General features: G+C 43.4%; 2 protein-coding genes across 5 annotated transcripts; one reads left to right on the top strand and one right to left on the bottom strand.

Annotated features, from left to right (window-relative positions):
* The first annotated feature begins 21161 nt into the window (after nucleotides 1-21161).
* NEK6 (NIMA related kinase 6) lies at nucleotides 21162-105409 on the top strand. 3 transcript variants are annotated; one of them, XM_055721362.1, is made up of 10 exons: nucleotides 21162-21317; nucleotides 61555-61679; nucleotides 70657-70797; nucleotides 72135-72197; nucleotides 77652-77762; nucleotides 81250-81358; nucleotides 82612-82719; nucleotides 92890-92984; nucleotides 99202-99315; nucleotides 103294-105409. In XM_055721362.1, exons 2-10 carry the CDS (start codon nucleotides 61587-61589, stop codon nucleotides 103402-103404), a joined length of 945 nt encoding a protein of 314 aa, XP_055577337.1. In that variant the 5' UTR covers nucleotides 21162-21317; nucleotides 61555-61586; the 3' UTR covers nucleotides 103405-105409. The 3 variants fall into 3 exon arrangements, with proteins under 3 accessions (XP_055577337.1, XP_055577336.1, XP_055577335.1); XM_055721361.1 differs by lacking the exon at nucleotides 21162-21317 and adding an exon at nucleotides 36397-36639; XM_055721360.1 differs by lacking the exon at nucleotides 21162-21317 and adding an exon at nucleotides 36398-36639 and having other exon boundaries at nucleotides 61558-61679.
* Nucleotides 105410-106295: 886 nt separating this feature from the next.
* Nucleotides 106296-133387, bottom strand: PSMB7 (proteasome 20S subunit beta 7). 2 transcript variants are annotated; one of them, XM_055721363.1, is made up of 8 exons: nucleotides 133265-133387; nucleotides 133059-133152; nucleotides 132644-132741; nucleotides 132193-132333; nucleotides 130814-130929; nucleotides 123020-123078; nucleotides 108505-108656; nucleotides 106296-106529 (listed from the first exon to the last, which is right to left on the bottom strand). In XM_055721363.1, the coding sequence occupies exons 1-8, from the start codon at nucleotides 133324-133326 to the stop codon at nucleotides 106418-106420; spliced, it is 834 nt and encodes a 277-aa protein (XP_055577338.1). In that variant the 5' UTR covers nucleotides 133327-133387; the 3' UTR covers nucleotides 106296-106417. The 2 variants fall into 2 exon arrangements, with proteins under 2 accessions (XP_055577338.1, XP_055577339.1); XM_055721364.1 differs by having other exon boundaries at nucleotides 133255-133348.
* Nucleotides 133388-140944: the final 7557 nt, after the last annotated feature.

Genomic DNA, 140944 nt, shown 5'->3' with positions numbered 1-140944 from the left:
AGAGCGGTTTCACTGCACTATCCTTCTTTCAACTGCTACTGTCATGGCTGGGGAGTGAAAGTGGCAATGTTTTTAGAAATGTTTCATGAAATATTTTATAAGTGCAGTTTAAATTACTTTTTAAGTTGGGTAATCTGCCAAAGCTTTACATTGTTAACAGAGAAGAAGAAATCGCTTCAGAGCTGACTGGTGTGCTCAGGAGATGGGAAAGCAATTCCTGCCGTGAATTCACTGTGCTTCACACAGAGTGTATTCCAGCATCTCTTAGCTATGTCAAGAAGCATCCCTACCTGGAAAAGATAAGCATGTTTTCTGAGCTGCATGGGAAATGCGAGTACATCTGAATGGAAATGAACCCAGACAACATGCTGTCCCAAATGGGCTCCACATTCCTTTGATAGAAATTACTATTGAGAGATGGGTGTCTTGTGCTGTTCATTTCAGATTAAATACAATTGGAAAAATTCAACATTCCTGAACCTGCTTTTTCTGATACTCTGTGCTTAAAACCTCTTTCTGCCAGGTAGGTCAATTGTTCTGACGGTTTGTATGAAGTCCTCTATGCGTCTTTCATTCAATTCTGATTTACTGAGTCCTGCTGCAATCCCAGTTGGGTGCCCTGGCAGCTGCCCCACGTAATCCCTGTGCTGTGCACTCACAGCTCCACCTTGTCCTAGTTGCCAGGCTGCAGGATTCATTTATTGCATGCTAGCCTTTTTGCTCCTTTTTGGTTAGGATAGAGCTACAGAGAGCTAAGACACTGCCGCCTACTTTACATTGTCTGTCATTGTTCGGTGTTGTCAAACCAGTACCTTCACCACAGGGCTCACAGCAGCCGGCACTTCAGGCATTCGTAGTAACATTGCTGGTCCCCTGGACTGCAGAGCATGGCTAATGTCACGGGGGTTTTATTCTGTAGACCTCAGCTGATCAATAGGATTTGTCTGAGTAGTCTCAGGCCCTTGCAGGAGAAATCCTTCCTTGCTTCAACACAGCTCTGTGTGCGTAGACATACGCAGGACTCTGTATACCAGGTATGGTGTGTTGTGCAGACCTGAGCTGTTCCAGGCTGCGCTGTAATTGACTTTGAACACTGAGCGAGACCTAATTCGTCTGTCTCACAATTCCTCTCATAACACAAAGGAATCATCTCTCTCCACTCTCTGCCCAGGCACAAGGAGCAGATAATTAATTCTCCAGGGTAGGGATGGGGCTCTGGGGAGGTTCCAGAGGCAGAGTCCTGCCCTTGGAGAAGCAGGAACAGCTGCACTGGCCCTCCTGGTTGGGGATTTTTTTTTCAGCTTACCCAGATAATAAGATCCTTTCTCCTCTTAACCTCTTACCTAGAGTGCAATTAGGGGTAAACAGAGCCGGCTGCTCTGTAAAGAAAGATGTGCCCTTAATCTGGCAAGAACAACTTCTTAATTATTAAGACAACAGTGGGGAGAGTGGTCTGAGTCTCTCTGAGCCAGGTGAGCAGGAGAGTCTGCAAGACTCACCTGGCTCAGTGTAAACTCCACACAGTGCTTTGGTGAGATTTCATCTGCTGAACAGACTCTGTGAAGCAACAGGCTCACCAAGATTAGTCTTGGCCGGAGTACAGTGCCCATCCCTCCCTCCAGACCTGCTCACAGAGACTGTTGGTGATGTCCATGCTGGTCCCAGCAGCCTGCTGGCAGGGTCACACGTTCTGCCGTGCCGTGCTCTGCCCGAGGGTTGCTGTGTGTGAACGTGTTCCACCATGTGTGTGTGCACGGTCATGCTGGTTTACCAAATCCAGTAGTCTCTGCGGTGGTCTCATGGGAGCAGACAGTTAAATGGATCACAAGACACTTTCCACCTCTATTATCTGATTTCCCCGGAATGCATTTGTTCAGTCTCTGCTATGCTGTTGTTTGGTGACAGCTGTGCTCAGTGAACCATTGTCTGAAAGCAGAGTGCATCCAGTTAACTGCTTAACCTGGTATAGCAACAGTAAGAGTTTAGCTGGGAAGCTCCCCCTGCGCTGCTTCTGCCTCTGTGGGAATTACTATGGGAGCAAGAAGTAAGACCAGTGCTGAGGGATCAGATGGACTTTTCAGCAACATCTTTCCAGTGCTGTGGTCCCGGGCTTTTCTGCGCAGACCTTTTGTGAGTTTTCTCTTCTCCCAAATAGCAGAAAGATAAGCTTCTACTGCAGCAGATGACTTACATAAATGTTAATGAGCATCTAATGTGTACAACATCTTCCTGCAAAAAGGGATCAAAGGTAGGAGAATTTTGACAGGTCTTATTCGGGGGAGCAAAGGAAGCCAGTCAGCCCAGGGGCCAGAGCTCAGCACTGGAAATGGCAACTCTATAATGCAGTTTGCATCCTGGCTCTGTTTACCTCTTCCAGGCACCCTTTTTACTCTCTGCTTCAGTGGCCTTACAGGTGAGCAGGACTTTTTTTCCCCATGAAAACAATATTACTCTCTCCGGCTCATTTTTACAGCACATTGCTGCTATAGCAGCATCAGCCAGTTCCCATCTCACACTACAGCACCCACCTGCCTGGATGCTGTAAGGACAAGCAGCACGTGGGCAGACCTGGAGACACACATGCCCCTGCTCATGTAATCCTTTCCCTCCTGAGGCATGTTGGGTGACCGAAACAAAGCCCTTTGCAGTCAGAGGGAGCACAGGGAGGATGTGGGACACATCCCTGATTTTTGTGAGGGAGCAGGATCTTCAGCACAGCATCCAGCTATTCCCACTGACAGTCACTGGTTTGTTGTGGGTATTGTCAGCAAGGCCAAGGACTAGCGAGGCTTTAGATGCTGAGCTCCTCTGGCTCTCCTGGCACCTTGCAGGGCAAGGTTAATGCCTGACTTGGTTTCTCTAAACCCTGCCCATGCCCTGTCTGTTCTGCCTGACTCCTCCCCACCCTGCTAGGCTGCAAGCCTGCTTGAGACATGCTGTCTGGTTACTGATTTTACACCCGTCTTATCTGGGTGTCTTCTTTACTCATCAGTTGGCTGAAACTTCCCCACACTCACCCAGTGATAAACCCCAGAGCTTGTGGGCTTAGTTTGATGGCATCTCAGGTTAGGGCTACAGCCAACTCCAGTGTTGATAAAGGCTATTTGAACTGATGTCTGTAAAAGCTTTACAGCTCCTTCCATTAACTGAAAGCAGGGCTTTTTCTCCTGATTTGCAGAGTCCTGGTCCCTGGAAGGAAAGGGGACTAAGGTAGCCTGCTGGACCCCAGGTGGGAGCGCCTAAGCATGGCCTGTCCTCCCTGGACCAGCCAGACTCTGAGCAGGAGGCCCTCCGTCACCCTGGCTGGTGCACATGATGTGCACATGATTAAAGGGACGCAAATGATTTAAACATCCCATTTCCCATTTCAAGATGTCCGTGACCCTGTAAGGCAAGATCTGGGAGATTAATTATTGCAAATAGTGTTGTCAGCAAATTATGCCTCTTTCTCTGTTGTTCCTGATCAGATCATGATAATTGCATTTATGCTTTGAAATGACTGAGGTAGTAATGAGGAGTTCTTGGTCTGCAGTTTGTTTGTGACAGGAAACTGCCAGCATGTACAATTGAAGTTTGCATTGCTCTGGTTTGACATGCTGTGCATGTGATACCATTTCACTTCCCAGACCAGGTAAATATAACTCATGGCATCAGGTGCAAAAGCTGGTTTATAAGCCTGTAATTCCCTTTATGGAACATTCTTTCAGGGTGGTTTAGGATTTGCTGGTCTGTGATCATTCCTACCAGTAAACTGGTGTTCCTGGGATGTTCACTGCAGGCTAATGTCAGAGGAACATTTTATCGCACAAAATACAGCCTGTGCATGGTTTAAAAACCTTTCTCTATAATGAGAAAATAAAAGTGAAAAATGTGAAGCATTAGGGCTTTTTCTTAAAAAAAAATACTTGGAACATTTCCACTAAAAACATTCCCTAAGAAAATGAACATTTTCATTCCAGCCTTCTGATAAGCACATTTTGCATGGACAGTACTTCTCATTTCCTGCTCGTTTTATGAGCAGTCCTGTGTCTGACTCGTTCCTGTCCATACCACCTGGCCAGTAGTTTCTGGTAAGAAAACAGGCCAATAGGTGTGGGAGTGACTGATCTTCCTCTCAGAGGACCATGGGTCTCTTGTTTTTTTCTGTGGTTGTATTTCCACTACTTTTTATTGAAATGTAAATAACCATGAACAGCACTGCTCTCCCAGGCTGACAGTTGGCTGCGGAGGGGCAATTTTATCGTTTCTCCTCAGGTAGCTGAGCAGATACCTTCCAGCTGGAGCAAGAAAGAGGATACAAGGGGTATGTGCAAGCATCGGCGTTTCAGTCATCTCTGCTGCTAGGTCTGAGATTGCATTCTGACAGGAGAACAGGGATGTATGACTAAAGAGAAGGAAGTTGTATCTGATAAAAAGCCAGGCCTGGGAGGAGATGGCAATATTTCATTATTCTGCTCTGGCTTAGCTCTTTCCATGCTCCCTGGGTACATATCACCTACTAGTGCTGTGACACAGCTTCCAACAGTGCTGCTGTAGCTTAGCAGCTTCTCTGGTGTGCTGTGCACTTGCTCAGCTCTGCTTCAGAGGAAGCTGCCATGGGGGGTGGGTGCAGACTGGGATCCAGCACTGCTCTGTAGCTGCTCGGATGGTGCTTTCTCCAAGGGGAGCTGCTTGGCTAGGCTGGCAGCGTGGCAGGGAGCAGCGCAGCGGCAGTCCCTCCCGGCATCAGGGGCAGGGGACTCCTCCACAGGCTTTGCAGCCTCGCCTGGAGCAGCAGCATGGGGCCCTGGTACAACCCAGTTCCCTGACTCCACCGTGCACCAGACCCCAAGGTTAAGACCCGGGGAAAACTCTTCAGCCCTCCTGTTTCACCAGGTCTGCAGGGACCCGTCCTGACTCTCTTCCCTCTTCACTTGGCTGGTTGCTGACTCTTGAGAATGCTGACATCCCTTGTCAATGCCATGGGGTGAAATATGTCCATGGCTGGACCCAAAGGGGGCTACATTACCTGCCCGGTCACTTCAACAGTAGATCCTCTCTGGCCAGAGTAGCTGTGAGGGCTGCTCACACCGGCAGGCAGCGAGGTGTGGGCCCTGCCCGGCAAGGGGGCAGCCAGCAGACGGCAGAGTTGGAGAGGCAGTTGCTGGGGGCGAACCCCCCCCCTGCAAGGCCTGACAAGCCTCTGCCCACAGCAGATGTGCCAGGCCCCAGCAGCCTCCAGGAGATGCTGGCACAAACTTCAGTTGCCCTGGGATTTTATATCTAAGCCTAGGGATGTCAGAGCTCTTCCCTGAAGCAAAGCAGAGGGTGTTTGGTGAGGAGACAGTCTTTGCATTCTCCTGCCTCCCACAGCAATCCCCTCTGCTTCCCATCTAAGCAGGGGTAGAGACGTACCCTCCTACCCATCTTGTTTTCAGAGGCAGCAGATTGGTTTGCCTCCTGGTGCTTCCTAAAGGAGTTCTGATGTGGCAGGCTGCCTCTTGCAAATGAGCTGAGCTGCAGCTGGGCAACTAAAATAGGTCCCAGTTTTCTCCGACAGACCAGATCTGGCTTGCAGGTGGCCTGCACTGAGTGCCAGCATGCTGGAAACTGTTACCACGAGCAGGGTGGCAGCCGGAGCTCACTGGACTAGTAGTAGTGGCTCCATTATCTGGCACATTGGAGCCAACTCTTAGCCTCTCAGTTCCCAGGCACTGTGACATATGCTGTCTTAATGCCTCCGGCAAATTGGAATCAGCTTGGCTTTTTCAAAAGCCCTTTCATACAAAGGGCTGACATTTTCTGTGCTTTATTCTGGAGCCGGTTTGGATTGTTAAAAATCATACCCAGTGGGTACGAGCTGCCATACCTCCAATTGCCTGTGGGGCTGCCCTGTTTTTATCTGTCTTTTTTTTAAAAAAAAATTTGGTTTAAGGAGAGGGCACCACTGTTTTGAAACTGTAAGAAGACTTTCCAATAGATCTGGAAATGTGCTAGTGGTAAATACCTACCTGAAGAACAAACCACCCCCTGGCACCTCAAGGACAAGGCCTCCAGCTGTTCAGTTATTCAGCCTGGATCATGGGCTCCAGCTGTAATTTCTGTTCTGCTAGCTTAATTCTACACCATTTTTACACTCGCTTTTGAAAAATGCATGTTTATTTTCTCTCTGCCTTTCCCCATTAGCTGTAAATGCCTTTCAGAGGGTCACACTCTGAAGTGCACTTGTCTTTATAAAGCTGTTCACAGTGCTGCATCAGGACACCTGTCTGCAGAGAGGATGGTAGGAGCCATGCATTCAGGATGGATCTGTCTGAGTCCGCTCACGGTGCTGAGCCAAAATGGAGCAAAAAATGGGAAGAGCAAACCTCTCTTATCCTGTCTGAATGTCAGCGTGCATACGTACAACAGCAACAAACGTATCGCAGGCCTTTGTACTCATCTTCCAAGAGACTGGGAATGCTGGATGTGCTGTCCGCCTTCTCCTTGGATCTTCATCTGATAATGTGTTTTCTCATTTACTTAGTGGAGCAACTCCTCTTCATTTACGTTGCAGCAAGGCCAGTGTGATCATTTTCACAGCAGGGGCATAGAAATCAAGCAAGGCTGTGGAAAGAGATGTGGGAGAAAAGCATGAACTGAACCCTCTGGCAGGTCGGGACAAGTGTCTTCACAGGATTTCAAAGGGGTATGCTATTTGAATAATGATAAAAATAGAGTGGAATTAGCAGAGACCAAATTGGGCTGGGAAGTGCAGTGTACATTAAACTTCTGAATCATTTTTTTTGACGGGAAGTGGCATTGTTTCAGCCCTCTGACTCCATGCTGGCCAAAGCATGAGGTCAGAGCAGTGACTAATCTCTGCAGCTCATTTTGCTTCTGTGTGTGTTCCAGGAACAAGGTGGTGTGTCGAAGCACGACTTTCACTTCTGTTCTACACTAACTGTTTCAGACTCTCTGATTCTGTATATTGATCACAGATATTCCAGACAGCTCTTTTGGGGTGAGTGGTGAGATCGGAACAGACTTGTTTCCAGTGCCTAGACTGGACAAGCCTGTAGACAGTTCTGGTCTAAGTGCCTGTGTGGGTGAAGTACAGGTTAGGCTTGTGAATGATGCTGACTCAGGTGACACTGAAAATTTCTTTTCCTGATCGCTTACGCCAGGGAATGCTCCTAGAAGTCAGCCCAGCTCTCAGCTGCCCCACAGGGATGAGTCAAATGGAATCTGGACTGCTCTAACTAGTGAATGTATCGTGGAGGACAGCACAGAGCAACCTGTGGCTGGGCTATGGGGGCCATCTCTCAACCCAGGCATCCTCTGGCACGCAGCCTGGACACCCACAGTCTCAGCTGAAAATGCAGCCCTGTCGGTTCCCAGCACCTGGGCCAGGGACACAATTATCATAGGCTCCTTGAACTCCTTCCCTATACGATGCAATGTGGAAAATCCCCTTCCCCTGCTACCTTGACCACAAAGCCCCTCTAACTGGATCCCTGCCACCATGTCTCCTCCTCATGTCCCTCTGCCTTGCTTGCAGGGAAGCATTCTGTCCCTGAGGGAAGGCAGCTCCTGTCATTAAGGGACTGAATGCTTGGTTTTCTCTTTGGCTCATTCTTGCATTAGGTCAATCCCATGGGCTATGTAGAGGACCTGAAGCTAAAAAGGGCTGATTTGTCTTCCTGCATCATCTAATGGCTGTTGCCCATTTATACCATGCTCTAGAGCTTTAGGGAGTCCATTAGATCACCCAATTGAAGTGGAGAAAAACATGTCCTTTCTCTGCCAGTGACTCCGTAAACAGTAAGAAGAGAATTAAACCCTCCCCAGTAGAGAGGTTGCTCCAACAATTATTTACCTTGAGCAGGCATATCTATATTAATTTGCTTTGGTTGGCTTGATTTTCTTGATGAAGATTACAGCAGATGAGTTTTAGAGGAAAATGAATTGCTTAACTGCCATTCAATACCAGCGGTGTGTTTCTGTGTTTGTAGAGATTTTTAATGGAGATGCTTAGTTTGGGATGAATGAAATATGAATGGAAATGTATGTGTATCTATGGGTATGTGACTAAGCAGTAGTTTATATTTAAGCACATTGTTAAGTGAGTTAGCGGGGAGTAGGTTGTTGCTCAGCTGGCCAAATATTCACAGACATGTATGACTATGTGTTTTCTAGGCTCTTGTTTCAATTTCCTAAAAAACAGCAGGAAAGACACAGCACTGCAAAAATGGCACATATTCTACCTGAAAAAATTTGTAGGATTACATTTAAAGACAATGGATTGTTATATTCCCTGTTTTGACTTGTCATTTGGAAAACCTTAAGCGAAATATTTTCCAGTGATTTGTGTGATTCTGGCATTACCCTCCCAGATTTCTGTGGTCTTAGTTCTTCCTTTTCATTGCTCAACTGCTGAGCGTACAAATCAATAACTTGTTATTAGTTCCTTTGGGAAAATTAACAGCTATTAGAGGGATTCAACTAGAGGTGTAGGTGGTTTCATTTTAACATTAAAATAAGACTTTAAAAGTAACTTCACATTAAGCTTCAGCTTCAGACTGTGCTTCAAACTCTGATTTTCACTGGTGGAAAATGGAAACAGGGAGGTAAAATAGGAGCCTCTGCTGGTCTCACAGCCCTGCATGGACACGGACATACTGAAGAGCATCCTGGGTTTCCAGTGTTTGATACTTCGATACTGAGCAAAGTAAACAGCATGTGCGGAAAGGCAGCTGCATGTTGGTCCTGGCTTCTGGAGCTCTCAGCTCTATGTCTCTGCAATTGGAGATGAGACAGAGTTAACTTTTTCCACTCCTTGGTCAGAGCCCAGCTGCCCTTCTGGTTAAGGCGGATGTCAGTCAGCCATGACTGGCGCTACCTCTGGAGTACCTCTGACTTGACTGAAAAGAGGCAGTCTTGGTAATCTCCTGAGGGACCTGGCTTTCCTTCAGTCTCTCATCTTGCTCTGCAGATCAGGAAGCTCAGAGACATGTTTGTTAAAAATCTTCAGATGGAAAGAACAGTCTTGAACCTGTGGGATTTTTCCTGTCAGTGTCCAGAAAAACATCTCCTGTCCCCTGTCATCCCTGGCTTGCTCGGTAGGATGGGGATCTTGCAGAGCTGCCTTCTCTGGCACCACATGGCAGTTCTTGCAGCTTAAATTGTTAACACTGAGCACATCAGAACAGCATTGGATCAGAGATCCCACTATCCCATGGCCCTGGGGCTCACTGGGGCTGTTGTCGGCATGTGCCTCGCTCTGCACAAGGCTCTGTGACTGAGCAAGACCTTTGGTCCTGCTCCCACTGTAATAGGGCAGCTTTGAAAAATCCCTGAATAGATGTTTCAGAGCTTGATAACAAGGTGATAGGTGTCTTAGAAATACCAGATTGAACCCTTCTAAGTTCATTTTGCCCTGTAAGCTGGGATGGGCCAAGATAATTTCAGCATTTCATTGTGTCATCTTCAGTTTAATACACAAATTACTTTATGTGGAGTTGTGACTGCAGGAACACATTACTGTTTCCTGTCCTGGTCTTAGCAATATTGAATTTCCCCAGCTCTACCAGGACTCAGCTCCTCATGCCAATCACAGAGACTGGTCATTAAAAATGGGAAAGAAAAAAGGGAGCTGTTCCTGTAAGCTGTGTGCTCCAGCTGACGGGGAAAGCAGGAAGGAGGATGTGGGCTTTGCTCCTAATCAGCCAGAGACATCGCACACTGAGAGACAAATGCCGTGGGTTGCCTGAGACAGGCCTGAACCACACCCCAGCCCCAGGAGACCTTGTTTAAACTGTACCTGGACCTGTCTCACTGGTCCAGGCTGTCTCTGCTGTAAACAGGTCTTTGCTCAGGAGCTCTCCTGACATATCGTTGGCATATTCTCCTTCTCTCCCCACAGTTCTCCCACTCCCCAGGGTGGCTGGGCAAGATATGCTTTCATCTCGTATCAAAGAAAGGGACTGTGCTGTAAAAAGCCATTGCTGCCGGTGAAGAGAAGAAACAAGCTAGCATAGTGTTATGGGTGAGATTCGGAGGGAGAAAACAAGCTATCACCCAGAAAGTGGATCTCAGCCCTGGCCCGAACTTATCAGCTTTTAATGCCAGGGGACATGAGCCTGTGTACAGATGTACTTTTTTGTCTTTTTTTTCTTCTTGTTTGCTGAAGGGGAAGAAAATGAACGAAAGAATGAGAATGTAATGGAAGAGAGAGGGGTTTGAAGTCCAGGGCAGGAGAGCACTTGTATTGTGTGAGCAGGACCCAGCCAGCGGCTCTCCTGTCCCAAGCACGAGCACCTCAACTCACTGGGTGCTAGGCTGGAGACTCAGAAAAAGCTAGGCATGTATATGTGTGTCAGAGTATGGGACTGACCCTGGAGATGATGGAAGATGTTTTATTTGGAATTTAAGGAAAGCTTTTTGTTCCGTAGCAAACAAGCCAACCATGTGCCATGCAGTCTGCCAAGGCAATGCTCCCATGCTGATGTGGGGGCTCTTAGGGTGTGTGCGTTGGCACACCGAGGGGGCTGCGTTCTGCAGTGCCATAAAGCAGCTATACAGTAGCAGTAGAAATGCTGAGCCTGGGGCCCCTATAGCAGGTTGTGGGAGCACAGCAGGCACTGCTCCAATTTGACAAGCACGGTGAGTGATTAATGAGCCAGGGAAAACAGGGTGACACATGCAAATACTAGAGATCTACAGAGGAAATTCTGAGGATCAAGTCCACCTTTGTAAACAGAAATATCTCTATTATTGGGGAAGACAAGAAGGGAGCAGAGAAGCTCTGTGACTTCCCCAGACAGTCTCTAATGATACTTTCTGCAGTTTGCATCAATCCAGATTAAGCTTTGGGCTGACACAGACAGATCTTAACTAGGCTCTTGTCCAATGGAGTTGCATGTTCCCCTGTCCCCTGCTTTCTCTGTTGCTGAGCTAGGCTCCACGCCTGACAGAGTAGCTGCACATCCCTTTGAGTGGCTAACCCTGCTACCCTGATTGCTCTGCCAAATGAGGCTCTCGTTTCACTGAGATGAGGAGTGCTGCATTGATGAGGACAGTCAGTGTGCAGGAGGAAATGGGTTTGGTCTGTAACTTTAGTTGTTCCAGGCAGAAATTGGAGCAGCTCAGAGAACTGCTGAAGGAGGCATGCTCAGTCTCCCAGGGTGCCTCTGCCAGTGTAAGGCCACTTACACCGCCGGCCCCTAAGAACGACCGTTTCAGTGATGGGCTAGGCCTCAAAAAAAAGCTCCAGGTTTGGGAAACAATGTCATATAGAGTTGTGGTCAGTGGGAAATGCCATTGTGGTGGCCTGGGACGGTGATGTGCTGATCTGGGGCAGAATGAATGGTGCAGAGCAGTGCTCTTTCCACCTCTGTGCTGGGAGCAGGGAATGTGGCTCCTAGTTTCTTAGCCCTGAAAAATGCATGTCAGGTTCTGCAGGAGCTGCACACACCACAGACCAGCCCAGTTACTGCAAACCTGTGCAAGTGGAGCTCTGCATCAGTGCTCCGAAGGCACCACTAACAACAGCTGCTTTTTGACAAATCGCATAGGACTGTATTCTCTTTCGGAAGGAGATTTCATTGTGGCCTCTAAAGAGGAGATCAGTAATTATTTCTCTGCTCTCCATCTGGGGAGGAAAGTCCCGACCTTCTGGCACATGGTTAGATACTGAAAATGGTTTGCTGCCAAAACAAACTTCTGAAAATTTCCCATGTCGCACAAGGGGGGAGAAGTTTTAGTATGAGATTTTCAGAGCTGTCTTGGAGTCCATTTTCTTTAGACAGCAAATGCAGATTTGAAAATCTGTGCTTTGGCGTAAGTAAGGTTGAATAATGTGGAAGCTCCTTGAGCCGTACTGCAGTTGTCCTGGGACTCATCCACAGACAGTTGTGGATTCATTTGCATCAACTTGAGTCTTCATCCTGTGCCTCCTGCTCATTCAAGTGACCTCAGGGGTCTGTGGTGCCCTTTCCACCGTGGTACAGTACAAAAGCAGGACCTCAGCACAGCTTGGTAAACATGGAGTAATTATTCTGGGGCAAGTGGGGACATGAGAAGCATGACTAACATGTCATATGTCAGTCAGGGATGCCCATATCTTTAGCAGATAAGGAAGCAAGGCAATTCACTTTTCCAGGCTTGTGTTATCTGGAAACTTTCTCCCAGCTGGTGTGAGTCTATGGTAACACAAAAGTGGCTGGTAATTGCAATCTGCACAATGCACATGCTGCTAAGGTGAAGCCTTCTACTTCTTGAGAAGGCGTGAGCTTGGAAGGGTTCTGGGCTTGATTGTCATTCTAGACAAGTGTATCCTGACATCCTTTCCTTTTTACTATAAATCAGAAGCAAAATGAATAAATTAGTTATTGAAGTTCCTTGTGGGCTTCATTGATGCAATTGCAGGTGGAAAAGACAGGTAACATAACCAGAGGGAATTGGTGTCAAGGCAGCTCCTTACAGACCCAGATTATGTCACCAATCAGCTGGTGAAATAAAGAGATTTCCCGCGTATATTTAGTAAATCAACATGACAATGTCATATACAATCGGAGTTAATTAGGCAAACCTTCTTGCTGTGTATAGCATATCTCATGCCTTAAAGGTAGAGAGGCTTCCGTCATTACTGCAGCTTTGCAAGTGTCAGGGGGAGCTGGCTGGTTGCAACTCTGCAGTGAAGGGCACCTACAGCAGCATCCTCCGCAGGCTGCTGCTCAGAGCAGACCTGGGGAGCTCTGGGCTGGGCAGTTTCATGCCACCAACCCCAAGAAAGCTGAGGCCTGGCCAATAGTACTGGCCGCTGTTGTGAGGGGCACTGCTGTGGTTTGACGTAAAGGGGAGACAGGAATCATTTGTGGGAAGCCTGGCATTTCTCATTTAATCCCTGTGTTCCCTGTGTTTCCTTAGCCCCCTGTGAACCTGACCTGCTGTATTGCCAAAAGTCACATGCTTGTCCCCCAACAGCACCCACTGCGGGATGCTGTTCCTGACATACATGTGAGACTGGCTTCTCAGGTCAAGGAGGGACAGAAGTGACAATAACCCCTGCCCCTACCCGAGCTGCACACAGCTTCCTGGCATGTCTAGGGCAAGAGGCATTTGATCTCTGAAGACCTCTTCCTCGCCTGTGCCCCAGGGAGGAGAGGCCAAGTGTAGGGCAATGGAGTGCCTTGTCCAAGGTCAACCCATGTCAGAGCTAGGAGCCCTCCACCATTTCCTCGCTCTGACCGTGGGACTCCCATCTGGTTTGATTCAGCTGTCAACCCTGGAGCAGAGAGTGGCAGTAACAAAAGGCTTTTTCAGACATAATCCCACTAAACGGAGACAATCCTGTTACGTTTCCAGGCGACAGGAATTGAGACTTTAGTGCCAGAGTGTGAGGACTCTGCCCTGAGGGCTTTGTTTCAGGACTTAATGTCAGGTGATCTCAGGGCCAGCCTGGTCTTTGTGCCCTAAAGCAGCACAGATGAAGCCCCAAACATGTATTTTTAAACTGAGTAAAGCCCAAGAGGTGTGATACACAATCTGGGGTGGGGAGGAAAAAACAGACCAGCATCCCAGTAAGAGGGATTAGTCTGGCCAAGACAATAGCAGCCGTGAATCTCCAAGGGGCATGGCCTGACATGCCAGCTGAGGGCTGGGCTGCCCTCCCCATGCCAGCTACACCAGCCTGCCAAAGTTCAAATGTCTGACAAGCATCACACTGCAGGTCCTGTATTCCCAGCCCATGTGTCCCTGATCCCCAGCAGAGGCCAGTTAATACCCAATTAACAGGACTCTTTCTAATGAACTGAGCCTTAACCGCCAGCCACTCCATCCTTTAATCTCTCCCAGCCGGAGTGGAAGTGCTTGGCAGGTGTCACTTCAGGCTGAGGTGACAGGGCAGATCTAGCTTGCCAAAGTGCAGCCACACGTCTGACAGCTCCGCTACCGAGCCCTCCTCCCCCAGAAACACGATTTACCCCAGGGCAAACAGCACACGCAGCCCTGTTGCCATGTTCGGCCCTGAAGGCCTGAGGAGTTCATCTCCCCCTGTCCCTGCCACCTGGCTGGGCTGGAGCCAGGACACATTACCTGCCCAGCCAGGGCAGCTTTCCTCAAATGACTGTCTTGGCCAGTCACACTCTGTCCAAGCTGTTCTTTGGTACCTGCCTGCCAGAGCCCTCTTTTATAGCCATGCTCAGCGTGAAGGACTCAGTGCCACCACGTGCCCCAGCATCCTCTTTATGGCACTTAGTCCCCAAATGCAGGAGTCTTCAGTCCCTTGTGTAAGGCCCAGGGATGCAAGGAAAGATGAACCTCCCTTCAGGAGGTATGGCTGGCCCAGAGACCTCGTCAAACAAACCAGGACTGGGTGTTTTCAGCTGTTATTTCTCAGAACACAGGGAAGCCACACAACTCTGTCTCATGGGTCCCCTCAGCACCTCAGAGGGCTGGATCTTGCTGTAGGGAGCTTTAGAGGTCGGTGGTTCAGGACTTAACTTGGCTTGGGGAGCATCAGAGTGAAGCTGTTTCTGCTGTATGGGAGTGGCTGTCTTGCTTCACAGGGACTATTGTGCAAACCAGACTTTCCCCTCCATGTTGATCTCAAAAGTAGAAATCTGAGAGATTGTTACAAGCTAGGAAATCCCCTTACATGTCATATATCAGTTCCACTTGCCTAATCTCGCCTCGCAGGAGGCAGTGTGCATGCAACACATCCCAGCAGCCTCAGGCAGAGCAAATTGTGAAGATGCGTACAGTGTAGGTGCTGTGGAATTTGGATTTTGGGCCAAATGAGGCCATAAGGAATGAAAGATCACATGAATAGTAATTCTGGTGGCTAGAGGCATCCCACACTTTTCTAGTGTCTCTCTATCGGCAGGTAGCAGCAGCAGAAGCCAGTGGTGGGTTGTGCTGGAGGCGGTCCTAACCTGAGTGCCTGGCCTGCTGTGAAGATGTCTGACTTGGCGCTTGAAAGCCAGGGAGGTTACTGCTTTGTGAGTGGGGGTTAGTCTGTGGGTCTGGGAACAAATGTCATTCCCAGCCTGACCCCTCCGGCAAGGTGCCCGGAGCCCCACAAACCACGTTTTTAGACCGTGAGTTTGTGAGAGGTGGTACTTAACATGCCAAAGTGACATTGTAGCACCCCAAATCATCCTTAAAGATGACTCAGTCTTCTGCATGCTGGGTTAGCACAGGGCTTATTTCAGCTCAGCTGTGCCAGTGAGTTGAATTTATTCTCCTGGTTGCAGTTCTTGAGTTTCTGAATTTAGAAAGCAATAGGTGGGATAAGGCCTCACAGGATGTAGCTTCATCGTGATGAAAAAATAAGCATTATCTAAGAAAGTACTTAGACTGCATCCAGGCTACCAGGCAGAGCAGAGGACCCATCTTAAACCTTCTGTGTGTCATGCTGAGGAGGATTGGAGCATGGCTTTGAACTACCCCGAGTAAGTCCTACTTTGAGTTGTTTATCAGAAGAGCTGAGGGGCCAGATTAGGTTCCACAGGAAATAAACTTCCCATCGCTCCACAGCATGGCAGAACACTGCAGGCAGGAGGGGAACTCCCCTGGGTCTTCAGGGGTGACAGTGATTACTGTATGATGGCCATTTTCCTCTCCTCAAACTGTGCTGAAGAATTAGTGAGTGAATTCAGGTGCCTTTGTCCCACGTAGAAGGAATTAGGATTTGATAGTCCTGTAGAAATGGACTGCTCACCTCTCCACAGCTATGGTACGGATATTTCTGGCTTTCCCCTCAGCGCTCCAGCTGCTTAACTGGTGTTTCTGGGAGTCCCAGGAGCTGCCAAGTCTGGATACAGGGTGAGGGCTGAGTCTCCAAGTCCAACAGATAATCACACAGTATCACTGTATTATTGTATTTCTTTCATCTGTAGATCTCGGCATGCTTCAAATATACTAACACCATCCCGGGAAGGGTGAGATGTGTTAACCAAGCTTACCAATGGGGAAAGTAAAACTCCGAGAGAAGGAATGCATTTAGACACTGGCTCCCGTCTCTGTCAGGTGCCTGCAAGAAGCTGGGCCAAAAAGGATTTGCTTAAAGCCCCACAGCAAATCGCTGGAGCAGATCTAGGACTCTGTGCCCCAGCCTTTGGCTGCCTTAGCCACAAAATAGCTCCATCCCTCAGACTGGGAGAATATTGTCTCTTAATTAATTCACAGGGCTTCTCCAGATTTTTGGGGAGTTTGTAAGAGCAAACCTTTGAAGTACTTTCTTAAAGTATTGGCACAGCCCCAGAAGCTGTGACACAAGCTGCTCACACTCCCAGCACTGTGACAGTCTCTAGCCTGGTCTGAATTTATGTTGGTGCCCATTGCCTTGATGCTACGCAGAGCCAGGCAGCTCCTGCTGTGCAGCTCCGCTCTTCCCCCAGCCTGGCAGAGAAAGGTTTGAGCTGTTCAGTCATTGTTTTCTAGGAGCCACTAGCCTAAACCTGAGGAAGCAGACTGGATCCTAAGGGATCGCTGAAGAGCAGTAGATGGGATCCTGTGGGATCTGTGCAGACATATTGCCTGAGCAGCTTGCGCAGCTCCCCCCACTTTGCAGCTAACAGTGTATAACAGAACAATTGAGTGTGAAACAGCTTCCCCGCAGACCCCATTAGCCTGCGCTGGCAATTGCCAACAGAAGGCCAGGCCACGCAGCCCTGGAGAGATGCTTGAGCTAGCATGGCGCATCTTGTCAGAGCTTCCCAAAGCAGGAGGGAACAGAGAGACAATGAGCGGACAACTGTACCTTTTTTGCTCCTGGGCACAGGGCCGCTGCTTGCCCTTTGCTTCCAAGCAAAGCCCTGCTCTCTGGCCCCTGCTAGCAGAAGATTCTCTGAAGGAGCAGGCTGCACCAAGGATCCTTCTGCCTCTGGTAGGGTGGGGCTTCTCTCTGCCCTAATTTTCTCCCAGATGAATTTCTCCTGTGCCTCTAATTAAGCTTCCTCTTTGGCTTAGGAGTGTGGACAGTCTGAGCATTTGTAAATTACCCCACCCACCAGACAGGCTTTGTCCACCTCTCAGACCTCTAATTATTCTGTTCAGCCCCTAGAGATGAGAGATCTGCTGGAGACAGACTGAGCAAAGAATATCAGGTGCGACAGACCCTGCTTGGACAGCAGCCCTGGAAAACATGGCTGCTGCTGCCCAGCACAAAGGGCTGTTCAAGTATAACCTGAACCTGTACCAAGCAGAGCTCTGCGTTTGCACATAAAGAAGAAAAAAACTCTTCCCTGCTTGCATGGCTGGGCTGGGCTGTGGTCAGTGCCCCCGCACGGTGTGTCTCGCAGGCTGATGCCCTCCCACAGCAAGCGCTGGGCACAATTTCCTGCCCAAGTGCAGAGCTCGTGGCAGGTCTCCCTGGGCTGTGCACAGCCAGCTCTGAGCTGAGTCTCTTCCTACTTGCCATGTGCATCACTGTGATGCTCTGATCCCAGGGAAAAAGGAATGACTGTCCCTGCCCGAGAAGATGACCAGCAGTTGGAAGCACCAGAATAAGTTAACTCCTGTTTGCTGTGTCCATAGCTCCTCAGCAGCAGCCCTTCAAGGAGCTCTTTGGGTGGGCAGGACAGCACTTTGAAAGCAGTGCAGGAGGCTGCTTTGGGTGAGTTTAGACATAATTATTTAATATGGCATATGAGATTCAGTTCACCATTTGAAAGAGTCACGTTGCAAGTTACTTGCAATCCCTTCTCTGCTGCTCCTTCCCCAACGTAGCTCAAGCAGCCTTTGTGTGTGCATGAGTATTTGGATTTGTTTACAGGAAGTATTTGGAGAACGTGGCCATTCTGGGTTTTCTGTTTTCTTATAAACAAACATGCAGGCAAAAGAGTTGGTCCCACACACTGGGCTGTGCAGGACAAGGAGTAAAGAAACTTGCCCAGCTGGGCTTGACTGGGGAGGCACAGGGAACACTGAGTCCAGCGACTCCTGCTCTAGGAAAAAGAGGTCCAGCAGCCCTACCCACCACCTGACAGCCACTGCCTCGGGCATGGCACAGGAAGGGTGCATCTTTGGGGGAAGAAGATGGAAGCAGTGTGTTTGCCCTCTCCCCTCCAGGGCAGGGCAGCTGCTGCAAGATCACTCTTTATGCAAAGATTAAAAGAAAAAAATGCACCTCTCTGAGCTAGCTGCTTTGTCTAAGTCTTGAATGATTTTCTGTCACTAGGTATCAAACTGTAGTTGAAAGGATTTCCCGTTGACATTTAGCAGTATTAAATTACAAAATAACCACAAGTCAGCCACTCAGTATGATATAAACAGTGGGATTTGACAGAGCTTTTTCTGGCCTTGGGGACCAATTTACTCATTTTTACAGTCCCAACTCCAGTCATCCGCTGGTAATGCACAGTGCCTTTTGGACACCATCTATTTGGAATTAGAGACACATATGGCAGAGTGTAATTACCTATTTATTCTGCTGCTGAATCAGCAAACTGAGGCTAGTTAACATTACAGCTCATAAGCCCCTTTCATAAACATGGGTCAGTGCTGGAACTGGGCAAAATTAATGCAAAAGAAAGAAAGAATTCCTATCGAAAGGGGAGCCAAAAAAATCAGATGATTTAACAGGGAAAAAATGGACTCTCAATGCTTTCTGCGAGGAAGAAATCTGAGGAACCACAGCCAGGCTTCTGGGAGGAGGGGCCTGGACCATCGCTTATTCCCACTGGTGTAAATCGGGAGTAGCTGTGGAAATGTCTTGCTGAAAGTCTAAAATAAATGAGAGGGAAATCAGGCACATTGGCCAGAGCTGCGGCTCAGCTCCCTGAGGAAACAGGCAGCTGGTCTCAGCTTGGAGCTCTGCGTACTGCCACCCCACAGCGTCCAGCCCAGGCCTGGCTTCATGCTGGCTTTTGGGGTCGGACTGCAAGTCACACTTGTTTGCACCGAGAATGGATTTAGCCCCTCGTCACCAGCTGTGACGCGGTGGCTGGATGCACACAGGACCGCCTGAACCGGGGCTAAGCACACCCCCGGCTTCCTGTCCTATTTTCTGCCACCCCTTGAAGCCCTGCATGCAGGTTAATAACCAGAGGCAGAAAGCGCTTTGCAACTCTCAGCGAAGCTGAAACATTTCCTGGTGAGTAAATGGCAAAGCAGCCAAGGTGGGGAAGGCTGCTCTGGCAGGATGGCTGTGGAGAAGCACTGCTTGGCTGACGCGCCACAGGGGCTTCCCCAGCCTGCCAGCCACGCGGAGAGCCCCAGCCTGCAGGATTCCACCTCCCCAGACAGCTGCAGAGTGTGACGCTAACGTCTCTGGGGAAACAGACGGGAGTCGGGGCCACTCCTCGTGCTTTCACCCCGTGCTCTGCCACAGCAGAGCCCAATCCCCAGTTCCAGCACATTTCCTTCTACTTCCCCCATGCAGCCTACTGCAGGACCATGTGCTTTAGATGAATCAGGGCTTTGTGAAAGCAAAAGTCCGCCACAGAAAAAGGAAAGTCTCCACCAGCTAATATGGGATGGGAGGAGGGTCTGAGTCTCTTCCTCCCAGCACCCCAAGCTGGGTGCATCCATCGGCCGGGCACTCCGGGCTTCTCCGGCAGCCTGGCAGCACAGCCATGCCCTGTCCTGCCCTTCGTGCCAGAGCTCCACACACCGGCAGGAGCTGCCACCAGGGACATGGAAACCCAGGCGTGATCCCAATTGACTGCAGAGCAGCCCAGACCTCCAGCCCAGCAGGGAGGCTTTCCACCAGCCTTGGGGCTGCACGGCGGAGTGTGCTGGCACTGTCCTGCAGAGCCGTGTGGCAGAGAGAACAAGGGCACTGGGGCTGCGCTTTTCCTGTGCCGCGTCGTGTGTGCAGGGCTCTGGGGAATCTCGGTGCCTGTCCACCCCTGACTGCAGGATCTAATGGCTTCTGTCTTAATCCAGGCACTGGCATGTGGGTGTGGGCACTGCATCCTTGTTCCTGGGGTCTGCACATTTAGAGTCCCTGGGTATGAAGCATTGTGGCAGCAGCGCTCTGTGGGACTGCCCATGAGCGGCCAGGCGCGTGGCCATGACAGTCATGTAGTGAAAGGCCCTGTGCCCGTCAGCCTGGAGTACAGGAGAGGTGTTCTAGGATTAAGTAAAGTTTGTGGTGTCACAGTGTGACATGCACAGGGGTGGTGGCTGGAGAGTGGGGAGGAGGGTGAGACGAGGCTTGTCAAACAGGGCACAGTCAGGGTCTGCTGCGGGCTCCAGGACTGGCACACAGCGCAGGGAAGGGCTGGCTGCTCACAGCACTGCCCAGAGGAGCAGGGGCGATGCTGGGCAGAGGCAGCAGGAAAGGCAGACCCTTGGGAGGGCCGGGAGAACGGCTGAACACCACAGCCGTGGAGCTAGCTCTCTGCAAGGGCAGGGCTGAAGCCTCTCTTGTTTTTCTGGTTAGTGCAGTGATGTGCTGGGCAGCGCAAGCAGCATAATGCTGCAGGCCTGGCGGGAGCTTTCTGTGCAGCAAGGGCTTGGCAGCAGCTCGGCCAGTTGAGGGCAGGGGAAGGAGGCAGTTTCCCTTTCTCTCCATATGTAGCAAAGAGGCAAAATAATAGCAGGAACCTAAGTTGCCAGCATAAAAGCAAGAGACTATTCTGGAAAGCACCGGCTAAAGCTGTAGGAACACGTTTCTCCTCCCACTGACTCTGAAAGCTCTGCAGTGATTAAGACACACATCAGTGCCAGGACTCCTCAGTAAAGCTGCTATTAGGTGGTTTACCTGTGGGACGGGGCAAGGTACAGGGCTTCACAATAATCTGAAGCAAGACAGAAGAGGTGGCATTGGTCCCTGTCTCCATCCAGCTGGTCCTCATTCAAGCTTCTCTCTTGCAGGGAGTTGTGTGGGTCCTGGTTTGGAAAGCACCTGGGAGCTGTGCTGTACACAGGTGGCATATTGCAGCACTTCGCCTCATCTGGAGTCTCACCTGGCTCCTGCTATTCCAAAATGGAATGGAGCAGTTTTCATTTCCTCTCTCTATGTTAAATTTGCCGCAGTGGCCAGTCACTGCCACAAACAGAAGGAGGGAACTGAGTTCCTTGGCTGAACTTTGAAACCTCAAGGACCACAGCTGATGGGGAAGGGGCTGGCACACCAGGGTGGGCGCCGCCACTCTGTGTCTTTGCCCTGAAAAACCTCATGATCTGGACAAAGTTCCCTGTTCTACCCAGCATCTCAGTTTCTGCATTTATAAAATGGGGATAATAATGACCAGCTTCACTGCAGTGCTACAAAGGCTGATACTTAAGTGGTACTTTTAAGCTCTTCAGGAAAAGGCATTACTATGAAGTGAGCGTGGGATCCTGGAGCTGGCTCCTGTCCACCTGCACCACTGGCCAGAGGAGGGAGCAACCCGCATCTCCTACAGGTGCAGGCACTCTTGTGCTTGTTCTCTTTCCATTTTTACTCTTCAAAGGGCTGGGCATCTTGTATGAGGGTGTGCAGGGAGCTGGGATTTGAACTCATTAGCTTTGTGCAGCCTGCACCTGCATGTCACTTATGTCTGCAGCCTGTGGGGAAACAGTTGTGTTTTTTTGGGTGGGTTGTGTTTTGGGTTGTTTTTTTTTTACTTAAGAGGGGAGGAGAGAGAAGAGAGAAAATGACAACTGCTCAGGAGGACCAGCTTGGTTCTGGGCCAGGTGCTGCACAGTAGGAGCAACAAAAAATGCCTTAGAGGTACTGGTGAAACTGTTCAGAAAACGTGACTGAAATACCTGTGCCTCTCGCTGTGCGGGGGCCTCATTTGCCTTGGGACCACATACAAGAAGGGATCGTGCTGGGGGAGCTTCTCTGTGGCTGCTGGCTGGATGTCTCCTGCCTGATGTGTCCTCAAGACCAACCCAATTTTAAATCTTCACTTGTGGATGCACCTTGTTTGGTACAACCAGAAAATAACGCAAAATTTCTGCCCTTCCCCTCATCCTCCCTGCAGAGGGAGTGGGTGAAGGCAGAGGGTTAGACCATAAAGCTGGATGGCAGGACCTGTATGTCCTTGCTCTTCTCTCTGCTATTATTCACTCTGCTAGCATGGATTTTTTCACTTGAAGCATTCGCTTCCCCATCTGTAAAACAGAGATAGAAACCAGGAGCCTCACAGGAATATTCTACACCCTTCAGATGGAGTTTGTCTCATCTGAATTCACATCTACCTGCCTCTTCCCTCCAGCCCTCTATCATTTTCTTTCTCTGTGATTTCAGATAGACTCCCATAAATCTTGTTCCAGGTCTAAATTAAATGACTGCTTAGAAGTCAGATCCCATCTGTGGCATGCCCTGTGACCTGGCAGTCTTCCTTTCCATCGCTTAAAGCTGGCAATGTCCCAGAGTTGCAGGGAAGTTTTGCAGAAGGATTGTCAGGCACTTGGGATTTAGTTTAGATCAGTATTTCCATCCCCAAAACCCGTTTTTGGGGGAAGGGAGAGAAGAAAGCAGTTTGATGCAGAGTTTTAAATTGGCCATGTAACGTCCATACACTTAAAATATGAAGCAATCTGGTTTGTATCTGAATTTGTTGGATCCTCTTAAAGGCTATGGAAACTTAAATACAAGATGTCCTGGTTTTCCCACACTTGCTGTTCCTTGGTTATGTGCTCTTTCTGCTAAACAACCCGCTCCCTGGGCGTGCAGCAGTTGTTGGTACCTGCTCCGCTGGCAGAGGCTGGTAAAGGGGCTGCAGTTTGAAAATCCGTTGTGAAAAGACTGATTTTTATCTCAAGTGGACGTTTTTGCTTAATACCAGCACTTTGCAGTGTCTGAGTACTGCACAAAATGTACCTAATGAATGCAGAGGAACAAAAATTAACAACAGGAAGTTGTTACAAAAGCAGCAGCAGCAGAAGTGATCTGCGCCACCGCGGGATCGGGCTCTGGCCCTGCTGCGCACGCAGGAAACGAGCCGCAGACAGGGTGCCAGCAGCATCCCCGGGGAGGGAGACAGAGCTGGGACCCAGTCCAGAACTTTTCCATGGGAATTCAGCAAGACCTATTTTCTGATGAAGCCGAAGTTGGCAGGACATGTAGCTGAGCCAAGGAGTTCACTCCAGAACATGGTGATTTTTAATAAAGTCACAATTGCTGCTCTGTGCTAAATGAGTCATTTTAAAGTCAGCCCCTCATAAAACAATCCCTTCTCAGATATTGCTTCCTTCTATACATGTTTCACCAGCCCAGCATACTTTTACGGCGTAAACACTACCTTAACTTATATTGCTGCTGAACAGTTACTACTTGTTCTCGCAGATTTCTCAACAGCGAAATCCAGGGCCGTGCACAATGCCAGTGAACACCATGCTTGTAGAAAGGCGTGGCGGAATTTTACATCCAAACCCCAGCGGTGTGAGCTGCAGTTGCGGTGACAAGTGTGTTGATGCGTGCATGTGACACAGCTCCCGCTGGGGCACAGCAGGACCCCCATGTCCCCTGGCTGGATGGAGCAAGGGACCGTGCCTTCCCAGCTGTGTGTGCGGCTGGCCAGTGGGGTGGGCAGCCGTAGCTGTCGGGGTGGTTTCCTCAGCAAGGACACTCATTTGATCACTTTCTAGTCCACTGATTTTTCACAGACTTTGTCAAACTGAAATCTGTGTTGGAGCCTCCTTCAACTGCCTGCCAAATTACATAAAATTATTCAGAATTGGCCAGTGAGTTAAAAAGATAGGGGGTGGAGGAGGTGGGGGGATATGACAGATGGACGGTGTGAATGCAGAAGTCTTGCATCCTCAGGAAACCAGGCTTAAAACATTCAGAAAACTGAAGAGGTCTCTGATCCATAAACCCCTTTGTTCCTAGGCACTAATCTACCCGAACCAACCAAGCTGTTGAAGTGTAGTTTTCTTGGGTTTGTTTATTTGCTTTTTGTGGACGTGTGGGCCAAAATCATGTCTGAGAATATGGCATGTCTCGCATTATTTGACTGCGGATCACAACCTTGTAAAACAGCTTTTTTCTAAAAGACACAGTGTGAGTATTTGTAACCTGAATGCAAACTGCCAAACACACGTTCACAGAACTCTGGTATTTTTGTTTAATATGTATATATTTTCTTTTACAATTTGGACCTAATGAAAAACATGTGGTTTGTGCTGAGTAAAAGGAATAATAGAACTTTGTGACGGCTATGTCAGTTCCTGCTGGGCATTACCGACCGCGTGTACTCTCTTGCTGGCTTGTGACTCCAGGTACTGCAGAGTAACTTGAACACGTTCCTCATCCCCACCCAAACCCGAACACTGCGGTTTTCAAAACACTGTTGTATTGGCAACCTTCCAGATCCTTTCTGGGCTTTTAGAACTGGGTTGAAATTAGTGGAGCAAAAGCACATTTCAAGTGTTTTCCCAGGCCTCCAGCACCACACCTGACTGTGACCCTGCTTTCTTCCCGAGACTTGGTCACTTCACATGTCTTTGCTCTTACTTCTGACAAAGGTACCAGTGGTACCTCCCTGTTTCCTTCCTCTTTAAAAGAAAGCCTCGTATCTTCCCAGAATTTGAAGCAGGGGCACCAAACCATTTTTGTTCTGTGGTTATTCACAACTGAGAACTGCAGACAGTGAGGACAGAGATGCTTCATGGGCTCTCCGGAGAGCTGAGTCAGCACTTTCAACTTCCTGAGCAATACAGACTCAAGAGGGCATGAAACAGGGCTGCTGCGTTAGAAATGGCACCAAAACCCTGCAAATGCAGAAAACTGCTCAAAGAAATGTAAATTTGAAAGAGTGCCATTGAAACACATATAGGAAAATCCTTCATTGTGAATGTAAATTTAAACAAAATCATCTACCTCCTGCCTTCCCACACAAAGGAAACCTGCTGCCTCTTCCCTAGGAGAGTGTTTTACCAAGCTCATATGAAACTCTTTTTTACAACATCCCTTTGTCTCTCTTGGAATCTGACCAAGAATTATAAGCCTTTAAAGAGAGCTTTTTGCTTGTTCAGGCCCAAAGGGAGTAGCTGGCTATAAATAATAGATTGGCCTCTACTGTTCCCAGTGTTTCTGTTTTGCTGCTCCTCACAGACACAACCTGGGAAAAGGTGTGGCGGTGCCTGTAGCAACAAGAGAGCGGTTATGTGGTCTCCCTCAAAGGAACATGATGATAAAGTGAGGAACAGCTGACAGGACCAGAGCTGGTATGTGCAGCCCAGCGGACGTGACGTTCCAATTTTAGAAAACTACAACTGGGGAGACTTGTTCGCTTGCTGGACCTTGCTGCTGTTTTCCATACAGGGAGCCCTGAGAGAGCAATGTCTTATCTGTCCAGCCTACTCAGCAATAACAGCCCCTCATCCAGGCAGCTGATGGATAACAATTGATACCCTTGGAGTATACACCTAGCTAAGGAAAAATGTTAGGTATTTGCAATATACAGCCAGGCAACATGAACTCCTTGTTTTTCCAAGGTCAGCAGCTCTGCCACGTCAGCCTGGAAAACCAGAGTTATCCTTTGTTTTCAGTGTTGCCAGTATTGCATCTTCCATCTCTTGTTTGCATTTGAGTATCAGTGTTGCAACCCCGGTGGTCCAAGCAGTCCCGCTTCCCACCCACCCCACTCCCACCCATCCCGGCCTTTCTCCTTTCATCTCGTGTCTTCTAAGCTATTACAAAACACCTCCCCACCTTTCCTAAAAGATACCCTTAGCTGTTATTTCTTCTCCCCCAGTGTCAAATTCTACCTTGAACTGTCAATTTTGACACTGGCAATTTGGAGGATCCCAGTTCCCACCCACCTCTTTCTCCATTGCCGTGGTTTGTAAGGGAGTTAGGCTGCGTAGTCCCAAAAGGAAAGTCTTGTATTTATGTCTTGGCAAGCAGAATCAGGAACCTGAGCAAGAGTATACAGGCTTCTGCTCTTTTCTACTCCTCAGTTACCTTCTGGGTCTCTCTGGGCAGATTAAGGCCTTTTGTTGTTTTTACCAAGGTCAGCAATCTATTCTTTTGTATTCACTGTACTCCACTCAATTAGTTGAGGGCATTTAACATGGATTTTTCATATTTGCATCACAAATTCTAAATGATCCATGAAAAGCAGCTGTTCAGAAACTTCTGAATTCATTATTCCCAGTGTCTTGGAGTAAAGAAACTTTGCCAGCCATGTTGATTGGGGCCCTGTGTAGTCAGTATGATGGGAAACTGTCAGTCATTTTTAGTCTACATTGAAGAAATAATGTTATGCTGTGGCATCTGGTTTCCATTTTATATTCTCTGCAACCTCTTCTTTACCTGACTTGCTAGTTACTAATAGCTGTGTCAACAGCTCAGTAGCTGAAAGCCTGCGTAGCAGCACCCCCAGTGACTTGATCGTAGGCATGGTCATATGCAGTGGTGTTACATGTCACAAAACCATTTTGATATCATCCCTTCTCTCTTCTCTTCCCATAAGGAGAAAACTAAAGATTTGAGCTGAAATTTTTTGCTTTGCAACACAGCACTCCCTGGTCTTGTTTGCTGGCTCTTTTAAAAAGAGCTAGGACCTTGAATAAACAACCTGGTGATGTGAATAAAGGAGTAGAACAATAAACCCCCTGTGTTTCACAACAGACTGTGATGCCAAGGGCTGGAATAATAGAGGTGAGTTTAAACTTGGGAAAGTTTCAGCACAAGGTTTTAAGTATTGCTTTCCAAGTGGAAAAGCAACTGCAAGAACAGCAGGGGAAGTGAAGAACATGGAGCACAAAGGTTCCTCTTCCCTAAATAAGCAACAGTGGGTTCCAGTGAGTGCTGCGGGCTTTAGTTCATGTGGGAGTCAGCTTCCTTCTGGCTTTGAGGTCTTGTAGCTGGCAAAAGGAAAATTCATAATCTTCCATCTGAGTTGTATTTGTAATCTTAGTTCCCCTGGCGTCGCTTAATCATTGACAAGCTCAAATAGAGGCTATGGAGAAGGACTCCACATTGCAATGAGCCATGGCCATCCTTTTTCCATTGTCACTTTATTTTTTACATCCTTTACTTTGTGTCAATGATTTTTTTTCTACGAGCCTTAGCACAACAGGAACCTGAGATTATTTCTTAGCGACAGCCTCAATGTTCTCCTGCCCAGGCATTGCCCAGTACATGTTTTCGAGCTCATGCTTTTCCCCTGAACTGTACCTCCTGTTTATGCTGCTCTTCTACATTTTATTGCTGCACATCCACTTGTCCAGCTTGGAGCATGACACGCCTCAGCACCCATGGGCAGCCCAGACGTGCCCCCCATCAGCTGGCCAGCACCCCCAGACACAGGGGTTTGGGCCATGAGGATGCAGCTAGAGACAACTTTTTATGTACCGAATGGTTCCTCTGTCTTACACATGCATGCAAACACCACACCACAAATCACAGGCACAGAGCTCTCATCAGCCCTTCTGTGCTTTCCACCCAGCCAGTTTCGCAGCGGCCGTTGCATTCATTCATACAGGCACGCTGGCTGACAGCCAGAGCCTGGTCTTGCTTTCTCCTCTCTTTCCTTCCTTCCTTTCTTCGGCTCGCTGGGTGTGACAGACTGAACGCAGTTGTTTATTGCTTTTGTTTCCACATATAATCAGATCTCTTCCCTGACATTATGCAGCTCAGCACAAGCACTCCAGGTGGGATGAATCCAGTTCAGTGCCCTCCTCCCACCCTAGGCTGCTCCTATCGCTAATGAACTCCAAACAACCATGTTCCCCATGTTCAACCTTCACCCTGCCCGATGCATCCATAATCTAAATATAGGCCATAATTATTCCACTGGCGTTTGTAGACCCATTGACAGAACTGACAGTGGCAGAGGTCGGGAGACCCTTTGCACCTTCAATATATTCTCTTAACCATTTCCTTGCTACTGGTGGTTACAGTCTCGCTAACATCCAATAAATGTCCTGGATTTGTTCTTTGACTGTTCCAAATTTGTTTGTTCCTTAGTCCACTCAGTTCCTGTACCACCAAACCACAGGCTGATTTTCTTCCCTCTAATTGGGACACTCCATTTGTTTATCTGGTTGTGCAATCAAAACATGAACTCAGAATGCTCTTTTCAAGCCAATGACCTGCATCTCCCCCAGATGCAAATCCCAGTGCCTGAGAAAATGAGTGCAAGAATCGATCTCCTGGCCAATGCGCTATTTCCATGTTGGAATAGCCTGGAAGCAGAAGCACTGACTTTCCATATTATTATTTTTATGGCCCTATGGAACAAACAGTTGAATATGGTGCTGTGAGAGTGAGTAGCGGGGGGAGAAGCTAATCTGTGCTGTACGTAATTTGATCGCAGATCATTTAGAGAATGTAAATTGTAGGGGAGAGATGTCACTCCTGGCAGGAGGTCGTCTGTGTCACCTGTCAGACAGTCCCCAGTGGCGATCATGAAAATTTCTTTGCAGGATTATTAATAAATAAACATAATGCTCTGCATTTCTGCAGCACCTTTCACTGGAGGGACAGAAAGCACTTTATCATTAACAACTGTGCTATGCAATTATTTTAACTTCCTTTCAAAATATTGTTTTAAAGGTTAAATTTGTCATTTGTTTCCTGGGATCATAAAATGGCATTAAATTTAAACTTTGGGATTTCTGCCTCCACCTCTGCTCATTCTGGGCTAAGGTATACACTCCATTTGACATCTTGGTAAATTAAATGAAGTGACAAGTCATTAGTTCTGAGACATATGTTAAGTATTTGTAGTGTGGCAGCTCTTAGAGAGTGTAACAGTGGTCAGGAATCCCATCTGCTACTACAATGGACAAAGTTTTTCTCCCACAGAATTTATAGTTTAGTTCAAAACTAAGAAAAGCAGAAGAGAAGGGAGGAGGTTGAGTAAGACCAATTGTGACTGTTTAGACCTCCTGTAAGTGTACACCATGTGGGACATGAAGTCATAATCACAAAATTGTAGTGCTGTCATTCAGTGTGTAGTGATGTATTGCTGCACCTCTAAAGAACTGGATCCTGGCTGGGCATCTTGGTATATGCATCACTGTAACTGTTAGTAAGCTAGAGGAATATATGGAAAAGACAAAGAAAATATGCAAGAAGAGCTGTTGATATTGTGTGATCCCTGTGTGTTATGCTAACCAATATTGCCTCTTTTTCATTTGCGTTCTCTTGTCTCTGTGTATCCGTATGGTTAGTCTGAAATGTAAAACTTACCTGCAAGCTTTTTCTGGGTGGGAGTCGTCTTTTCTCCTGTGTTTTTTGCACAACAAGCAAAGTCTGAGTCCTGACTCTTGCATAGGACCCAAAAAACCTACAATGTTACCACTCTGTCCTGCTCCCACTGAAATTTATGGCAAAATTAGTCCCACTTTCTTTAGCTGTGAAATTCTATAGCACTGGTGCTATGAACAGATCTTAGAAGTGAATAAGAGAACAAATCACAAAAGAACAGTATTACCCAGAACAGATTCTTCAGAAATATCCCCGTGAAAGGGGGCTGAGAATGGGAAGGTGCATGCATGCAGCTTCTGGCAGGGTCACACTTGTAACATCTGGCTGTGAAACCTGGAAAGCTCTGCCAACTCCTTTTGAATAACAGGCTGTGCTCACGGAGACTGAGTGTAACTGCATTCCTGCGAAACTTGCCCAGAACACTTGGAAGGGGTCATGAGGAGGAATGTCAGGGAAAATAGGGGAAGGGCCTAGGAGTGTTAAAGCCAGAGCTGCTCAATCTGGCTTCAATTGCTTTTTCCCTTCCCTTCCCTTCCCTTCCCTTCCCTTCCCTTCCCTTCCCTTCCCTTCCCTTCCCTTCCCTTCCCTTCCCTTCCCTTCCCTTCCCTTCCCTTCCTTTCCCTTCCCTTCCCTTCCCTTCCCTTCCCTTCCCTTTCCCTTTCCCTTTCCCTTTCCCTTTCCCTTTCCCTTTCCCTTTCCCTCCGTTCTCTCTTTTCCCTTCCCTCTTCCTTTTCCTTTTCCCTTTCCTTTCCATTTCCCTTTCTTTTCTTCCTTTTTCTTCTAAAAGAAATTAACTCATGGAACTGTAAGGAAGCAAATCTTGGGGTGGGGGGGGTGGGGGGTGGCGGGGGGGAAGAGAACTCCAGCATGGCTGAGTAAGGGAAGGCATTTGAGACTCGCTGATGACCAGAGACACTACATAAACAGGGGCCCACTTAAGACAGTTCATTAAGAAAATAGGGGACAGAGCCATAAAGCCTGTGCCTTTGCTATATTGCTACATAATGAAGCAGTTAGAATGGTATATCTTTACTATCAGCTTAACATACGGTTTGAGTTCACACCTGAGCCCAACTCCCTAGTTATCCCCATTGCCCGCGGTCGGTGCGTGCTAGGGCTCCAGCCCAGTGAGCCGTGTTACACCTCACCCAGAGGAGCAAGAGGGAGGCCACTGTCTGAATCAAGGTGCTTCAAACTCCAGCACAAACAGCAGTGTAGGCTGTTAACACAGGCAGTGTGGCATGCAGCTTAGAGCTCAAACAGCAACAGAATAGCGCTGCTTCTGATTTTTATTGCTCCATATGTGGTGTGGCCAGTCTTGCTTCTCAAAGCAGCCTTAGATACCTGTTGACTTAATACACATGCTTCTGCCAGTAAGACAGTTAAGAGCAGAAAACTGGTGCAACAGATTGCACACCATGGGATGTATCAGAGAAAGTACTGAAGCGACATGCCTCTGTCTCCCTGGGCTCTGTGCCACACAGCCTGTTTCATATTTGTGACCCTCTGACCACAGGAGGTTGGATAATTTTCCAGTTCCACAAGGTCTCGGCCCAGCCCTCTGAGTTACTCCACACTAGACATTTCCTTACTGAGAGGGGCTCCTTCTCCCTGTCACATGGATCTGCTCTGGGTCTAAGCCACGGCCTGCGGCAATAGCGCAGGACCCGGTTCAGGTCTCCACTTTGGGTTCCTTCCCACCACTGCCCTTCCTTCTCTCTGCCCTGTTGGAGTCTAGCAGGGTGGTGGCAGCAGCAGCAACCAGCTGGCCTGTGTGGTGGTGTGAAGTTTAAATACTTGCTTCTCCTTTGACCCACTCTGGTGTTGTCCTCACACTGATACACAGGCTGCTTCTCATCGCGCAGCGTGACTCCTGGTCGGTCAGCTGGCTGCGGAGGTCCTGCTGTACTGGCCAAGGCAGCTGCCACACCTGTAGCTTAGCCAGTAGCTACAACCTTCTATTGGTGATGAAGGACTTCTAAGAAGCAGGCGCTGCTGCTGGGGATTTACCTTTTTGTGTGACTTTCTCTTTAAAATCTAACTCAAGGAAACCTTTTACTGCTTGGCATTATTTGTTCTATCTGCTTTCTCCTTCCATTTTATGAAGTTCCCAAAAGAGGACCATGGGAGATGCTGGCAGCAAGGGAGATCACAGTGACCACATGCTGTCAAGAGCTGAGCTGTCAGAAAAGCCAGGGAGTTGTGAGGGGGCAGAGGGTGGTACAGAGTCTGCAGAGACACCAAAAGGGAGGATGTGCTGGCTTTGGAGAGGAGGGAGAGTTACATGAATAGAGCTGCAGAAAGGACAATGCATGAGTCAATATTCATCCATATATTCATGATCTGTAGGCTTGAGTACTGTGATGCTCATTATCTAGGCATGACCTTAAAAACTGCAGTTGATTGAGAACACGGCAGCCCATCTGCTTGGCAACACAGGCTGCTGGGGGCCTCACCCCAGCACTCTGCTCCCTGCACTACTTCTCTGTTCTTTGTTTGAATACAAATTCAAGGGCGCAGACTTTATCTCCAAATCCTTTGCTAGGGGCTGAGAAAAGGCATCCACAACTCTTTCTCTCTCAAGAGCACAGTGAGTGAAATGTGTGTGTGTAGGACACACAGCTAACCCTCTGTCCCTGCTCCAGCTCTATACAGCAAACTTTCTCCTCCTCCCTCTCTCCCCAAAATAAGCTGTGACCACAAGCCTGTATGACTGAAAAACTCCATCTTCCACTTGCCCTTCCACAAAAGCAACAGAAAGAGCCATCCCACTGCCCCTGCTGGGCAACGCCGAGCTCATGCCATGAGCCCTCTTCACCATTCGGGGTGGTGGTAGGTACCACCCCGACAGTTAGACAGGGACAGCCCTACAGCCAGCCAGGATGTGACAGAGTGTGCTATGGCTGACACTGAGGCCTTCCTTCTGCCCTTCAGCTATATACAGAGGCGCTCTGCTGGGGTGAAACATCTCTCCCCCACTGTCCTCTCTGCACAGGAGAATGAGAAAATTAATGAATGAAACCCCACAATTTCCTACCCTGCTAGTACGGGACAACAGGCCTCTTTTATTTTCTGTGTACTGCCCTGCCCTGTTTTCAATTGACCAAAGAAATGAATGAGAACTGTCTGCTGCCACTTAATCATTTAAAATACAGTCACAAGAAAAGAGGAAGCAATGTTAAATTTTCTGTCCATGTGAAAAATCCTTCTGCTCCTTCCTCCAGACACCTTCCTGAGCCTGCTTCTAGCATCCCTTATTCTTTAAAAGAAAACGTGTCTTTCTTCTAAGCAATTAAACTCTATAAAAAAAGGACATTTTCTCCATCATACTTTCCCATCTCCCCTTTCCTGGATGGCAATCACATACTCCAGATCTCACGCTGAGAAGGATATTCTGCCACTGGTCACATCTGGTTCCCTGATGAGATCCGCAGGCGGCTGAGCTGGAGTGTTCGCTGGGTCACGTGGTGGCTCTAGGTTGCCTTATCTTCCTGAAGACCAGTGCTTTTTAATCTCCTTTGATTCTATTTCTCTCTTTTTGCATCACTCTTATCAGTTTGAGACTAAACTGCTGCACAAATGCTCATAAGATCAATCTACAGATCTTAAATATGGTAAAAAAGAAGTGTTTCTCTGAGCAATCTGTTGGAGAGATTTTGTACTGACTTTTAGACTAGTTCCACACTGGTATGCATTCCTTTAGCATTAATGCTTCCTCTGGGACTCAGACCTTACAGAAATATGAGAACCGAGTGTGCAGGCTGCAGACACACTGTGAAAGTCAGGCTCATGCAGTGTGTGTGTGGAGAAGACATGCTGCAGCTACGGCAGTGGAAAGAGAAATCCGCAGCCCATCTTCTCTAGCTACTGCTGGAAAGTTGACTCTCTTTAAAACCTGTAATTTTCATTTGAGGAAGAAGGTTGGTTTTGGGGTTTTGTTTCTTTGGTTTTTTTGTTTTTGGTTTGGTTTTTTTTCCCCTGAAAATAACTTGTAGCAGAGTCTCCTCAGTGTATGCTATTAAGAACAGAAAATAATAAGCCAATAGGCATATATTAAGCCAGTAAAGCTAGGATTTTATCGATAATGGACTGAGAATGAAGCATACAGACACAGTTGCATTTAGCACTCAGAATAAAGTAAATCAATCAAATTGACTGAATGTTGATTTAAAATCCTCAAAGATTTGGGTCAAGATATTCAAGTTTTCCCAAAACAGACTTGTTACCGGAAATCTTCATACCCACAAGTAATATAGAAATTTTCCCGTTTAATTTTCTCAGCCTCCACTGATATTATGTGCTTACTTTCTGTTCTTGGTTCTGTTTGTACAATTAAAATAAAGTGGCCTCACTCACCATGGGTCAGTACTAAATCATTTGGGCTGTAAGCAGTGAGGAGGTGGTGGTCGCTCTGCAACCATGTGAGTATTAACCATAAAAACTTCAGAGGCATAAAAGACTATTTCCTCATGTTTTAGGTTAAAAATTAAGTTACTTAAAATACTTTTATTTATGTAATTCTCCATTCCTTACGGGCTGATCTTCAGGCTTCCACTAGCTAAGAGTTCCTTTTGACAGTTCTATCAGTGGGATTTTAAATATTGTAGATTAAAATATATGTCAACCCATCCTTGAACTGTATAAAATAATTAAACTGACCAGATGAAAACAGCTGACATCTGCAAATGGTGCAACCTTCATTTAGATGGATGTGTGGAAAATACACTTCTTGCACTTCAGGAGACTTATCTGGAGACATAAAGCCTAATGCTGCTGTCCCTGGGCACAGACGGCTGTGCTCAAAGGCAGGAATCGCTGTGCAGGGGATGTGATCAGTGCTGGGCATTAAACACACCAGGGCGAGCCGGGCCGAAGGGTCAATGCGTGGCTCTTCTTACAAGGATTGAAACAAAGAAGAAGTCAACATTTTCTGAAAGTTCTCACTTTGGGGGTTGTTTAAAAGAGAATTTCACACAGAACCATAGCACAGACCATGAAAGAAAGTTTTATTTCTGTCAAGACTTAATTGAGGAAATTTAATTTGCTTTCCTAACTGAATTGCTGTTGATAATCTAAAGTAATTTTGTCTGGTCTGTCTAATTTAGCAATGAAAAACCTGGATCTTGAAGCTGTGCACAAGAATGTAGCAGATTTTTTAAAACAGCTTTTCTGAATAGAAAGACGGTAACTTATGGCAGCGTAACAAAAGATAAATTTTTTTGTCATTGTTTTGATGTAAAACACTTAAGTTCTTATACCTCAATCCACTGACACTTCTCTTTTTAAGAGAAAGAAATGAATTTTTGCAAATGGTACATCAACAGAACTTGGGAAAATTGAGTTTGGAGAAAAAAATTGAATTCATTTTGTTTCTCTAAGCACTTTCCCATGTTTCAGATTTTGTACTGATAGATTGATGATATGATTTGCTTTAAAACCAGGTGGCCTCTCAGTTTCCATCTGTTGTGTCTATTGCTCTGTCTCTAGTGAGAAGCATTGCATAGCTGTGCAGGCATCTGTACCCTTGAGAGAAAATCTTTACGCTATCAGAAATGCTCAGGGAGAGAGAATCTAGTTTTACAGTATCTTAAATGTGAGACGTATCAGAAACTTGAGCCCCTGGAAGGATCACGTTTATATTCACCCAAACTGAATGCACTGAATTTCTACTAGCTTTGTGTAAACAACAAAAACCAAAACCTAGTGACATTTCCAGAAGCACCAGTTCAAATCTTAGAAAACCAACTGAATATGCTACAAAGTTTTACTGCAGTTTCTTGTTTCTCTGGATGCCAGAGGCAGCACTGCTTTAGCAAGAACATTTTCCTAAAATAGGCATCCCAATGGATAAACAATGCCATTTGAGCAAAGACCTGCCATGATTCATGCTCTGCAAAACAGAGACTTACTATGGACCTTAAACCCCGTGAGTGGAATCTGCTGGAAAAAGTGACTTATTTGAACCAAAATGTCTTTGGTAGCAGGTTCCCCGCAGCTTTGGTGTAGGTGTAGGTATAGGTGTAGGTGATGCAATCAGTTGAGAGAGCGGAGCGCAGCAGCTGAGCATTATGCTCCATATGGGCAGCAAGCATTTCCCTGGAAGTTGTGTCCATGGATGTAAAGCACAACGCAGAACAGGGCCTTTCCCTGCTGTTCCCAGGGAATGTAAATAACCAGTGCTCAGTGCTGTTGGGGAGGGCGTCATGGTGTCCCACCGTCTTCTCCAAACAGCCAAGTGCAGCAGCAGGACACCTGAAGGAACTTCAAACACATAAAAGCCAAGGCACAGGACACAGGGATGCAACTGGGAGTCATGCCCCAAAGAAGAGGGCGCATGCGTGCATGCAGTTCCATTCTGGGCGCCTGGTTTTCGTCCTGATGGAGCAGGCTGACCTGGGCGCCCTCCCTCCTACCTGCCCTTCCCAGCCCAGCTGAGATGGCACCTGCAAGCCGCTCAGCACTGACGGTGTACAGCTAGTACAGTGTGGGCTTACAGGACTGATTTAAAAAAAAAAAAAAATTATTTGTAACTGGCAAAGGGCTGAGTAGAACTGAAGCTGTGCCCCAGCCTCGCTGGCGTTAGTGCTTTCTGCTGTGGCAGCACCAGGAGTCCCCCAGTCGCACCAGCAACCACCCTGGGCCGGAGCCAGGCCTTGGAGCAGCGGTTGGCACAACGGAGCCGTCGCGCTTCTCCCCGGCCTGCTGCGGCCGGCCTCGCGCCTCTCGCCCGCTGTGGGCAATTCGACGGGACGCGCCGGTTTGCTGTGACGCGTGGCGCAGCGCTGCCGGGCCTGCGCTCACTTCGAACAAACGCAGCTCAATTTCAAGCTCCAGTGAAACGCACCAACGCTCGTCCCCGGCACGCAACAGCGCGACCGGGACTGCCGGCCCGCCGCGCCGCAGGCGGCGGGGTAGGGGGCGGCGGGGCCGGGGGCAGGCCCGCACTCGCACCGCCGGCAGCACGGCGGGGATAGCGCCCCCGGGGCCGCCGGCCCGTGGCGGGGAGCGGTAAACCCCGGGGGCTGCGGCCGCGCCGCTCTGCAGAGCGGGGGGCGCCGCCGGCGCTTCTCCGCCGCCCGGGGCTCGGGGCAGCCGCCGCTTTCCGGGGCAGGCTGGGCCGCCGCGGCGGTGGGAGGCGCCGCTCGCGCTGTTCCGCGCAGGCCGCCGGGCCCGGGCGCTGACGCACCGCGGGACCCGCAGCCCCCGCCGGCAGAGCGGGCCCGGGCCGGCGCGGCGCGGCCCAGGTGCGGGGCGCGGGCCGGGCGCGGGGCCGGCGGGGCGGGGCGCGGTCGCGCGGCAGGTGGGCAGAGCCCCGCGCGGCACCGCCTCCCGCGCGCTCCCGCCCGCCCGGCCTGCGTGGCAGACGCCGAGGCGCGCGCCCGAGCGGCGGCGGGCAGCGCGTGCGTGGGGCGGCGAGCGCGCGCGCGGGGCGAAGTTGTCTGCGGGACGCGGCGCCGCTTCGCTCGTTCTGCTGCGGGGCCGCGGGGGCCGCGGCCGCCTGGACACCCCCCCCTCCCCCCGGCACTGCCCCCGCGCCCGCTCCGGGACGGGCCCCGCCGCCTCGCCGGCCGCAGGTGAGCAGGACAGGGCCCCGCCGCGGCCGGGCCGCGCTCCGCCGTGCCGGGGGTGTGCCGGGCCCTGCGCCGCGCGGCCCCTCAGGCGGGAGCGGCCGGCACCGGCCCTGGGCAGCGCGGCCGGGCCGCGGGGCGGGCGGGACTGCGGGCGGGCCGGGGGGGCGGCCGCGCTGCCGGGGCCGGCGAGGGGCTGCCGGGCAGCCGTCCCGCCGTCGGGAGCGGGCCTGGGCGCCCCGCGGCCTCCGTCCCGCCGGGGCTGCCGCGCCTCCGGCCGCGGGGCCGACACGTGCCGGGCGGGAGCGGGAAGGGGCCGGCACCGGGGCCGCGAGGGCCGCGGGCGGGCGGCGCTGGGATCCGGGAAAAGTTGAAGCTGCCGCGGACACGGGGACACCGTTGCGGCCCTGGGGGTGCCGCCCCCCGCACACGCCCGGCGCCGCCGTGCCGTACGCGCCCCTCCGGGGCAGTGGAGCCCGGCGTGGGCCCGGGCCGCCCGCCCCCGGCCGCTCGGCGGGGCTGCGGCGGGGCCCCGGGCTGGCGGGGGGCTGGGGCCCCGCGCCCCTCCCCGCCCGCGCCCCCGGGGGTCCCCGGAGCGGCGCGCCCGGGCGGTGGGGCTGCGGTAAAGCCGGCGCCGCTGGGAGAGCGCACGTGTTACCGCTGAGCTACCGAACACCAGGCTTTTCCTCCCAACATGTTACTCTCTCCGAAGTGTGATTTATGCTTGTGTGGGTAATGGTGGATTTCTGAGCTCCATCTGTTTGTCTGTCTGTTCGCACACACGGAATATTTCTGCCAGTGCTGGTTGCCTATGGCATTATTGCAGTATAAGTAATTTGATAGGAAATATTGTAGCAATTAGAAGTCCAGTGATGCAAGTTCCTGACACATTATGACTGTCTTGCTGTCATTTCTGTGTCTCCTGTAAAAGTTCAATTTTGTGAATCACTGTAAGCAACCGTTTAACTTCTGCAGCATTTCTGCAGTTTTTACATTTTGAGACATCCGTTGACATTGAGTCAAACTCTTTCCAGTGTTATTTTTTTCCTGTCGACATTCTTTGTGACAGTCATACTCTTTTAAGCAACAACAGAAAAAAAAGGAACTACTTTTAGATAAGAGTGTTGCTGCCCCTGTTTCCTATGGCCCTGTGCCTTGGAGACCTAAAAAAAATGGGAACTGGGAGGAACTTTTATTATGATGGAAAAAGAGCATCTTCTGTGGGAAGTGAGATTTCTAGATGGAGTGTGAGTGACTGCTGTCGCCCCAAAGGAATTGTCAGAACAGAATCGACCTTTTGCTTTCTTAACACCTGCAACATAAAACGCTTCTGCATGTTTTGTTTTCCTTTCTTCCTCTGGAGTTCTGTTTCTTGATAAATACATGTTTTATGAGAGGGGACGGACATGTAATTTGAATAGGAGTTCTAATATACCTTTTCAAATTCTTCAATATTAATTTTATTGGGAGAAAAGTGGATGAAGATTAGTAACTTGGACTCGAAGCCCAGACTGGGAAACGGATACTTATTTTTTTGTAATACATGCCTTCTGTGATCCTACCCAAAAAGTTTTCTGTCAATACATAATACTTAAGTGTACATTGAAAATATTGAGCCTACACTGGCTTTTCTCATTTTTCCTAATAATCACTGTACTGGAGAAGATCGTGGGAGATTTTGAGATTTATCTTACAGCATGCTTTTTGGCTTTATTCAGACCTACCTGTTGGTCTGAAGGCCTCTTTCAATGGCTCTTAAGAGGTTTTTTGTGTACTGAATGATCTATTAATGATTGTTTGCTAGGATAAAATGAGTTGGCCTTTTTTTTTTTTTTTTTTTTTTGTAAGGGGATAGGAGCTAGAAATGTCTTTGTGGGTTTTTCTCCTGCTCTACCTCTGCTTTCTTTGCTGTAAAATGGAGGTAGCAACAAGTCCACCTCCTGCGCACCTCCAGAAGGCATTTTCTAGATGTGTAGAAGATGAATTAATGGATGTACTTCAGCATCTTTTCCTACTTTGTGGTGCCAAATGTATTTAACCTCAAGGCTATGAAAAATGTATGCATGACAAACAACATGGCAGCTCAGACTAGACCATGTGAACTGGAGCAGTCAACAAGTGGGGCAGGCTGTTGAAAGTGGGCATCAGTATGACCTCTGGGGTTTGACTTCTGCTCTGTCCTTAAGTGAAAGCCTAGTTGGGATACAGGCCTTCCAGAAGATTAGTTTAATAGCCCAACTTGTGTTTTAGTTTTGGTCATTCTAATTTGCTTTTCTTAGTTTTTCTTGTTATGGCAGGGGTTGTTCATGGTGATCTCCAGCAAATGAGAAAAATGAATGCAAGGAACCTCATTTTAGACGTTGGGTCCCTCTTTTCCATTGACTGAACACTGACAGTTTTTAATTGCAATTTTCTCGGTATTACTCCAGTTCAACACTCATGTAGATGGCTAGTGGCCATGGTGCTCTCTATGATTTGAGCACAGAAGGGTGATAAAGGTAGTCACAAATGGTCATTCTACCTGTGACACACTCTACTGCATTTGTCCTGTGAACTCACTTAACCAGCTTGGTTTACCTTTTGTGGGAATAATGGTGACTAATGCAGTGTATACCTATCCAGGTGCTTGTCCAGGTTATTTGTAGGAAATAATGTGATACGTGTCTCTGTATCCAGTATAAATGCAAGAAGAACATTTTTGCAATATTAAAAGCAAAAGTGAACTATTCATGCGGTTGAAATATAGTTCAGAATTGCTGTGATGCCACTCATCACTGAAGACCCTGATAATGTGGCTGTTGACAAGAAGATGGTGACCTGCTCTGCTGCTGGTTACAGGACGGGCATGGCAGCAGAGGAAGCTTGCATGTGTCCACGCCACGCTCTGTGGACTGGACAAAATGGCCTTTCCTGGTATAAAAACCTGTGGAAGTTAAAGGTTGTCCAAATGGACACTTCGTCCTGTTAAAAGACAGAGGCCTTGGAAATAGTTTTTCTGTTACCAAGTCCTATTAATGCTGCATTTATTGTGCTCACTGTTCCCTTTGTGAAGTGTCTGGTACAAGCACGTGCAAGTACTCGGCAAGTTCTATGTGCTTTTTCATCAGTAGATCTCTAAGTGCCCTAGAAGATAAGTACGGTTTATCTGGAATCTGTGAAGAACAGAATCGGGCAGTTTTGGTCTGTCTCCGTGCCACGCAGTCCCTAGCTGGCTGAGCTAACATCAGACAGCTTGGTGCTACTCAGCTGGATGGGTTCCCTTGTGTTCTCTGTCCCCTGTGCCGGGGCTGCTGTTCTGGCTATTGGCAAGTTGGTTCAGCTGAGTAAATTGGTGTAAACTAAGGAACCAAAACAGGAGGGGAGAAAAAAACCAAAAAAAGTTTAAGTAAAAGCCACTTTACTTGCTGTGGCTGCTGAAAGGACGATTTGTGTTTTCCCTAGCTGTGCCCTTGCCTTTTCCCACTGTGGGGTCAAAGGACTGCTGCAACCAAGGGTGCAGGATTTGCCCCGAAGAAAGCAGGCTGGACCCGTCTGGCCTGATGCTTTTAAGGGCGCAGTAGTCTGTCAGCTGCAGAGTGGGTTGGGCATGATGTGATGTAGTAGGTCTCTTCCACTTCTGAATTCCATGTTTCACTGCAGAGCTGTGTCTCAAAAGGAGGAAAACCCCAAAGTGTTTAGGAGATAGAAGAAGACGTGTACAAACTGAGAGGTGATGTTGGCCCAGACAATAGTTTTATTTTTCAAGGCGGGGGGGGGGGGGGGAAGGCCAGAAAATTTGCATGCAAAGTCTATTTTTAAAACTGACTTCAAAATCATGGTGAATTTTTCCAGCAGGTTGAAATTGCTGCATGTGTCTTAATTACATAGAAAATGAAGCTGTCTAAGATAGTAGTTTAAAAATTTCTTACAGGTTTGGGGGTGTGTGTGTGTGGAGGTGTGTGCATTTGTTTTTAAAGCCAGGCTGGAAGCTGCTGTCTTCGTTAGCTGAAATGTAGGACGGGGAGAACCAAGGTTCTATATAAGTATGTGATGAAGTGGGCAGTTCTAGAGCTTGTAAGCTAAACTTTGTTTAGAAAAAGAATACCACAGGGAGTTATTTTTAATAGTGGTTTGAATGCAGAAGTCTGTAAAGCTGTCAAATATTTTTATGGGTAGATAGGTCTTTTTCTATGTTGGCTTACTTTTTATATGCATATTGGTTTGGATCGAGATTAATTCAAGTTCTAACCTGTGCTAAGTATTTAAACATCTGGACTTGCTCTAAGTGCCGTTGCGGTACATGTGTGAGAAGTCTCTGGGATTGTCTTCTAACGTTTTAAAATATTTCAGGAAAAAAATTATTAAATTAAAACAGTATATTTAGCTTCCAGTGTTTAGTTGATACGGCTTATCATGTGGCACGATGCAGTAAATTGCAAATAATTTTACGGTGTCAGTACAATTAAAGACATTACATTTCTAAAGTGTTTACTTCAGCTTGGTGCTACTTTAAGTGTCTGCTATCATAGATTCCAGGCAATGAACAGCTGTCTGTCGCAGATGGGAGAGGGGGAAAAAAACTTCCCCTTAGCTTCTTCTAAAAAGGTTTCCATATAAAACCAGTAGTAATGTAATACAACCTTTTAGTCAAATTTGTTTCCTGTTACATGTTTAAGCGAACCGACAGCAGACTCTTATCTATTTGAAACCAAATGGTGTAAGTGAATGAGACTCTAGGAATTTCATACTCCAAAGCGTTCTTGAAACCTCACAAATGCTTGTTTAGCAGTCAGAATGCATTATTTATTACATTTCAAAAAAAAAAAAAAAGATTTGCAGGTAGTTTATGAATTGCTTCTTTAGAGTCTGCTGTGTTTCAGTAAGGTAAGGTGGTATTGTCTGTCCTGTTCTTGTACTGTGTTTTACACAACAAATTCAAGTAGATTAGAAACTGTCAAGGAAGCATGTAGCATATCTGTATTTTTAATAACTAAATGCAGTGAAGTCTGAGAAAGAGCAGGTATGAAAGCCACGATGATTTTTGGTAGAGTGGAGTGTTTTCTGCTGTGATCTCAAGATGGCAGAAATGGAGTTTGTGCACAGAACTACATGAATTTAGTTTTATATTGTGAATTGGATATGCTGTTTTATGAGCTAGTACACCATGGCAATTATAAGACTTATTAAAATAGTTAAGACAGGTTTGATCACAAAATGCAGAAGATGGTAAGATTGTTATTTTTTTAAATTAAAAAGTTGCTCCTGCTGGCATAAAGCTTTTCCCTTGATGGTGGTTTCCTTGCTATCTTTCTCCCCCTGCTCCCCAGCTATTAACAGGTATATTATAATCCCTAGGCACTTAAAGTTTTTGTGTTTATTTGCTTTGAGTAACTTAGGTCTCCAGTTCTAGACTCCAACCTTTGTATGTGCTTCACATGATGAATCAAAGTAGGTGCCAAGCTATCCCCTGCCTTTGGACAGACCTTGAGCACCAACCCTCGGATCAGTGCATTTGCTTTTTAGGAAGGCAGTTTATTTTGTTGTTTTATCAAAGCACTGACTGGTTTTGGTTGTAATTTCAAGCAGTTCTCATTCTGAAGCTATTCTCATTTCTCTGTTGGGAGCTGGCAGGTGCAGTGGTCCATGAATGTTTCAGTTCACCATTTCTTGAAAATGTGGCTGTACCTTTGAACTGAGTTATCTCAATATAACGTGTAATATGCTTTTTTAAATGTACTTATTTTTTAGTTCAGTGGATGGATTGTTTGTGTAACATCAGTTGGAAATTGTGTCGAAGCTTTTTTCCAAGTGTGGGGATGCTGCTGAGGCTGATCCAGAAACCCCCTTTGGAAATGAGCCTGCTGGTTAGGGGGAAGAGATGACTCCCGATCTCGTGTTGCCGGTGGTGGAATGCCGTGTGGGAGTGCTCCTTGGCACATTTCAGGCAATGCTAGTTTGGTGAGCCGAAATCCCTACAAACCAACCCAAATGAGGAATCAAGGGTAATAAACCCGAGTGTGGCAACGCTAGGCAAAAGGGCAGAGATTCCCTGTTGAGGAGGGGGGTGGTAATGCCTTGCGCTGCCACAGCTATTTACGAAATGAGTGGCTCTCAGCAGCCTGGCTGGTGCATCCCCCAGTGTGCATCTCAGCATTGCCAGGAGACAGCTGAGGGACCTTCCTGAGGAGGTCTCGGTGTCTCATTTCAGTGCAGCATCCCACCTTTTGGGCCTAAAACATCCTCTGGTATTTGACCAGGGTGGGATTCCCCAGGACTGGTTATGCTGTCCATTTGGAGGATACTTTCTCCATCCTGCTCCTCCACACACCGTATCCAAGTGAATCATAGTCACCTCACCTAGTGCCCTAGTATTTAGGGGTCAAAAACCGAACTGATAAGAGCTGTGACCCCGTGCCCGGCCTGCTGACGGAGCAGGTGTTGCTCCACACCCTGGGGAGGATTTGCAAGTCTTTCATTTTGCAGGGCTCAGTGACAGATCCTGTTCTCCAGTTACTTTTGTTGTTCAGTCCTTGAGAAGCCCACTTGCTATGAGGCGGGAAATATCCACCAGCCTCTTGAAAACTCATGGTGTGCATGAAGCGGAGCTTTAAGTCCATGCTGACAGGAAAAATGGGTGCTGGATAGTTGGGATTGCTCCCTCAGAGAGCTGGTGTGCTGGGAGGTAGCACAGCCCAAGCTGTTTTGTCCATACTTGCTGCTCAGTGGTGCTCGCTTCTGAGGCAGCCGCTGTCTCCTGGCTCAAGTGGCACAAGATAATCTAAATTCCAATTTTCTTTCCTTAGAGCCAACTGTCCTCTTTTGCTTGGGAGAATAACTTCTCTCTTAACCTAGTGATTTTTAAACTGTGGAGTTGGACACCAAAATCGCTGCAGATGGTGCAGTAACTGGGGAATGTTGACCTACAGGATGGATTGCAACTTCACAGTACATTCAATACGATTCCTTTCAGGAATTTCAGTTTAAGTATTGGTACTGTTCTTAACCTTGCAGATGCTTGTCTCTGCCATCCTGAAAAGGAGAGGGTTTTCTCCTTGTTGGAACATTTTGTTTCTTGCATAGGAACACTGAATGCCAAGCCTGTCTTGAAGAATTTGTGGTGGATTCTCGTTCTCTGGGCATACACATATGTCATTACAATGAGAAGATGGGGAGAAAAGCTGCAGATATTTTAAGGTTCCTTTCCTCCAAGAGTAGGGACTCAGGGTAGAAGAGATACCAGCACACATGGACACAAAAATTCCCTCTTTCATTCATGGAAATTCTGCTTTTATTCTTTTGTGCTGTCAATATTTCATTAGCGTTTTTGTCAGAGTTGTGCAAAGCAAAGCAGAAGTTTCAAAAATGTTAAACTGGAACAAAAAATCCAAAACAACCTTGAAAAGGTTTTTAAAAATATATGAATGTATTCTGAAGAAGCGAGTCAGCCGCAACCGTGTGTGTGTCTATGCTACCCTTTAATCACTGGTGACTTTGAGCTGTCACTATATTAAGAACCAGTGCTGCCTTTTGTGGCAGTCTGTATATACTGAACTCAGTATATATAGTAAATATTCTTGCTGTGTTTTCATAATCATTCTACTTAGAGTAAGCGCTTCTTGGGTGGGTATTACAAATCTGTTAATCTTTATGGTATTTATAGGGTAATTTTTAACTCTCTTGAGCTTCTTACTTCCTTGCGGGTCAGTTACTCAATTTATAATGTTATGTCAGTTCTAAGAACTTTACCATCCAAGGGTAAACACTGTTGGGTATGGTTCTTTACCTGTGTTTGCTCTTATTGCATACCTTAACATACAAAGAACTAACTTACTCTGTGACTTATTTATTGGGATCTCTTTTAGTCTCCCTGGTTTGTACTTTGAAGTGTCTAAGTTGACCTGTTATTTTAGTTTTTTGCTTCATCAGTAATGCAGGGAGAGGGAGAATTTGCAGCAGTTCTTTCTGAAGAAAAGACTTAAGTTGCAGCTACTTAAGTCAAAATGATTGCAAATAGTGTTTAAATATTTTTGATTTGTCTGTTGATGAAACTGTTTGACTTATACTAACCATTTTGCTGCGTTGTGAGCAGACAGCTCTCTAGGGAAGGGTTTGGCTCTAGTCGGGGCTGACTTGATTTTAAGTTCTCTCTGTAGTTGTCCATGTTAAAGTGAAAATCTGCTCCGACTCTATGGGGTTTCAGTTGGCCCATGGAAAGAGACAATCAATTCACCTCCTGGCACTGGAGTTTTTCTTGAAATTGCCTTTCCCCTTGCTCCTTTTGCTTCCATCAGTGTTACCACAGCACTGTGACCTGATGGTGCTGATCCTTGTGTAGCAAAGGGACATGCCCTCTTTCCATAGAGTTAAGTTTGGAGCTGTAGGGTGGGAGGGAGGTGTGCGTAGCCAAGTAAATTGCTGGTGAATTGGAAACCCTGGAGTTGGGAAGCATCCATCGTTGCTTGTGCGGCCACTAGCTCTTAGAAACAATACAATGGTAGGAAATTTTCTGGAAAGCCTAAAGTAGATAAGGCCAAAGATGCTGAATAGTCTAATGCCAAAGTTTCTTCCTTTTGTTACCTGTGAATCCTGAAGTGTAATCTACTGCCTTTGTTTCTCTTATGCTATTCTGATATGTATTTTCAAGATGAAGCTTCTGCTGCAAAAGCAGGTTTCAGCATCTGTGATGGCTTTTTGAGGATCTAATAAGTCCCCAAAGGAGCCTGTGTTCTAGTTGCAATTTTCTTTTTTCCCAGGGGTAAACTGTGATTTATTCTCATGGACAATCCCACTTTGTACCATTTTTGGAATAACATAGATGGTTGTTCTCAGTGAAGTGCCTGTTGTTTTCAAAGATTCAGCCAGGTGGTTTGTTGGTTTGTTCTGGGTTTGGGTTTTTTTTTGAGTTGGTTATTTCGTAAGCTCATCCCACTGTGGTGTTGCTGGATTTTGGTTTTGTGGGTTTTTTTCCCATAAAACCCCTCAATATTCTCTTTACTTATGGGTTAGGAAAATGTCAAAGGGATAACAAAGGAAACAGGAGCTTTCTTTGTGGAATAGGAAGGTCAGATGTTTACTGCCTCAGCATTGTTTGTTCCAATAACAAGGCAATTAAAAGCAGTATTTTAGCACAGCTTGGACTGTCCTTTCCTCGTCACCTTATTCACATCTATGCACACCTTTTGGAGTATTTGATTTTAGGTTTTCCTAAAGGCAGCTGTGTATGAGAGCTTTGTGCTGGTGTCTTCTCTTCCGCGCAGCGTGGCCGTGGCATGGATCTCTGCGGTGCCTTCTGCCTTTTGTCACCTTTATTTCTGGGTTTGTGGGACTGGCAGGAGAAGCTGGCAGTGTCTTTCCTCTGGCTGATGTGTGCGAAGTTGGTCAGCTGGAAAAGCTGAAGTGAAAGTGAAGCCTGCGTTGGCAGATGAGTGTTATGTGTGTCTTTAAACAACCTGTTTGCATGTGGTGCTCCAAAGGAAGTAAAGTTTGAAATGAATCATCCATCACGAGTATTACCAGACTTTGCTGAAGACGCGTATTATCTTTCCTATTGTTCATCTGAAACTGGGGACTGCTGAGTGCCAGCTTGCTCATTTTTTTGGTGACATAGATGGCACTAACGAGTTTGATAAAAGCAGCTAGATGATGTGGGGAATATAGTTTCCCTGTGGAGACCCTCTTTAATTTGTTATACAGGACCATATTTAAATTTCTGTCGGCAGCAGTAGTAACCAGGGTAGCTTTTGTTCATGCATCCAATATGTTGCATTAATTCCCCTCCAGACTCAGTTGCTGTTGGCCGAAGATTTTCCTTCACGCTGTTACCATAGCATGAAATACTGGTTCTTTCAAGTATGTAGCTGTATGTTTTGCTGAGAGCATGCGGCAGTTATGCTCTTCCATAGACTAACTATCATTTTACAAGTAGGCTTTTGGCTTGATTCAGACTGTAAACTCTTCAGGGAGTGAGTCATCATGCAGTGGAGCTGGGGTCATTAGCTGCTGTGTTGAAGCAGCTCTCCTTGCCATATCCCATGTTTTAAAGGTTGGGTTGACCTCTAAAACTGGCTGGTGTAGTCCTGCCTCTGCCTCCCTGCACCGAGGGTTTGTGGGTTTGGGACTTGGATTTACCTCTTTCACACCTGGGTTTGATCTGAAATAGTTCAGGTCTGTCAACTAACTGGTAGATGTTGCAAATTCATTAATAAATCTTTTCTATTTGAATACTTTCTTTTCCTTCCACATGCTCCCCTTTTCCACACATGTACTCCTCTAAAACAAGTTGTTTTGCAGCTCTTGGTCGTAGCGTGGGAAGTCTGTCCACTGACAGGAATGTGTGTTACTGAAACAGCTTTGTTGTTTTTATAGAAACCTTGCCCACACACTCCTTTTGCTTTCCAGATATCTAGAAATCCCTGCAGGATCCTGCTGCCATCACTGTGGTGACCCACGTTTATTTTGTGATGCTATCTAGAGGTTAGAGCAAAGCAGAGTATGGAGCAAGAACAGGCATATTTTGTCCCCATCTTTGACTCCAGTCAAATTGCTAGTCACTACTAATTATATTTTTCTACTAGCTCTTGAAGCTGGTTTGTTTTCCATTTGGTCAATTTGAACCTTTGCTGTCACTTACTTATTTTTTTCCTGCTTTTGCACTTGCATTGCCCTGTTGCTTGCTAGTTCACTGGTTGAGGATAGCTGTGCATGGATTTTGCTGTATTTAAAAAATTATTTCTGATGCTGAGTAGCATGTTATTCACAGGTATTAATAAGGTGTCAACATATTTTGCGTTGATATTACTAAACAACATTGTAGCTTATTTTGAAATGCTACAAATATTTGTGTTTCTTTTCTGAAACAAAGCTTTGTGTTTGTGCAAGTATCTGATGGTAAGCAGTTGTCTTTGAATGCTGATGAACTGGTCCATGGCAGATATTTTCAGTTGTGTTCTGCATAATTACTCTTAAAAACTGGTAATTTGAGGTGGTTGGAAAACTACTTTTTACTTAGTTCATGGCTTGCTGAAAGCTAAATTGCATTCTGTGCCTCAGCTGGACTTATTTTTATTCTCTCTTTTAACTGCATTAGCACTTTAACCGTAAGTACTGCTTATGGCTGCAGCTGGTCGGTGCGTGTCTGGGTGCAGATAGAACAGATGCTGCATTTTGACAACGTAATGTAAAGGCCTTTGCAAATGTCTGTTAATGCGTTGGTTTCATGCTCTCTGACCCAAGTGCTTTTTTTGTTGTCTGAAGGACTGTGTGGTACCTGTACAACAAGTGTGAGGTGGACCCCAGTTTTAGGGGGCAGGGCAAGTCGTCAGCCCTCTGCCCATCAGTGGTACCTGTGCAGTGAGAACTGGTCAGTGAATGGCTGTAGAGCTGGGAATGCCTGAGAGGCACCTTCTCATATGTTGCAGAGATTTTTCAGATAAGAAACAGGAAATGAAACTGTGGAGCTGCTGTCTTGGTAAGTAAAGCGTAATTTTTCTAGCTGCCTTACAAAGGTGAATTACTGTTCCAGCAGCACAGTATTAGTCAGAGATCAGCGTGGTGACTTGGCACTCAGTGGGGGCTGGGAAGGAAATGCAGGGTGGTGGGCAGGGTAGAAGATTCTTGTTTGCATGAGTAAGCTTATGGTTTTTAATAATCTGATACTACAGAGTTTATGCTCCAACACTGAGGTTTATTAGAATAATAGAAAATTGTTACATAGAGGGCAGAATATAGTGTGAAATGTGATTTGTCTCTTATACAGAGCTTGCACATGTAGTTATAATTTTCTTGAAAGGTTAGTTCCCAGTTTCTCTTCAGAACATTCTGTGCAGGCCTTTGCTGTAGAGGAAGAAAAAAATTGGACCCAATTTAAATAGACAAGTCTTGTGAATCCTGAAAGAATTTGGGCATTTAGCCCAGGAAAGGGAGAGTTCTCTGGAAGAACTTCATTAACCCTGTCTGTCATCAGAATAAGTAATAAAAGTAGCTACGCAGACTTTATAAAGAACAGATCTTTTTTGTTCCACCCTGAAGCCTTGATCTGCAAGGTGCTGGTGAATGAATCTTGTTCTTTAAGGAAGCCTGTGCCTATGTGGGAAAGGAGATGGAGAACTGTTACGTACAGCAATGTAGAAGTGTGGGTGTGAACTGAAGAGCTGCATTAATTTTTGGAAAACTGGTACTATTAGTTCCAGATACTCAGGAACACTTATGGAAGCAGACTATTTTATTTAGTATCAATAATATACCTTATATAGCAGTATTGATAATACAGTCTTATTTAGCAAATTTTGAGGCAGAAAAAATACAAACATATTTATATTGTAGCTATTTTTGTAAGTAGAAAAATGTTAAATCTTTTTACACAGGGAAGAGTTTCTGCTTCCGTTTGGCTGTTACTTGCAAGATCCAGATGCTGTGGAAGCTCTTCCTGCCATGCTAGCATCTGGCTGCCTGGAAGTTTTGCATAAGGCTTTATGAAGTGGCTTTGAAGTTGCCTTTGGATTTGAATCTTATGAATCTTTAGGTTGGCTGGGCTGCATAATTCTCGGCATCATTTCCTCTTCTGATTATGAGAAGTGTAAATACTTCAAGCTGTTGTTCTGATGTTTTGAAGTTGGGTGGACATACATCTATATATAATCTTCCACTGTTCCTTTTCCCTGTATTTGAGACAGATGCGTTGTCTATTAAAGATGCAAATTAATGGCTCTAGGGATAAACTCCATGAACAGAGTGGTTACAGCAGGTTTCATGGATTTAAAACCTTGGGCTTGCTCCTTTACCTTAAACATCTGAGAAATTACAGCAATATTTCAGAAGTATCTTTTGTGAGGTTTGCTTAATATTTGTCAGATGCTTGGAAGTGTGCTAATTAAAAGGTTTTTATCAGTGCTCATTGGTGGTGTTTCTAATCACATATGTATGTATGTATGTATTGAAAACTTCGTTAGGATTTAAGGTCATATGTTTGTTAAGCTTTCTGAGAACAGTCCAGACTGAACAGTTCCCAAGTTTTGGGGCTGTAGCAGCAGAGCTTATTTAATTTTTTTTTTTTTTTCTTCGGATGTTACTTCTGTTGTTGTCTTACTGACTTAAGATGGTCTGTTTGCCTGTGCTCTTGTTTGAGGTGGCTAGTTGCTAAAGGTGCCTTGTTAGGAACAAGCTGTGGAGGTATTTGGGATTCATAGTTGTGTGTGGTAGAAACTTATTTTAGGGATGGGTTTAAATTGGAAGTTTTCGGCATAGGATGGGAACAGTCTTCCCTGCTACTTGATTTTTGGCTCTTCTTTTTTACAAAGGCTCTTCAGATGTTCATCAAGAGTGGAAAACTGTATTTCACATGTAGCTTGTCAACTCGCTGGTCATACAGTAAGTTTGCTTACGTACATGTGAAGGCTGATTGTTCCCTTGGTGCGGAAGGGAGACTGTACAGCCAGTGTGATAATGAAGCTGGCACTGCTGGTACAGGCGGTGCGTGGTTCATAGCTGTATGTGATGTTACTTATTTCAGTTACGATTTAATGATGTGATAATGTCTGGCAGTTTCTGTGAACGTATACGTTATGAATATATTTCCATCTTATATTTAATCTTTCCTTCATCAGAAATGAATCAATTCTGAGAAGGATAACAGAAATGTTCTTAAATAATTTGGCTTCAGGCTTGAAAGCCTTATTGCATTATAAATTAAAAGGTGAGCATGTTGTTGCATGCTTAGTAAGCAATACAGTAAAATTCCAGGTAGATTTAGTATGTGTTTATTTTTAACATGTGTTTCGTTAGCACTGATAGTGGCCTGAGAGGTGTCTCTCTAATGTTCCAAAGGTTGTAAAAACTAATATAGTGAGTACTTTTGGAATGCTCAAAATTGCAACTAGAAGAAAATAAATTGAGGTATGTTGGCTTCTTAACGCAAGTTAAAACTTACGTAAGTGAAAACTTACAGTACAGCAACAGCAGGATTAGCTCTCTTTACAGGAACTATTGTCACTTTATATGCTGCTGACTGCTATCCATCCTCAATTTTGGATATGAATATGTATTTGATATTCATCTATATCTTAGACAAACATTATACATTAGTATTTATGTGTGATGTTGCACTAGGAAATTTCGTGCAGTCAAGTAAAAGGTAGGAATAGTCCAGTTAGGCTGCTGAAAAGGAACATTTACCTTATCACACTGATTACTTAGTCATAACTATAAATCACCAAGTATCTTGGCACCGATCCTAGGACTGTTTAATAGCAGCCGTGTGAAACCATCCCTTGTAATGGATGGGCTGAGCTGCATAGCAGCTAATGTGTAGTTAGAAGACCTGTACAAACGATTATGTCCTTTGATTTGGGACCAAGTTCTAGGGAGCAGATAGAAAAAAAAAAAAACCCAACAACAAAAACCCCCAAACCTCAGCCCTTAACTCAGATTAAACCTTCTTGAACCAAAATTAGAAGTAAGCTAACTACCTTCCAGGTTGGTGGTGGCAACTGATGAATTTAATGGCCATATGAAACATTCTATCAAAAGCATTGTATAAACTCAACTAATACAGCTAGGGAGGAGAGAATACTGATCCAGACCTTGCTATTTTCAAGTAATTTTGCTAGATTTGTCCCCAAACTAGAATACAGAGTATTTGAAATTATAATCTTGCTTGCTTAAAATGAGAATAATGGACGAGAGCTGGTTGCCGAGTGCTTTGAAAGAGGGGAGGTTTGACAGAGATACTTAATTATTGGCAGGAAGCATTTGTTTTATTGACATCTACAGTAAAATGGTTCCAAATAGCTTTAAATAGTTGACTTAATGTCATTTTGCTTCTAGGTATGGAACAGTGAATTACAGTGTCTGTCACAGCATTTGTTTAATGAATATCAGTTGTTGACATAGTATGAAAAAGCTCTAGGGCTTTTCAGCCATTTTATTAAAACATTCTCAGTTAGTGGATTTTGTGTCTTTGAGAAGCCAGCACGCCCTAACTGCCTGTTGAAAATCTAGTCTGCACAGGCTTAACAAAAGGTCTGCACAAAGTCTTGAGGCAAACGCATCTGCACCTGTATTCAGGGCAATTCCAGTGCTTGTATAAGGGAAGGTGTGATTAAAACACCGTTCTTCTGCTCAGTGGTCAATTTGTTACAAACATCATCATCCTTTTTAAGGGTTTATAAATTGCAGGTACAGTTTTCACTGAGGGCTGTGGCTTGGTTTCTGCATTTTGATTGGGTGACAGCTACTTTTAAAATTTTGCCTGTATAAATAAATAAAAATTCGTATTTTCTTATTGTGAGGTCTGTTCCGTAGTTTTAATATTTGTAACTTCTGTTAATACAAATTATTTAAGGTTGGATGAGAATATGCTTCTGAAAGTTTTCAGATGGATCCACCTGTTAAATGAATTTCAAGTAAAGGCTGAGTTAAAAAACACAGCTGGGGGCTTTTGCACTTAAAAATATTGATAAAGAAGATCCTACTTTGAAACACCACTACTGTCTTTAACTGTCTTTGGTCACTGATCCTTTTACTATTTTTAGTACTAGATCTATGGCCTACTCTTTAAAGCTTCCCCGATATTAGAGACTGGGAAAGTTGATTTCTGCCCGTTTTCATTTGTCATTCAGTTTTTGTTAATGAGGATGAGTAAAGTTACATTAGATAATATAATAGTATTTTGGTCATGGGCGACATCACTAAATGTAATAAAGTTGTGTAACTGAGCAATCTTAATACATTGCTTTTAAGAGTTTGTTCACACTCGGTATATTTTACGTACACCTGCAAAGCCCGAGAAAGCATAACTCACACTGTGTTAGCGTTAGCATGTGTGTATCTGTAGGTACAGTTTCGTCTTAATGGCAAGCCTAAAATTTTGACACTATTTGCTGGTGATATATCTGCACTCTGAACAGTTTGTGCTTTGGTTCCCTCGCTGCAGCCCAGAGCGGCTGGGTAAGGCAGCAGTATGGCCCTGGCTCTGCGGGCATCGTACCTCTGCAGCTCCAGCCAGCTGTGCTGAACAGTTCTGTACTGAACACGTTAAACTGTGCTCTTGCAATGTTCTCTCCTGTCTCATGCATTTCAGTGGCATTCCTCATGTTGTTTCCTTTAACATTCATATTCATATTTTTTTTTCAGTGTTGGCAGGTGTGTATTTCACATTAACATGAGGGGTTTTTTGGATGTTAGGCTGCTATTTGCTTATGGTAATTTCCAGTCATCATAAGGTGACTGTTGGGAGAGATGAGCAGAGAGGAAAAAATTGTCAAGCATTTACAGTAAATACTCTCTGCTTTTGGAAATGCTGTCAGAAGTTTAATTGTTAGGTTCAAGTAAGTTTGTCATGTGCCAGACAGTATCAGTCTGCTGTAATGAATGGGTTACGCACTTCACCAGCAAAAAGGGAGAGTGAGAAACCAAGGGATGCTCAGGATTTCCTGTCACCTTGCACTGCAGAAGGAATGGGGTAGGCTTTTTAACCTAGCCTGTAATTAGGTTTTGCATGGAAGCATATATTACTGCGCTTGCTTTGCCAAAGCTCTTCAGTATGATGGATGAGATTTAAAGGTTGATCTGACTAAATTGCAATGAGAATACTAACGACAAAGATATTTCTGTTGTGAACTATTCCTACCAGACATCATAGCTGTGACAGAAATGGTGTAAGATAATGGACAATAAAAGTCACTCGAAAATAATACTCTCCTAGGATTGGGCTGCCTTCCCCACAGCACGTACCCTGAACCACAGCGATAATGTAATCATAAGCCAAGATCATCATTTAAATATATAGGTAATCTCATATAGTATCCTGACAGATTTATTTTATGAGCAAGCAAGAGGAAGAATATTATTGGGCAGTAGAGAGGAAGAAAGTGTTACTGATGTGGTTGTGTTTATTTTGTAAAATAGTTTGCATTGCTCCTGTCTTTGGGGACTCTGCAGTGAGCGGCATGCTGATGGCTCAGGGGAGTGGGGGAGACTGGGCTCCCACCGGCAGCGCCTCTGCTGTGGATATCGGCAGCTCACCTAGGAGCCTGGTTTATGTGCACCGGTGGATTTTATTCACCATTAATCTCAATTCTCTGTATATGTTAAAAGATAGAAATTTGCGCATTAGTTTAAGTAATGTGCTTGACTGCATTTAAACAACTCGTGAATTTCTGGACCTATGTATGACTTGCCTTTTTTGTACCCAAACAGAGCTGCATGCCTCCCCCTCCCAAGTCCCCATGTAGCAAGAAGATATGAGAGGGATGTAGTAACTGGGTGGAAAAGCGTGTATCTCTCTCTCACATGATACTTGAGGGCATTGGGGCAGGTCAGAGGCACAAAAAGCCTCGCAACCTTTCCAGGAAGGGCACAGCTGCCCCATGTCACAGCCAGGAACACTGAGACTCCTCAAGATGGAGTCATGTCGCTTTTACAGTAGGAAGTGGTGTGAAAGTGGAAAACCTTGTCGTTTATTGTGCAGAATTTCTTGTGGCAGTACCGGGGTAAGCTGGAATTGCTGTGTCTTGTTCTGCATTTACAAAGCTGTTCGCTGTGAAGCCTCCAGTATGTTAGGGAAGGAGCTGCTCAGCACAGTGCCACTGCTGTGTCCCCAGCCGCTGAGGATGGATTTGGCAGTGGTTTGGGTTTGGTGGTGCCTCCCATGCTGCGGGCAGCAGCAGAGCTGAAAGCTGAGCACATGGAAGCAGCTGGTGTGTCTTGCAGCAAGGCGAAGACGGTTGTAACGCTGAGCACTCAAAGCACTGCTGCTTTGCTGTCTACTTTAGAGGTGCATGGCCCTGTCGTGTTGATTATACATCTGGGAGCAGATAATTTGGCCTGTAGTTGAGTTTGAGGCATCCAGAGGCACATGGTGATACCAGATGAGGCTGGTCACAGCTGTTTCACCAAGCCAGTGCAGAGAGGAGCTGCACCCGGGGCAGTAGGATGTGTGAGACTGAATGGCAACATGCTCATGAGGTTCTGCTCCTTAATGAGCGTCTTGTAACTAATGATTTTGGCCTTTGCTACCGAGTGCCCTGGGCTATTCTGCTCTGAGAATGCCACCTGTCAGGTACCTGCAAGGTCCCACAGGATTCCATGGGGTTTTATGTTTTGTTTTCTTTCTACTGATTCAAGGTCTCAGATGGATGGGATGGGGTGTAAGGGCAGTTGGGCACCCAAAGAGGAACTGCAGCCTGGGACATGTTAGGGGACCTGGCTGCACAAGAGGGTTTTTATTTTCCCTTGCTTTGTAAAAGCTCCCACCACTGTTGGCAGTAATAACTGTGCTGCAGGAGGGTGACAGTAAGTGGCAGGATGCTTAAAGATTTTGATACCAGTTGTGTTGCTGTGTGGGTGGAGTCTTCTTTTTTAGGTGTTTTGGCATACTAGGACATATGTTTTGTATTTCTCCTTTTTGTTATTACTGCCCTATGGAGTGGAGGGCACATGGTGACAGACAAACCTACATCAAGTTGTAGTTTGAAAGAATAAGCTGCTCATCCAATGTGGGCTTTGATCATACTCCCCACTGTGGTGTTAAATTTATTTTGAACTCTCAAGAGAGTCACTGAGTTGCCTGCAAAACTACTGAGATACGAACCTGAAGAAAATGAGGTGGAAGGTTTTGGTACCTTGGGTGTTTTCAGTGCATTGTTTTCAAAATCTCTCGGCTTATACCTTAAGATCTGTTGGGAGAAGTGAAGCACTGCTTTGCTGAATTCAGTTGTATTTTCTCAAATCATTATTTATTTTAAGTTGGCCTCTGATTTAATTGGAAATCTTTCATTTCCATTGTTTTCAGAAACTGTTTCCCCCAGTGGATCAGGTACAGTTAAAGCAGTCCTGCACCATTCAGTTATATGGGAGCTGCCATTTTTTGTGTGTGGCTCTGGCCTGTCATGATGTCTTTATTCTATTAGAAGGTTAAAGGCTGCTTTACCAGAACAACATATGTCTCACTTTATTTATACTGCACAGCAAAGTACCAATATCTTAATAATTGGAAATAGCAGCATATATCTATTCATGAGACTTCTGTCTGGTTTTGGTATGATAAAGGTACTTTTGTGGTTGGTGCAGAGGGAGGTGAGCCTGTTGCGTCTGTTGCTGTGAAGCAGAGATGGCACATATACAAGGGGATTGATTTTGCCTAATGTTCAATGATCATGAGCTCCAGTATTTGAAAGTAACCTGAACTGGTGACACTTTTTCTGTTGTAAAGTTATTACATTGGTTGTCAGTCAAACAAAGTAATTTGGAATTTCTCTGGCTGATGAAAATTGACCCCAAATACTAAAACAATTGTGATAACATCCTTAACATGACTTGGCTGCAATATCCTGGAAGTAATGCTGCATCAGGAGAACTCTGGTGAGATCTTCCTTCCTGTGCTGCTTTTACGAGTAGACACAAACATGGTTATCTGCTCTGCCTACTCCTTCCTTTCTCTGGGGCTGGAACCCAGTTGCTGCCATTTGGTTTTTAGTGTGTAGTTCCCAAAGCAGGCAATAGCTTTTCTGGAGGTAGAGGTATATGCTTCAGTTTTGATTAAAATAGGGTGGAAATGTGTCTTCAAAAGCTGGAAAGTTCTGCGAGACATTTTATGAACTGTATGCAGTCCGTCCTTTTTTGTACGTGGATTTTTGAGGCATATGTTATTGGGGGCTTACACGTATGAGACACTTGAGTATTCACAGTAATTCCAGAAAGCTGTTAGGTTGCTCTTGTAATGCCTTTCACAGATGATGATCCTGTTCTTTTATCCACTTTCTGGGAAGATATGTGATGCTTCATGCAATTTAAAAATGTTTTAATGTACTGTCATGGCCAAGACCCAGTCTGAGTCTGTTTGACACTGCAAAGTTTCATAGGAAATTTGGAAGCAGCAATAAAAAAGCCTGTCACTTAAGAAGTAAAAGTGCAGAGCTATAACAATGTAAGGTAAAAATGTGACAATGTTTAAGAGAACTTATTCCAAAACCTCTTGTCTTATTTCCTACTGTTTTCTTTGGCAGTTTAAACAGATTAAAAAACCCTGAAATTATTTGTCTGCAACTGCTTCCCTGTGTTGTTGTTCCCCTGCCCCGCCCCCTTGATAATAAGGAAATGAGACTGAATCTGGAGCGTTATTGTCACTGCCAGGTTTTGTGTTAGTAGCTTTTTTTCTTCCCTATTTGATTTCTTTGAATCCGTATTGTGTTAATGATACTGTTGCTGCTAACAAGTGACATATAAAGTAAATCTGTTGATCTTGATCCAGCTGTTAGTAAAGTTACATCCTAACATACACCGGGATAGTAGATGTGTTTTCTCCCACCTGTCATGCAGGTCAGGGACTGAATTAGATGGAGACACATAACTTTGGTTTAGATACTGTGGTCACTGGTTCTAGATGTTGGTGAATTAAGCATTGCAGTTAAGATTGCTACTTCAAAAATACGATAAAAAAAATAATTCATTGCCTGTTAATATCAATGTTGGTTAATGAGGCATTACATGCTTTAACTAAGTGAAATGTTACGTAGTTTAGGCTTTTGATTGCGGTGTGGTTAACATTCACATGTTGCTGTATGTAGAAACAGCTTCTCTTAGCAGGAGATGGTTCCATCCCAACCTGTATAGCCTGAGTGAGGTGGGAGGTTGTAACTCATTCAGGTAACTTTGAGAAGATCATTCCTTTCCAAACAGATGAAGATACGGCTTTTGGTATGCTACATCTTGTGAAATGCTAATGTTAATTACAAGGAAGGGTTTCACGGTAACTGTTGGATTCCATGAGATAACTTAATGCACAGATTGTGTAGCCTGGATGGAGTGGTGGGGTAAGGGGTAGCTGAACACATTTAAACGTTTCTTACGTGTTTATGGTTTTCTTCAGTAGTCCAAAATAACTCTGATGTAACATGCTGCAGCTAATATCCAAACTTACTTCAGGACTAGTAAAATGTAGCTCAAAATGTGGTTACTTCCTCAGGAGAACACAAGTATCTGGCACGGGGGTGGAAGTCACTGGCTTTAAGCTGTTGTATCGGACACTGTCATGTTCTCTGCTCAACACTTTCATGTTTAAAAATATAATTGCAATATTGGTTCTGCAGTTAGACTTTTTAGAGAGAGTCTCAAAAACCCTGTAGAATTTTTAGAATTACAGTTCAGTGCAAATGTATACCTGTTTTGACATAGCAAAGTGCCCTTATGTTGTTGGCTGCTATTTGAAGACCCTCCATGAAGCCTGTTCCTGGGGATCCCCCTTGCAGTCTACCTATAACATGTGCTTGCCAATAGCCCAGAATAGCCCAGCTGACAGCTTCGAGCAGGACACGCTGTCCTGTAGGTGTCAGCGGGCTTGGAGCTGGTGTCATGTGAGCTCTGCCGTATCTCTTTTCAAAGCTGGTATTTTGTTCTTCTTCCTTTGCTTCCAGCTGTAGCGCTTTAAACAGCAACCAAACCCAAATACTCTGCCTAATACATTCCCATACAGCTCATGGCAGCTAAGCTGCTGAGCTGTTGATTGCCCTCCCATTGCCTAATCCTCACGGTAAGTAATTGTACCTTGAGTTTCCTTGCGGCGGCTGGAAAGTTATGGTTCTCTTAGGAATGTTCCAGACTTATGTGTGATCAGATGACTGGGGTTGTCGTCTTCAGAGAACCCTTTTCTCTTTTCGAGCTTCAGTCCTTTTCGAAGGCAGGATGCAGTAGATACGATGTTTGATCAGTGATAGACTGCAGATATTTCGCATGACGCTGCCTGGACATGCCTTTTATCTCAAGGCTGTAAATGTGAAATTTCTGAATTCCTTTTGGAGATAAGTGGTGGAAGCAAGGCTGTCAGTCGCCTGCAGTCTGTAGCAGTGTTTTCTCTGTGCTTGTGGACTTAGAAGAGAAAGAACATGTGTTACATTCTCCCTTCAAGTAAGCAGCCTTTCTTCAAATCATGAATAATAAAATACTTAAGATAGTTCTGCCAGAGTAACATAAATTAGCAATTTCATAGGGCAGCTTAATTAAGAGACATTTTTATTTTTCAAGTGTTCACCTGGTTACTAATAAACCGACAGATGCCTGATGCTGAAGGAATCTTAAAATCAAACTTCTTCATATTAATAGTGATTATCCTTTTCCCACTGGAGTTTTGTAGTACTGACTTAGGAAAACGTTTTATTGAGAGCAACCCATGTGTTGGCCTGTCTATATGCGTCAGGTACTCCAGCCCTCACAACTCTTCTGTAGTGAGTGTCTGTTACAGAGTGGAAGTTCATTTGCTTAAGGAGTGAAAAGAGCCTTTTCCCTGCTCACCCCCTGATACTGTGTGTGCACGTGTTGCAGTGGCTGGTGGTGGGACGGATCTGCCGGAGCTAAAGGCTTGTTTTACTGACAACTGCTAAAAGAACTGAGCATGACTTGCTGCAGAAATTCTTCTGCATCATATTTTCTCCCCCACTCCCTCAAATATTTAAAATATCTCTGTATTTTAAATTAAGTTAGTCATTGCCCAAGTGCCAGGCATGCACTATTAATACAGTAATGAGGTCAGGTTGTGTTATTTCACTGAGTGAGTACTTGCCAAAACGCTTCAAGCAAGTTTCTGCAAATGCTTGTGTTGGCCACTAAATCTTCCCTTGTCACCCTTGGGCTTCTTGTCGCTGCTAAGGACAGCAACAATGCGACTCTGAATTACGCACTGCCTAGCGTGTGTGGATAATGAATAACTAGCTATGAATAACATTCTTAAATAAGCCCAAAAAACCTGCATACAGCCCTTTGTGGAGAAGGGATGTTAGTGCATTTATTGTGCGTGTTCTGTGTATGCTGTGAATGTTTTTTGAGGACTGGCCTTGCTCGGGGCTAGAGCCTGACCCCTGACGTGACATGGGGCAAGGAGCACTGTGATCTCCTCTGAGATGTCCCCTAAATAGCTTATAAAACTAGCAGGATTCATTCCAGAGTCAGGATGGCGACGGTAATAGTTCAAATATGGTTTTTGTTTCCTAGAAGGGCTAGAAAATATGTATACGTTTAGTCTCTTACACTTCTGCAAACAGATGTGTCTGGAAGGCTTTCAGCCAAAAGCCCAAAACTGCCCTGTTAATGTTTACTACTGCAGTCCTGAAATCCACGCAGGGCTCTGTGTCGGGGGAGGGTTAGTTAATCTGGGATCACAGTGGTGTTCCAGCACTGGGAATGTCTTGGCTGCCTGATGGGCAGCTCTTTATACCACCTGCCCTTCACGGCACCATTTTTGAAGGTGAGCAGGCTATCTTTTCAGATTACTGTGTTGTGTTGGCCTGGAAACGGCAGCATCTGAGCCCACCCTCTACAGGAAGGGACTTTGCGAGGTGGAAAGTGTGGAAACTGCCCGGGGTGGTCTCAGCATCATGGCTGGTGTCCTTGGGCAGGGGTCAGCCTGATGCTGGGCACGGCGGTTACACACACACTCGGAGGAACGTGGTGTTTCTGCACCGTGGCGATGAGCAGTTGTACTGCTGTGTGTTGGACCTGGATGGCGTTTTCAAATGTCCAGCAGCCTATTTAAATGATGACGAGTCTGGTACATCCAGTTTGGGAAATAAGTTCCTTTGCATCTTTCAAACATTGTAGGAATTTGACTTTTCAATTTTTTCCTTTCTTTTTCTCTTTGTTTTAAATTCTGAAAAATGGAGACTGACTACTACACTTCCCATTCCTTCTACTTGGTTTGTGTTATGGTTAATTATAACCCCTTTTTTGAGCCCTCTCAACCAAGTACCTTGTGTCCCTTCCTTCCTTCCTGTTACCTGCAAACTTTTGTTTGGTTTTATAATACTGCTCAAAATAAAACTAATCTCATGATACTGTGAAATAATTTGATTCAAGGTAGATGCAAGATGTGATGTGTAGAAGTTTTATGTTGCAGCATAAATGAGAGTTAAATTTTGTTTGGTGCTGTGTCTCAGACCTTCACCTTGCACTTAAAAAGGAGGGGAGGCTGAATTGGTCTCTGTAGGGTGAAGGGTAATTTTAGAATGAAAATGAAGAATCATTGCAGACGGTGATGGTGAATTTCTTTTTAGGTCCTTACAGTTAAGTTCTTTATCTGATAACTCTTGCTGGATTCTCTTCTCCAACACCGCATCTGCTTAATTTCTGTAATTTTTGTAGGAAATTCTGCTGGACAGCTGTGCCCAGTAATTGCTGCAGGTGAAACTGGAACAAATTAATTCACGGAATTTTCCCTTGCTTGTTTGTTCCTACAATAATACTTTGATCTTGTTGAATCTAATATGGTTTCTAGCTGCTGATTCGTGTGTCTTGCCAACCTGCATGAGAACTTTTAATTTGGGGTTAGGGAAGAAGGAATGTGGGTAAAGTTACACTTTTAGGTTGTCTCTGGCCAAATAAGGCTACAACTGTCTGGTGGGACTTGTTGCCATTTTTTGTTTTACAAAGGGAAACGTGCTAACTTTTCTTGAATTGTCTGCTACGTGTCTGATGCCATAGGGGATCGTCTAGGTTCAGTAGTCCTAGGGGAGGTAACGCTAGCTGCTGTTACAGTTGACAAAAGCACTGTCTGTTGTGGGTAACGTACTACTGACCAAATAAACCCATTTTCTGCTGTTTTGCTTAATAGGAAATGATACCGGTAATATTTGTGATACTGTTTTTTTTGTTCTGTAATTTGGGGAGCGTGAGGGTAGCTGTGACCTGTTGCTGCCCCTTTCAGCGCGCAGGTGGCAGCAGGGTCTCTGTGCTGGTCTGTCAGGGGCTGGCTGAGCTCTGGAGCTGGTGGCAGATAAGGGGTTTCTCCCCTCGAGAATTGTATGGAGGAGTCAATCTGAGGGAAGGAAGGGGAGGAATCGGTTCCTGCTGTCTTCATGTGTGACGACCACGTGTAGGCACATACCTGGAAACAGTTTCTTGCTTTCAGTGCTGGATGGACAGTGATGAGACTTCTCTCTCCCCTCTTTCTTTTAACTCCAGCAGAACTGTGAGGCAGAGTTTGGTATGATACCATGGAAGGGCAGCATAACCATCCGCATCATCTAGGGGACCAGAACAACCCTCTTTGCAAGCTGCCAGGGCAGGAATACCAGCATGATCCTCAGGTAAGTGCATGTGTCTCTTTAATCTCTCTCCTTCTGGGTTCTCTTCCCTTCCTTTTATAAAGGTCTATAGATTTCTTAGCGTTTAGCCTTTTTTCTTCTTTTCTTTTTTTCTCCTCTGTTTATAGTGCAGTTACAGCAGTTTTAGGGTATATCCAGTTTGGGATTCTGCCAGCCAGCCAGTTTCCTGAATCCAGTTTTTTTGATAATAATAAGAGAAAAAGGAAATAGTTTGAATTTTGCTTAAAGCAAGTATTTTTCAGTCATCTTATAAAAACATGTACTGTGTTGGCTTTCTCTTCTCTTTGATCCTTTGAAGAAAAGGCCAAAGAAAAGCAGTTGACTGTGTAAGTGAATAAATGTATTTTATCTCCTTTTATGGTTTAATAATAAAAGCTGATGAGGTAATTACCAAATAAAAGAAAAAGTTCATCCTACATGGAACTGTAGGCTATCTGACTTCATTTCCTGTGGGTCTCTGGAATCTCTCCTGCAATCTGTTTTGTCTGTACTACTATCAAGTTTCACTATAGTGGCTCATGTATCGCTCTGTTCCCTGCCTTTCTGCAGAAGTGGGCCAAAGCTGGGGTTAGACCTGCACTCTGTGTGGTGTCAGTCCCTTCGCTGTAATCATGAGATCTGTATTTTGTGAATTCTGGCTGCTTGCCTTTTTTAGGCTGTCTGTTATCAGAGCTATCAAGTTTTACCTATATGTATTTTAAGGAGTAAACAAAAAGCATCATGGAAGAGCTGTCAGAAAGAAAGACTTTTGCAACTGTGGTGTAACGTTACCTTGGGGAGGGGTCTGTGGGTCTTAATTTGTCATTCTGAACGAGCAGTGCAGTGGTGATCCAGGTTCCTCAAACAAGGAGCAGTGGTTAGGAAAGCTGTATCAAACACAAGATGATAGGATTTGCAAAAGTGGGAGGTTGCTTCCACGGAGTACAGCAATGAATGTATCTTATGCTGCACTGCTGGGAAAGTAACGTTGTATGGAGCAAAGCCCCCCTCTCCTAATGCAGCAATTTGTCATATTAAGTCACTTAATAATAATTGAATCCCCTTGATTAATCTCCTAGAATTAGCCAGTTGCATTTTGAGCAATTAGGGTTAATTACTGCCTCATTTGGCAGGATAGAGCCCCTGTAATTATTTCATGAACAAGATTAGGAAGTGTTCCTGTGCAGCAGATACATTCATGGCATCTTGGAGCACATGTTAGAATTTGTAATGACATAGTTAAGAGTAATTAGTAGCTAATAATCTATGTTACGCTGTTAATGCTGATGCTGAGTGGGCTCATTTTGCTGTATGGTCATTGTTCAATGAAACCTCCCCTCAAGTCTGTTAATATCCAGGTGGTGTTAGTGGAGGTCTCTGAGTATATTAACCATTCTGAGAGTGATCTAGTTTGGAATTAGGATTGCAGAAAGACTTCCTTTGTTTTTGCTGTTAAAATAATATTTTTTTTAAAAGCTGGATGATGAAAATATAGTCTACCAGAGAACTGAAAACAACGTGTCTCCTCAGCAAGCTCAATTTAGAAATTAACAAAAATTGTACTATTTAGAGGGCAGGCTACCTTACACTGATGGCTTGATATGATTCCTTATTACATATTTCTGATTTTCCATTTTGCAGGAACATAACTGTATTTAATTTTTATTATTCTGGTACCTATTACCTGGAAGAATCCAAAATTACATTATTTCTTTCTTCTGAAGATACAAGTAATGCAGACATGCTATATAGTAGCTTTTGGAAGATAGAGAAGTTTGAGAAGGAAAAATTGACCAAACTTAAAAGAAATGTTGTGAATGGCAGGGTTAAAAGCTTAAGCAGAAAAACCAGAACTTGAGCTTTTAGAGCCTTGGATGAGGAGGGGGTTTTGTATGGAATGGCACTCTCTCCCTTCCAGCCCTTTCATTCAAAACTAGTGTCACCTCCAAAAAGACCAGAGCGACAGTGTGCTCCTCTAGCAGAAACTTCTCATGTAATTATATTGTTGTGTTAAAGCTTCTTCCCCCACCCCTTCATTCTGATAGAGGTGTTATTTCTGCTTTATAACTAGTTAGTATAGACCTGTGGGTAAGGTATCAGACTAAGTGAATAAATAAATATAAAAAAGGCTCAATAAAATCAGTTTTAGCTTCTGACTGCCTTACCTGCCTAGAATTACCCTGAAGGAGTTCATCAGCAGGAGGGAAAACATTGCCTAGTAATGTTCTGAAGTGAAAGTGTCAATTATTTAAGTCTCCAGATTACTTAGTGTTTATAGCAGTAAGCAGTAAAAGTTATTTAAGAGTAGATCAGTGGTATAAAAATATGGAGCTATAATTTTTGACTTAGTTTTCATACTAAATAAACACAATAACTCACTTTTAAACAACTCTTTTATATACTCGCAGAGCTGTTCATGGTAGTTTCATTTTGGTCTGCAAATTGAAGATGGATTTGAACTGGTTGTCTAGCAACAAAGACTCTTCAATTTATTGTTTCTGAAATGCTTAGAGTATTTCTATGTTAATACTAATTTGTGAATATCACCTTGGTCTACTATTTTCAAGCTGGTATTTCTCTCCTTGTTGTAAGCTAGTACAAATATCTGCTGATAGGGATGTTAATACTTAGAGATTCAAGCCAAGTTCTTTAGCAAACTTGAAATTCTAGGTGACAGGTCAGGTTAAGTATATTTTATGATGACTGTAAAGTCTAGTTTTGAAGCTGCAAATTGAAAAACTGGATGTATTCTTCAATAATTACTTGACTACCTGTTTGAAGGATAATCCATATTTTAAAAGTGTCCTCATCTCTGTAAGCTTAGAAGTTCTTCTTTTTAATCAATCTGTTCTAATGTGTTCTCATAAATTCACCTGGAATTTCAAACTCAAAGTATGCAAAATTCTTTTTAGGTAGGCATTATTGAATGGAGATGGGGTATAATTTTGTATGTCATAAAGATGTTTGAAACACTGATGTTGATAGTAAATCATTACTCATAATGTATATGTGTTCAACTGGAGGGGCTGAAGCTTCCCCATCTACTATCACAGATGTCTTTTAACGGTGAAATTAGTTTACGGTAAATGTCATTCAGATGAAGTATGCACTTTAGAAGCAAGGAAACCATTCCTTTAAAATTAATGATGCATTGCAAATATCAGAAAAAGCCTTATATGCAGCATAAAGATAATTAAAATTCAGGTCAGAAGTGTATGACTTAGTCGGGCTAAATTTTTTAATGAGATTTCAGAAAATTAATTGGGCGAGTATGTTTTTACTCTTCTAAAGAATATTTCATTTCATGGCTCTACAGGAAAGATGCTTTTATTGGCATCTAAAGATTGTAGTGTCTGACTTTTTAACTGTTGGTTAACCAATCTTTAACAATTTTTAGGTTGATTACAAGTAATCTAAATACCTTGTGACCTTGTAGCTGTTTGTGCAGACTGATGACTAGTGCCAGTTTTCCACATGCTAATCAGACAGCAGTAAAACAACTGACTTTATTATCAATTAACATTAGCACTCTGGGTTTATATATTGTGCAATTAGCAGTGAACATTCCCCTTTTTTCAGCTCATTCAGGCTTATTCTTTTCTGTGCCTCTGGGAGAAGCAGCCGCACAGGCATTCCTCTGCAGCATGTTAGTATTTTACCAGTATTTTTGTCGCCAGTCTGCCAGTACTTCCCTCTGCTTGAAACATCAGGTTAGAGGCTGCAGGAAAGGCTGCTTGGACAGTTTTCTCAGGACAGTTCAGGGTTTCCCCAGCTCTTAAATAATTTATTGGCCAAACATTAATTAGTCTGGAGATTGAAAGTCTTTCTACAGAACAGGTTTTTTTCCTTATTCTTCTTTATCCCAAAATACAAATTCTGAGCTGTACAACTACTCATTTAAAAAAGAAGTACAAAAAGCATGTTCAGTTACGTAGCTGTCCTGTCTACACATGCTTATAGCAGTGTGTGAAGGATTTTGTATCAAATCTCCAGTTGTAAGTTTTGACATGTTTGTGTTCTTGCATGTTCAGTGGCCTGTGGTCAGGCGACGGTGGTAGCACTATAACAGACAACCCCAAAATCTGGAAGCATAAGTAGAAACTAGGTCCTGTCACCAAGGAGCAAGTATATAGCAAGAAACTTTCCTAACAGTCATCTTCTGTCTTTGCCTGCGTTGCTTTATAATCTGGTTTATAGTGACACCTATTAATCTTTAATTGCAGTTTCTTACTCTTTCAGCATATCTGTTCAGTGTGTACAAGGTAATATGAAGTTTTTATTTCATTGGGATTTTTCAGTATCGCAAAACCCTACAAATTCTATTTTGCAGTAAATCTCATAATGCCTCAAAATTTAAGGCTGAAAGTTCTGGCAAACTTCTCCCTTCAGTATTGTGACGAGGGCTGTCATTGCATGCTTCTGCCAGCTTTGCAATTTCTGCTCTCGCATCAGTGACTACATCTGAAAGAGGACATGTATGCCAGAGATGTTGTCCAGAATGGCTTGTTCTTGGAATAATCTCTGTATTTCATCTTTAAAATGAATAGCCTCTTTATTCAAATAAGAAATTAATTGATTTTTGTCTTTGGCGCTTTTTTTTTAATGGAGTAGTAGAAGAATGAGACTTCATTGTGTGGATAAAGAGAACAGCTTTTGTCTCAAAACTAGTTCTTCCCAGCCTCCCCTTCCTACAGCTGTCCTGGGAACAGAAATGTGCGGACAGCCCAATTGTCGTAGTATCTTCAGACATCCAGTGGTTGGAGGGGTTTTTATTTGCTTGGGTTGCCCCCTCCCCCCCTTTTTAAAAAAATTTTCTTTTTTTCATTCTAGCTCAAATCACTGACTTGCAACCTGTTTTTCAGGGTTACTGGCTTGGTTTTACTGTGTTCATGTAGACCTGAACCCTTCACTGCACCTGAATCTGTCCTGAAAATGGGAAAATCTGTTTTTGATGAACAGGTTTGAAGATGATGGCAGGATGTAATTTTACACACGTTTCATACCTGTATATGAAGACTGTTGAGGTTTGCAGAAATAAAGATCATGGTTTATTTGAATGGAGAAGTATTGGTTCTTTGACAGCTTTGTGAAAAATTGTAGTGGTTAAACATGGAAGGACTTGAAAAAAATTGAGTTTCCCGTGTCAGAAGTCATGAAATAAGTTAAATGTATGCAAGGCCAGGCTATAGGGATGGTATTCTGAGAAGGTAGGTATTTCTTAGGTATTCTAAATGTGTCCTTGTAACAGTATTTAGAAGAGTGACCTGCTTACATTTCAGTACAGTAAAGCATAAGAGGGTTAATTTTAAACAGAGAAGTATGGGAAGATGGACTGCCGTAATCAACAGGGAGCTTGCTATGTTTGGTCTAGCCTGAGCATGCTCTCTGGTTTATACCATAATCAAACATCTTCTAGCCTGTATGAAAGCTCCATTACTTTAATTAGGTCTGATAGGTTGTGATAGCAAATGCAAATCTAGGTCATTGCATATGTAAATGTGCAGCTGTAGTCCTGGAGGATGCCAGAACATATCAGCTAAGGTGTCCAGTCATCACCCAGCATTACCTCCAGCATGGCAAGCAGACTTTATGTGCTAACCATGTGAAAGTGGTTAGGACACACACATACACCCTGTCACTTGCCTAACATTTATTTATATTTTCAAGTTAAGTTGCTAGATACTTCTTGGCACATGCTTAAAATATTAATTTACACTTAAACACTTTTGGTTTAAACGCAGAGTTTAATGATTTATGAAGGGCAAACGGATACCATCCCTGATTTCAGCAAGGATTTCTTCTTTAAAAAGAAAGTTTTGTGGTAGTGGCTTCATAAAATCTCACTGAAACTGCTAGCTCTATTGTGAATGTTAATGCCCAGGTAGAAAAGCTTTTTGCTCAAACTTTCTTGCTAGAGAAGAGCATGGCTCAGGAGGCACACGTTCACAATGAAGGAAATGCTTTCATTCCTTTCTATTTTTTAATTAGGAAAAAGTGTTCTGTAATTTTATATACTAACACCTTTGTCTTGGCTGGGTAAAGCGATTTGACCGGACAGCCCGATTTGTTTAGTAACTCATATGTAAAACAGTCAGGAAATGGAGATGTTCCTGGTTAGTTACCAATCAAGTTGAACAAATACTTGTGTTCAGTCTTCTGGTGGTTTTGTCACACAAAAAATGCATGTAAACTAATGTTTCGTTAGCAGTTCCTGGAATGAGATGAATACTCCTGTATTACTTTAATGTATGTTGATTATTGCTGCCTATCAAATCTCTGCAGAGAGAGATTGCAACCAGTTTAAACTGAGGAGGCTGCAGGGGCTGATTACTTTGAGTATTTGCTTGTCTGGTTTCATCCCAGGTTGCCTTACTTTGCTGATAATTTAGTAACTTCCAGTGAAATTGATGTAACTAATAAAGCAGTGTTCTTTTCACATTCTGCTCTTTAGCTGATGACCCGTAGGCTACCTTCTTTCTCATCAGTGGGAGGGTACTCTCATTTTATTGTACGGCAGACACTGCAAAACTTGGAGAAACACATACTGAATCTTCATTTTAAGTTTTACTTTGCTGTGTTACAGCTTGTAAATGCGGTACAGCTTCAAGCATGGCACAGGTACTGCGAGTACCCTCCCGCTGCTTGCCCCGGCAGGCTTTGGTTGCAGGGAGCGGTGGCTGCGCAGTGAGGTGGGTGATGGGGCTCCTTCAGAGCGCAGGGGAAACTAAAGTGCCCTTAACAGGGAAACACTTCCTGAACTGTTCAAAGGAAATACTTGATGAAATTAACTTCCTATTTGCGTGTGACTTGCCTTTATGTATAACTGCAAATTTCAATGCAGCTGCTGTATTTGTGTAGGTTATTGTTCATGAATTAAATTTTTTATTGTCATCTTTAGCGTTGAGAAGTGAAAACCACTTCTCGTAGTATGAGAGTATTCAAATGCTCATGGTGATAGATGGAAAAACTTAGCTGTGGCCTTGGCATTTCAGAAATAATTACTTGAAGTGTCGTTTCATTTGAAAAGGAGTGGGTTTGCTCTTTCAGGGAATTTAAGCTAAGAAAGCTGATGATGTTGATGGCCTGGAGTTAAATTTCCAGTTAGGTGCCTACTTGAATTAGCAGGCATGGGCTGGATGTTAGTGTTGTGGTTTTGTCTCCTCGGGAGTTCATAAGCTCTAAGCTTTTCAGTTCAGCAGCAGTCCTCCCCTCCCAGAACTGTGGAGCACTGTCCTCGGGAAGTGCTTGGCGACTGACACGGGGCAGCGGCGGGGAAGTGCTGGATGAGCCCCAGCAGCAAACAGCATCTCAGTGCCACAGGGACGAGGGGGAAGGTGACAGTGAGGAGAGCTGATAGTCTTTTCACTGTCTGGTTTGTGACTTACAGCTGTGTCTCTGTATCATCAGCATTTATAAAACATAATCATTTTTCTTGAGTATGCCTGCAGTAGAGTAGCTTTCGTCATGGGGATTTCTCCTGCGTTTGTTGTGGTAAAGAGGCTTTAAAGGTGTCAGTCTTCAAAATAGCTTGTCCTTGTTGATTGATGCAGTTTGTGGGTCAGAAATTACTATTTAGGGGACTTTATTGGTGAGTTTTCTTAAAAACATTGAATTTTACAACTTTGTTTACGAAACCTCTGCCAAGTAACTGTGATGGTAGTTCAGAGTTGCGTGCGCGCCTTGAAATCTGGAAGCTTTCTCAAATGCCTTGATTGATATTTTTTTTTTGTTTGTTGGATAGTAGTCATTTTTAATTCTGTTGCAAAGAAGTCCAGAGTTACTAACTTGTCAAAATAAATAGACACTGTAAGAGATCCTCATGCTGTCTTGTATGTAGTGCTGGTAAAAGGTGCTGACCTGAAAGCTTTACCTGTGTTTGAAATCTTACTTCCAGCCCCAGCCCTCTGTGTTAGGAAATGACGCCTTCTTCAAACATCCAGCCCTCCTGGTCCGTTCTCCCGGGAGCTGCTGCTGGGATTGCCTGCCGAGGATTCAGCTGTGAATGATGGCTGCATCCCTGGGAAGGCCTCCCCCAGCTTCTGCTGTGTGCTTGCCTTTCTGTGGTTTTTGATGGGAACTCTGAAATGGCTCAAGATGCTGAAGCTTAAAAATATTCTACTTGGCGTGCATGGCAACTTTAAGTCATTAATTTCCATAATTCGTTTTTTAAACATTGGTTAGCATCATGTTAATTACAGAAGAGACCAGAATGGCTCTAGGGAGCAGTTCCTAGTCTGTGGAGTATGTAATCCTCGTTACGCTGTGTCTACCTCCCTGGCTGAGTATTTACCTGGGACCTCAGAAGTAAGCATCAGCACCTCCCAAGTGACACAGGCGGGCAAAGTTGATGAGAGGGTCTGTAACTAGGGAGATCGTAGTTTGGAACCAATTAGCTACTTACACAGAAGGCAAGACTTTATTTCCCGTTTAAAAAACTCATTTAACTTAATTCAGCCTATGTTACTAATATAGTTACTAGGAATTAATGCATTTATGGTCAGAGTTATCTATAGGCTGATCAGCCTAGATTAAGTTTTGGACCATCAGCAATGAGAGCCAGAGGGTGCGTACATCTGGCGATCTTAACTCTGTTCTGTACATTTTTAGTAGCTGTTTATGCTTCAGTTTGGTTAATACTTTTACCCAGTCCTGCCATTACATGTGTGTGCACTTGTGGCTGTATGCTGTGCTTTTATGGTGCGACTGCTCTGGTACAGAATTGTCTGAAGTGGACGAAGAAAAATGAAGGTGGGAAAAGGAAAGCCAGACCGCTCTGTTGTCCATCGTACACCAAATCAACAACAAATTTCTTGTCTATCTTGCTGGGCCATCCTTACTGGGAGGAATTGATTGTCCTGCATGTGATTAGTAATAGAAACCACTAGTTTGTGGTTGTAAACAAGACAGATTGGGAATGCAAATTCATGTTTTTGCATCACTTTTTCTAGTTCATTGATACAATTTCTTTTTACTTGAACAGAGACATTTAACATCGTACCCATATCGCTGCACATTGGCAGATTTTCAGATAGAGAAAAAGATTGGACGAGGACAATTCAGCGAAGTTTACAAAGCAACCTGTCTTCTGGACAGAAAACCTGTGGCATTAAAGAAAGTTCAGGTGAGCGCTGAAGTTCAAAGTCTTACTATTTAGCAAGTAAAATGGGAATGTTTTAAGTTCTACACAGATTACTTTGAGTCGGATACTACCTTCAGTATTCTTTTGTCAGCAATAATAATGCAATAAAATGCTTTATAAATATATTTTGAGAGCACTGGATGGTCTGGTTTGATATTTTTACACTAAAAAACCCCAACACTCTGCTTTCTTATTTAGCTCAGTTTGGGAGTTTTTTTCTTTTTTTTTTTTCTTTATTATTTCAAGATACAGAATAAAAAATAATGCTTCTGAAGGTCTCAAAGCAGTTTTACAAATAACTGATTAGGTCAGGATAGTTTCATGGTGCTCAGTTTACGTCTGGATGCGAGAGGCCAGGTGGCCCCACTGCGCTCCTGCCTGCCCCTGGGCTGTATTCTCTGGGGCTGCTTTGCCTATAGCCTGTGTACCCTATGTGGGACCCCATTGCAGTTTTGAGCAGTCTGTTTGCACTGCGTGGCCTTTACCCCTCGTCATCCTGGAGTGGGTTTATGTTTCTAAATCAGAATTATGTAGTAATGGTGCAACTTCGTATTTATTTTTAAATTTTTGTTTTACTTTTTATAAAGGATTCACTAAATCGTAATTAAATGTGTGTGAAAGAATGAGCTCCTAATGGTCATAGGTATTTAGCTAGGAGACTGCTGTTGTGACAGAGGTGAATCAGGAGAACATGAACACAAAGGGGAAAATGCCTGCGCTTGCTGAGGGAGTTTTAGATGAATTTCTGAAAAACTTTACTGCAAGCAGTATAGTTTTGTAACAATGCTTGAAGTATTGTGCAGCATTCAGAACAGCATTTTGTTTGAGGAAATTTGCCTTTCATCCTTCATCACATCCTTTAAACTCATGTTTCTAGTGCCTTACTCCCTGATTATTACAAAATGAATATTAATGCTCAATATTATTGTTAATTATTACAGAGAAGTCAGTGGGAGCTATTATCTCTGTTTAAAAGAAAAAAGTAAACATTTTATCTTTTATTTACCATGTGAAATTAATAGTAACTAAGATAACTATGTTTTGAAAATCATAACAGCAAATTCATAAAGTAGTATCTTTATTTTTTTTGCTGCTTAGAATATTGCCTACGGGTTCTAAAATTAATTTTACTCTATTCCTGGCCCTTTAGCGGGTTCAAAATAAAGAAAACATTGATCTTTCTTTGATCTGGGGATTGTGTGAATACTCATTATGGCAGAGGATATACAAATTAGGAGAGAAAAGACCAATTTCTTGTTAAAATATAAAAATCTTCTTTTTGTTGTTCATTTTAATCTTCTATGTTTTTGTCTTTGAAGATTTTTGAAATGATGGATGCCAAGGCTAGGCAAGATTGCATTAAAGAAATTGACCTGTTGAAGGTAAGAATTTTTACAATGACTTTTTCCATTTTTTGTTTTGAGAAAAAAATTGTTTTCAGGTTGGCAACAGTCACTTGCCTTTTATAGCAAATAAAGCTTATGTATCAGACAGAATTATCTTAATAGACTGTGCTTTCTTTTGCAAACTGGAATGCCTACATGATGCAAGAATTTTGGCTTAAAACTTAATTTTACTGAGGTTTTTGCCTATAGTCTAAGGAATCTGTTAATCTTTCTGTTGTAAAAAAGCAAGTACTCCTCTTTGAGAGGCATGTAAATTCTGCCCTTTACGTGTTTTGTTTGTCACTTTAAAATAAGCTAATTAATGAACTAGCTAAATGAGAAAAGGGGTGTGTGTGTGTGTGTGTGTGTGTGTATATATATATACACACACACACACATAACACGCATGAAAAATCGTAGTGTAGGTAAAGGCGATGAAACCAAGGAGTACTTTTTAAGTGATGAAACAAACTAGTGCTTTTTTCCATCTCGGTAATTTATTTCAAAATGTTGGTAGGAAATATATATGCATTGCACTTCAAATACGTATTTTGAGTAAATGCAACAGATTGTAGAAGGCTAAAATTTTAGTTCAGCTAGTCAAATTTAATTCTAAAAGTATTAAATAATTCATTTTCTAAATGTGTTTTTAGGTATTTCTATTTAAATTGTCAATTTATATCCATGCAGTTGTAGACAAAGCTTGAGTCTGCTAGACTGCAGCAAAGGCATACAGGATGTTGTGTGAACATGATCCAGTTGCTTAACAGTCATGGAGAAAAATAATGCCAACATTAACATTCAAAGCCAGAATTTGTGATATTTTTGGGTTCTAGGTAGTCTAAACAGTTTTGTCTTGAAGTCTGGTTATGGAAGATATTGTAAACTTGCACTAGATTTATTCAGAGCAGAATGTGCACATTTACTAGAATCAGAGGAAACTGAAAATAAAATACCCATGCTGACAGGAGCCTCCAGAAGCTCAGCGCCTAGCCACCCATGTGGGGTGGCCAGAGGCAACCTCATCTGCTAGAGACAAGTTCTCCAAGAAGCCAGATACCAAACTACGGTTGCTGTGAACACTAATATGATACACTGAGCGGTGTAGGGCTTCCCTATCCACTGCTGAAGTCATTTAAATTACTTACTCTCCCCAGTCTTTATACCATCACCAAAGCTGTCTAGCTGCAGCAGTATTGGAAGCCTGAATTAGCTCCTTTTGAAGACAAAAGCTGTTGTTACCTGTCTCTGAGCCAACGTGTTTAAGTTAAAAGCCTCTGTTTGTCTGGAATTAAGCAGTATCTGTACATGTTCTGAAGTCTTCAGTGGTTGTCTTCTGAGCAGGGTAGCATGTTTGCCATGCTTCCAGCTTCTTGTTGGAGATTGTTTTTTAAATAGTAGCTGGAGCTCTCTGGTGGGATGGAGTTTCCGTTAGACCAGCAAAGTGCAATTCTGCGTTGAAAAATACTGGTTAGTAAAACTGGATTGGTTTGCATGGTATTTTGTAGAAGAATAGAAAACATACCAGTAAATTCATTTAGCTGCGGTGAGGGGAAGAGCAGGCATAGTTGCTGGCAGTCTACAGGAAGGTACTAATATGCTGTTTATTTTGCAAAACATTATTGTGCTGGTAGTTTAATTAATCTTTATTGTTGAATTTCAACAATTCTTGGACAGTTGTGTAGCTCCATCTGAAGATTCTGAAGTTTGAGTACGTTAAAAAGTCAGCTTGAATCCTGTTGTGTTAGACATGCAAAGGGAATATATTAATATTGTGTGTAGTTCACTTCCTTCAAATGACTACTAGCTTTCCACTCAGAGCTAACAAAATACATTGAATGTTATCCAAGATGTGTGTAGCTCAGCTTCTGAGAAGATCAGCAGATAGTAAGTAAAAAGTAATCAAAGTTGAAGTTACCGATTTTGGAGCTGTGTTACGATGCTGTTGTGGTCAGCGTGTTCGCTGACCCCGTGCAGGCGCAGGCTGTTCCTGCAGGCAGCATCACTCAGAGCCTGTCTGTGGGCAGGGAAGGGCTGGTGTGTCTGTCAGCAGCTGGACCACACATCACTCTGTGCCGTAAGACGAGTAACGGATCAGATCAATATATCTGCAACTCATCCTTTGCTAATTAATCACTCTTCACTCTGTGAGAACTGGCTGTTGTCACAGCTTCACAGAAATAACCGAAGATGTGGTTGTGTTGGGACTGTTGTGAAAAGTCACGTTTAAAAGCTTTAGTCACGTTTAAAAGCTTCAGAGCTGCTTCATCAGAGGAGGACACAGCTCCCTTCTTGGGGCTGGGCAGCAGGCATTACTGCTTATGCAGCATGGGGCAGAACAGTCTGTGCCTGGAAGCAGGAGAAAGTTTTTAAAAGTGACAGTTAAGTTCTTGCTGCGGAGTATGCTTGGCCTCTGGTCTGGCTTTTTATGGAATTTCATGGGGTTTCTGGGTCTGTTGTGAGCTTTTCACATTTTGGTTCCTTTAGGAATAGCATGTGTGCAGCTTCAGGAAAGCAGGACAAGTGTGTTTTTCCTAAATGAATGACTATTCTCAATTTTAATTCCAGCATTTTTAGCATCATTGTATTAGAAGATAAAATAAATTTCACTTCCTGAGTTTATCAATTAAGATAGTTGTTCCTATGTCTAGAAAGTATAAAGTGTGCCAAGGACCTGATTCAGCCCAGTATTTTAGAGTCTGGTTAAATCCTGCTCAATCCAGGTAATTTTTTCATCACTCTGTAGATGTGATGTACATGTCTGCCTTGCAGATGTCTAGTGTCTGGCCATGTAATATGGGATATTGATATTTTTAAAAACTTCTTGCTACTTCTAAATTCTGGTGTCTAGTATGAAGTATTTTTAGACTATTACTAAAACAATTTGCTATAAGAGCTTTTCTTTATTTGTTGTTTTTATTTTTAATGTAGACCATTGAGGAGTTTGTGAAGGAGTTGCATAGATTTACTGTAGTCCATCCCTGTCAAAGTACTTTTTCTGTTTTGATCAAAGACTTCTATATCAGGAACAAAGGGGCTATAATTATTCAAAATTTAACAGAAGCGAGATGAAATTTTATGTTCCTTTCAGTGTATTTCTGGCGAAAAGGTTTAGGCAAAGCAGCTCAGTAATACAGCTGTAATCAGCATTTGGGCTGCCAGCACCCACAGCCACTCATTTAGAGGTGGCTTACCCTTCTGCATGCCTCGTGCTGACAGTGCTGCTGTGCATACACATCAGGCATTAACTGCCGTTGGACTTCTAGGATGCATTAAAGAAATAGGAAATGTCATTAACCCAAGATAAAGTGTTTGTAATGTTTTGTGCATTTGAGGATTGGTGAGAATGAATATACAGAAGAAAATTCAGGTGGCTTTTTCCACGCTGCATGAATATACAGTAGTTATTAAAAAAAACCCAACCCAGAGTCAATATATGTACTTAAAATTTTGACGACAGAAAGAGTGGAGAATGGAAGTTTGGCTTATCCATAGTGGTTTACCTAGCTGGCTGGGAAAACAGTGTTCAAGGGTCCGTGAATTAGAGGAAAAAAAATGTGTACTTCTGCATTCACACCTCTGAAAGGTCATGGGCAGTCTGCTGGGTTTTCCAGCAGAGAAGAGAGTCTAGTAAGGCTCTTTCTGGGGCACTCGTCCCTCTGCTTGGTTTCTGCAGAGGGTGGCGTCAGCTTTTGCTGCTGCGAGAGGAGTCCTCGGAGACCGCTTCATCAAAAGAGCTACCACAGAAGCGAGCATGATGGCATGGGTGGTTTGTTTATTTGCTTTTAATTTTATACTTCACTGTAATAGAAGAAACATTCCTCTTTTAGATCTAATGGGTTTCTTCAAATCAATAAAAACCATCAGAAAATGTGTGTACAGTCTCACAAAAAAGGTACTTAATTTTTTTGTATTGGTTAAGCAGTGCTTGGATCTGACTAAGTTGGGCTTTGTTATACAAAATAAACTAAGTAAAGGCTGGGGTCAGGACAGGGAAGATGTTGGTGTAGTAGCTGCCTCAGCAGTGTGTGGTTTTCGTTCCCTGTTGCAGTTGTAGTGTTTTGCTCTTGTATTTTATTGGCACGCGGTGCTGAGGGTTAGGAAAAGGCTTGTTTGACTGCTTGAACTCCTTGATGCCTTTGGGAACTCTGGGGAGAGTTCCCAGCAGAGCATCCTAAGGAGGACAGAAAACATCCCCTAAATCCTAGGCTCTCCTGTATCCACAAGAGCAGTACCCAGGCATTGTCTCTGTCACGATGGTGCACGTGGTGATGGGGGGGAACGGCACCCCAGTGTGCATTAAGGGCCAAGGGCTGTTCTCAGCGGTTTGGTGCTTTTTTTTCACTCAAAGTTCATCTTCAGTCAGGGTACCTGAGAGCAGACATTTAAAAGAAATTTCTATAGAAATGGTGGGCTGTGACTTTTATTTATTTATTTAAGGCTTGGGCTTGTGGGAATGTTCTTCTCCTGATGCCTGCACATGGATCCCATTAACGCTAATGTGTGCTAGTGTCGAGGCATTGCAAAGAAGAATCTATCCCCTAATGTGCATGCAGAGAGGAGTGATTAGCGTGATGGATCATAACAGTGTTTCTTTTGGCTTTGTAACCCCTGGAATAGACAAGTTGAGTCACAGCTGTTTAGTAGATGAAATGCTCACTTTAGTAGTTTCTAAATTTACTGCATTTGTAAGAGCACAAGAGAAAGATAATCTAAAGCAAAATGAGCAAAGAGATCTCTAGATAGTACATTATCTTCTAAGCAATTACAGTTTTCCACGTTAAGAAATTCAGACATAAAATATTAAAACAAATTTTAATTTCTTGAGCCTGTTTCTTAATTTAGTCCCATGAGTAAAATGTAACAATCTGAGAAGATGCCATTTTTTAAGAAATGTAGGAGAAAAAAGAAAATTACAATAGCAGTTGTGAATATAGGAAGCTATACCTGAAATGAAAAGAAGTAATCACTGAAGAGGCAAGCATAAATAATTAGAAGAATAAACTGACATATGTAATTTGTGCATTGTTTTCTTCCATCAGAGTTTTAATTTAATTCTGTTCTAAGGAGCAAAGAGACGTCAAGGTGTACCGTAATCAACAGTTGGGGGGGGTCTGTTTATATTTAAGGGGTGGGTGGGGATCAGTTACTGCTTAACAAAGCTTCTTTCGGGACATTGATTTTAAATATTTTGTGAGCTTACATTGGAAAAGGTTGTTTCACGCTATTTTAGGCTATATTGCTCTTTACTCAAGACACTTTATTATGCTGTACTTGCAATACATTGTATTTCTTACAGGATATTTGTCTACAGTAACTCAGAGCACAGTTTCTAGTTGCACCTATTGTGAACTGTTTTGCATAATGATTACAAAAGCAGTACATGTATTGTATCTTGGAGTTGTTACTACAGCGTTCTAAGTTTCTTTCTTGCGTTCCCTCTATCTGCAGCAACTGAACCACCCCAATATAATTAAGTATTTGGATTCTTTTATTGAAGACAATGAACTTAACATTGTCCTGGAACTTGCTGACGCTGGTGATCTCTCTCAGATGATTAAGGTAAGGACATGTTGATTCTGGAGGTGCTACAAACTTCCACGGTTAAGCAGACACGTGGCAGTGGGGGTAAGCACATCTGTGCTGGAAGCACTTTTATTTTCTGTTTGCAATTTTGCACACCCACAGGGTGCTTCCAGAGCCTAAACTGAAGTGCCTGGTGGCGTTTGACATGCACCAAGCTATGCTGCTTGCTTCTGGTCACTGCTTCTGGAGGGAGCAAGCCTCTATATTATTTGGTGGGATGTATGTGTTATTTGCAAGGTTGATTTATCCAGTCTGTGATTGATGGGGACATTTAATTATTGTTAGATTTGCTATTCACATAGCCTGTCTGCCACTCTGAAGACATTCAAGAAAGTGTATTGACTTTCTTTGCAGTGGGGATTTGGGTTTGAGAAAATGTTTCAAGTACTTGTTCTTCTTTTATGTTGCTCTTAGGAATACTTGTATTGCTGCAAACCAGCTTTAGTTAAGCTGTTACCACCTGCTTTTATATTTTCTTTGACATGTTAATCTTTAGACATACATCCCTTGTGAGAACAGATGTGTTATATCATGTTTGTTAGCACTCTCAACCTTCTCTCCGTGTTTTACCTGTTTTTTTGCCATCATTATTCTGTAATTATCATAAATGAATGTTTGGAAAGTTCTCCTCCTCCTTGTTGTCACAGTTAAAATATCTTATTAACAGATTTGTTTTCTTTGCCAGCAGAGCTGTGAGGCACTAGGCCAAAGGCTGTCAAACAAGTTATCCATTTAGTCCATAGTCAACAGCTAAATTTACAGTATCCATGAGAATCTGCTCCATCTCGCAGGAGAGTCCCCCTGGGCGAGCGAGCTGGGAACAGGCAGTTGGCAGAGCCATTCCTGGGGAGAGCCCCAAAATTCCAGATACAGCTGCTCAGTAGCAGGAGCCACCGCCTGCTGCCGCGGCCATTGGGGTCCTGGGCGGCCATCGGAGTCCTGGGCGGGCTCACTTGGCCTTGTGGAGACAGAGCTTGTCCTGCCTGGGGAGAGCTCTTGTGTATTTTTGTCTTTTGGTGTTTTCTTGTGGCTTCTTGTATGTTTTACCCTTTTCCCAACAGATCCTGGGAAACTTGCAGTTTATCTCAGGCTTTTTGTAGTTGTGGTTAAAGATGGAAAGAAAGCGAGAGCTGTGAGAGCAGGAGTTAGAGCTGTGATCGTCCTGGGGTGTGCAAGTGTTTTGCTTGATTTTTAAATCTTAACTTATAAAAAGCTTTACCTACATAATTGTGAGATACCATCACATAAAATATTTGCATTTATTTCACTTACAGTTTTTAGTTTAAAACATTCTCTACTGATAAATATGTTCATTTATCTACCAAGATTGGTTATTTAATTTTTTAAAATTACTTTTTGTGTCATTTTATAAATAGGAGTTACTTTTTTCCAAAACATTATTTATAGATTCTTAGTTTGATAACTTGAACAGCACTGCAACTTGTGTTCTTTCTGCCAGCGCTCCCCAGCCTGGTCTGTTTTCCCACATGTTTATTGCAGGCATAAAGAAGATGCACTAGGTTTTTTCAAGGTCATATAAATGATGATTTCCTATTGGTACAAATCTTGGAATTCCTTATTTATTTACCGGGGGGGGGGGGGGGGGGGGGGGCGGGGACAGGACGGACAGACGCCTAAAACCAAGAGGTAACAAAAGTCTCGTCCTAAATATAGCTTTAATTGTGGAAGGGGAATTTGCCTGCCTGCCCCCACCCCCACCCCTTGGGAATTTAAGCTTACGTGAGGATTTTCAGTTTCCAGGAGGTGGTAGGAACAGCAGTAACAACACTCTGAAGGTGCGAGAGTGATAAAAACAGGGACTGTCTTTGTCACGCCCCTGGTGCCTGCATTATTTATGAGGTATTGTAAAGCTGATGTAAGGGAGTGCTGCAGGATAACCCACTGGAGAGTTGGGACTTTCTTGTAAATGTCAGGCGAATCTGATTGGACATGACATTTAGAAATTTATCACTTGTGGCCTTGCATGTCCACTCTTAAATACTTCAATGAGAATTAAAGAATTTTATTGTGTATATAACACTTTATCCCTCACCCTCTGTAATTTCTCTGAGCTCTCTATCAAGTTTTGGTTTGAAACTGTTGCAATCTGTCAGATTTGCTGCCTGGGGAATTGCAGGGTTGTGCCCCTTCACAGCTGATCTGCAAAAGAAGATTTGCCATTACTTGAGTCAAACACGAACCAGTAACAGCACTTCACATAAAATATAAAATGTGACAATGGACATCAGATGTCTCTACTGAGAGGAAAAAGCACAAGATGCAGAAAGGGCCAATGACGAATTTCCTTCCTTTATTCTTGCTCTTGCATGCTGCTGGTGGAAATTCTCAAGGGTATGATGCAAAAGATGCAGTTGCAGTGTGCTAGAAGGGTGTACAGTGTTTCAGAGCTAGTTGTTATCCAGTGACACCTTGTATATCAAAGGATGAGGATAAATAAACTTCTGGAAGTGTATTACATGTGTATTTTGTTAATGCTCTGGATGAAGTAGCTCAGTGGTCTAGCACAGGGAGAAGCAGTGAGAAGTCGGGGACCAGTAATTCGAAGTAGTGTGATTTTTGGGGTGCCTCAGAGGAGGCAGTCATGCTTTCTATGTGATGTATATGGCTGTTGCGTATTTCTGAAATGGTAAAAGAATAGCTGAAGGTACATAATGTTTACCCTTTGCTGAAGCATGCAGCTGGTTATTTATTCCTGTAATAAGTTGCTGGGGAGGACAACTTCAGTATTCCAGGGAACCATCACCGTGCTGCACTCCTTCATATTGTGTGCATTATGCTTACAATTATTTTATTTGAGAGCTATTAGTACCCAGAGGTCCACTGAATCCAGACTCAGCTATAGTTGGCACTGCATAAATGCACACAAAATGATCTTTTTCCAGATCTGTGTGTCTCCTGATCAGTAGTGTCTTTTTGTCTCACTAGAGATAGTTTGGTTGATTTAGTATTCCTATTATACATGAAATAGAATGTATTATTCTACCTGATCACAGAAGAAACATGGATACTTTATTGATGCTCTAGCCATCTTTTAAAAAGGAGGAACAGATTACCTTATCATTGTTAATAGATTTTACAATAATGAATGTTTACAAGATTTTTTTTATGATCTTTTGTTACTTAAGGCAAAATATTTGAGACATTCATTGTTTTGAGGCATTACATATGTTTTGCAGGGTAATTAAGGAGACTAATGGTAATTATAATTGGTGTCCATTCAAAAATGTCAAACCTATTTAAGCATATTTTTCATAATAGTTGTTAATTAGTGAACTGCACTGAAGTTTACATGTAGAGAGAAGGAGTTAAAAGCTAATCAGAAGAAAAGTCATGCTGCTGCAGATCTGGAAGACATGAGCAACCTGCAGCTGCCTAACACAAGTCCAGGAACGAGTCAAATATGTTGCTTTTTCACTGATCTTTTATTTATTTCCTCCCACAGTATTTTAAAAAGCAGAAACGGTTAATCCCGGAAAGGACGGTGTGGAAATATTTTGTGCAGTTATGCAGTGCAGTTGAACACATGCACTCCCGCAGGGTGATGCACAGAGGTAACATTAATTCAGTCTCTTTTCACTGAATAATAATATAATGTTCCAATTAGTAAGCGCCTACATTCAAAAACAATTATGCTGATGTTCAGCCAATGCATGTTTAGAGAGGCTGGAGCTTGCAAGATGGATTTCTCCTTCTGTCTCTTTGCCTCATTGTTAAAGGACTCAGTCCGAAGTGAGTGTGGTATTAGGAAGATGAGCTGCTTTGTATTCCAGACGCTGATATTAAGTAGAAGTGTCAAACTTGCCATTAGAGGAGTGTCAGAAGTAAAATGCTGAGACTCCTGGATACGGTGAACTCTAAGATAGTCTTCATTATATTAGCTGTGACCTTAGAGGGCTTAGAAGAGGTTTTCTGTCTTGCAAGCTTTTCTGAAAGATTAATACAAATATGTCCCACACTCTCATAACCTGTTCTCTATTTTCATTAATTATTTTTGAATCTCTTGTCTTAGAACTTTTCATAACTTTGAGCTCTATCCAAAAATTACCTTGATTCTTTCAGCATAAATCCTTTGTGAAGGACTTGACCCAGGAAATGCAAATGTCCCAAAAGACACCAATATCCATTTCTGCTGCTTGTTATTTCCCTTTTGCTCTGAAGTACTGAATTCTTCACTATTTTTTTCAGCAGTGTGATGTTGTTTTTCCTCCTTTAGACAACCCGATGCAGTTTATCAGTTGTACCTGAATTAGGTCTGTAATTGGTGGCTGAAATTTGGAGCCTCACACATTTTAGTCTGCTTTAATGTGAGCAAAGAGCCTCACTAACTCAGTCCTGACATGACTGCTTGAGAAACTGGGGTTCTGGTAATTTTTACACTCTGTGAACAAACTGGACTGTATATAGAGCCCAGAACTCATGTATATGTATGTGGGACAGTAATTAGCCTTTGCTGTGAGGGGACAATGGTGGGCAGTACAGTTTCTTGTAGAAAATGATCATTTCCAAAGAGAAACAGACTTACTGCTCTTGATTTCCATCAGTTAGAGGTTGCCTCTCTTCTGTTGTGCTGTTTCTTACTTTTTCCCTCATTGGTATTTCTTGTGTGCTGGGAAGTATGCTCTGATTTGTGTGTGTGTGTGTGTAGCTTGAAGTCTTGGAAGATTCAGCCTATCAAAGGTAAAAAGAAACACGGTTCTGCTCAAGCCTCTTTTGTACAGAGCGCGCTCCAGGCTATGTTTCTATTGCAGTATTAGAACCAAGTAACCTTTTGTGGCTTTGACCTCTTACCTTTTTCTTCTTGCAGATATAAAACCAGCCAACGTCTTTATAACAGCCACAGGGGTGGTGAAGCTGGGAGATCTTGGATTAGGCCGTTTTTTTAGTTCTAAAACCACTGCAGCACATTCCTTAGGTAAGATGGTACTCACAGACGCTAAGCAAGCACTGCCATACCATTGTCAGCTGTGATGTTCAAAAGAAATGATGTCTGTTGGCCTACTATGACAGAAGCTTGATACATACTATATTTTCTGTGATAACATGTTTTAAATACTCTTCATATGAAATTAATAAGTATTTTTTTGTTTTAAAACTCCACTTTAATTTTTTTTTTTCTGGAAAGTCTGGCCTGGTAAGTGTATGATTTATAAGAAACGGAACAAATGCAGCTTTTCCAGTCCAGACAGCACATTTGCCTGTGCTCTGCTTCGTGGAATTACATGGTGCACCACCACCATTTTTAGCAGATGCTGGTTGGCCATCTTAGCCTGAACAGGGGTTGTGACTGTCATCTGAGGTGAGGGCAGTGTTCAGAGCCCTCCGGGTTCATCTGTTCCAAAAAAGGACTTCACTGTAAACTCATCTTGGGCTTTAAATATCCAAGTTTTCTTAATGTTTTCCACATATCTGAAGGTTGTTTTGCTGCTCTTCTGTCAGTGCAGCTAGTTGTTCTTGCCAAAGTGTAGTACCTTGCTTTTATTCTTACTGAACTGTATCCCATTTCCAGACTCTCCTACTTGTGATCACTCTGAATTTTTATTCTGTACTCTGCAGTGCTTTGGTTTATCTCACCTTCATGTTACCCACAAAGGCAAAAGCATTGCCAGTCCCCCATATTAATGCACGTGTTGAACAGAGCTAGAGCTAGTGGCTGTCTTGCAGGGTTTCACTTGAAGTAGCATTCTACTTTAGCAAACTGCTTTTCCAACCAATTTTGCATCCATTAAGTAGTTTCATTTAGACAGATTTAACAGTTTGCTTATAAGTAAAGTTATATAAGCCCTTGATAAAAGCGTTAAAGGTGTAATGCATCTGTTGCTTGTGTTTCCTTCCCTCTGAAGACTCTTACATTATCATTGGAAAAAAAAAAATTATCATTTGTCATGATACTTGTGAACCAGTCATAATGATAGTGATTACTTGTTTCTTGTTCTGTTTTTTGTGGTTTGTAAGTAGCATGATGATATTTCCAGCATTTTACTGGGAATTGAAATTGAGTGGTTTAGGGCATCTGGGTTCCTCTCTCCCTCATTTTTGCCATTGGCATTAACTACAATGCTATAGAAAAGTGTACTATACATATAGTTCTTACAGTAGTTATGTAAGTCTTATAGTATGAAGTATTCCATAATTGTCTCTGTAGCCTCTGGAGAGGTGGCTGATTTTTCTGGTTTTATTAATGGGTCTCAATTATTTTGAGTCGCAAAGGTACTTCTGTGTTACAGCACGGAAGGAACTTTGGCTTTTAGTGCAGTATTTAAGCTCTTTTACATGTAGCGCTGTGACTAGATTTTGGAACATGGTGTTTCACTGTGCAGTTGCCTCCACTGAATGTGAGTCTTGCTCATTTGTTTCTTCTATGAGTACAAACTTAATTGATAATACTCACCAGCAGCACTGGGGCTTCTCGGTGGACAAGAAAGGAAGATGCATACCTTATTCTGTGCGTGCTTAAAAAGCGGGGCAGGCCATTTAGATAATTGACTTGAATAAAACACTAGATTTCCCTTTGCATCAAAAGCTATCCTAGGATATATACACACTACACTTAATAGATTAAAATAAATCCTCTTCACAGAAAGTTACAATCACATCATCTGAACAGGCAAAAAATATGATCATGTGTAATTATATGATCTTATCTAGTTTGACTGCTGCACTTACTATATTAATAAGAATAAATTGGGGCTTGGAAACTGGCTGCACATGTAAGCCAAGCTTGTGACCTTTACCAGGGTTGCGCTCTCTTAATTGAGAAGGCTCGTGTAGGAAGAGTTAAGCCTCTTCTGCATGAACCTTGCCCTTCATCAAATCAACAGCATCCTGGAAACAGGTGAATAAGGTGCAAAACAGTAAGGGAGCAGCAGTGAGTGATATTGAAGGTGGTGTGGTGTGGGAGGGATGAACACATCACCGTTTCCAGTGGCTCTTGTATCCAAGTAAAAAGAAGGCTTTAACAATCAAAAAATATGCAGACTTGAAGCTCTTTGCCTTTTTTTATGTGTGTGTGTGTTGGTAATTTGCCAGACATACAGGTTTTGTAACAGCAGGAAATCTACTGATCTTGGTTTTGGTTTAATTAAGACATTTGTTTAAGTAGCTGCGAGTGATGAACACCCTGCAAACCAGAGTGCAGTACCCGTGTGGACCCAGGCTGTGATGCCGGGCACTTCCCGTAGCCACGTTGCCCTGGCAACCACCCTGAACCATCATTTCTCTGGCTGCTGACCCATGAATTGAATGCATGGCTTATGCAAATATATTCATCTAATTTTTTTTTTTCTTTCCTTGTATTTGCTAGCATCAGACTGGCATAAAAGGGCATTAGGCAGTACCACGACCCGTCTGACAGGTGTACCACCGGGCTGTGGCAGCACGGCCGCCGCCGTGTCAGGAATGGGAGCCGTAATTAGAGCAAGGAACAGAATGAACGTCAGATGAATTACCAGGCAGCAGATCATATTTGTCAGGAAGGATTGCATACATAAAAATTAAGTGACAGTACATGCCGGGGTAATGAAAGAAAAATGAAAGATTTGCCCATACACAGCTCATGAGATGCAGGCGAGTGCCTTGCTCGGAGCAGTGGCAGGATGCCTGGCCAGCAGCACGGCCGCTTGGGAGCATCGCTGGGGCAGCAAGCGACCGTGGGGCAGGGAAGGCCCTGGCCCCTGAAAACCTCCACAGGCAGACCTGCGGGAGGGGAAACGTGGACACCTCCTGTCTCACCGAGTAACAGAACTGTGTTAGGGAAGGCAGCAGTGTTGTGGGATGGGTGATAAACCCCAGGAACCAGCCGTGGGCTGGAGGGTGTAGGTGAATTCACCAGGTGGCACCTCTTCTGCCGCTTTCCCTTTTCCCTGTGTGACTGGTGAGAGAAGACAGGAGATAGTTTTCCATGGGGGAGAGTTCTTCATGCACAAGCCTTGCCAGAAAACTCCCGTGTTGTAAAGGTAATGAGTGTAGCTAAGGTGAATTTTACTACTTCTCTTTACAACATGGTAGCTTACTGTCCTTCCTTTCCTAATTTAAGCTCCCCTGTAGCAGAAGCTCCAGGGCTTAGTTTAATGGAGGTAGACTCACATATCACAGAAACTTCATTTTATTGAGGGGCGTAGGAGGGAGTGGGAAGGGGGGGGGGGGGCGCGATTCAGCACGAAGTGAGGAGGAATGCTTTTTTCCTTTTTTGTTTTCAGTAGTGCTTACTATTTTCTTGAAAAACTTTTACAGCCTGTTCTTTTGCAGTTTATAATGCAAGCGTTTTACTACATTTGTAGTCTTTTTTTTCTTTTTCTCCTTTCTTTCATTTGCATAGTTATTTTTATTCCCCAGAGGAGCCGTGTGATACCTGTCTGACAGGCTGTTTCACTACAGAAAATGGCTGTTTTCCCAGGGCTTTGCACCCAGCAGTGACGCAATGACATCTGGGTGCTGGAGTAGGGGTGTGCGACACCACGCAGTTTGGGTTGATGTTACCGTACCTGGTGTGTGATGGGCTGCCAGGTGTCGTTGGTTTCATTCAAGATTTAATAGGGCTAGTAGTATTTCTGTCTGGTTTTAATGTTTGATTGTGGCTATTAATTTATTTGTTGATCTCTGAGGAGGGTATCCAGGGGAGTATCGTGTCAGTTAAGGCTGTTCTGATACGCTTGTTAGAAAGCTTAAGTCACAACTTTGCTATAAAACTTAGTGTTAAGTCAAAAATTATAAAAAGCAGAGCATATTTAAAAACTGTTTAGACTTTGGAAAATGTAACAGTAAGCTGGTAGGTATTGTTTTACTAGGAGCGGTAATAAATATAAATAATTTCCATTAGTAATAAAATGGATAACTTTACTAAGTGGTATAATACCCATTTTTAGCCAAATAAACTTGGCATTATCCAAAGCAAAACAAAACAACAACAAAAAAAATTTACACAGAATAGTCGTGTTTTGGAGCAGATGATTTATTATTTATTCTTGGACAAGAATAAACTTGGAACAGATTTTTCTTTTGGGGGATGCGTATAAGTCAAAGCTTCCCAGTTTAGAACATTGAAATAGCTGTAGACTGGAGTACGTGGGGTGTTACACGTTCCTTGTGGTTTCTTGGTGGGTATGAGGGTGAACATGGGTAACTGCAGTCATGAGAAGAGCTCTTTTATAAATGGACTGTTTGTCTTTCTCTTTTCTTTTTGCTTGCCAAGCTAGTTTGCAGTTTGAAACAAAATCACAGTACTTCCAGGGGCTGGTAAGCAGAACTTAAGAAAAAATGGAGACAAGAAGTCTGCCTAAAATTTGAACAGCCAATATTCTGTGCATTTTGAGAAATTTTGGCCTTTTGGTCTGTGCCTGTGTAGTACAGAATTTGTGGAAGAAAAGATTGGTGCAGAGTTACTGCAGGTGTGTTGTTTTCAAACCAGGAAAAAAACAGAACAAAAAATAAACAAACAAAAAAAAACCCCAACAAACAAACCCCAAAACTCTTAAGGACCTTGGTAGGGTTAAATATATAATGAAATCTTAATAAGAAAAAACAGATCTTAAAGCAACAGGTCTGTTAAGAGCAGCTGCAATATTATGCACAAAATACTTATTCTCTTTTGTAAGAATAAGTAGAATTAATCCTTTTTTCTTCCCCCCCTAATTAGTGGGGGTACCTCACACTGAGGTTTCAAGGAGTTTGAAGTATATTTTTGTGCCTTTGACCACTGTTTCACTTTTAGCTAATACCCAAAAGTTGATCTAATTCCCAAATTCTCCTTCTGGGAAAAGACCTCAGCCTTCTTGTTGGAAGTACAGCCCAAGTAACGCAAATGGTTAGAAACAGAAACTTAGGAACTAGACCCCTTTTAGGTAACATTGTACATTTTTCTTGGTAACCTACAAGCATGTCTGGAGAGATGAGACAGGTGAGAGTTGTGGACTTTCATTTTCAAGTAGAATTGCTTCCCTACTGTGTTTGCACCACTGGATGTTATTAAAACACACTACAAGATTTTTCTTTACTATATGTAATGTTCATGGAATATGTAATAGTGTGTCTTACATCTTAAAGCTAAGCTAGTAGTTCTGGAAATACTTTATAATTATTATTTTTAAAACTGGGTGGTTTTTTGTTATTCATGGATAGCATCTCAGTTTTTTGAGCATAGTTCTCTGCCTTTTTCATTTGTAATGAGCATGTTTCAAAAATCACAAGTATTTCAAAACATTGCAAAGTTTGTTTTGACAGGAGTGGAACATCTCTAGAATGAAGGAATGCTTTAATCAGTATTACCCCTTTGAGGCCTGTGTTGCGCTCTGATATCTCTTGGTTTGAAACTGGGAATACTCGGTAAAGATACAAGAAAGGTCAGAATTTGTTAGGTTCTTTCATATTCAGAACTCTTCCCTGCTGTGAGAAAGAAAAGTGATAGATTCAGAAACACTGTTCGGCTCAGTATTAAAAGATCAGCTGGAAGGTACTGGTGAAGGCAGAACAATAAAAGCTTTCCTTATCACTTTTTATTGTACTTTGCAGCCAAATACGGCCATGGAGTTTCATTAATATCAAGAGATGCTTATTTTTTATAACATTTAAAAAACCCCAACCCATACAGAGTCTATTAAAATATTTGGAAATACTCCGCACTGCTTTCAGTCTAATGACAATTTGCCTAAAGGTGTGGGAGAACCACTGCTGCAAGAGACTTGGCTCATTCACTGAATTTAACGTACCGCAGACTCTGACAGAGCCTCCTGAAAGTGCAAATCGGATTTTGTCTTGTTCCTGCCGATGAGCAGCTAGGGATGAATTCGCAAGGAGCATTGATCCCTGGCTGAACTGTGTGCGCGGGGGAAGCTCCGATGGAAGGTAACGGTGCCGCATGTGACGGTACTGGTAACCTGGCCACTGTCACAACAACGAAACTCCTCTGAGTCAAGCTGAAACATGTTTTCAAAACGGGTGAGCGTGCTGTTCCCTGTGTAGTGAAAGACTTGCTGAGTTCAACATAAGGCAGCTCTTCACCAGGGTGTTGCTGTGGCAGACATGAGGATTCAGTGCAGAGTGCCCGTGCACGCTGGTTGCTGCAGTTGCACGGGTGGGATTTTTAATTTGGACTGGTTATGAGAGGAAAGAATTTGAATTTTATTTCTGGAATGACTTTACTGCCTTTGCCTGTGTGGTGTTCTGCTGATACAAGAGACTTTGTTCCTAATCTAACTGGGAATAGCTAGCATTTCCCAAATTTGGGTGTTGCAGATATCCCAGAGCTGTTCTGGGCCGTGTGGGTGTTGTCGCTGAGCACACAGGCAGTGCAGGGGAGAGGGGGAAGGAATGTTGTTCTGGTATCGCTGCGGTAGGCTGATATTCGAGTGAAGTGTTCTGACTTTCAGAAATAGAATGGGAAGATGCTTACTTAGTCATAATCTTCTCTACGTTTTGCAGCTTGTATAACTTTAAAGGCATTACTCTACCACCTGGTGATTAATATTGAATCTGAACAATATTTTGTATTTTCAGCAGGGCAAATGCCAAAGAAAGTTTCTGATTAATAGTCTCCGATTAGACCGTTCTTGTCAAATTGACTAATGTAATGCAATGGCGAGCCCTGACTGATTGCACTGGAAGCCTTGTGCGGTTTTCTAGAAGATGCTCATTACAGGAGATTCCCACGTAATGTTGGACAGGCCATAAAGAGAATTGGGCTTGTCAGTCTTTTATCATGACAGTTATTTAAAAATTAATGCATGGGTTTTGAAACGCAGAGCCCTGCGTGTTTGTACATTTGCTGGCAACACTGCAGTAATGGTAGGTAAATGTGCAAGGTGGACTCGAGGAAGTCAGCTCGGGCTGGACTGCTTCATGGACCCATTAATGTAATGGAACAGACTAATACGCAGAAAATCAAATACAGACTGTAACGCACTCATCCGTGTCATAAAGCCTGTCATTCTGCTTTGATCGAAGGTCGTTTTAAGGCATTATCTGAAACGACAGTTTTAGCCTACCGAGCAGACCCCTGCTAACATGGAAGGCAAGGCCATAACTTTAGACCCCACATTTTGTTATTTGCTCCGAGCTTGTGGCGCAGTGACCCAGAATAACTGATTGCAAGAGCAGCTACGGCTGGAGGCCACCCCTGGCACCAGCAGTCTGAAGCATGAAGACTTTGGGGAGTAAGTAGGAGTGACCTCGATGTTCCCTCCTGCCATGGAGTGCTGCCTGCCCGTGCTCAGCTCCTGTACCCGCTGTCAGTGGAGGGCTGGCACGTATTCTGCTTCGGCTGCTTGGTTAGCTCTCCTGGCAGTCCGAGAAAAGCCACAGCAGTGGGTAGCTGAAGGCAGGGAAATGTCTTACTGGTGTTCAGTGGGGACTTCCAAAACGGTCTTCAGGAACTTCACGTAACGAAATCGCCATTTCTTCTGCAGCCGCATGTTTTTAAGCAGGAAAATGGAGCAGTGCTATTCCAACCCAGTCAGTTCTTGTGCAGAAATCTGGCAAATGTGTGTGCAAATTGTGTGGAGAGCTGTGCTGTCTGTTGTGTGCATCTTGCATGCACATGGGAGGCATCCATGGAAAACCTTGTTGGGCGCTTTGAATTGAGTCCTGCCTGCTCTTGGTGTTTGTGAAGTTACTCTGTGCAGTCTGTTAAATATTACTATTAACAGAACTCCGGTCTCATCCATATGCAGAGGCCTTTCACTGGCAATTAAAACCAGCCAGATCTGGGACAGTGTCAGTTTGGCATGCTCCTGGGCTGGATATGATATTGCTGACCAGGGAAATATAATAATCTCCATGTGGTATTTTTCTTGTGTTGTAGTTTGTATAGAATTTGCAGAAATGTAATTTCTCATTAGGCTGCTCTCACATTGAAAATGAAGACATTTCTTATTTGAATGACCTGCAAACACAAGCTGAGTTTGTCATACAGGGGCAGCAGGTTAGTGAAAATCCTGGGGGACCAGATAAATGAGCCAGTCAGGGCGGTGGTCCCCTCTCTTGGTTACTGGTTCTGCTTTGGTGAGAAGATTTTTTAGATACATATTCCTGTGACGTCTTATGTTTCACACGGATGCCATAGGATTGATTTCACATTATATGCTCCGTTTCTGAATAGCTCTAGGTAAAAATTGTCGAGGTTTGGTAGACTCAAGATTTGGGCATATAGATGCATGACAAAAATGTATAATAAAGATTGAAAGGTGTTGGTTGGGGGCAGGGGGGGTGGTGGTGTTGATTTTGTTTTGAGGTAAGCTGCCCAGTTTTCACCCCAGAGAAGTAAAATGCCTTGAGTATTTTAAGGTGGAGTGGCTTGTGAGATATGATCTCAGTTTACCCCACAGAAAACTTTGGGCTTTGGAAGGCTGATACAGTAGAGACTTCAGTGATGGGGTAAACTGGGAGGTTGTGTTGCATATGGCATCCATACTTCCAGCAAGACCAGCATAAGGGGGGATGTTGGGGATGCTCTGCAGTAAATTGCATAATTGCATGCTAGCATTGATGGTACTAATTTCAAATCAGTGCTCTTTGTTTGGGCTAAATAACCTAGGATATTTTTGCATTTCTCCAATTTCCTACTTCTGTTAGGACGCTGCTCCGCTGAGAACGGAGAGCATTGCCTGACTCCTCTGTCTGTTGCTCTGTGGCTTGGTTGATAGAGTATCAAGAATTCTTTGGGGCTGTAAACATCTTTGTCCTGTGGGGACAGGCTACCTGTGGTGCCTGTATCAAAGGGATTCTGGCCTGTGTTTAGGTTTTCTGGATGACAGAGGAATGCAATTAAGATTTGGATTCACATGTATGCTGAGCATGACACGGTCTAAACTAGAGGCGCCCCAAAACTTGTCTTGCTCGGGCATCGTGCTGACAGCAGCAGCTTTATGCCGGGTCGTCTGTGCACTTGATGGGGGTTGATTTTCGCCTTTCAGGAAGCTGTTGCTTTCTGCCCCACAACTCATTTGTTTCCTACAGTGCGCAAACCCCTCCTTAGGAACTTTGGGGGAACGTGGTGGCTGTTCTTCCCCCTCCACCTCTAACACCATCCTTCATCTGCTTATTAGTCTTCCAGCTGTCTGCAAGAAGCATTTCAAATGGAAAAATTGTAAACTGAATGTTAAAGGCAAATTAAACATTTGCCATCTTGTGTGGAAAGGTCTTTAATTAGGAGAAGGGTACACTGGAATGCCAAAAGAAAAAACAAAAAACAAACCTGACAGGGGACAGGCAAGCAGGGGAAGCAGGAGAAAAGAGAGCATATACAGTCCTTGGATGTTTTAATAAATGATGTATCTGAGGATTATTTGATGTAGTTGAGACTGCCAGGATGTCTTGTATTTTCAGTACCGCAACTGAAACTTATTTAGGATTTAAAAAAGAACTTTTTTAAGGTAAGGAATTTATTAATAATTTCCTGTAACTTCTGTCCAAAATGCTGGCGTAAATTTCTTTTGATAAAATACAGAGTTCTGGAAGTACATAGAAATCCCACAGCTTCTGATGTGACTGCAAGTTGGAGCAGCATTTTAAAGTTTGGAATTACTATCTTGGTTCTTTCAGAAAGTTTTTGAATGCCTGTCTGGTGCTGGGCTTGTTACATGTTTCTTTGCTGCAGTAAATGGTCTCCTGAACCCTTACGAAGGGTCCCCCCTCGTACCTGGATCCGCCCTGTCATGCTGCTTGTGCCGCTTGTCAGGGGACCGTGCAGGTGATGTGCTCACGGGAGCTGTTTTAGCAGAGCACATCCATGACATCTGACTTGCAGTTTCAGTGCTGTTGTATGAACCAAAGGGAAGATGGTCCTTTACGACTGCTCTGTCCATCTGAGACATTCTGAAGGTACCTGGAAGACTGGAAGGGAAAGAAAATGTTCCTCAAATTTCAGAAATACAGAACTTTTCAGTTGTGTTCACCAGTCCTCTGTCTAAATGGTATCTTTGGTTCTATGCCTTCAAAACCATTATTTGTTTCCAAATTTTTGTACCGATCTCTTCTGATGAGCTATTTGTGCTAAACCTAATCCTTTAATGAAGTTGAACTGCGGTATTAATATGAGTTGCACAGTCACTTTTTAAGACGATAACTCCTCATTTTTTTGTTTGTTTTTTTACAGTGGGAACTCCATACTATATGTCCCCAGAAAGAATACATGAAAACGGCTATAACTTTAAATCTGATATCTGGTCTTTGGGCTGTTTATTGTATGAGGCAAGTATCTTCTAACTTTTTTTCCCCAGGTTGGTTTTGTAGCACACAGTGCCATACAGGTCAGACTTACTTCAGCTCGATTGTTGAGAAACCTTATGAAAAGTTACCTCTTTTTGTGCTCATCATGTGCTTCTTGAGCATGAACAACAAAGGGATTGTGCCATACAGCACAGTACTTGCACAAAGTTAATTTAGGAGGTTGCAGTAGCTGTTGAGGGTATAGACATAAACACGCCTGATAACTGCATTTTTTTGCTTCCTGCTGTGAGCAGAGCTGTTAGTAGGGCAGCATATTCATAGCTTCTCCTGAATATACTGCATTTGTTTTAGAAACAGCACATTCACTTGAATGGTAGCTACTGGTTTGTTGAATTCTAACCAGTTGGAATATTTTAATTTTGGGAGCTTTCAGTAAAGAAAAATAGAGGTTTTTATGTAATGTGAAATCAGTTTCTCTAACTTTATTAGGGTACAGCTGGAATATTTTCTGATTGTACATTGTCTTCTAGCTAAACGCAGATACAAAGCAGGCATGCTTTGTGTGAACAACACACTTAGTGTGCAACTTTTCCTTAGAAGCTATTACGTATATTTTGAAGATAAGTGCTATGAGTTTGTAACAGTACTTTGAGTTCTGTGATTTCATTTTTAGCAGGGATCAGAGCGTATTGAACAGTCTTGCACTCATTTGTAATCTAATCGCAAATCTTTTTTTAGATGTATGCATCTTTGAATTCAAGTGACAGTGCATGTCAGCGTTTAGAAGGCTTTTATCCCAGCCCAGAGAATTTAAAATCTCTGGGATATTTAGTAATAAGAATATTGTTTGCATCCTCTTTGGTTGATATATTATGTGAACTGATGTCATTTTGCTTCTCACTACAGCTTCTCATAACCATATGGAATTAGAGAATAAACAGAAATGTACTTAATTTTGTGAGCACATCAGATGTGAAAACTACTGTGGTTAGGCATGTACTTCAGCTAGTTGATTAAATACTTTAGGAAAGATGGTATAAAAGTAAATTTTTCCCTAACACTGGTCTTCCCAGCAGGTGTTCAGAGCTTGTCACTGTTACGTACTTCTGAGGAGAACTCATCTGATACAACTAAACGCTTGCTCAGCGAGGTAGCGCGCTGCCCCCTGTGTGTTCCAAGCCCTGAGCCATGCAGTTCGATAGGTGCTGGTTTACTGTTGGCGGAGTGTCAGAGCACTGGGTGGTCTGCATCTCCAGTGGGAGATTGGCACTGGGAACTCAGTGAAATAAATGGATTAAGATCCTGCTGAAGGGGTTTGAGCAGTCTTGGAGGCTTGACTCCAGCAGCCCTTTGCTTCTCGCATGTAAGACAGCAGCACAGCAGCCCTCATACAGTTACAGACTCAGGTGTGGTCCAAAAAATACTCTTGGAGAGGAGCAAAATCCCAAAACTGTCCATTCTTTTTATATTCCTAGCAGCATCCATCCAAAAACCCTATCTCCACAGTGCTTCAGCCAGCCTGCTCGCAGCTGCTGACTGTCCTGTCCCTGTCAGGTGGCACAGGGTTTCGTTAAGGAAAAAAGATTTATCTGGGTGCCTGGGTTAAATACCCCACAAGTCACCATAAGCAGTGTGAAGTCCCGGCATCGGCCTTGCTAGTGTCGGAGCAAATGGCCACTAGATACGCTGAAGGGAAGATCCGCTTTGGTGGAGACACTGGAGCCCGATGGGGTGGTATCACTGTTTTATTGTTAGAATTCCATGGGATGGGAGGGAGAGAAATGGAGAGATGCGAGTAAGATACCCTACTAAGTACTTGGTCAAAAAGATTTGGAAAATTGTGAGCTTAAATTGAGTGACTTTGTGCCCATCCTCAAATTCTCATTACCTCTAGTTGAAAGAATTCAAGAGACTTTTAATAATTCCTGAAGTGGCAGCAACGTACCATTAACAGGCTGGTATTTTTTTATGAAGGACGGTTTTGCCTGTAACGCTTCTAATGAGGTACTGAAAACCGGAATGATCCAGTGTAGCTGTGTGTACCTGGGTCTGCTGTGGCATTTGGGAAGGAATTGGGATGCTCTGCCGTGGGAGCAGGGAATAGAACGCCCGAGCTCCCAGTGGCTCGTGACGCTGAACAGTTCCAGGTATGCTTCATGCAGGGGGCCTGGCCTGGAGAGGGGCCTCAGCGTCAGCTCTGCCAAGTCCAGAACTTTGGCCCTGCCACGTGGGTTGGACTTCCCAAGTCTGGCAGCACGAAAGCTGCCCAAGTTGGACACCGCTACTCGCCTGCTGCTGTCGTGTGCAGCTTCTCTGTCAGGCTGCTTGGAGTCGTTTTGGAGGCTGAGCTCTGCTGGGATGGGATTCCAGATTTATGCAGAGAGAAATATTTAGCGTTGTGCTAAGATATGTTTTTGTTGCAGGCAATATGGTACCCTTATGGTGCAGTAGTCTTGGTACTCCTTATATTTCAAGAAGCTGACTTAATTGCGCACTAAACATAATTCTCTGGTAGGAGTAGCAGTACTGTAGTAACATGTGAAATATTTGGCATGTGAAGCGTTTTTAAATTTACTTCCTACGTAGGTAAGCCTTAGCTTTGGGAACAGGAGCTCTAAGATCTTGCAAATTCCAAGGAGGACTGGACAGTTACCAATTTTGTGTTCAGTACAGAAACAGCTACTTGACTTTTTAAACTTTGTAGAATTTGGAAAATTAAAAATCAAATTCGTATGTCTTTGAAGGAGCTGTATTTTATCTTTGCTAATTTCTTATAATGCAAATGTTTTTCCGTTTGGCTTAAAAGTAAGGAAGCGATGCGTATTGGGTGATGAGTCACTTCTGATATTTCTCCAGATAGATTGTGTAGATAAGCCGCAGAGAGATTTAATGCACAAATTGCCTTCAGAGACATGCGTGTCCACTAGAATCCACTTAGGGAACATTGAGGGGTTTGGGATGTGATGCCACATAGCACCACTTAACTTTGACATTGATAATCATACAGTGATTTTTATTAAATCTTATCAATATAGTAATAACTGTCTTCATCCCTCACTTCCTGTAGATATCTGTCAGCAAGATAACTTGGAGGGGATAAAAATAAGTTGTTAATTCCCAGAATATAGCTACAAGCAATGACTTTAGCAGTTCTGGCAAGACGATCAATTTAAACACTAACAGTGATTCCTATATATATTTTTAACCAGTCGTACTGCATGGTGGTCATTTTAAATGGAGATGTAGCTGTCCTGTGGTAATTGCTCTAATCAAAATGTCAGGAGCAAACCCCAACATAGCATCACAAACTGCTGTTAGTGAGATGTTTGGAGCGCCTGTGGTCACGACCCCTACAGACCTGACTGTCGCAGTCGCCATGTGTGCATGCTCTCTTGCCATTTTCATTCCCTGCATTTACCACCCCAAAACCCCACCGTGTTTCCTTCTCGTTCTTCCCCTTTTGCACGTGACTGCTTAACTAGACTTGGAAAGAAAAGTTAATGGGAATTGAAAAACCCCTTTCAACCTTACTGGCATTATTGATGTTTGTATTGAAATCTCGGAGACCTTGTTTAACCCTTGATTGCCTTCTGTGCCTTTCCTAATGTGCCCATTAGTGGTTTTTCTTGGAACAATCTTGTGTGCTGGGCTCTTCAGTTTTGTTTTAACTGATTGAGAGCAGTTTGCTATCAATCTCTAATTGGAGATTAGAGTCTCTAATTGGAGTCGGTAATTTTTTTCCCCACTGATTTGCCTGTTTTACTGTTATGACAGTAGTGAAGTAACAGCGATACAACATCACCTTTTTCCTTCAAAAAATTCCAAAAGGCTGTGAGCAGGGGGGTGTCAGGGCTCCTGCCCGGCTGTTGTGGCTTCATTCACAAGCCTGTCAGGCGACGCTTCAGCCTCAGGTCTGTGGGGTTGATGAGGAATAACTTAGCATTACTACTAATAATAGTGGTGAAACCACAGAGAAGTAGAAGTGTGCCCGTTCCCCAACCCACTGTTTTGTGCAGCTGTTAAAGGCGTAATTCCTCATGCTCAGCCTGCAGCAAAGCACAGTAAATGTCACCGGCACAGCAAATACCTCAAGCTGCATCACAAGAAGCATTACAGACAGAAAACTGAACCAGCTCGGAATTTTCTGAGATTTTTTGGGGAGCTATGTACTCAGTTCATTGTGTCCCTCTGTGTAATTTGGGTACCTTCACGTATTCTGTTTTACCATCCGTAAGACTCTGTATATCTGATAAATGCTTCTGGAAGAGCTTCCTGAAAAATATATTGGCCTGGTGGTACTTAAGTTTATCTTGATGTGTCCTGCGTTGCTTAACGCTTGGACCTGTGTTGATGGCAATGAGGCTTTGGTAGGAGACCCCTGGCTGCAGCCCACTGCCGGGGTGCCCGAGGGGGTGGCCTGGGGCTGCCCCTGCACTGGGCCATGCCCTGCTGCTGCAGAGCCAGCCCACGCAGTGTGGCAGAGCCCTGCCCCGAGAAAACGCGGCTCATCTGCACCGAATCACGAATGATCCATCAATCTTGATTCCGAACTGCAGGATAATAGATTGGAGGATCTAGTATTGACTTCTAATTCTTCTGGGAGCTCGCTGTGTGTGTCAGCAATGGGACAGCGTTCTTCAGATGGCTTTCACAGTGCATGGTAATGAGCAAAAGACTAATAATCGTCAAATAACCCCCTATTAAAGCCATAGTGAGAAGCATCAACTTCAGCCGCCCTCAGTATGAAAAGCTTGCCGATTTGACGTGGCTTGTAGCAAAATGGTTTTAAAAGATGTAAACAGAGTGGATAATACCCACAATTACTCAGTGGTGCTTCATTAGAAGGAGGTGCGGCAGCGCTGTGCGGGGCTGCCTCTGGCAGGCGTCGATGGACCGCAGTGAAGAGCAGCACTTGATTAACGCCCTGGGCTAATGAGCGCATGGGCGCAGCGTGGGCAGTGGCTGCGGGTGGCTCGGCTGGGCTTGGGTCCTGGGGGGGTGGGGGCGGGAGGGAAGGTGCTGAGCTCATTGTGCGTAACTTGAATAGACACAACTTCACCCACGTTTCTAAGTTCAAAAGAGCCCGTGTGGCTGCAGCTGTTTTTCCGAGGCTCATCGTCAGCGTTCGCTCAGAGCTCCTGGTTGAGAACTGGCGGTGTCAATGGCTTTCCGTGTACAGAAAGGCAGTTTCCTTCCTGAGACTCAAGTGTAATATAAACATGTCTTTGTAAGGAGGCTCTGCATGCCCTGGGAGGAATTCTTCCCCACCCAGAGCCTTCTGTCATGCTTTCCTTGCTGTGTGAGCAGCCTGTTTATCTCTGACATCTGTCATATTTTTGGAGATGCAAAGACTGGATTCATAAAACAGAACTGAAAGAGGAAAAAGAGCAGATTGATTAGGAAAAGTTTCAGTAGTTTGGTTTCCAGATCTGCCTGGGATACTCTTTTCTAAAGAGCAGACCTCCGGCAGGAGGAGGGGAATGTTTGTTTTGAGGTAATTTTTATTTTTTTTTTAAAGGCTGAATATAAGCTCATGCTTCTAAGGGTCTTTCCAAAAATAATCCAGTTATTCTTTGTAGCAGTCTGTTAAAAATCTGCCAGTTGCAGAGAGCAAATGAGCTGAATATGGTCGTAACCAAGGAATGTTAAAAGCATGAGATGTTTTCAAAGACAGAGGAGCTTCTACTTTTTAAAGAGATGATTGTGTTTGAGAGGTTTTCATGGTCCTCATCGAGCCACTTGGTTTCTGATTGTCCTACAGTCCAAGCATGCTATTTATTGGTTTTTTTAAAAAAAATAAAGGTACTTTCCTTCTGTGTACCTGGAGAACTGCCTGTATGCACCCAATGTCCCACATCTGAAATGTGTTGGGCAGAAAGAATCACGGTGACAGAAAAATGCGGAGACTTTTCCAGGCTCGGTGATGCCCAGGGGCTGTGCCAGGGTCACAGAGAGCTCCGGCGAAGGCAGGGCCGGGCTCCGGCATCGTGGGGTGCCCCAGAAGGCAGGGCCTGGCTGCCGGAGCAGGCACAGCTGGCACTGCCGTGTCTGTGACTGACGGGGACAGGACAGGGTGCTGTGGGGCACTGGGACAGGGCAGCTTGGCCTGTGGACAGCCTCAGAGAGCAGCAGCATCGCTTGCTCACTCTCAAAGAACAGAATTTGCTCTTGCAAATCACCAGTACTGAGGGCTATTAAATCCTTTGCGTTTCTGAAATACTCTGTTTTTTCTCTCCAGATGGCAGCTCTTCAGAGTCCTTTCTATGGAGATAAAATGAACCTGTTTTCTCTTTGCCAAAAAATAGAGCAATGTGACTACCCACCTCTTCCAGCTGAACATTATTCTGAAAAGGTAAATAGGGAGCGTTTTTTGCAGGGGAATGGGGGGGTGGGGTGCGGTGAAGTTCCTCCCCACACAGGGGAAAAGGGAACCCCCACACACATGCACATCCAAGACAGAGCAGAAGGTGACCAGAGCGGCCTGGGTACCTTCAGGGCCGGCTGAGGAAGCTATCGTTGTGATGTCTGAATATTGACAAGCTAAATTAAGACAGAAAAGATGATTTCTTCATGTGGGGAATATTTTGAAACTGGAAGTCTGTGATGCTGGCAAAAACTAGCAATGAGCCGTGGGAAAGCCCTTTCCTTCACTTCCTTTCACTTAAAATAACATACTGTGAAACAGCACTTAAATTTTTGTTTGTGAAGTCTTCAGTGCATAACAAGGGGGGAAAGATTCTTTTTAAGAGGAAGAGGGGGAGGAAGGCTACTTAGTTTAATGCAATAAGCATCTATACAGCAGCCGTATAGGGGCTTTTGGAAGTCTGAGTTGTGCGCATGTGAAAGTGAAGGATGGAGAGTAGTAGCTGAACTGGAGTATATTAAAAAAAGCAATTGTCGCTGCGTGCTTGATTGGCAGTGTTTCACTTCAGCTGCAAACATGCCTGTTGTTTTTGTTCAGGGCCTTTTGAGGTGGGGTGGGGTTGGTGCTTGGGGTTTTTTTCCCTTACCTAGGCAAACCAGCTGCTTTTGCTTTTCCTTACCTCCTCATTCAGTTACAGTTGCCTCCTATTTGAAAGGAAATGGCCAATGTAATTTCACATGTTCACCGTATCCTTTGGGGTTTTTCTTTTGTTTTATTCTACCTCAAAAGTTCTAAGGAGCAAGAGACAGGATGCAAGGGAAATGCCGTATGCAGTTGGCAGCAGACGGTCCCGTCCCCACCCCAAGAGGGACCCTGCATCACACATGTTATTTACGGTTTTACTTGTTAAATAACTCTTGCAAAAATATTATTTGCGAACTGTTCTGGAAAAGTGATTTTTTTAAAATATTACGCGCCCCGCCCCCCGCCCCCCCCCCAAGCTGCCATAGCAGCGAGTCCCGGCTCCGTGCATTCACGTTTGCCATGCTGTTGTAGCATGCATTTCAGGATATGCCTGCTGGCAGCAAGAATTAGTGTAAGTTGACAGATGTGTTTCCTGTCTTTACAATTACTGTCTGTTTGCTTCCCTCTGGCAGTGCTAAAGAGTGTGTGTAGTGTAGTGATACAATCCAGGGTGAGAAGGATGGTTTAAAGCTCAAAGGCGCCAGGTCCCAGAGAACGAGACTCCAGATGGTGTTCATACACTATTAACAGAATGCTTGACAAAGTCTGAGGAGGGCTGTGCCTTTGGCTGTAGCTCATCTCACTGCATCAGCTGCTGCTGCCTGCTGGAAACGCAGAGCTTCGGTTTTGTGAATATTAGAACACGACTCCACCATGAACAATATTCCATTTAGTACGTCCCTTTAAAGGTTGCGTTTTCAGATGCTTTCGGAGTGGATAGCCAGAGGGGAAGGTGTGTTGGTGTCTCCCAGCAGCCAAGCTAGAGAAACCAGGCAGGATCGGAGGTGCAGAGGCAGCTGCCCGCAGCAGCAGGCTGCACCAGGGTTGTTCTCCCTGCGGCTGGCGGCTGGGTGCTTATCTCGGCCTGGTTCTACGTGTTTTCCTTCAAGAGCGAATGTCTCAGGTTTAGATTGAAAGGGCAGAGTCTTTGCAACCCCTCTAGCACTGTCACTGCCACAGGTCTGTGAGCGATGTGGGAAAGCAGCGAAGCCTTTACATCCTCCCACCTGCAGGCAGGGGTAAAGATTAGGCCTTGCCGTGCTGCAAAGCGTTCAGCGATGCTCCGGAGCCATCGGCACGTCTCCACTGCTCACACGGTCTCGAAGTGAAGCTTCAGCTGTAGGCTGACTGCGGATCACATGAATGTTTTAGTTGCGGCAGCGTTGTTTTAGGTGAACAAGGCAGAGCATTTACTGAAGAATGCCTTCTTCGATGATGTTTCCTTTCCGTGCCTTTCCTCTTTTCTGTAGCCTTTTGTGGCTAACCAGTCCGAATCCCCCCGTGATCAGCTGGCGTGCTGCTTGTAGCAGGAGGAGGAGCCGGGACTCCAGCCAGGATTAGTTTTCTATATCGGGACCAAATTTGCAGTAATTGGAGATGCTGGTTGGCGGTGCTTATCAAGGCTTAGTCCACCGGTTCTTGTAGATGATGGTGAAGTGCCTGCACTGTCCTGCTCATCGACAGAGCGCAGAGCTTGCCGGGCTGTGCTTGAGCCCTGGACTACATGGGAGCACAGCAGCTGGTTGGACAAATTGTATTGATCGTGCAGCTTCAGGTCAGAGGTTTAGAAGCGTTTTAATTTGTGGGCGTTTTCTGGTGGTCTTGTCTAGCCAGGGCTGAGGTACATGTTAAATCTTTGTGGTCTTAGGGTTACAAAGGCCGCACCTCCCTGCCCTGGGATGAATCCAAAAGTCACCGTAGCAGTTAGGAGAGACTGGGCCAGGGCCGGGCGGTGGCATTGGGTTTGCTCTGGAGGTGCCCTGGCTGGGGGGTTGCATTGCTCTCGGTGTGTGTGCATAAAGCGATAGGCGAGGTGACCAGCAGTGGTGGCACTGCCCCCTGCCCTCGCCCCCTGCCCTCGCCCCCTGCCCTCGCCCCCTGCCCTCGCCCCCTGCCCTCGCCCCCTGCGTGCCCCTGCCTCACCTGCCAGCCCTGGCCCACGGGCTGCTTGGCTGCTCTGCAGCAACCGCCACCGAAATGTGCATCTGCGGCAGCTGGAAGCACGGGGCCTTGCTCCATCCCGAGCTGAAAACCTCACTTCAGTACGTTCAGCAATGCAGCTGAAGCTGTGCTTGATAGCTGTATGGTCATGCTTTTAATTACCATTAAAATAATTGGCACTGTGGCTACTGGGAGGATGTGAGAAGATCAGAGGCTCAAGGCTGTTTCTCCCGGTGCCTCGGGGGTACGAGCAGCTTTCAGTGTCTGTATAATTAAAAGCTACAATCTTTCATGTGCACAATAGAGGGCTGGGAGGTGGGGAGACTTCAGCCCTTCTGCATTTTATTTATTAAACCTAATCAATGATCAGTCTCTCTTCTTCACAAAGGTTTTTAGGGAACGCTGGTGTTTGACAGCCGTGCCCCGCTATCTTAAGATACACAAGCGCTGTTCAGACTCTTACATTAAAAACCCTGAACTGGCTTGTTGCCAGGGCTGGTGTGGGACGGGGGGAGCAGGGGCTGTACAGCAGAGCTCTGTTCAGGCGCCCCCCTTTCCTCGGAGTCCGCTCCCACTGGCAAGTCCATCCCCACCTGCCAGCTCAGGCAGATTTCTGGTAGCGATGTCGTTTTTCTTTCCTTCAGCCCCATCCTGCCCGTGCCACTGGTGCCTCCCTCTGCCCACCGCTGCTTCCCCACCCCAGCCCTTGGTGCGTTTCGCTGGGTCATCAGTGCCGGGCTCCCTTCACTGCTGCTCCGACCGCTGTCGTGCTTCAGCCTCAGCTGACTGCGAGCTGCCGGTCATCTGATGATGCTGGTCATCTCTGCTCTGGTTCTCTGAAGTGAATCAAAAATTTCCCCAGGAAAAAAAAATCTGATTTTTTTCAAAAAGGAAAAAATGTCAGGGAGTGACAGCTCAGAGGTGGTTGTTGCATCCTCTGTAGGGCCACACCAAACCACCGAGCCCCCGGGAGCCCCTGTGTGTGTATATGCTGGTAGCACATTGTAAATGGCAACGTAAAATCCACTGGGTTCTGTGGAAGATTTAAATCTTTGGTGATGAAGGTCTGGCGGAAACGGCTCTTCCTAGTCCTTTTGTAGAGTGGGGGGAACAGGCGGGACAGATGATGGACGTGTGCCTGCGGTCTGCCTGGAACATCTGTATGAAAGAGGTTCCCAGCCCCTGTCCTGGCTTCCAGTGGTCAGACAAATGTTCCCTTAACCTTTCCCAGTAAGAAATCGGCCAGTTCACTCATGTTTGTGTGCCCCTTCTGTCTTTCAGCTGCGGGAGCTGGTCAGCATGTGCATATACCCCGATCCAGATCAAAGACCTGACATTGGTTACGTGCACCAAATAGCAAAACAAATGCATGTTTGGACCTCCAGCACATGAACCATCTGCAAACACGCAGCGGCCAGCACAGCTCAGTCTTACTTGAATTTTTTTTCTCAGATGAAACCAACTGGTGCCTAGTCACACAAGTGAGAGGGTTGAGCACTCGTAGCAGGATGCTCCATTATTTCTGCAGGTTATTTGACAAGGACTCTTACAAGGTGGTCATGCTTTAAAGTGAAGATTCTGTGAGGTATTGCAAGTGATTATTTTTTTTGTTTTTTAAGGCCAATAACGTGTTACAGATGTAGATCATTTAAGGGTCCTTTCTTAAAACTGTTGTGTGTAATCTAGGATAGATGATATTAACACGGGTGTCAGAGCATTTGACGCACCCCTTCTATCTTAACTCTAATGTGAAATATTGAAATAATTCCTTCAGTGAAATCACTTTATACTAATGTAAGAATTGCAGTAGATTTTGTGTAATTTGTGTAACTGCTACTTTGCCTCTTCCGCAAATGATTAATAGCAAATTCAGTTACTTTGTATATTTTAAAGCAGCCATTTATGTGTTTTTATTAATTCCCTCCTCTTCAGACTTAGGAACTGGGAAGGGTGGGGGGGTGGGAAACACATTTGTTTCAAGATTATTTTTTTTTTAACTGAAAATTTAGAGTGAGTATTTTGCTAATGCATTTATCTGTTAACTTGGCTACAGCCAGTGAGGTGAGTTAAGCATGTACTTGGGGAGAAAAGAAGAACATGCAGACAAACCCAAAACAAGCATTGCTTCTGCAAGTAGTTTTCCCATTTGGCATAATTCTTCTTAAGACTACAGGTTCCTGTTGAAAACCAGTGTTTATCTCGGCCAACTAGATTTTGGTGAGGATACTTTTACATGTTCAGTAGTACGTGAGGTACTGTAGGTAGAACTTAAGCAAAGCAGTGTTTTAAACACTTGGAAAATTTTTAACAAAACCAAAATGCTTTGTGTATCTAACTACATAAGTATCAGCCCCTGTCTATTTAACTGTGAAAGCTAATTTACAGAATGTGAATTTTTATAAAATCTCAACCTGATTTGAAGGAGTCATCTTCTTTAACAACATGAAAATTTTCCACCAGCTAAATCCATTCATTGAATCAATGATTTGGTTCATTACTGTTGATGAGAAATAGTCACTGCTTTAGGAACAAACGTGGATTCACGTTCAAGTGTTTCCATTTCATTTGCCTGTTCAGAGGAACAGGGCTGCACTTACTGTTCTTGAGGGCTACAGTGGGGGAATGAATACGCCTGTACTGTTCCAGTGCTGCTTCCGTGTGTGATGGTGGCTCATGCCAAAATGTAGTTTGTGTGTGACAGTTCAAATGCAGCCTGTGCCTGTTTTCTTTTGTGTTTTTTTTTTCTTAAGAAATGCATACAATCCTTGAATATTTTTTTTTTTTTTGAAATAAGGTTAGGGTTAGAGGGTTACATACATATATATGCTTTTAGTGGATATTTTTAACCTAATTTGCTCTACTTAAAGGAAAACTGCAGTGCCATCAACTACTTCCCATCAAATTTCAAAATATTTATATAGGGTAGCAAACAAAAGCTATTAATTGCTGTGAATAATGTTGGTATCATTAATGCAAGGTGCCATTTATTGAGTCTTCTCAGCAGAAAGTTGAGCCTGCTGCTCTCATGAGAGATTCAGGAAATTCAAATCAGCATGAGAATACAGTGGAGGCACCAAATTCCTTCCCCCATTCCCCTGCTAATTTATACCCGGCTTCCGTAGCGATGAGTAGGTTTAAGACTGAAGACTGTCACACTGCAGCTTTCCTTTAAGCCACGGTGGCAGCTACACGTTCAGAGGATGGTTGTGCTGTGCCTCTTGGTGTAACACGGAAAAGGATCTTTGGCTTCCAGGGAAGCTCAGCTTAAATTTGAGTATCTTGAGAAGTCTGGTCACTTTCTTGCTACATAAGATTTATTAGCGCTTATAAGTAAATGTACTTCAAAAGGTAATTTTGTGCATTTTTAGATAAATAAAAAAATGATTTACAAAATAAACACCTTTGTTTAAAAAAAAAAAGTGTCCAGTATTAAGGAAAATGTTTAAAAAAAAAACCAAACCACTACTGCAAACAGGCCTAAATAATGTGTGAAACTGTTCCTAACAGCTATTTTGTGTATACTTTTCAATGTAAACGGTCAGCTGTCCTGATAGAACACTAGCTATGACAGTCTACACTCCAAACTGTAGCACATCTAAAGCTGTTTTCCCTGGATGGTTGTTGCAGGCGGCAGGGACTGGTACCCACCAGCCTTCTCAAGCTGCCTGTAGGCAACGTGCCTTCCCTTATGCGCCTTCCCTTCTGACTAAATGAGAACTGCAGGTTGATTTTCTTCTAGCTTTTTTATTTTTTCAGGATGAAACAGTTTGAAATTGGTTAATCTCTGATACCAGGGTGGAGGCAGATCTACTCCACCTCCTGTTTTCTGCAGCTGAACAGCCCCTGATAGCCAGCGTTACTCCCTGCAGTGGCGCAGGCAGCAGCAGGTCAGAACCAGCCCCGTGCACTGTTTTCGTACCATTTCTCACTGTGGTATGTATCCATCAAAAAACCCGTCCATCAACGGTAAACTGAAACTTGCCAAACTGGGCTTACGCGGAGTAGTTCTACCCTTGCACTGTTGTTCCTAGAGTGAAGTAAAAAACCAGCTCTTGTACTTTGTGGGTTTTCTTCCCCAACAACAGTGTGGTGCACAGTACCTGCTCCAGGAGCCTGGCTCTCTTTGTCATGCTAATACAGATCTTTTAGGGTTAAGTAACTCATTTCCACAGCACTGAAGAGAGGGGGTAAGATGTGCAAAACCACTGCAGCAAGCAAAACATTTTCAACAGTGTAAGAAGGGAAAAGCAGCGGCAGCAATCAGCGCCACATAAAAACACTAATGAGGAGAACGGTCAGAACCCTCTTTATTCTGAATCAGCCGTGTGTGTTTCTCTTGGTGCGGGGAGGCTTCTACACAACTAGCGCTGGTCTCCAGTGATGCGGAAGGGCTGCACGTGATGGCTCACGAAGTGTCCATCGTTTGTACAGTTTCATCCACCACCTCAAGTTCCAGGAGCGCTACATTCTCTGTGAGAACAGCAGTAGTTCCTTTTTCACACTTGTATCTACCATACCTGTTAAAGAAATAGGTGAAAATTAAGCGCTGGAAGATGGCACTATGCAGGAAAACTCATTTAAAATTTTAAACCTCATCAGCTTTCTCTAGAAGTTTCCTATAAAAATCCACAGTAAGTAAAGGAACTACCCTTACCGCAAAACCCAAACTTACTGCAATCACTGATGAAGCTTCAGACAAACCAGCTCTTTTAGGAAGCACACAGTGGTTAAACAAATAAATTGCCAAGTAACTGGAAAGGCTACTTTATAGAAATTAGCAGGATCTCACTATAGCATAGGATGTCCTAGCTGTGTACCTTCACTCAAAGAACAAGCTATTTATTTTTTTTCAACTCTAGAATAATTCTATCAATGTATTAGCTTTGGGTGTCTGTGCCGCAGTTAGCTAACACTGAACACAGCCTGTAATCAAGCCGCGCTTCTTAACTGCATCTGAGTAAGTTGTCACCCTTTTCACCCATTTATGGAGTAGAACCCAAAATCTCACTTAAAATGTGTAATAAGAACTCTCTCCTAACTGCCCAGCTATAGACATCTCCACTCAGAAGGAAGCATTGTGCTCACAGAGCTGTACAGCAAGGAATCCGAAGGACCCTTAACTGCAGCAGTGTGATGCTTTGTGGCATCTGCCTTAAAAAGAAGGGGAAAGCGATTCCTTTAAACTCTACTGTTTTGGCGGTGGATTGAGAAGTTGCACAACTTCTACAGGTACCATAAAAGCATGCAGTGCAAAATCTTTTAGCTGCCTGGGGGGCTGTGATTTCACTGATAAGGTGATGTCCACCAAGCAACATAGCTCTGCTAATGCTCAAGTTTTGCTCACTTTAGAATTTCAACACTGTAACCTGAACGTTCAGTCTGACAAGATCCCATGATACACAAATGGTATACCTGGTTCCCAAAGTGTTCCGTACCAGACTGTTCATGACAGAAAATTTAAAAGTTTCGCAATTACTGCCTTAAGGAAACTAGCGCCAGAATAACAGCACCTTTGTGAAGGATTTGCAGTAGTCTCACATGCTGTGCAACCCTTCCGTGTGCTTTAAGGAAATGAACCCTGAGAATGCTAAAACGGGGGCTGTACAGAAATCTTTTTGCTATGGCTTGCCAAATAAAAGAGCCACGGAAAAAAACGCCAGAAGTTTCTTCAAAATGGAAATGGTTGAGAGAGGACTTCGATTAGGAAAGCATGAATGCTTACAAGCATTTTTGGTAGTTTGTTTATACATGAAATGGGACTTTAGTCCAACTAAAAAAACAAATCTTATGACTGCTGTATTTAGCTATTAACCGTAAACTGTCCTTTCAACACATCATAGTATATTCCTGGACAATTGTGGGGAAACTGTAGTGATCAAACCAATGTCTTAAAAAACAGTCTTAAAAATCTTGCATAGGGCATGTTTTCCAGCTGCTGGCTAGGAAGTCTCTCCAGACACAGAATAAACCACAACCTGGTAGTCACAGGCTGGGGTTTGAGTTTTCTCTTGGGTTTTGGTTTTGTTCTGCAGCGAATTCGTACCGAGTGCCAGGTTGTGCTGCCCAGTGCTGCTTTTTCAAATCCCCACGCTAAGACTGGGCAGGACAGCAGAGGGTAGAGTGGGGCCACTGGTCCTTCTGACACCACACATTTCAGCAAGAACACGGCAAAAAAGATGATGTTGCTACCTAGAATCCAAATACCGCTCAGTCACAAATGTAAAACTGTTACTTCCTCAAACTGCTGGAAACTCAAGAGCAGCCTCCTGGTGCAGTGAAGTTGTGGCAGGTGAGAACTCTTGTCTGTTTCCTTCATGCATCTGTACCTGCCACCAGCAGCATCTATTTAGCTGCAGGTACAGCCATTAGGTGTGTTTTGTTTAGTTGAAATTCACATACAGATCTAGAGATTACTCTGACAACATTCAGTATTACAGAAAAGAGGAACTGCTGGAAAAAGAACAGATAATGCACAGCTTCAGGAATACCAACCTTTCCCCCTTTTTGTTGGCCACATCATATGGACGGAGAAAATCCAACTTGTTCTTGCTTATAACGCAGATATCGATGTTGCTGCCAGAGCCCAGATCATTGTATATGCCGGCTGCAATGGCATCTCTCACAAGCTGTTTGGCTTCCTCTTCCTGGAAAAGTCAGAAAAGCTGTCACTGCACGAGCACTGGCATTTCACAGAGATGTTTGCCCATGTGACAGTGGAAGCTGTGGAAGCTGTGAGCTCTCAGAATAATGCACGAGATACCAGCACCTTTTTAATCACCAAAGTACTGCAGAGCAGTAACCGTGGGGCTACCTACAGGGCCAGCCTTTTGTCCTGTTCATGATCCACCACCCCCAGGACAGGTCAGACTTGGTAAAGACAGACAAGGAAGCAAAATTAAGATTTCTGTCTTAATGAATGGAGAAAATAAATTTTACAACCTGTACATTACAAGTTCCCTATAGTGCCCTCTGTGTAACAGCTGCATACAAATTAAAGATCCATACTAGTCCAGTTAACAAGTCTTCCCTAGACAGGAACTATTTAATCATCCTCGGTAGTACCAAAATTATTTCTATCATTTTGTAACATAGCTTGGTTGCAAAATTTATTCAGCTCATCTTAATAGTGTTGCAAAGCAGCCTTGCACTGTACTGAACTGAACTGGCTAGTATTTTTAATTCCTGTCCTGAACACAAGTGCAGAGAATTTAAAGAAACCTGCTGAAAACACTGGTCAAACTAGGTACCTGTGTCAAGACACTGCAATTTGTAGTGAAGTTCTCTCCATTTAAGTGAAGAAATTTGAAAAAATTTGCTACAGCTTCTTACACTTCAGAATTGTAACTAAAGCAAAATATATATTTAATAAGGTTCATTTAATGCATACTGTATATATTTCAGAAGCGTGTATTTCTAAATGACTTTGTACAACTAGTGGAATATTTGCAACAAAACCAGAACAGAAAACTGGAACAGGAAATAAAGCTCACTATTTTTATTGCTTCTGAAACCATATATTAATCCTGCAAGAGTTCTCATGTTTGCTTTCTTACAGGTTTTGTGTATCTACCTTCTTTTCAAAGGGCAAACACACAGCCGCTAAAATATGCACGTGGCATGGAGCTGAGAGACATTTACTACAAGCTACACAGGCTGAACCTGAGCGCAATTATCTGCGTTAACACAAACACAAGTAACATTCAGATGAGTCTTCTACAGTGAAACTTTTCAAATTCATCAGGCTCTCCATTAAAATATTTTAACAGCTCCATAATAATAATCTTCATCCTCCCCCAATAAAATGCATGAATGGTATTGATGTGACAGCATCTGAAATACAGGTTTTGCTACGCCCGGTGGCCTTTGCCAAAGAGGCAGCATTACAGCTGCGCTGGCTCCCTCTACAGATCCCAGCAGGGCTTATTTTTATTTCAAAGGCAGCTCGCTGAAAAATAACCGATCAGATTCAGCGCTATTAGAAATCGTCTGATAGAGCCAGTAATTCCTTAGTTTTGCGCTGTAATTGAAGATGCCGAGCATGAAGAAATATTGCCAAACAACTTTCTGGGTGTATCATTTTAAATACTGTAACAACAAGGTACAGGCTTCTGTTCCCAGTACCCATGTGCGCCTGTCCTTGCGACAGAAGCGACGCTACTGCTTGACAAAGCCCTCCAAGTTCAGTGGTGGGGGCGAGCCCCTGTCCTACACCGCTTCCCATGGCACCGTATTACCTGCTAAGAGAGAAAAGCAGCGAGGATGGGTCCTGCACCCTCAGCTCCACTGGAGCCTGTGCAGAGCGAGCACTAACGCTCAGTCATCTGGCAAAAGCATCCGAACACAAGGACAACAGACTGTGTCCACAGACACACACACCCACTTCAATCTTTTCAGTAGCCTTTCAGTACATACCAGAGCACGTAAGACCCCTTATTTTTCTCAAACAAACAAACAAACTTGAAAATGATGACTACAGCACACCTGTTCCAGTGAAGAAAGAATTAAGACAAACATATCTACGAACACAGAAATGTGGACTCTGTTTTAGCCTCAAGTAATTCACAGCAGTTGCAGCTCAGCTCAGCTCACCCAACACGATCGTAACTGCGTGGTAAGTTTACCATGATCGCTTGTCATTGCTGATACCTCACACCTTTGAGTAATCTTCCGCCACTAGACACCACGAAGCAAAGAGCAAATATTCAATGCTGATTTTGATCAATGAAGCTTTTTAAAATCTGCTTCGTTTTAAAGGCCTTGGCGTCCCTGCCAGTATCCTGCCACATGAAAATAATGATGCTGAGACCCACAGCCCGCTCCTAGAACGTCTGATTCAGACAGCAGCTGCACAAGCCCCAGCGTACCAGTGCAGCTGAAGAGGAGCCCAAAATTAGCTCGGCTACAATCAAGTCTGCTCCCTGTGCATACTCCACATTCTCCAATGGCCCTCTATAAAAGAGCTTGTTAATAACAGTATTCCTGTTCTAACAGCTTAATTAAGGTATTGACCAGGAGGGGGGCATTTTTTTCAGTAAACTATAGCATAAATTCTTATTTCACTCCCACTTTTATTAGTATTACTCTTTTTAAATAATAATATGAATTACACTTTCTACCAAGCTGACTATAAATAAACAGCCATGCTGTAAAAATAATAACTCCTGTATCTTGCTTCAGTGTTTTTGGTAATAAAACTCTGATAAGCAAGTATTTCCTCTTTCTGCTGACAGAAGACTGCTTTCACCGATTTGTTGCATGCTAGAGGTATTTTACTACTATAGTGAAAGTGAATATACTAAACCAAAACAAAGTATGTGTAGATGTTTTAAAAATTGTTAGCAAAACCAGAATAATTTTAAGCTATTATGTAAGTGTTAATATAAGACAAGCACCGCAGCTTAGGAAAACTAAAGCAGGTTAGTAGGGGCTTGTTTCACTCTGCCTTTAATCTTTTTTAGACAACACTGCATATATTCCAAAGTCCTCTCACTAATTTAAATTTCATTTACTTTTTAAGATGTACTCTATCAGCCTACTGTTACCAAAATAGTTCTAAAAATACCCAGTACAGCCAGTAGAGCTCAGCTGTAACTGCACCAAGGCATCCCCCACACTGAGAAAGTCCCAAATGCAATCTTGGCTCTTTCATCTGATATAGTGCAGCCTAGCTCATGAACCTGGAATAATTTTAATTGTAGAAAACGCTGTTTCAGGGCTGTTTACTCCTCTTTTCATAATTTAGGAACAGAACCAGAATAGCCACAAAAAAAATAAACAAAACCACCAAAACCCAGAACATTCCTTGATGGAAATCCTGCACTCAAAGTTCTAGCAAGGCCTATTTTACAGTCGGGGGTTAGCATGGAAAGTGCTGACACAGTCTTACATGCAGGGGCACGAATGAGTCGCTGTAATAATTAATCTTAAAAAACCCTAAAAGTTCAGAGTATATAAAAGGAGCACTTCCTACTTTATGGTTGCAAAGACCAAGCTAACTGGGAATATCATTCTCTCGGGTCCACGCTGCTTCTTAAATGAGATTACAGCGAGAGTGATGTACTGCAATGCGAGTCAGTTGTGACAAGCAGCACTTTATAGAGCTATCTGTTTGTCTCCATCACCACATCACACAATGTGTCCCAGGACTCCAATGTGCAACTCCATTTACCACTACATGACAAATGGGCAGCACTTGTAAAAGGCGCAAAGAGGTCCAGATCAGCCGTGTAATGGTCACCACAGATGTACTGTGGTGCTTGAGGGGGGAAAACACAGACCCCCAAGTTCATTAAAGTGACCAGTAATGGATCTTTCAAAATGTGTCTTAGGAATAGTACAGTAAAGGCTAAAATAAATAACTCAGCATGGAAGGCTAATCTGAAATGGTGTTTGATAAATTATTTATAACACAGACAATTGTCTGCATTTAATATTGGCGCTACTGGTAGCATCTTTAAAAGATGATTTATGTGTTGTAATGCCATTAAGCTTTATATGGGCCCACTGCTGGCTATAAAGTCTGCTGAGATTTAGAGAATGAGTTTTAAACTGTCACTGCAACATCATAGTAGATAGAGCCTGTATTAAATCTTTACTTTAAACCTGTTATCTGGAGAGTTGCATTTTGTAGACACTCAAGAACTGATAGATTACCTCTCTACAGCTGCTATGCTGCAAGTCCCAAACAGCACCAATAAGGAACTTTTACACATTATTCTTGTATATGACTTGAAACAAGTTTCTCTTCTCACTTAAGCGATTTCCAGATTTCAAATGCTACTGAAGGAAAAAAGAAAAGAGACTTTACCCACAGAAGATGTGGGTATTTCTACATCATATTAATACTCTCTTTACTAATAGCTTTTAAACAAGTTTATCATTATGCCTCCGGCAGTAAAGGAAGCAGCTGGAACAGCTTTGCGAGTATTATTTCCTCCACATTTTGTAACTTCACAAGCAAGTTAAACAGGAGATGCCTTTTCCAGATTAAAAAACTGTAGAGAGGATTTTTTTTTCTCCTTAAATTCTTACTGAAGTGAAACTAATACCTTCTACAGGTCAGCAGTGTGCTGTTAGATACGTGATTCATACTGGAGTTGTCTAATAGCAAGTCTTATCAAGAATCTGAAATATCATGCACAACGAGTATTACTACAGAATGACAGTAACATTTTTTGTAAAAATAAAAAAAATTATAACGCTTATCACAACTGTCTCTTACACCAGAATGAAACTTGTTAATATTATATAGTGTAAGAAGTTGATCCTACTTAAAAGTGGGAATCCACAAAACCCACATGGAAACAGAAGGGGGGGGGGGGGAAATCAGAAGCTTCAGGAAAGACGACGATAATAAAAAATAAATCTATATAGGAGTGTTGGGAATTTGGGGCTAGGAAAGCGATACCTCTTGAAGGACATAAGCACCTACAGAAGCATAATTAGACTTTGGAAGAGTAATCGGCAGACTACAACATGTGAGAGGATATGTAATTCTGCCTGTAGGGAGAAGCTGTGGTAGAGATCAATATGTAACTGGAAGCAATGCTAAAATCTGCTGGCTAAGTCCAAAGAGATAACGAAACTGAGAAGCAGCAAAGTACTTTGCGAAACTGAGAAGCAGCAAAGTACTTTGCGTTTTTCGTGTAAAGGGAGGTTGAAAGACTCCATTAGTGAGAATGAATTTGTTTTGGCTATCTTTTGAAGCTGGAAAGGGGCTGGCACATGTAATTTAAACCACTCAGGTTTAACAAGTCTTCACCAACAAAACAAACAAAAAAAAAAGTATGCATTTCAAGTAGTACCTCATAAGCAGATGAATGACATACCTTGTTTCCCAATTTATTTATTTTTTAAATAGACCTATGCTACAATCAAGTCAAAATAGTTTGCTTTCCTCTCATCTTGGATCAGGTGAATGAAATTTAAAAGTAGTCAGCCTTTTCTAGCTCCCCCCCTCAGCCTTCTTCCTCCACCATCTTTTGTTTCTGCTCTAAAAAGTCACAAAGGAAGTTAGAGGCGGAATGCTGAGGTTTAACAGTCCAAACAATGCAAAACAGGCTACGTGTGATGAATATGTAGGACAGGATTCCAAATCAGAGAAAACAGGATTAAACTGACATGCCAAATGACCACAGCACAAAGAAACATTTACAAGATAGAAGTTGCAAGTAGAGAGAATTAAAGCAACGATCACACCAAAGGCAAAGGGGTTATGAAAATCAGAATGTGTAAGATCAGCAGCATCTGTGAGACAGGGAGCTGCAGAACCCAAAAATGGGTCCTGGGAACAAACACCAGTTTGTGCGTAAAGAAGAATGGGCAGAAGTTACCAGAAAATTCCCAGCACATGATGGAAAAATTAAGATATCTACAGATACCTGGGACTAAAACCGTGCCCTGTATAGGTATAAAGATGGCATTGCCTCCATTCTACTGAATTTCAACTGTACGGTATTTTGGAATCATGTAGGCTCTAAAGAAAAAACTTAAATCTAGATAAATATATACCTTCAAATATTACATACAAATGTACTTAGTTTTACTTAACAGCTGTTAAAGACTAAGATAAACAGAAATTTAGTAGTTTCTAAAGCAAAGGGGTGTGTGTGTGTGAAATGATAACTCTATTACTCTGCGTGTTATATAGCTAAGTTACTTTAAATCAAGGTAATGTGTATCATGTTATTTTCCAGTTCTGTTTCCACAACCTTGTTAACAAGAAACTGAAATGCTCCAAATCCTGAAACATTACTTTCATTCACTTGCAAGAAGGCAAGTGAATGACTTAGTATTTGCACAACAAACAGTATCAAGGACTCACTATTAAATACAATTAGAATTTTCTCTCCAGAATGCAACCTGTTCAAACACTGTGGAACATGCATTCTGTTTGGACTGGTAACTTCAAATAAGTTTATCTAAATTCTAACTTCTCTGCAAGTTAGGAAGCTGGACTTCTGTTTAAAAGAAAGAGGGGAAAAAAAGCAGAGGACAGTGAGTTACATACATGCTGTATTTCCTTGCACCACTGTACTACCACTCCACTCCTCCCTGGGCGCTTTCTCAAACTCAAGTCCACAGAGCCTGTCTGCGCCACCATCACCAATACTGTACATTAAAAGATAAAAACCCAACCTGCTTAAATCCCTGGATTACGAACTCATCAGGTTTAATTAACGTGCTGCCTACTTCACACACAAAAATACAGAAAAAATCGTTTTGTTTAGGAAGTAGAAATCTTCAGCACAAACAAATATGGCACGGGCAGGAAATTACACACAAAAAAAATCAGAGCATAGCACTGACCTCGCAGTCTTGTCAAAACTCAGCAATCTGAGTTTTTTCACAAATGCACCTATATTCATTCATTAACAGATCACAGATTCATAGATCAGGTGATTCCCTACTGCATTTGATGTCAGTTTTGTTGTGAATAACATGTTAGTAAGTGTTTATTTTTCTAACTGTTTTCTACAAAGAACTTTTCAAATAAAATGCACCTTAGTCCCTAATTAATAGTCTCAGCGGTTACAGTTTTTTCATGTTCCAATGGTAGACGCCTGCAAGCCCAGACTCATCACCACCTCCCCCTTCCTGATATTGTACACCACACAAGTATAATAAACCATGTTAATATTTCATACCAGTGTGAAATATGCTGGAGTATCAATTCAACATCTGCTGTCTTTAGGGTACTGGCATCCCGCAGAGACACTTTCAATTTGTAATTGAGTTCTATACTGAATTAATCAGCAGTTTATCTTTTTTAGTAAAATAATGTCTTCCCCACTAACCTGGATTTACATTAACAATTTATGCCAAATTACCTGCCAAGGCAGGAAACTTATATGATTCGGAACTACTATTCAATAACATTAGTTCCTATATATCATTCCTTACACGAAGATTAGTACACTACATATTTCCAGTGGTATAGAATTAAATTATACAAGCTTCCCTCACAACTAAGGAATTTCTTTTAATACTATTCCTATGCTCTGAACGAAGAACAAATAAGAAAATTCATTTAATCCACTACTACTTATGTCTGAGTGAACTTCATAGTTTTTTAGGGAACAGATTCTCAAAACAAAAACTTGCTCAACAGGAACAGAGCTGTAAATCCTGCCAGGCTGCAAGTTCCACTCTAACAACACAGTATCCTCAGTTTTCTGTGCAGCTGCATTACTGCACAGTAACACACTGAACTTCAGCTACCAGAAAGTAGCCAGATATGTACACCATGCAAAAGATTACCGCTAAAATTAGTATATATTATTACTATCAAATAGTAATAATCATAAAGTATCAAAAAATTATTATTCAGCAATAACACATCTGGCTTCAAGTAAAGCAAACCTCCATTCATACAACTACTACTTTACCTCTGGGGAAAACAAAACTACAACCAAACCCAAAACAAAACCAAAAAAAGAGGAAGGGAATGAAGGCCAGCATTTTATTTGGAACAAGAAGTCTTGGGCCCTCTGGTAATTTTTCCTTCCTAATACACCAAAACGCTCCATAACGCTTACTGGCTGGGAGAGAGTCTCCCCTGACAGCCCCAGTGACTCCCACCCTCTGCCTCCTTCCCATTCACTCTTCCCTGCTCAGACAGAAACTGCGCTCTGCCTCCACAGCCCTCGCCGCAGGAGGGGGCACTCAGGCTTCATGCCATGTGAAATATTTTCCAGTATGTTTTGCCTGTGTTCTGCAGTTATGGGAGATATACAAACTGAAACAATTTAAACTGGAACACCTGCTCCTGAGAAATGCATCAAAAATAATTACCTGTCCTACATCTACCCTGTGCAATGAAATGATCTCTTAACATGGAGCTCTGCTTCTGACTAGCTTGTCTACATTATTACATACAAAGTTTAAGTGTTACTTTCATAAAGGTGAAGAAATTGTGGCTCTTTGTCATGCAGCAAGGCCCAATTTAAACTAAGGTAAAATTTATTTCCATCGATATAGTCTGTAAACAGAAAAGTGGAAGGTGCTACTGGGTATCACTGCTAACCCAGACTGGTATTGTCAGCAGTTTCCCACCTGATTTCTGCACAGAAATTGTGCTTTGATATATTCAGAAAGCACACCTCAAAACACTTCTCCAGTAATCCTAGCCATTCCAGAGCACATCTAGGTAGCACATTTTAAATCAGCCTCGTATTTCCTGTTTAACGTTGGTTCCGCAAAGGAAATCAATCCAAGGCACAATCCTGGCAAAGAAGATGAGAACCGTACTAACTGTCCAATGTGTCAAGCAGGTTACCATAGAATAATTTTAATCTAATCTAAAAATAAGAAACAGCATGATAAGCCTTTATTTTCTGGATGACTGTATGCACTAACCTGACATTTACCCATGGAAATTCATGTCTCTGAAGGAGACAATAACACAGGTATGTAAGGAAAGCATGAAATCTGTATTGCCATGAGCTCTGTCAGAAAAGGCAGTGAAGATATGCCACTAGCAGTCTCAGTTATTGTCACTGGGTAATGAAATAAACAGATACACAGAGCACAAATACAAAGTACTTATTTTTGTTCACGGCCTCAGACTCCCCCCCCCCCCCCCCCCACTTCCCCCCATTTACTTAATCTCTGTGTTTGACACCAACAGGGGTTCAAGTATCTCAGGCAGGCTCTCCTGCTTAACTCTGATAGTCTGGCTTGATCTCTATTGTCTGCTGTCTGAGTTCAGCCGACAAACCTCCCAGCAAGTGGTCACCTTCCTATGGAGTCATTAAACCTCTGAATGTCAGCTGGTGGGATTAGCCTGCAGACTTCCACACCTGAGCCCTATGGCGGGGACACAGGCATTTTGATCACCATCACTAATGAATACAGAATTCATATGCAGCTTGTCATTGCTCTTGAGCCTTGAATCACACAGATGCAGGCTAAATAAGACTGATGAGACAACTATTGTTGAAGATTACAGAGTTTTGACAGTTTCCAAAAATAGCTTAGTATTATTGTCAGTAGTTAATAAACAAAAATAATACCCACCATATTGAGGGACAGTAGGAAATACGAGCACAGAAACATTTGAATGATCTGTATGTCAGCTGTTTAAATATGGGAGAAAGTGACATGTTTTCATAACATTTTGTACTATGCCTGATGTATTTTTTTTTTACTGAAATAAGAGGTTCAGAGTGAAAGTTGCATTTAGACTACTTTTTACTTTGACACAGCAAAGATCATCAGCAGATATTGAGCATCCAGCTGAATGCATTCTTTATGCCTCAGCCACTTCACTCTGGGGCTATGGGGCTATCAAAAGTACCTCAAAAATCAGTGGCAAAACCAGAAACAACTGGGGGCCAGAAGAGCCCGAGTCAACACATTTTGCAACTTCCAGTCCTCCTCCTTCCTACAATTTCTTTGTGAACACACCTAATCTGACAGCTGCAACTATTAACTGAAAAAGGTCACTACCTCTGACTCCTCCTGTCTGCCCATCATTTCTCCTTTTACAGAGGACTACCCAAATCTGCCAGCTGAACTGCTCGTAAGATTGCTCCCTAACCCGTGTTTGTCAAAACCAAACAAGTTGGCAAAAGTAATCACTGCAGAATGATCACAAAAGCAAACCTGGCCAACAGGTGAAGGAGTGCAAATCTCTGGCAGGACAGCAAGATGCTGTTTCAGACAGCACAGCTGCTGCAGGAGGCTAAGTGCCTACACTCCAAGTGGAATATAGTCAGAACAGCCCCCTCTTATTTTTAATCTGTTCTTACTCCTCCAGAGTATTTTTGGTCTCATTCAGAATCACTTGACTTTCCACCACACTTTAAAAATGTTATAATAAATGACTGTAAATATAATCTCACATTTTCAGAGCGATCTATTTTAGAAATAATTATTAAATATGTGCCAGACTACCTCATTCCATTTTTTTCCCACCTCCTCCATTTCCCTGAACTCACCACACAAAGATTTACTTCCCTTTCCCCACAAAAGTTCTGCTTTTTGTGCCTTTTACCAATTCTCTTCCTTTTGGATCCTCTTCTTATTAAACCTGGCCATTTTGGTGAAATACCAAAGAGAAATGAAGTTACAAGCAGCCTGTTTCCTTACTTAAAGATGACGCTCTTGTCAGAAGGCTAGAACATAGCCTCACCGTACATCAAGTAATTCTTCTACAAAAAGCTTCTACTTTTCAAACAGAACTCAAATACTAGCATAAAATAGGTAATACCCCACACACACATCCCTAGGAGTTCAACAACCGCAGTTCAGATAACCCAGAATTCTAGCATTTAATAGTGTAGACATTTTTTTCCCCAGATCATGATGGTTTCCATATCCACTGACTCGGAGTATTTCTTTACTATTGTTTAACACCAGAAGGCACGAATGCATTTGCAAAATCTGGCTGTAAGGCTTAAAAACCATGTGGCTACTCTATTGAAACACTACTGAAAGAAAAATTGGCTGCAATGAAAGATCTAAGCTCAAAACACTCTATTAGATGTGCTGTTCTTCCACTTACGTTTTTTAAACTAGATCTATAGCTGCCCGCATGACAGATTAATATTGTTCCACGGTAGTTAGGAGCTTGGCATTACATTTTTTGAAGCATCTACAGGCCTTCAGGGCTGAAAGTGTTCACATCTTCAGCAATCTATAATGGTTCCTCTAGAGGCCAGCACTTGCTTCATAATGAAACATGCCTCCATAAATCAGACTGCAGAAGTGGCACTTGTGTACGTCACCATCTATCTTCACAGTTTCTCTGAAGGATGTTGGGTAAAGATCATCTCCCAGCATTGAAACCAGGGAAAGGACCATCACAGTTGGCACTGATAAAGCATGTGCTACTTAAATCTGAAGACACACTAAGTCTATGGAAAAAAAACACATCCTGCTGGTGTTAGCATGCCTCAGGCAGTGGTAGAAGCTTCAGCAACTCATCTTCAAAAGGCAGAGAGCCAAGGCTCTAGAAACCTGCAAAAATTGGCTAAGCCTGCAGTCTTCTTTTTTATTTTTTTAATTTTTTTTTTTATTTTTTATTTTTTTAAGTTGAGCATCTTCAAAGTCTACAATTCTAACTGTAGGGCACAGCAGCTGCCACTGCAGATTTGATCCTCTCAGCTTTTGGCAGCTCTCAACTTGAAATTCTAGCAAAAGAATTTTTCAAGTTGCTATTATTGCCTGTCATGGATTTATAAATATTGTGCACTATCTGCTGTGGCATGGCTCTCATGGGACACCAGTGCATGCCAAAAGCATAACAGAATGAAAAACAGTTCCTATTCTTCAAATAAATGCTAATTTTTTTTAGCTGTGCTCACACGATGCGTTTGGTGATCAGCTTCAATAGTACAGAATATATATCAGAGGCAAAAAAGCTGATTGTCTTTTCCAGTAGTATTCAGCTGTTACTTTCATTAAGCTTGTTTAATTACATTCCAGATGCTAATTTGCAAGTCGATACCAGAGGGTGCAGGACAGTTTGCCTTTGAATCATTTTTCTGTGATGTGATGGTCTTGAAGCACACCACTACCCTCCAGTAGCCCTAGCAAGATATTCTGACAATTAGTGCAAAAGAAAGCAGCATTGATCTTGACAGAAAAATATTAATCCTCTGCCCATTTTATTAAATTAATCTCCAGGAATTTTAAGTTTATCATTATTGCCATTTCATAGCAAGTTTTATGTAAAAATATATATAGCATACTTCAGATTTATTACATTTTAATTTCAATAGAAGTGTTGTTTGCTATTTCATTACTTTAATGGAAAAAAAACAAACAACTGACTTTAAAGGTAAATATTTTCAGCTGGCAGCCATAACAGAATACGAAGAAGTGTTAAGAGTAGGGTTGAGCTCTATCACCCGAGACTTCGCTGGTTTAGTTAATACGATTACTGAATATCTAGTAGAAACAAAGGAAGGGTTAAGGTGCCTGCAAGTCTCAAAGATCCAAGTATCTATTTCAACAAATGGGTAGGCTGCATTGCTACATGCTTGTTATAACAGTGACTATCTGATGCCATTTATGGTTGTGTATGAAGACAATTTAATTAGGATGACCTTTCTAAATAGAAAAAGATGGAGATTTACCAATCTTTGGTTGCTCTTACACAAAGAATGACTTAAAATATAAGCTTGAAAACTAGCTGAGCATAAGATGAAATTTTTAGTTTCATAGCACAGCTCTTTGACATTTGTATCTTTTAAAGTGGACTATTATGCTGTAGCTGTTGATTCCAAGGATTTGTAGTTCATATTTTCAGTATGAATAGCACACATGCCAAGCGCACTGTCACACAAGAGGATGGAAAAAGAGAGATACTGTCATTCTTACAGTGGCATGAGGGGAAGGAAAAATAAAAAGGTAGTCCACCTCTATCTAGGGGTTCTTCCTACCAGTCATCTAGCATAATGCTACTTACCGAAAAAAATTAAGCGCCCATTAAAAATATACCAGTATTTCCAATAGCATTTATAAATATACTAGAGGCCAGAAGTCCAGTATCTTCAGATACTGCCCAAAATACTGCAGCAACACAGGAATCCTAATCTTATCTCCATTTTTGTAATTCTGCACACCTGCAACTATTTCATATATATCTGACAGGAACCAGTTGCAGGAATATTTAGAAAACTGCTTAACATTAACTCTTAAGCAGTTTAACAGAAAACTTCCCAGAAACAAGTTTGTTTGGGGGATGGAGTTTTTTGGTTTACTTTTGGGTGTTGTGGAGTTTTTTTGTTGTTTAAGTTAATTGTTATTATATGTCAAGTTTCTTCAGGAGATGTAACGAAGTAGGACAACAAATTTTAAGTTTGATTTATCAACTTTAGAGAGTACCTCAGTGGACTTACAGGACCTTCACCTGAAAATACAGTGCATTTGAAGGGGAGGAAGTGATCCACAGCAGCTGCATGACAAAGATGAGGAACATCTGAAGACCTTTTCTGAAATAAATCAACTGTTTCCTTTTCCACATTATTCGATACTGAGCAGCTGTAAGATTTGTCATACCTGCATTTTACACTGAAATGGCTGCAACTGTTAGTGTTACAAGTCATTTTTAATGAGTTAAATTTTCATTTGTGTTCAATTCTCATTTTTTTCTTTACTGTGAAATTATTAATCAATTGGAATGAGAAGGAGCATTCACAGAAAGTCAAGAGATTAATGTGGTTTAAAACAGGGCTTGACATTACCGAGGCATTTTACAAAATACACTTACAGAACGCCCTTTAATTGTTTTGGGTTTATTTTCATCAATAGTCTGTCTGCAGAAAAGTGGATTTTTCACTGGTTTAGTTTAGCAGGCACTGAACATGGTGTAACTAAGCGTAAGGAAATACCACAGATAATACAAAAATAATGTACTGCATACATTCGTAACAGAATAGCTTGTTCTGATCTTAATCATGACACTCCAGCTTTTAGCTCTCCTGAATGATTCTCTATAATGAACAATGTTTTCCAATTTTTTATCAAGATCATCAGCAGAACACAAACAACCCACAGCCTTATAAATCTGATAATCAGTCTTTAAGTAGGTATTAAAAAGTGCAATTACTAGTTCTGAACGTACCCAATCAACCAGAAATCTAAGTGGTTTTATATACTACTTGAACATTTTTTATTTTACAATCATGCATTCTCTTTTCAAGACTGAGAGGGAAGGACTGACTACTGCCAGAAAAACAGCAATATTGACTACACAAGAGCTGTTAAATTCTTGGAGTCAGCTATAATCAGTAAGCTGTATGTTTTTAGTTTTCACCTATATTCAAATCACCCAAGTTTTTCCATATATAAATTTGCAAGAAGCTACATTCCTTTAAATTTATTTACCCATCAATTTCTACAGCTTTGCAGTAAGCTGACATTAGTACCTTTTAAATGCAGGGAACTAAAGCAGATTTAACTTTTTTAAAGCTTCAAACCTTTTAAATTCTTATAATCATAAGGATGAGGAGGACTGAGGGAAGAAACACTGAGGTTTAACAAAAAAAAAGTTTCTTACCTCCATGTCTGGTTTGTATTTATCTTCAAATACTGCCATAGCCGCTAATGATCCAGAACCTATAGTAACAAAATTAGGACACTTATTTAAGCAGTGTATTTAGATATAGCTTTTTTTAAAAAAAAAGAAAAAAATGTATCAGCAGCAGAAACCAGACTGAAGTCTACCTTAGTTTATTACACACTCTAAAGCATCTACCCTCTTTAAGTCCAGCACCTAATTTAATCCTAAACTTACAGCTAGCGTACACAGACTTGTCATGGTCCGCATTCTGACAGCCTTTTTCTTTTTACTATTTTGAACACTAAGATATGAAAATGAGGTTTAAAAAAGAGAGCTAACTGAATGCCACAGTTTGTAATTCCTACTCCTCCATTTCTCCTGTCCCACTTTTGTGCCTGGCCACATTAGAGGGTATGTCACTTAATACCAAGACACTCGGAATGAATAGATTGCTTTAACGAGCTGCCCTGGCACAGTCACCTTTACACATGGGGATGAGTAAACTAGCAATGGTAATAGGGTAGCTGGCTGCTGCCATCAGGTTATTTCTCATATCTACTTTTAAACAGTTTATTATGCATTTACTTTGTGCCATTATTTTTACACTGAACAGTAACAGCTGAAAAGACAAAATGACAGATATGAAAACATGAGTTTAATGTTACTTCTCTTAAAGGATGCAGTGCAAGTGCAGTAATGGAACAGAAGCCATCTCTACCCCAAGTACTGTAACTGCAGCTGTTATAAATGTGTTTTCCATAAAATAATGCAAAAAGCAGTACAATACCATTTGAAACTGTAAACTTGCTTTGTTCAGAAACGGTGAGTCTTCAGGAAGATATCTTGTCTGTCTGTGGCCCTAACCATATTTCAGAGAGCACTACTTTTGGGGAGTGAATAAAGTTACCTGCAATTTTTTACTCCAATTAGAAGATTTTTTGGCATTTATTACTTTTTAACTTGTTTTGCATACTGCTATCTGTTTAGCTGGGTCACAGAGAAAGCCATATTTTCTATTTAAAATGATTTGTGTATATCGCTTGACCACCTCAATGGTTTAGTGAAAGAAAAAGGCAGCGATTAAACAGTTTCAAATGAGGTGTCCTGCTGATTTTATCAAGTCTGCTGAATGTATAATGAAAAAGGAGAAGCTGACAGTGACACTGTTGAGAAAATACAGACTACCTTATCTGAACCATTTAAGGAGGTCCAATTATAGATCAAATTTAAAGGGTAGAAACAGCAGATTTACAGACACAAATCAATGAACATGGTAATCCCAATGAATATGACAGATATTCCTGTTACAGAATATTGCTGTGGTTGAGGATCATTACCTTTACAGTACCAAATACATCACATCTAAAAGCAGTAGGACACTCTAAGCATGTACTTGTATTACAGGCAATGACTATTCATTTACACCTTGGAGCAATACATGACTCCATTTTTTTAAATGCTGAAACTGGAAAAAAGGAAGATTTTTAAGCAACTAATAGCAGAAATGAACTGCTGATACAAACAGCTGGTATCACAGAACAAGTCATAAATACCGATCCTTCAAACAAGGTCAAAATAAGGTGTGTTCCAAAACAAATACAGGACTTGAACCATAAAATAATTATTCCTGTGGAATGACACAGGAATGTTTCTAGTGGGGGGGAATATCAGAGATACTGTCTCAAACGAAGACCACAGTAAGCTGCACTCAAATGAAAGCCCCTGCCATATGCAGAATGGGAAGCCTCAAACCCAGAAAACAATCTTACCCTTGGATAAGGGTCCTTTGAAAATAATAGAATATAGAGACTGAAAAGTGTGCAGGAATGAAGGTATAAAAGGCAGTATCTGACAGAAAATACTGCATCAGCTACTGAGCTAAGAAGAAGTGGTCTTAATTTCTTAAAACTTCTACTGACAAATAAAAATACTGCAATATTTACATTATTGATCAATTTTATACATGGCTCAGACTGGATTTACTCTTCCAGCTCCTTTTTAAAAGAAAATTCCCAAAGATCCTATGAGCAAGAACTCAGCAGACTTAAGGAGGGGGAACCAACTTTATGTTACATTACATTAAATCTTTTTATACATAAAGAATTTCAATTAATTACCTCACTATGTTACCAAGAGCAAATAAATGCCAAACCTAATGTCACCTTTAAATAAATACACGCAGACAGTCCTATAATGTAAGTTTTCAAAGAGTTGTTGAAAGTCTTAATTAAACCTATATGCAGACATTTACATCTGAAAACCAAGGTCCCAAGGAGGTTCTAAGAGAACAGGAAGTAAAGCTAGAAAAGCTGAATAAACTCATTTGTTTTATACTCTACTGCTTATAAATCCTAAACATAAACTTTATAAGCTTGCATTTTTAAAAAAGTGCCTTAGCAAGAATCTCACAGCATAGCTAACCATTCTCTGAAAGAACAATTTGTAATCTTAAATAGCACAATGAAAATTCTTTACTCTTACTAGCACCAGATGTAAATGTCATGCTTTTAAAAAGACAAATGTATGTATACTTCTGAGTTTCTCCATCAAAACAAATAATTTGCTGTTTGACAACAGCAATATGAACTGTTTTTAAAAATACTATTGATGTGTATATATTCACCTGCAGCACATTAACTACAAAACCTCCCTCAATCCCCCTATTTCCATTGCTGGTGGACTGAAACCTCAACATTTGACTGTCCACGCAGAAATGCAGAAAAATGCAGTAAACAGTTGCTTGTGAGCTTAGCTGCAAACTTCACTATCCAATTACACCAACTTCCGTCTACTTGTCAAATTCCACATACAATCCAAACAACTCCACAATGTTCCAAGGAGTCCAACTGACTTGTGAAAGCTATGCATTGTAACAGGAGAGCTGGCAATAAAATCTATGAACTTAAGTAAACATTGGAAGCATGGTTTTCTTATTGCAGTACCTATGAAAGTACAGAAAACTTAGATATTAAGGGTCTATGGAGAACTTGTTTGTACGTGGGAAACAGCTGTTCTCTTGTCCATGTATTCAGTGCCCACCAATAATTCATTTTTAACAAGCATGCTTTGCCTTTATGTAGAAACAAGTCTTAACAATTCCCAAACATAACGTCTGGAGAAAGATAAAATCCAAACATTGCAAAACACCATCTATTAAATAGAGATAGATGTTCCCACCTCATACATGCACTAACTGATTTAAGTCACTACCAGTTAGGAATTCAACATTGCTGAGATGCAGCAGTTCAACCTCAGATCTATTAGAACATTCAGGAAAGCTGTGAGATGATGGGTCATTAGTTTCTTTAACTAAGCTCAGATTCAAAGTAATACCAAACCAGTTATTTACCTTAGGTAACTTCGGTTTGAAATCTTACCAACACACAACCAATGCAGAAATAGGAAAATTTTCTTTGCTGTACTTTTTTTTTTTTCACATGTTGGAAGTTTACAACTGTTCTGTGTATGAGCAATAATAACAATTAAAGTGTAATTGGTAAAGTCGTCATGTATTTGTATTATACAACATACAGGAACAAAACCCTTTGCCTACATTTTTTTAAAGCCACTAACTGCTATGAACGGTTACACTTCAACAAACACGATCATCAAGACAGAGATGCCATACCAATTCCAAAGAACTTATTCTGCATACGTTTTCAGTAAGCTACACTGCAGAAACAAATATTCAGAAAATATTAATTGAGCATCTAATTACATAAAAATACTGATTACCAAACAAGTTATAAAAACCTATAGAAACTGAGATTCAAAGCTCTACTCTGAGGCAAATGCTTTTCAGTCTGATAATGAGCATGAACCAAGTTATGACACTGTAAGAGATTTTTATTTTCTTCTTTAAGAAACATTAGTCATTTCATAAGTTTCCACAGCTGTTATTAAAAAAATTCTGGACTCAACTGTGAGTTAAAAATCCCATCTGGTTGTTACTCAAGCAGTTGTACCATTTCAGTATTGATTTAAAGTGAAAGACAGTTATTGATACATAGCAAAACAACCCAGCCAACAATAATATCCACCATGTTTTGCAGCTGCAGTAGCTTTTCCAAAACAGATGAACTGGATCTTTTTAGCAGAACATTCATTGAAGACAACTTATTGCTAAGCACAGTCCATTTTCATCACCCAAGGACCTGTTTGCTACCTCAGCCTGCCACACTAGAGGATGTACAGAGCCTTGAGAGAGTAACATTTAGCACTTCCTAATCCATCACTGTCAGGGCTCCCTGACAGGGCATTTATTCACACACACTCATTGTTATTCAATTTGCTGTTCATTCTAGGTAAAAATTCGGTGATCTCCACAGCCCCATCGATCGGGATCATTTTTCACCCTGGTTCCTGGCTGAGGGGCTGAGTCTCAGCAGTGGTAGTGCTTGCTCTGCAGGACAACATTGCCAATGCATGAAGAGCTGATTTATGAATATGAAGCAACACTGGTACCAAGGGATTAGCTTTAGCCACCAGAGACTACTGGAACATACTTACTGTTTCCAAAAGCTGAACTACAGACTTCAAGTGCTTTAATTTTATGCATGCATTTCATTATAAGTCTTGGCCAGAAGCTTTCCTAGACAAGCCAAGCAATCAGACAATCTTGCATCGTTTGCTGAAAACCAATTTTGTCCTTTGTCAGCATAAACAGTTTAATTTCATGTTTTCACTCCTGAGTAAGCACTGAGTATCTTTTAAATCTCCCTTGCAAGGGAGGACATCACTCTCCAATGCATTATAACACACAAAACCCCAATGCCTCGCCCACCTTTCCTATTTAATACTGAATTTCTATAAATTCACCGGCTCAAAATACCTACCTTGAGTTAATAAACTGCCCTTAGAACATCTGGAATAAATAAACATTAGCCTAGTCTAAATAAGCTCAAACTACTACTACCTCTGGATTTGACATTTGACACTTTTCCTCCTGTCTCAGCTCTATCTTTCATTATATCCATAAGCTAATCTTTTTACTAAAACGTATCCTAGTCACCAGAGAAAGTATCAGTGTACCAGGTGTTGAGATGTAAAGGACATTTACGCCAAGAAGGGCTCTGTTTGACAGCATGGCCAGAAGTAACATGCAATCACCAGACACAGACCTGGTACAGTGGAAAGCAAACTAAGTTTATGCTACAATGAATTTAGTCCACTGATACTCTACTTCCTACTTGTTTGAACTTACTCTGCTATTATGTTGTTTTTGAGGAGGGAAGGGGGAGCAGCCAGGATTTTCAGAAATGCTGCATTTTAAAGCTTTTAAAACATAGGCAGGGAAGTAACCATGCACGTATGGAAACCGTGTGACTTTATTCAGGCTATCAACCACTAGCAGCTATTAGTATAGAGTCAGTTTAGTTTTACAGTTTACTATACAGTATCAGGTATATGGCAATTATATAAAAAAAAGTAAATGCCCAATTCTTAAATCAAAGGCTGAACAATGACATCACATGACTGTTACACTGATTTTATTTGCCAAGTGATCTGCCAGTTCCTAAGGTACTGGCACCATCTATTGGTCCCATACCACCTCTGCAGAATTTCTGCAAGTTAATCAGTTTTCATTATACAGTCGACCAGATAATTCTGTTTAACAGCTGCACTGTTTTCGTAGTGCAAAGATCCAGAAGAAAAAAACTTTAACATTTCCAAGACTACAGTAACCAGCTGATTTATTTAGAGATGCCAACCATGAACAGAAAAATACTAACTGAAAGTTATATTTTCCTATCACAGAGTTAACTCCATCAGACATAGGCTCAATCTGATTTACTAATCTGACACACTTCATTTTCAGATCAATTTTCTTCTCTGATATATTTGGGCTCCACATTACACTTCCATAGCTCTACCAAAACAAAGCTTTCATTTAAAGTCATCCAAGTCTGCAAAATAAAACACAAGTCTGAAATGATAGTGTCTTCTGAGTGATCAGAGAGCAAAAATGATTGGGACCCTTGTTATGTTTGGAATTTTACTTTTTCCAGACATTCTCAGTAGGGTGTTAACCTTAAAAGCCACAGATGAAACTGCACAAGAATATTATTAGATCATAAGGTACTAGTTTAACCTCTTACCAGTGTCTCAGTGATACCTCTTACCATTTTTTAACCTTTATTCCCAGGTTATTGCCTATAAATCACAAAAGACTTCAGAACTAATCAAACAAGCTGACACTACTATTGAAAAATACTCCCTTTGCCAAAGACCGGGCAAGTTCTGTAATATTTCAAGATATGTGTGTCCTTCCCTTCAACAATGCATGTGTTATTTGCCTTCTCAAAAAAAATACAAGGATGATGGTGATCACTAAGACTCTCCTGCAAATCACAAAGCTTACTGTGGCTTATTATTTCAGGATTCTTACACCATAAGGGACTCTCCAAGCATCCCTCAATAATTAAGAAACAGAACAAGACATCTAAAGAAACAATTTTATCTAGGGGACACGAACAGAGAATAGTTATAAGACATAAGAAGAATGGCAAGTTAAATTCACAAATCAATATTAGAGACGAAGATTTTGTATTCTTTAATACAGTGTCTTCCTGACTATACTAAGAGGCCTCTAATTGGGTTGTTTAGCAAGATCACAAGCAGAAGGGTATATGCTCAAAAGCCACTTCACAACTTGAAATTACTGCTACTGCAAAGCAGCACTGAGGAGTTCAAAAGTTTAATTCTCTTCTGTAGGTATTGTTCATCTCCTTCTGTAGAACTGTGAAGTAACGGAGCAGCATTTCTGCTTTTTGAGTGAGACAAAGACATTCCACAAAAGCTACCTATAATTTGTATTCTGCTACCACAAAGTACTTGTTTCCATGTACTTATTTCCACATTCTTCTTTATAGTTAAAAAAAAAACACAACAGCAAATTAAGAATATATTTGTCAAGATTCTATTTTACAATATATCCTGAACATTGCTTTTGTAATTGGTCTTGAGGGTGGTGTACATACTGCTAAAGAAGCATGCACAAATCTGTGGTTTCAGCTTTGAATATTATCACAGTCCCCAATCTGAAACTGAATGAGACATACACACAACTGTATACAGCTACAGCTCAAATTACTGCCATTACAGAAAGCGTTACATGGAGGGAAGAGCTGGGGTACCAACACTTAATAATCTGATGGTGGGTTACTATTGTCAAGTTGACCCCAGCAATAGACAGAACTCAACTTCTTTATTAAGAAGCCCCACACAGTAGTTAAAACTAATTATTATATGTAGCAAGTAAACCAGGTGTTGCTTCACTACAATGAAGTGACTTCTTGAGTAAAATGTAACTGCTGCTTAGCCAGAAACACAGAAATACAACAGTCCCAAAGCAGAAGTAAAGCACATTTTGATTCCTAATGGAACTACAGAAAAGCTTCAGGCAGCATGCAATTCCCCAAGTGAGACTTCAAATGAACCATGAGTTAGGACTGTCTGCAAATCAAGTTTTTAAGGATTTTTTTTCCCCTCCACACAAAGTTCTCTTGCTTTAAGGTATGCTCGGAAATGCACACAGCAACTCTCCTAACACCAGTTTTTTGGCAGTTTAGATTTAAATAGTATATAGCCCATGTTTTTAAAGTGGTAGAAAATAAGCAGAACGGTGCATCTGCCTTAGAAATACAAGTACAACTTTGTATTTGAAGTCTGAGGTCTGTATAGCTCCCAGCAAACAACAGAATTTAAATAAAAACACTTTAAATAATAATTTGAAGTGTTTACCCTTTTTACCAGGCAGCTATGTTGTAATACTGAGGGAGTATCACTTACCCATGGTAACATAGGGCAATTTGTCAGTTGATCCATGGGGATATATGCTGTAAAGGTGAGGTCCTGTGACATCTACTCCCCCTAACACCAGGGCAGCACCGATGTAGCCTTGATACCTAGGAGCAAACATTTAGATGCAAATCTGAAAGTCCACAATAAAGTTGTGATTCTTTTTAACACAACTTATGAATTTGAGAATTTTTCCATGACTATACCAGGTGCACCTCTGTAACAGAAAAGACTGCTTTTACTATTTGTGAGCAGCAGTTTTAATTAAAAGAAACTTACTAAAATATGGTGTATTTCAGTCTCAAGCAGAACAAGCAAGCAGGCTGGATGATATATTTGTGCTAACAGGGAGAGAACCTGGGTTAGTTTTCAAGCCTTAAATTAAATTCCTGTATCTGCAATTAAGTTTTTATTCGGATATTTTAAAGAAAATATATTCCTTCATTTCCCCCACAAGATGTTCTTGGCTGCTTTTAACTTCTTAGTTTACTGCTTTCAACACACCTAAGAACAGGCTAACTGCTTAGCAATACAGCATTAAGCAACCAAGCTGAACTGTCATCATTTATCTCAGTCAATTGGTTGCACAAAACATTTTCTTTTCATTGCTTTATTGCACCTTCCTGAAGACTTTCCAATAGTTTGACCAATCACTACCTTTAATACATTTACATCATTCTTTCCTTCTATTTCAACAGAATTTTTTACTTCTGTAAGAGACAGCACTAAACAGCACTGGAATACTTAAAAGGTTTGGAGAGTATGCCCCTAATGTAAGGGCACGTTCTACATCATGCTGCCAGATAGGAAGTTCAACTGCACTGCCTGTTTGCAATCTGTCAAGCGATGAGATGAAGTTTTAGGATAACTGCTGTACAACTTCCAAACATTTTACTTATTTATCTCACTACACCAATGGCAGACTTCCATACTAAAAGCTGTGAGCTTCAGATGGTTAAATACTTTATTTTGAAAGTAAAATACATTTTGAGGTACTGATTCTACTAGAAGTCACATGAAATTTTCTATTTTAGAAGTTCACACGTTACAAGGTTATTACTGGTCCAGCCATGTCACCACAGACACACAACAGTTTTCCTTGGTGTGACCAACAGTTTATTAAACTACTGTCCTTCTGTTTTTGCCATGTAAACACTAGCAACACAGTACGACTACAGTGTCAATTCTCTAAACCACCACAGATTTGATTTCTCTTCTATCTCAGCTCCAAACCCTACAAAACAAAGGGCAATTACAAAATCTTTTATGAAGGTGAAAGAGGCTGAGGAAGAATGCTCCTTCACAGGAGCTTAAATACTATACAGTGGTTTTAACAGCATTGTTAATAAGCAAGAAACCCATTCCGCTACCTGAAAAGCATTTGCTTTAGCATTCGATTAGCTGTGACAACTCTTGGAAGTCGCCCAGTAGATAGCGAATGGAGCTCCAGATTGGAAGAAATCAGCTGAGTTGTCATATCAGTATCGGCAGCTGTTCCAGCACCACAACAACTGAAAACATATTATGAGCAAGTTAGGAAAAGGTGAGGGGTACAGGTGAAACAACTCTTTGCTTTATCCAACTGCTATAAGTTTTCTTATTGTAAAATTGAGGAAATTATGTTCTCATACTGTCAGTATTTTCAGAGCATGAAACAAGATAACCTGTTCAAGTGTAAATGAAATACTGAAAATCCCCAAGCCTCGCTAATCAGTTATCATTTTCAAGTACACCTTAGTGTTTGCCATCAGCAAAGGACACGGCTAAAAATCTCAATATTATTACCAATACCGTTACACAAAAAACAGGTTTTATACTTACTAGATATTAGGGGAAATGAAGTGTATTTTTGAACAGTTCTTGTCGGCAACAACCATTCCTTCCGTTGCTCTCGTATCTGCTCCGAGGACTATGCCATCCTGCAGAAAGAGAGAATTATCCCAAAGCCTCGCTCTCCAAAGGGGACCTTTCTGGCATCGACGGCGAGACCGGCTGTACGGCCCGGGGCAACCCGCGGGGGCCCCACCGGGAATGACTCAGCAGCGCGGAACCTCCACCAGGAGCCGCTTCCCGACGAGGCCCGCCGCGGGGCCGAGCGGCCTGCCCCCGGGGCCGGCGAGGGGGCGAGTGGCGGCCGCGCCCCGGCCCGCTCCGGCCTGGAGGGGCGGCCCACGGCCCGGAGCGGTCCCCCAGCACCTCGCAGCGGCCAGCAGGCCACGCCCCGCGCCCGCCTCACCTTGAAGACGACGCCGGCGATGGTGGTGCCGGTCTTGCGGGCGGCGGGCAGCCGCAGCCCCTTCTGGCCCAGCTCAGCCTCCAAGAGGTTGTTCCTGCAACACAGGGCAAGAAGTGGGGCCGGGCCGAGGGCTCCCCCCAGCCGCGGCCCCTGCGACCCGCAGCCACCCAGGCCCAGCGACCCGCCCGCGCCCCACCGCGCCTCACCGAGCGCAGTTATCGAAGCTGAAGCCGCCACTCGGCGCCTGCAGCACGGAAACCGCCGCCATTTTGCCGTTCCAGTGAGGGACGGGGGGGCCTGCCGAGCACTTCCGGGTCAGCCGCCGGCGCGCGCACGGGGGCGGGGTGGCTGGCGGGGGCGGGGGCGGGGCCTGCGGGCCCACCCACCCCGTCCCGGCGGCCCCTGAAATAGCGGCGGGCGGGGGGCAAGTACCCCCGGTGGGGACGTGCCTGGCTCCCGGGGGCCTGGTCACAGGGCTCCGCGGGCTCAGCCTGGCCGCGCAGCTGCCCTCGAGGGAAGGCTTCGTGCCGGGTGCAGGGCCGTGGGTGCTGGCCCGGCCCGGCCGCCCCCGGCGCGGCGGAGCCTGCACAGCCCTGCCTCGGTTTACCTGTAGCTTACGCTGAGCGGGTGGTGCTGGGCCGCCCTATGCCGTTGACGCTGCCGGACCCCGATTGTCCGGTGGGCCGTGGTGCGGAGGGTGCCGCCGGGCCCCGGGGACAGGCCTGTCGGGGCAGGGGATGGGGCCGGGCTAGGTGCTCGGTCAGGCTCCGGCCCTGCTTATGTCCGTGAGCCTGGGCTGCTCCTTATTCCTTCCTTCGCCGTTCCTGTGCCTTCGTTTTGCCATATGTAAGGTGGAAGTAATGCCGTGTTTAGGGGGTTGTGGGGCTTGGCTAACGGGTTTTGTAAAAAGCTTTGAGACTTGCCAATAAAGGATGGTAAAGGACAAAAAGGGGGGGGTGGGGGGGGGTGGGAAATCCCAAACTTTCATGTTTAGATCTTAAGAACCTATAACCGCAGGAGAAAATGGAGACTTAAAACTGGTATGCTGTTAATGTAATGGCTATACGGTAAAAGAGAAAAGAGAGATGTCCCTTTTCAAAACTAGGGAAGTCCTGCAGTATATGGAAAAGGTCAATAAAATTCAGTATTTTCTGGGTAAACTACATCTGACCTCTGTTTTAACTTTTCCTCCAGCTTCCTGACCTGTTAAAAGGAATGCCCTTGCGTCTCTGTAGAGAAAAGAACATGTGGCAACCTCTCAAGAAAGGCTACATTTTAAAGCCAGGGAGACATGTAGTAAGATTTTTTTCCAAAGTTTACCACATACCTAATTTGCTTTCTAGATGTATAAGTGCCTGAAATTAAAAATCTTGTTGATTAAAGAAAAAATAAAATGTTACTCATTCCACACTTTAAATGTTAGTTACGTGAGGCCCTTTCTCTTGTAGAACAACACAATAATGTTACTGCATTGGCTTCTTGCCTAAAGGAAACTTTTCCCAAGTATTTTACTGGGCAAAGTGTCTTCCTTCTTGTAGTAGTTAATGCTCAGAATGTGACCGTCAGAGTAGGTGGTGTTGCTGAGAGGAGCACACCTGTGTTTTGTTCTAGGAGGAACGATGGCTTTTACATCAGTAGTGAGTCAGACATCTTGCAGGCTCCCTCTGAACAGTACCCAATTAGCAGATGGCCTAAGAATGAAAGTAGGGTCCCATGTGTCCAGACCAAATCTACATGTCTGCAGTGTCCCTCCTAATTATTTAAAAATGAATGTTCTCCATCAGTGTGTTACTCTGATGAAAGTATGCAAACAAAAATGGGGTGGGTGGGCATGGCTATTGTGCAATGTCTGATTTTTTTCTCCAGTGTTAAAAATACTTGCCAGTGGGAGGGAACAAAAACAGCCATGGGGAAGAAAACCAAACCCCAGCCTCTTTCTTGATTGTGCCAGTCTCACAGAAAAAAACCCACCAGCCGTGTTCAGGCTGGAGGAGCTGCAGAGCCAAGCGTGGCACTAGCCCCTGCTAGTGAATAGGAAAGTCTCATCATGAAATATGAAAGAATTGGCTTATGTTAGGGATCAGAAAACAAGAGATTGTCTGATTTATAAGCTCTCACTGAGGACACCTTGCAGATGGCAAATTCTGCTGGCATTGCTCAAAGCTGCAGTGCCACTAAAGAGGGGGGAAAGGCGCCTGATACTCAAAATCTGGAAAAAGGAAGGGACGTGTCTGTTTTCCTAAGTGCCCTTTGGTTTCTGTGGGCTGTCAAAAAGCTGTGTTGCTCTGTCCAACACAGGCTGGGGGCTCCTGGGGATACATTGCTAAGCTGGTGGAGTTCCAGAGGTCACGTTTCTGGCATAGTCTAGCTACATCAGAGAGTGTTCTCTGGGTGGGTTCATCGCTGCTGTGTCCTGTAGGGCCTATATGAGGCTTGGCTGCCTCTTTTGAAGTGGAGCACAATATACTGAGAGCATTTGTTCCAACAGACCAGGAAAGACCATCTTTAAGATAAACACACAGAGAACCTGCACTCTAAACTCTCTTCTCCCCCTTCTTTTAACCCTTGGGTAAGTAAAATCCCATTTTCTTGTATACCAGTTAGGCTGGGAAGCTGTCTGAGAGAAAGAATATCTTGCTGCCAGATGCTCTTTTTTTTATTCTAGCACAGTTGTTTTTCTCTTCACTTGATAAAGTTAAAATAAACAGTCTCTGGGGTGAATTACAGGCGTCAAAATTGGATTGGCATACAAACTGTAGAGCAGTTGGTGGTTGGGAGTCTGGGGAAAAAGAAACAGCAGGTTTTAGCTAGAGGGGACAACAGCTTTATTTCCCTCTTGGTCCTTGACAACTAAGCAGATGTCCTACAATTATTGTTTTACCTTCTAGTAATATAGTGTCTTTTCCTATCCTCCCAGGTACGCGCCTGGCTCTTTTGCAGATGTGCAGGTACATCTCTTAACTAGTTCAAAGCCATCTTAGTGCACCACTAGCTCCATCTATTGCTGGTTAATGGCTGGCTGAGATTCAGACGAATGCTTGTTTCTCCCTCTCAACTTTGTGGGATACCTATTTCCAGTCCCATTTATGTAGAGACAACTGATTGTCTTAAGAATAAGATCTTTTCTGAATATCTTACGTGGGCTTTTTCACACCCGTTGCACTGCAAACTTTGCTTCTGGATTGATGCCCTCCACTGTATACACAGATGTCTTGTTCATGGTTTCTGCAGCCCTTCCGAGTCCTGCAGCCTGGGTTACCAGGACCACCAGACCCTGACAGCTGCCCTGCGTTCCTCTGAACAGCTGGTGGGGTGATGGGTGGCATCACTAGGCATAACCACTGTCGTTGGGTACCCACTGTACTGGGTTGGAAGGGACATTGTGTTCTGTGTCCTCTATGAAAATCTAGGGCTACGTACTTCCAGAGCTTACCCTAACCGGGTACGATGAACTGTGCTGAAGCCTGAAGAATGCAAACCTTTCTCTTTACTTTTTTAAAACAGTCCTGAAGTCTGTTTCTAGCTTTAGCAAAGCTGCAATCCAGGTTTATCATCCTACAAGACATCTGACAGGGAAGTTAAATAGCACTGCAGACACATTTTTTAAAACTTACTTGGGATACAAGGAACGTTAGTGTTTCTCTCAACAGGTGGGCATTCAAGCTGAGGCCCATGTCTTTACAGTTTGTGTACGTAACGTATAAACTTCCAGATATTTTGGTGTCTGCATTTATACCCTGCCTGGTTTCCTGGTTTTGTATTCAGTGCTTTCTTTGTGCATGAGTGCCAAATGACACCTTAAATTCTTGGACCTTATTTAAAGAGACATTGGGTAACTTGGAATGTTTAACAAAATCTTCAGTACAATTTTTACTCTATGAAGCTTGCACCTGCCCTTGCAGTATGAGAGACAAACATGCTGTCTCTTCAGGGGCACAAGTGTAAATCATCAGTCAGTTTTTTGCTTTCTAGAATAAGGGAGTTACAAAAAGTAAAGCAGGTGAGGGGTTTGATCCTGTAGAGACTGGACTGGGTTTGTGTAACGGGTTAGAGCAGTGGGCAGAGGGTTTCCACTGTTCCAGCACTGGCATCACTTGGCACCTGTTTGTTGGAGATTTTCAAAGGACAGCCAGGCAACCCCAACAGCCACAGCGAGCCCAACAGCTGCAGACACCGAGACAGCCTCGAGCATTCTGTAGCACACCAGTGAAGCCTGCAGCTCTCAGGTATAAGCCAGCAAGGATCCCAGTATAGCACTGGTGGGATTGTGGTGCCCAGTAGCTTATGGCTATGGGACTGGTGCCTACAACCATTCAAAATGGAAGGTGACAAATCACCCTTGGCACCTGCATGTGAAGTGACAGAGAAACCCAAGAAATGCCTTCTTGTGCTTATGGGTAGGCACACTTGAATCTCTGCTGCACGAAGTCTGGATAACTGAATGGCTGACCGCCCCGATGTTCAACTTTGTCTGCAGAGCTCGTAGCAGAATATACCGGGGCCCTGCACCATCCAGCCCAGCAGCCCAGCGTGGGACTGGTTGTCATTGGAGCTGGCCAGAGGCGGTGCAAGTTGTCCAGAAACTGAAAGCACACACTGCAGTTGTGCCTGAACCCTGGTCATGGCTGTGTCTTGTGCACATTCCAGCAAACCGGCGCCAGTTCCCAAACTAGTCAGCAGCTCTGGTAATGTCCCAGGGTGAACCTGTGTTAGGAGGGGAGCCAGGCAGAGAGAGAATCACTGAACCGGAGAATAAATGCACCATGTGTCTCTCCTGTTCAAAACCACTCTAATTTCAAACATCTTGCTTCAACAACGATCTGTTAACAAAGTGCAGGCCAAGAATCTGTCAGGAGAATTTAAATACAATTCTGACAAGATCAGAACTAGATAGACTAAAACTTTACCAACCTGTGGCTAAAACAAAGCTAATCCAGTAAGTACCTGCTCAGGTCAGGACAGAGGTGATCTCTCAGGGATCTTCTTTGTTGTGCAGCTGTAGCTTCTGAAAGCAAATTTAGTTGAGGTGTTCAAACTCATTACAGGAGATAGAGAGTTAACCTGAGTCCAGGAGGCTGTCTTCATTACTTTGAAAACGGAAAGAAAAGGTTGAAGCTGGGAGCAGAGAAGTGGTGCAGTCAAGGGGATGAGGTGCTGAAATGTGAAGCAAGTTCCCAGGAATTTTGGAAAGAACCATTTTCTGAAGAAGAAAAAGTTTCTGGCAGAGGTGTGGACATAAGCAGCAGAGTGTCTCCTTCCAAGGGAGGGGGACAAAGGGAGTACACGGGGAGCCCTTTGCTGGCTCTCAGGTACATGCTGTGCAGCTAGAAACTCAAGAAAGCCCAGTGCTGATCTTACACTGTTCTCTAGCATTATGCTGCTCAAATCATTATGCTACTGTCTATCACTTGTCAATACTGTTTAGGGGAAGTGCCTGAATTTCTGGTGTTCTGTTGACAATTGCAAAAGTCCTTCTGTTAGTAGTGTTGGAATCAAGTTTTTGTCTTTATTTAGGTTCTGGCAGAACAAGCTGGCAAAAATGCAGGAGTTGGAAGAGGAAGGAGAGTTTCAGGTATGAAGAGGTCTCTGTGCCTCTCTCTGAGATGCTGCTGTGTGTCATTAAAAGGGATGTGAAGTGGGGAGTCCATCTGGACCGTGAATATGCATTTGAGTTGACTGAACATGACAGCAGAGATGGGCTAAACTTCCAAAAATAGGTGTTTCTAACCTGTAAGTGTTCACATTGGCAGGACACATTTGGAGCAGCAGGTAGAGGCTGCATATATATTATGGCTGTAACCTGCTGTATTGCAGGAAAAGTGTCTCCCATTTGCACTGAGGAATACCACGAAATGTGAGTGAGGTGGGAAGAAAAATACAGTGGGAATACCGAGCGGTGAGGACCCAGTCTTAAACCGGGGAGCTGGGCAGCCAGGAGTACTGCAAACCAGCATGAAGAAGACTGCAGGGAAGTAGGGAGAGAGGCCTGGCTTGTGAAAAATAACCTGCTGCAGATGATGCTGGTTTTGCAGGTACGTGTGGATCACAGCAGCTTCCCTGGCTCTGCTTGCTTCTGTCTGAGAATATTGGTGTCCTCGAGTGGGTTCAGTGCCTTCCAAAAGTTGCAGTCGAGCTCAGCTACACCAGGGATGGCTAGGAACCGTGAAAGTGGTCTTTTAGAAGTGGGCAAGCTGTTAGACAGGGGTCTTCCTAGCTTTGAGAATATCTTACATGCAAATTGTCCCTTCATAATCTAAGGGTGGGTCTGTGCCTCGGTTGCTGCGTTCCTTCCTCTGCCTGCAGAAAGTGGGTGAGTACAGTAACGTTGACACTGGGCTAGAAAATCTGAATGATCACCTGGATTGCACCCAAAAGGAGGTTTGTGTGTGACAGCCCAATCTAAGCAGTGACTTGACCCTGAGGGAGCAATTACACGTCCTGTGGATCTTTGGTTCTTTCTGTGCTTTCATTGCCAGGTACTACCCCTTCATTCCTCCTTGTGCAGGGAAGCCGAGGCAGCGTTAGAAGAGGTGGCTCTCCTCTGCGGGCTTCAAAGCAGCGTGTGGATCTTCTGTTAGAACACCTGAGTATATTTTATAATTCTGTGGTCTGTAATGTATAGCCCTAAATATCCACATTTAACCTTTATTACTGGTATCTCAGTGACCGGAATCTAGCTTCATCTCCTCATTCTGACAAAGATGGGAAGAGCTGATGAGTAGGGAGGTGTCTGTCTCATTCAAACAGACAAGTGGTGATAAACTCCTAATACTACTTTGGAGCTGAGTCTGTATTTCATCCTATGGGACCCAAAATGCTTTTGTCTTCCCTGGGATCACAACAGGAACCACTGAACATCCTAGAGCTAAAACAGAGTAGCTCAGATACCGACAGCAGCTGATCAACTGCTGAACTGATGATTCCAGCCTCACAGGTTTAATTATGTGGCACTGGGAAAAAGCTTCACTCTGTACCTGGTGGAAGCAAAGCCTCACATCCTTTTTAAGCTATGAAAGCCATAATTACTTTTCTTACCACTCACTGTTGCTTTGTATAAATAGCCATAGGGTGTTTTAAAGTCTTTTGTGGGTGCATAGGTCTGCTTTGCTGGGCAAGAGCGCGTACAGCACGGAAGTGCTGTGACTCCATGGCCAGCCCAGGGAGGGTCTCCAGGGGGCCACCATGGCCCCAGGGGTCCGCTGTGTCCCTCCAGGCTCCTTGTGCTCCTTGGCATGACACCTGAGTGTAGGCACAGGTCTCCCAGCACCGGTTATTGGATGCCCCTGTTGATGTTGCACGGAGTGGGAGAGAGCAGAAACAAGGGGGATCCTCCTCGTGGATGCCTGTGCTAGTCTGACCGCAGTGCTCCAAAACTGCGGGGGCCCGCCAGACACAACACGCTTCCTCTTTCTCCACATCTGTATTCCTGCAAGCTGATATGGAACTGCTTACACCAGTTGTTTATAGACCCTCCCTCCTGTCTCGTGATGGACATGATTAAATCCAGCGTAGAGGAGGTTTCTGTACGGCCAGGTTCCTGCAGCAGAGCTGGGCCATCTGCCTGGTGGTCTGTTGCGTTCCTGGTCGCAGGGTGCTGCAGTACTGGCTGGAGCTGGGCTGTTGTGCAGCAGGCGCGTATGGAAAGCTTTACCCTTTAATGTGAAAAATGGGAAAGACAGATGCAATCTGGGGCTAATATTGTTCTTGTACTTTTTCCTCTCATCTCTCAAGAGCTGTCTTGCTGCTGCCTTTCCTCACTCTGTCTGAGCACCAGAGCCCCTCTTTTGAATTGATAAAGCAGGCGCAGAGTCACTGTCCCCTGCAGCAAGCTGCCTGCCTCAGGGCTGCTAGTCAGGATCTCTGGAGGATATAAACCATCTCTCTCC

This window comes from Falco cherrug, chromosome 9 (genome assembly GCF_023634085.1).
Source record: "Falco cherrug isolate bFalChe1 chromosome 9, bFalChe1.pri, whole genome shotgun sequence".
Lineage (NCBI taxonomy): Eukaryota > Metazoa > Chordata > Aves > Falconiformes > Falconidae > Falco > Falco cherrug.
This window is presented reverse-complemented; position numbering and strand designations above follow the sequence as displayed.

Excerpts from the sequence above, each read along its gene's own strand:
- PSMB7 (XM_055721363.1), bottom strand. The coding sequence starts at position 133,326 with ATGGCGGCGGTTTCCGTGCTGCAGGCGCCGAGTGGCGGCTTCAGCTTC. Across the intron at positions 130,930-132,192 it reads CTAAAGCAAATGCTTTTCAG|GTATCAAGGCTACATCGGTG; the intron begins GTAGCGGAATGG and ends GTTTGCTCCTAG. Across the intron at positions 108,657-123,019 it reads AATACAAACCAGACATGGAG|GAAGAGGAAGCCAAACAGCT; the intron begins GTAAGAAACTTT and ends TGACTTTTCCAG.
- NEK6 (XM_055721362.1), top strand. The coding sequence starts at position 61,587 with ATGGAAGGGCAGCATAACCATCCGCATCATCTAGGGGACCAGAACAAC. Across the intron at positions 61,680-70,656 it reads AATACCAGCATGATCCTCAG|AGACATTTAACATCGTACCC; the intron begins GTAAGTGCATGT and ends TTACTTGAACAG. Across the intron at positions 99,316-103,293 it reads CTGAACATTATTCTGAAAAG|CTGCGGGAGCTGGTCAGCAT; the intron begins GTAAATAGGGAG and ends TCTGTCTTTCAG.